At 39.9% G+C, this 132,425-nt stretch overlaps 1 protein-coding gene across 2 annotated transcripts; it reads right to left on the reverse strand.

Moving 5' to 3' along the window:
- Positions 1-42,722: 42,722 nt before the first annotated feature.
- HSD17B3 (hydroxysteroid 17-beta dehydrogenase 3) lies at positions 42,723-114,292 on the reverse strand. 2 transcript variants are annotated; one of them, XM_075191854.1, is made up of 11 exons: positions 113,985-114,292; positions 71,507-71,553; positions 70,895-70,970; positions 69,352-69,459; positions 63,899-63,966; positions 62,209-62,244; positions 50,742-50,776; positions 49,991-50,072; positions 44,550-44,615; positions 43,148-43,297; positions 42,723-43,013 (listed from the first exon to the last, which is right to left on the reverse strand). In XM_075191854.1, exons 1-11 carry the CDS (start codon positions 114,136-114,138, stop codon positions 42,915-42,917), a joined length of 921 nt encoding a protein of 306 aa, XP_075047955.1. In that variant the 5' UTR covers positions 114,139-114,292; the 3' UTR covers positions 42,723-42,914. The 2 variants fall into 2 exon arrangements, with proteins under 2 accessions (XP_075047955.1, XP_075047962.1); XM_075191861.1 differs by lacking the exon at positions 69,352-69,459.
- Between the last annotated feature and the right edge of the window lie 18,133 nt (positions 114,293-132,425).

Below are 132,425 nucleotides of genomic sequence, written 5' to 3' on the forward strand. Positions count from 1 at the left end.
ATGCTGGAAAAGGCATTGTTCATCACCAAACTGTCCTTGGATGGTTGAGAGAAGTTGCTCAGAGGATGTTTTGGTACCATTCTTTATTTGAGTTCTTAGGCAAAATTGTAAGTGAGCCTACTCCCTTGGCTGAGAAGCAACTCCACACATGAATGGTCTCAGGATGCTTTACTGTTGGCATGACACCGGACTGATGGTAGCGCTCACCTTTCCTTCTCTTTACAAGCGCTTTTCCGGATGCCCCAAACAATCTGAAAGAGAATTCATCAGAGAAAATTACTTTACCCCAGTCCTCAGCAGTCCAATTTATGTACCTTTTGCAGAATATCAGTCTATCCCTGATGTTTTTCCTGGAGATAAGTGGCTTCTTTGCTGACCATCTTGACAGCAGGCCATCCTCCAAAAGTGTTCACCTCACTGTGCGTTCAAATACACTCACATTTGCCTGCTGCCATTCCTGAGCAAGCTCTGCACTTGTTTTGCCCCGATCCTGCAGCTGCATCAACCTTAGGAGACGGTCCTAGTGCTTGCTGGACGTTCTTGGGCACCCTGAGACCTTTTTCACAACTACTGAAACTCTCTCCTTGAAGTTCTTCATGATCGGAAAAATGGTTGATTTAGGTGCAATCTTACTAGCAGCAATATCCTTGCCTGTTAAGCCCTTTTTGAGCAAAGCAATGATGACTGCATGTGTTTCCTTGCAGGTAACCATGGTTAACAGAGGAAGAACCATGATTTCAAGCACCATCCTCCTTTTAAAGCTTCCAGTCTGTTATTCTAACTCAATCGGCATGACAGAGTGATCCCCAGCCTTGTCCTCATCAACATTCTCACCTGTGTTAACAGGAGAATCACTGACCTGATGTCAGCTGGTCCTTTTGTGGGAGGGCTGAAATGCAGTGGAAATGTTGATTTAGGGATAAAGCTCATTGTCATGGCAAAGAGGACTTTGAATTAATTGCAATTCATCTGATCACTCTTCATGACATTCTTGAGTATATGCAAATTGCCATCATAAAAACTGAGGCAGCAGACTTTGTGAGAAATAATATTTGTGTCATTTTCAAAACTTTTGGCCATGACTGTATACTTATATATTTAGGGCATGCAGATTTGCATGGAAAATGTGTACTGAGTAATTTTTGCATGAGATGATGGGAGGATGTGAGCAAACCATAACCATTGCTTACTATGACCGCCTTACTCAGGCAAAAGCAGAGGTGACCTTATTCATCCTGCCTGTACTAATAGATCCAGGCATACGGTAGCTGACTTGCCAGTTACTGTTTAATCAAGTTTAAACTGAGTGTGTAAGTGTGAACTATAGGAGTCTCCTGATGTTCTTGATATAACTGCAATTCTTCTACAGCAGTATACATTTGGCTTTCCTTTCAGTAAAACTAGCTAATTGAAACAAATATTTAAATTAATGGGGTGGCACCATATTCCCCTAATTTCTTTATGTTTAGTGAGTTGCTCTTAAAATAAAAATTACTGTATGTTACAATGTGCTACCAAACAACACCCTAGATATCCTGAAAAAATACATAACATTTGCTTGTATAGATTAAGATAGCAAAGAAAATTGTTTGATGTGAAATCAACACATTGTAAGGGTTAGAATTTGGATTGCAACCACCATATAATGTCACCAAAACACATGATAACTGTAGTGATATAATAGGCTAATGTGTCTTGACACTAGTTGCATCTGTTAAACAATGATTCTATTTCATAATACCAGACTTTAGGGTCTATTTAACATTGGTGGTCAGTGGACAGCAGTAAGATTCATTTTGTACTGGCGCTGGACGAATAGAGACTTGTCCAGTGGCGATGGAGTCCATAAGACCCTATTAACAAGGTAAGCTAATGTCATCTCAAGATGACATTACATTTTTAAGGCTGGTGGTGGAAAACAAAGCTGCTTGATAAATTTGGGCCACATACCAGTTCCCATGGAAGAATATAGGGAATGTAGTGCTCCGTATAAGACAGATTAATGCAGGAGAAATCTCTAAATTTATCCTGCTGTAACCTTTTGATAGATTAAAAGAAGAGCTGTGATGGCCATTCTCTGGAGAAAACAGCTTAGTAAATAGGACATCTGTATGTCTGTTTGGCTGGATCTAAGCACTTTATTGCATTCATTCTACATCTCCTGTTCATCTGTGTATATCATGTTTTGAAATTGTTGGGGATAGAATAACCTATATCCAATCAGATCACTGATATGTTCACAGCACCAATAAATGAGTGTGCTGATCTTGTGGTAGGCCGTGACTTGTCCACTCATATGATTATGTTTGTATTGATTTACCATGATATGAGAAGAGGAATATGGGAGCTATTGTCTAGAGTTGTCTGTGTGTCTAGAGTGTGATGGAGAAAGGAGCAGACAAACATACGTATTACTTTTCTCAGTAGAATAACAGAGCTATGTTATTACGGGGGACAACACTACGTCCAGCGGCAGCCTGGCCACACAGGCTGTTTTGCATCAGCAAATTTCTTACACTAAGTATGACAAGGTCTATTTACACACAACAAGTTTGATGCTGGAAGCTGTATAACTAACCCAATGAGCCCACACACATTGAAATGACGTAACCGCAGCAGGGAATTATTTGGTATTATGAATTAGCTATAAATCTGCCCTTAAGCTGCAAGTTTTCTGTAAAATTTGATACAGAGTAAAAAACTGTTTATTTAAGCTGATCTAAAAATAGGCAAATTTTATGTTTCAGAAAACACTGATTTCTGAATAATGGTTTTTTTATTTAACTTTTTTAAATCAAAGACGGAAGTGTCAAGTGTAAAGGAGAACACACATATAATTGAATATTTCTAGAAATTAATGATTTCATTTGGTTCTGCTCACACAGGGGCATATTTATTAAAGAGCACATTTTAACACAATCCCTTTCAATCCTTATCGCAAAGATAGGGATTGAAAGATCGTGTGTATTTATTAAAGAACTTCAGAAAACAGGAACATCGGTCATGGAAAACTGCTGTTCTGCGAAGACCCCTCTCCTGTCTTTTCTATGGTCCCTATCGCAAAGTGACCACCTTTGCGATAGTGACAGGAGGGGAGAGCAGTAAGATGCGGTGAGGAATCTGAAGATCCCTCTAACGGAATCCTCTCCCCAAAGAGCAGACCTGAAAATTTACAAATACAGTAATGTATGTCAGCCTGAGCTGGTGTACATTACTGTATGTGTAAATGGCTTTTCATTACTTGTTAAATAGTGGTAAATAACAGTCCCCATAGACATATATGGGAACTGCACTGTATTTAAAAAAAATGCAAAGCAGCAGATATCTGATATCTGCTGCGATGCACTGTTATTAAATGTGCATATTACTTAAATATGCGTGGGTCCTCCGAAAACGGCTGTTTTGTGGGGAATATAATGGAAAAAAAGCTATAATAAATAGGCCCCACAATTATTTACAATATATTATGCAAAATAGATTTCTGAATCTCCTATACTAGCTAAAACAAAAAGAAATAATATCTAAAAAGGCACTTTAAATGTGTAACGGTTGTTTGACCATTTCATTTGGAATTATAGCTAGTAAAAGCCACCTTTATTCACAAGTTAGGTTTACTTAAAGAAGACTAGGCAAGCTACAGCTGCTAGTAAACCATAGCAACAAGAGCAGGAGCCAAATTGGCCCAGTGTACAGTATAGTGGTGAGATAATGAAAGGATTTCCTTCTCCAAAGCCTGTCACTTCTCTATAACTTCTCTCTTCTAGTTGTATTTTCTGATGTTGCTTTACAAATGGTTTATTCTAATAAATTATATTCTGGTGTTCTCACCATAATTTTCTTATTTCTGCATCAAATGTCCAACAGTCACTACATTGGCTCCCCATACCCTACAGAATTAAATTTAAACTCCTCACCCTCACCTTTAAAGCTCTTAGTCAACCTACCCCTCCCTACATCTCCAATCTCATCTCTACCTACACTCCTATCCGCCCCCTCCGCTCTGCCTGTGACCACCACCTCACTACTTCACTGATCACCTCCTCTCACTCTCGTCTTCAGGACTTTGCCCGGGCTGCTTCCCTGCTGTGGAACGATCTTCCACGTTCCATCAGGTTAGCATCTACTCTCAAAGGCTTCAAGCGTGCCCTTAAGACTCATTTCTTTATTCAAGTCTATCAGTCCTCCTCCTAACTTCCTTGTCCTGGCTCTCTCCCCCAGTTAGTACCACCCATTTTGTGTCTCCCCCTTCCCTTTAAGATGTAAGCTCTCATGAGCAGGGCCCTCTTTCCTTGTGTGCTCCTTCTACTGTTCCTTCACCCTCTGTACCTCTTTGTCTGCTTCGCTAGCCCTCTTTTCCCTGTTTTCTTAAGCCTTGGCCTTCTTCTCGCGGATTTATACCATCCCTTTCACTATCTGTCCCAGAGTTAATCTGATTTAGTTGCTTTGCCCTGTCACCTGTGTTTGTATATATTTTTGTATCATTTTGTGCCTTGGTTCTTTTTTCTGTATATGTAATGTACGACGCTGCAGACCCTTTGTGGCGCCTTATAAATAAAAGATAATAATAATGTGCAATTTCTGTCTGTAATAAAAAACAATTCTTAAATAATTTAATAATTTTTTAGAATTGTTGAGAATAAGTTAAACAAGTTGGTTGTATACATGTTTTGTTTTCTTTTTTTACTGAATTGTAAAATATATATTTAATTACAAAAATGTAATGAAAGTTGGTAAATATAATATATTGTTTTTTGGCAGTGGAGTTGTATGATAGAGTATAATTAGTATAGCATTCAAACACCAGGCGGGTAGATGTTTGAAGCTGCGATTTTTGCAGCATGTTGAAATCACTGCAAATCGTTCATGTTTTAGTCTTAAATATTAAATCGCTACTGATCTTGAGCAAGTGGCCGCGGTTTTCCCAAAACATAAAAAATGTCTCAAATCGCCCGCGTGTTGAAATTGCGATTTTCAAACCAATACTCATTTCTGATTGGCTGGAAGTGTGAGCCTTACAACCTGTGAGCTCACAGACTGTGAACAACAGACAAACAGTTGCAAAATTTTTTTAAAACAAAACATGAACTTTTGCAGCCCACTTAAAACATGGGAGTGACATGTTAATTGGTTTAAATTAGGCCGCAAATGCTCATATAGGAGGTTTGCTCTGTTGAGCCAAATATTTTAATAACTTCCTGCTCTGAGAGAGAGTCCAGACTCAAACGTGTTATAAAATCAAGTGGCCTGTGTAGCCTAAAAGGAGCTGGTGCTGGGGATGTTCCTCTCTCCTTCTCCGTGCTGTCTCCAAAATCCCATTTTCCTACAAAAGACCCAACAAAAATTCCCAATCAACCCCATTCTCATCCATTCTCAGATTAATTACATTCGGAGGCCCTTTTTATAGACATCATTATCCTGCATAGTTCAATGGCTGATATATTTGCTAATCACGCCTATGTAAAGCAGTGAATTATTTAGCCAAAATCGTGCCGATTTTGAAAATTGCAGCTTCATGCATATGACAACTTGTATTGTTAGAGTGGTCAAACGTTGGGACTGCGATTTTTAGCAATTTATAGAATGATTTGGCTAAACTCACTTTACTACCAATTTACTATTAACTTACACTTTCATACATCGGTGAGTTCAAACTCGCCTGAGAAAATTGCTGCAAATGCTAAATTGCAGCTTGATACATTTACACCTAGATCTTAGGTTCGGAACGCCTTCATTGAAGAGAAGCAGGATATGATATACTCAAATATTGGATGAAATTGTATATAAGGTAATTTGTTTTTGTTGTTTTTAAATCGTTTAGATTTTTTAAACATAAATATAATAGTCATGTTAATGGGCTATAAGTAACAGGTTTTTTTAGATGTTCTGTTATGGTTAGAGCTGGCCATTTTCCTAATATATCTGTCAGGCTTCAGCCATGGACTAGAGAGCAGAGGCTACTATCTGGAATTAGCACTACTGAACTAGCACGTGCGGAGTCTTACGTGCCCCTGGTGTTCGCCTGGGACCCCCGCAAGGAGGTTTGAACTTCGCTACTCGAGGCACGCAGGTCGCGGTCCTACTAGCCAGTTGCCGGTGTAGTGGTAAGGAGAGTCAAATGGTCCGGGTCAGAAGCCAATCAGGAATGCAAGGTACAAATAGAAAGATCCAAACGGGTAGTAAAACAGGTCAAGGTCACAGGAACAATATGGGGCAGACGGCAGGAGAATGGTCGACAAGCCGGGTCACAACAGGAGAGCACTAAACAGGAGAATAGTCAGGAACGCCGGGTCAGAATCCAAAATATCACTGGGAATAATGCTGGAGTCAGGAACCTGTTACTCTGGCACCCTAGTGGCACCAGAGCCAGGTTTAAATAGAAGGAGGAGGCCAGAGATTGGAGGAGGCTGGGGAGAGGCACGGGACGGACCAGGGCGCATGCGCCCGACAGCGGAGGCAAACGGCCGTTGGGCGCCTGTTGCTAGGCAACAGGACGCCACAGCCGAGAGTCACCAGGTGTCTGTCCCCACATAGCAGAGGAACAGCGGGGACTGCGCCTGACAATATCTTACTAAGGCCATCTTACTATCTTGGTCATAAGTCTCCTTAATATCATCAACATCATCACCATTTATTTATATAGCGCCATTAACTCCGCAGCGCTGTACAAAGAACTCACTCACATCAGTCCCTGCCCCATTTGGGCTTACAGACTAAATTGTCTAACACACACACAGACTAGGGTCAATTTGTAAGCAGCCAATTAACCAACCAGTATGTTTTTGGAGTGTGGGAAGAAACCAGAGCACCCGGAGGAAACCCACACCAACACGGGGAGAACATACAAACTCCACACAGATAAGGCCATGGTCGGGAATTGAACTCATGACCGCAGTGCTGTAAGGCAGAAGCGCTAACCAATAAGCCACCATGCTTAATAGGTGTTATATTATATAGATATATAGTTCTTAACTCCTCACCAAGCTGTGTGTGTGAACATATTTAAGAATAATACTGTTTTCAATAAAAATCCCTCATCTTTGCATTTATAAAACAACCACCCCTTGGATACAAGGCTTATATGCTACCATAGTAAGTGATTCTATTGTCAGACCTGTTGAGTGTATTTCACATCAAGTCTGTCCAGATGTGGACCTCAATGGCATGACTTTGCTGTTTAGTTACTCTGAGACCTTTACTGCCATAATAAAATGATTTTTGTTTTAATAGTATCTAATTTATAGTAATGTATTTATAGCATATATGATTCAGTATGTCCTGTGTAAACTTGGTAAGACTATTTTACTTAATTTAATCTATTTCTGATAAAAACTATGTTATTAGTAGTAATACATCTGTATCACGTATGCTTTTGATAATACAGTATATTATGACTTCCTTGTAAGATATAAGAGCAAAATAGACATGCTACATTGAAACCGTTGTCTCCTGTAACTGTTTGTAATTGCACATCAAGATATAGTCTAAACACACACACCCATAACTTACACTGACACAGTTAAATCCTCTAAGCTCTTTCTTCTTTTGTACCAAACTTTATAAGAGACTGATCTGATTCTTTCACTTTACAGACAATTCTCACATTACTGCTATTAAAGTCTGTTGCGTCTTCACCATTGATCGCGTCTTCTAAAGGTTCAATACTCTTACTGCCTCCACTTGAGTTGCATTTTCCCCAGTTTCCCACCATCCACTGTTCATCCTCTCATCTCACAAGTGTCATTCAGACAGCTCTCTGTGCCTTCCACCCAGGATTCAGGGCCACCCATACAGCTCTTCAATTCTTCATTGTTTGTTAAGATACAACTGGCAAAATACCGAAAAAAACAAATATACCACCCACAGTGAGTCGCACATAAACATACTGTCACTTTTTATTTATTCTGTGCAAAAACTAATAAAACGGATAAGGATAATTGTTACACTGCTGTTTTAAACTCATGGTTAGTTTTCCATCGGACTACAGCGAATAATTAAAAATCTGCTTGATCTGTATAGGTACCCTCTATAAATATGATGTGGTACTTTTCTTACGTTACTAAATGTAACTTTAAAGGTTCAACTAAAGATGCATTTGCGCACTTGTGTTTTAATAGCTGTTGTTAGGAAGGTACTTCTACTGCTGTCACAATCACCTTTGCAAACCGGAAATTGTGTTGATTTAATAAGTCATGCCATTAAAATAAAAACATGTTTTCATCCCTATTTATTAATAAAAACTTGAATGGACGGCTGAACAGTATCCAGCTACCTCTGCAAGATGTTTCTGAAATGGTAAGGCACTTACTGGGAAGCCTACTGTTCTTGTAACCCTGTTCTGCAAATGTGTATACTGGCATTTTGCCAAAGCATTCACTATGCACTGAAAGCCCAGATTTGGGTTTTGAATCCAATTACTATAAAAAAAAAAGAAAGGTCCCATTCCACATAGAATATGTCCCTGAGGGTGACGGTAACCTCCAAAGCATGTCCAAAGCATTATTATTATTATTATTATTATTATTTTTATTATTGATGATAATCTTTATTCGTAGGGCGCCACATGAGGGAAAACAACAAGACAGTACATGGTATGAAAGTACAATAGAGTAAAGAAATAGCACTACAACTCTCAACACAGCTACCGGGGTACAAAAGATATATTCAGCGCAGACGAAAACCTGTGTCCATTAGCGTGGGCGCATCTAACACGTTTAGAGCCACTGAAAGAGGTGCAAGGACAATGGAGGAGGGGAGTCAAGAGCCCAAGAGGGAGGTGCACAGTGTAGCTGGTGATCAAAAGTTATAGGTAATGAGAACAGGAAGGAAGAGGGCCCTGCTCACTAGAGCTTACAATCTAAAGGGAAAGGGGCAGACAAATGGTTAACACATGGAGGTGAGGTAAGGGGATCTGAGGGAAAGAAGCAAGAGTAGGAGCGATGGAGGATAAAGAGGGTGAGGCATACTATATGATGAAATGGTTAAGGTGAGGACTGGTAGGCCTTTCTAAACAGGTGGGTTTTCAACTAGCTTTTCATTTTCAAAGACTGTTTGAAGCTATACAGTTTAGTGGATAGTCTGAACAAGGGAGATCGTTCCAATGGTGGGGGCAGTATGGGAGAAATCTTGTTTAAGGAAGCGAGATGTGGTTACCAGAGGGGAGAAAAGGTGACGGTTGTTGGCCGACCGGGGAAGGTGGGAGGAGGTATGTATGGCGAGTGTTGTTGGAGAGGGCCTTGTATGTGAGGTTTGGCAGAGAGGGGAGGCAGATGTGGAGCGGCGAGAGAGGAAGATAAGCCTAGCTGCAGCATTCAGTATAGATCGAAACGTATGCTGGGGATGTCAGTAAGGAGAAGGTTGCAGTAGTCCAGATGAGAAATGATCAGTGAGTTGATGACTTTTGGTGGCATCCTGGGAGAGAAAGGGTCTGGTATAAGCGATGTTGCGGAGCTGAAGCGACAGGATTGGGCAAGAGATTGAATGTGATCTGCAAAGGAGAGAGAGGAGTCAAGAATGACACCCAGGCAGCGGAATTTTGTCAACAGGGATAGAGAGGTCGGAATTGAGGAGACTCCTGATGGAGGGAAAACAATGAGTTCAGTTGACCATGTTAAGTTTTAGATATTCCATTTCAAGGGCAAAGGTGGGGAATGTGGACGGAAACAGAGCACAAAAGATAAGACAGGCTTTGGTTGTAAGCAAATTTAATAAAACATATTTTGTATACCAATATTCCATGTATTAAAATGTCATCAATCTCATTGACTGCCCCCACATCTGTCAACAGTAAAATAATACACCAAATATAGTTTGGAAAATTAATTTTATTTAGAGTAGGATGAAAAGTCACTGGAACTAAATATATATATATATATACATATAATGCATTTCTTTTGAGTTTTTTTGCAAGCTTTTGTATATACTTATTATTTTTATTTATTTTGCTACAAGTTTTGCTTTGTCTTCTCTTGGCAATCTTTTAATCACGTAGAGAGAATAAAGATATTGTATCTGCATGACTCCTGTATATTGTTAAATGTTATTATTTTATTTCCTTTGTATTTTGAAATATATACAAATTTATTTTGCAAATGTATATCTTGTATAATATAGATATTATAGGTTTTACAGTTTATATATCTTATATATTTCTTAGACTATATAATGCCTATGCATTTGAATTAATAATGTCTCTCTATTGTCCTTTCACTATATATTGGATATTGTATTATATTACAACTTTTTAACATTATATTATATGCTTTGGTGATGGATATTGATTTTTTTTGGTTGTTTAAATGTTTCATTGTGTTTATTTATGTTTAGAAGGATGAATATACTGAATAGTATTGCCTTTCATGAAGTGTTTTGTTTATTGGGTGACCAGACACCCCTTATTGCCTAATTAACTCAGCTCATTTGCTTATACAAATTGTGTTTAGAAGATTCCTTATACTGAATAGTATTGTTTTTTTATGAAGTATTATATAATCACACTACCGAGAACCTTGTTAGTTTGGCTCTTTGTTATGGATTTCAGAAGTCTCCACATATGGGTTAGTGATTGGTCAAAAGAGAAACTCTTCTTAGAGCCTAATTGATTTGACTCTGCTGAAGAATTAAGAGGGTGGAGAAAATTGACCAGAAAATGGCAATAATATCTGATGTTGCACATATGCTCAAATAGTTTGTACAGTATTTTGTCATGAAATGCATAATGTCACAAATGCAACATGTGGCATTTGCATAATGTATTCAAGGTAATACAAAATATACAATATAATAATGATCTCCTCAATTTCTGTCTCTTACTGCCCTGCCTTCCTCTCCTGCGATACTATTCATACATGTATTGTGAAAGTCAAATAATTGGATGAAGTAATCTAAGTTTATTAATATTGTTTTACCGTGCAATTGCGATCAGTACGCCACATGTAATGACACAATCGCACGGATTAATAACACACACATTTACATTCGCACTCACACTTGTAAATAGTACACATTTATTAAGGTTTCAATCCACATTTATTTATTAGTAAAATGTACTAGAGATTATTTATACATAGATAAAACTATTGTAAAGGTATTTATGGTTCAGGTCCTTTAAAAGGTAAATAATTTGATCTCATATTAAAGCTTATTTCACCAGCATTAACCCGGTTTCAACAGAGTAGTGATCACATCTAGTGGTTGCAAGTTATGAGCAATATGAGATTAATACTCAAAAGTACTTTGTTTATGGGTCAGTTTGAATTGGTTATTCGGCGGGAAGAAACGTAGGCAACAGTTGAGGGACGTTGACCCCACCCTTGAGAAACATCAAATGAACTGATCTATGACTAGCAGACAACTGGAACATCATTAACCCTGGACCAATGAAGACCTCTCTGAGTGTTCTGTGTACATTGTGACATCACCAGTGGGTTTTTTTTGTTAACTGAAAATGCATATAAGCTCCCTGAGCCAGTTAGTTTTTCCTCTCTTCCTGACATGTGAAAGTAATTTAATGAAGTAAACCAAATAAATTAATATTGTTTTACCATGCGATTGCGATTAGTACGCCACATGTTATGATGCAATCACACAGATTAATAACATACACATTTACATTCTCACTTACACTTGTAAATAATATACATATTTTTTAAGCTTCCAATCCACATTTCATTATTAGTAAAATGTATTAGAGTTTATTTATACATAAATGATAATATATTAAAGGTATCTAAGGCTCAGGATGTAGGAAATGTATCATGTTTAGTGTCATTTTGATCTATACATTACCATGATGAATCCACTACTATCTGCAAAGCAATTGCTTCCTTTGATCGCTAGTCATGGAAGATAAAGGATTCATTCTCAAAATGATATTGTGTTTGGAATGCAAACAGGTTGGTAAAAACTGGTTTAGGTCAGTTCTCTTAGGCACAATATGTGCTCAGCTGTTGGAGTGAGCTGGCCACACCTTATCAGAGGAATCTTTTGAACTGACCTATGATTTGCATTATACTAGACTGACCTGATCCCTGAACCAATGAAGATCTTTCTAAGGGGTAAATGTATTAACTTCCGGATTGTTGAACTCCCGTGATTTCACCATCTTCAGCGCTTAAATTTAAAGCTGCACTGCCTTGTAAAGGGAAGTTTTCTCAAGCTAGTAGGAAGGCAATGTCCTGTCTTCTTTGATTGAGGGAAAGTGTCAGGAAGACAATACCAATAGAGCCATCCCATACCCCTCCTACAGATGGACTTTTTCAGGTAAAAGAAATCAACTTCATCCACTTGCCACCTTGCAGGATTCTCAAGTATATACTGGTGTACTGATGTAATCTATATCTGGGTAAAGGTTCATTCAAAAGTTTCTAATATTGCTATGTCATACTCATGATTTTTTTTGTTAGTAGTAAGGTATCCCTAAAGTATGGGCAGCGATAGTAAGTTACATACTCTTTTTCAGCCACAAGCCAGTGGGAAAATAAGTTAAGATAAGAGTAAGCGGTACTATCTGAAATGAATTAAATAGAGTGATAGTTGAAACTAGATTGGAGTAGCCGGAAGCTTTGGCTACTAGTCCTCTTAACCTGTCAACTTTTGAAATACGTTTGACTTTTCCTGAGATGAATTTATAATGGAGAGACAGTTGAAAATCTGAGTTTATAATGGAGAGACTGTTCAAGATCTTATACAAAAAAAAGCAAATAGGGATACAGCAACAAAGGACGTTCGAAACACTGTCTCCTGATATGTTACACTAACTGTTATGATGTTGGACTAGGAGAGTGTGTTATAGACTATAATTTCCTACGCTCAAGTTGTTTGACAGACAGGTACCAAGTGTTGATGACCAGCATCACATCCCAAGGAGTAGCAGAGAGAAACTTGGACCCATTCTACCCACTGCAGAGGAGTCAACACCCGGAGAAGGTTCAAATTACAGCCAAGAACGACACTCGTGAATCTGTTCCGGGAGACCCAAGATCGCAGTTAAAACACCTGAGCCAAGGACTTGCAAAGACTGTTATCCAGCATGGAGCAATGGTTTTTCTGTTTTCCCTTTCCAGTGTATCTCTCATCTTATTCTTTTTCCAGGACAGTGAATTCTTTCAATGGTGAACAGGTGATGGAGACTGGTTCAGGTAGTGATACTGAGGAGGTGGGGATGAAGGAGAAGTTGATCGCACAATCGTTCCAGTCAATTACACTACTCAATTCAGGGGTAAAGAAAGTTTTGCTAACCTTGGACATTATCATTCTTTGGTGGATAAGGTTTTAGACCAAACTGGATGATGGGTGTGCTCTCACGTGCCTCAGGGACTATATTAAGTAGGACTAGTTCTCTTTCCACTAAATATTCCTGAGGTACTCAAATTATGGGGTGGGTGGCCAGTAGAGGGAAAGTAATGCAGCTAGATCCCTTGGTTTAAAGTTTAATATGGCAGGATTGAGTCTGCCCATGTGATTTCAGAGCTAGGCTCTGATTGGCCACTACTGGTATTTAAGGCAGTGAGGTCTGCAGCCTCACTGCCGGTTATAGCGTTCTGTCCTCAGTCCTGCTGCCTACTTGTGCTATCCGTTTTGGTTCCTGCTACCTTGGATTTGACTACCCGTGTTTGACCCCTGCTTGTTATTGGACCTGTGACCCTTCTCTTCTGACCTTGACCTTTGCCTGGAATTCGGATTTTGCTTCAATGCCTGTGAGTTTGACCCGTCGCTTGCCCTTGGATATTGCATCTGTGCCTGTGACCTTTTGACCTAGGATTCTTCTTATACTATAGTCCACCAATCACTCCACTTCTGGGAAACTCCTTTAAGTCAGTATACGCTACTCGACCCTCGGTCGGCCCGCAGCCCAGTCTGTCCCCACCACTAGGGGCTCCAGCGAACACCTGGCCTGAGTAGTTCCCGAGTTTCACTGTACTGACTTGGGAGTTCCTAACATTATAGCCGGCCAGGAAGATTGGTATCATACGGCCATGGACGGAGAGGAGTCGAATCTGTCCCCTGCCCAGATTCTGGCCAACCAGATACAGGTGGTTTCCCAAGTGGTGCAGAGTTTATCCCAGCGCCTGGCAGTCCAAGAAGGGGCTTCCAGAGACCGGCAGCTCCAGCAAGTTCCCGCTGGTGACACACCGGAGCCTAAGATGAATTTGCCTGACCGATTCTCTGGAAGCAGGCCAGCCTTCCGTAATTTCAAAGAGAGCTGCAAGTTGTACTTTCGTCTGAAACCATGTTCCTCTGGTTCCGAACAACAGAGGGTAGGGATCATCATCTCATTACTCCAGGGCGACCCTCAGTCTTGGCCCTTCTCCTTACCTTCCACAAGTCCAGCCTTACAGTCTGTGGATGCCTTTTTCCAAGCTCTGGGGCTATTGTATGATGACCCGGATAGGGTAGCCTCAGCTGAGTCTCATCTCCGTACGCTGAGGCAAGGACGTCGCTCAGCGGAAGAGTATTGTGCGGAATTTCGACGATGGTCCACTGATAGCGCCTGGAACGATCCAGCATTGCAAAGTCAATTTCGCTTAGGACTTACTGAGCAGATAAAGGATTCCTTGGTCCAGTATCCGATATCCAACACGTTGGAGAATTTGATGCAACTCGTTATAAAAATTGATCGTCGGATCAGAGAGAGGAAGGCTGAACGGGAGTCCTCTGCTTCTATGGACGTTTTCGCTAAAATTGATAACACTTTGCCCGATTCCTCTGAACCCATGCAGTTGGGCGCTTATCGTTTGCCTCTGGAGGAACGCTCCAGAAGACGCTCACAAGGCTTGTGTATGTATTGTGGTCAACCAGGCCACTTAGTTCGTTCATGTCCCAGCAAGCCGGGAAACTCCAAAGCCTAAGTGCAGGTGAAGAGGTGCGCTTGGGTCTTCAGATTACCTCTTCAGACAATTCTTTATTAGTCCCTGGACGTCTAACTTTCCGTGAGAGATCCATGGACCTAAAAGCTTTTCTTGACAGTGGTGCGGCTGGTAATTTTCTGGATATACATTTGGCTCAGACACTTGATATTCCACATATCAGGTTAGGATCAAGAATCACCACATGTGGTTTGGATGGTAACCCCTTGCCTGGGGGAAGGATTCTCGCCAGGACTCCAATGGTTCGGTTGTCTGTAGGAGTCCTCCATACGGAGGAGCTCTCCTTCTATCTTATCTCTTGTCCCTCTGCTCCTTTGATATTGGGGTATCCCTGGCTTCGCAGTCATAACCCCCTTATTGATTGGAAAACAGGGGAGATTGTCCGTTGGAGTCCCGGGTGCTCTACGTCCTGCTTGACCCTGCCTCTTAGAGTTATACAGCCTAGTTCAGAATTGTTGCCGGTACCCTACCAGGACTTCAGTGATGTCTTTTGCAAGAAGAAAGCTGATTCACTTCCACCACACCGGGAATACGACTGCGCAATTGAATTGATACCCGGTTCTAAGTTGCCCAAAGGGCGTTTATATTCACTATCCCTTCCTGAAACACAGGCCATGGAATTGTACGTAAAATAAAACCTGGAGAAAGGGTTCATCCGCCCTTCTAAGTCTCTGGTAGGCGCAGGTTGTTTTTTCGTTTCTAAAAAAGATGGCAGCCTGAGGCCTTGCATCGATTTCCGTGGACTAAATAGCATCATGATTAAGAACATGTATCCGTTACCCTTGATCTCTGTTCTGTTCGATCAATTAAAAACAGCTACTGTATTCTCTAAGATTGACCTCCGAGGGGCCTACAATCTTATCCGAATCAAGAAAGGGGATGAGTGGAAGACTGCCTTTAATACCCACTCGGGACATTACGAATATCTCGTAATGCCATTCGGTTTTGTGCAAAGCTCCGGCAGTCTTTCAGGACCTGATTAACAATGTATTACGTGAGTTCTTGGGAAAAACAGTTGTTGTTTGTTTGGATGACATCTTAATTTATTCCGAATCCTTATCTCCGCATCGTCAGCACGTCCGCCAGGTTTTATTGAGATTACGAGAACATCATCTGTACGCAAAACGGAAGAAATGCGAATTTGAGGTGTCCACAGTGGCATTCCTGGGTTATATCATCTCCTCATCAGGATTTGCTATGGATCCCGCCAAGGTGCAGGCAATTCAAGATTGGGTCCTACCTACTAACTTGAAGGCGATCCAAAGATTCCTTGGCTTCGCCAATTATTACCGAAGGAATATTGGCTCCTTCTCGTCGTTAGTGGCTCCTATCACTGCCCTCACTCGAGCTAAGGAGCTAACCCAGCGGAGTGGTCCACAGAAGCACTGGCAAGTTTCTCAGCTCTCAAAGCTGCATTCATTTCCGCTCCAGTCCTTAGACACCCTGACCCAGGACTTCCGTTTATTGTGGAGGTGGACGCTTCGGATGTTGGTGCTGGGGCCATTCTCTCTCAGAAAGACCCACAGAGTAAAAAGTTACATCCTTGTGCATTTTTCTCGAGAAAGTTTCTGCCTACGGAATGTAATTATGACGTTGGAAACCGTGAATTATTGGCCATTAAGTTGGCATTGGAGGAATGGCGACATTGGTTGGAGGGAGCTGCACATACTATTACCATCTTCACAGACCATAAAAACCTCCAATATATTCAGACCGCAAAAACTCTGAATCCCAGGCAGGCTCGCTGGGCCCTATTCTTCACCAGATTTAGGTTCATCATCACATTTCGTCCAGGTTCCAAAAATGCTAAAGCCGATTCATTGTCCCGAAGATTTTTGGCCCATCATCCTCAGTCACCTGACCCGTTGCCTATTGTTCCTTCAACCACGATTCATCTCGGACTCACACAGGATTTAGGAGCCACTATCCGTCACTTTCAGAAAATCGCTCCGGTGCAGACACCTGCCAATAAATTATTTGTTCTGGTGCACCTTAGGAAATCGGTTCTCATAGAAGGTCACAATAACCGCTCTGCTGGTCATCTAGGAATTCGTAGGACTATCGAAATTCTTTCTCGCTGGCTCTGGTGGCCTACCTTATCGGATGACGTGGAGACTTATGTCCGTGCCTGTTCTGAATGTGCCAGAAATAAATCTGCTAGAAATCGTCCTTCTGGTCTACTGTTACCCTTACCTGCTCCAACCAAGCCTTGGACTCATCTTTCGATGGATTTTATTGTTGACCTGCCAGTATCTACAGGTCATAACACCATTTGGGTAGTGGTGGACCGATTCAGTAAGATGGCACATTTTATATCCTTACCCAAATTACCTGATGCCAGGACCTTGGCCACCTTGTTTCTCACACATATCTTTCGTCTCCATGGGCTTCCCGAAGACATTGTATCGGACCGAGGATCCCAGTTTATTGCACACTTTTGGAGATCTTTTTGTAAATCCATTGGGATCACTATCAGTCTGTCCTCGGCATATCACCCTCAGTCGAATGGTCAGACAGAACCAATCAGGCATTGGAACAGTTCTTACGCATGTATGTGTCTAAATTCCACGATAACTGGTCCTCTCTCTCACCCTGGGCGGAATTCGCATATAATAATTCTTGCCATTCCACTACACACACATCCCCGTTCTTCTGCAACTTCGGGTTCCATCCGAAATCCAACTCGTTCTCTACTGCTGTTTCCTGTGGGGATTCCGGAACACCTGCTTTTACTGCCAGGTTGAGGGGTGTTTGGAAAAAGGTGCACTCTGCATTAGGTCTAGCCTCCCAAAAATCCAAGGTTTTCGCTGACCGCCATCGTGCGCCATGTTCATTGAAAGTGGGGGATCGGGTTTGGTTGTCCACACGCAACATCAGGTTACGGCAACCTTGCAGGAAGCTGGGGCCCCGATACATTGGACCATTTTCAATCGAGAAAAAAATAAATCCAGTAGCGTTCAGGCTGAGACTACCACCTTCCTTAAAAATACCCTCAACATTCCATTGTTCTCTTCTAAAGAAAGCTGCGGCTCCCAGCAAATTAAGTCAACCTTCCTCTAACAGGCCCCGGCCTTTGATTGTGAACGGAGACCAGGAATATATCATCGAAAGGATCCTCGTCTCTAGGACGGTTCAAGGCCAAGTTCAATTCCTAGTCCACTGGAAGGGTTACGGCCCAGAAGAGAGATGTTGGATACCACAGACGCGTCTCCATGCTGAAAGGCTCATTAGAGAGTTTTTTAATAAGTTTCCCACGAAACCTGGATGTCGGGGTTCCTTGACCCCTCCTCAAGGGGGGGGTACTGTTAGCACCGCCGCGACTCTCACCTAGTTCCTGCAGGCGTCCCGGTCATCGCTATGGCAACCGGGACGTCACTTCCTGCTTTTACTCGACCATTGCCAGGGCAACGGTCGGACGCTAATTACAGGGGCGCTGCGTCCCGGCAGCTGGGAACAGCCGGGTGCATGCGCAGAAGCGCCCACAAGCCTGTGGGCTGATTAATATGGCAGGATTGAGTCTGCCCATGTGATTTCAGAGCTAGGCTCTGATTGGCCACTACTGGTATTTAAGGCAGTGAGGTCTGCAGCCTCACTGCCGGTTATAGCGTTCTGTCCTCAGTCCTGCTGCCTGCTTGTGCTAACCGTTTTGGTTCCTGCTACCTTGGATTTGACTACCCGTGTTTGACCCCTGCTTGTTATTGGACCTGTGACCCTTCTCTTCTGACCTTGACCTTTGCCTGGAATTCGGATTTTGCTTCAATGCCTGTGAGTTTGACCCTTCGCTTGCCCTTGGATATTGCATCTGTGCCTGTGACCTTTTGACCTAGGATTCTTCTTATACTATAGTCCACCAATCACTCCACTTCTGGGAAACTCCTTTAAGTCAGTATACACTACTCGACCCTCGGTCAGCCCGCAGCCCAGTCTGTCCCCACCACTAGGGGCTCCAGCGAACACCTGGCCTTCTGAGTAGTTCCCGAGTTTCACTGTACTGACTTGGGAGTTCCTAACAATAATGAATTATATATGTGGGCAAAGGGCATACAAAGGTTAACTGCGAGCTTCAAAGGTATATGTTCCATAGGAAAAGAAATTAGTTTCTAGAATTTTGACTCTCTTTTATGGTAACTTGAATGATATCCACAGACAGTGTGGTCATACGTAAGGGGGACATACATTGCAGAAAAATGAAACGTACTACTGAGATCCTGCAATACAATTTTAAAGGTGATAGTTTTGTGCACTAACAAAGGGTGGCCTGTGAAAGTCAAATAATTGGATGAAGTAAACCAAATTAATTAATATTGTTTTACCATGCGATTGCGATTAGTACGCTACGTGTTATGACGCAATCGCATGGATTAATAACACACATTTACATTTGCACTTACACTTGTAAATAATATACATTTATTAAGATTCCAATCCACATTTATTTATTAGTAAAATGTATAAGAGATTATTTATACATAAATGATAATATTTTAAAGGTATCTAAGACTCCGGATATAGGAAATGTATCATGTTTAGTGTCGTATTGATCTATACATTACCATGATAAATCCGCTAATATCGACGAAGTGATCGCTTCACTGATATAATATATAGTATATAATATATTTAATAATATATAGTTATGTTGGAGTGAGCTGGCCACACTTTATCAGAGGAATACTTTGAACTGACCTATGACTTGCATTATACTGGACTGACCTGATCCCTGAACCAATGAAGACCACTCTAAGGACTATATTTACTAAGCTGCGGGTTTGAAAAACTGGGGATGTTGCCTATAGCAACCAATCAGATTCTAGCTGTCATTTTGTAGAATGTACTAAATAAATGAAAGCTAGAACCTGATTGGTTGCTATAGGCAACATCCCCACTTTTGCAAACCCGCAGCTTGGTAAATCTAGCCCTAAGTGTTGTCTGTGTACATAGGGACATCATCAGTGTTTTTTGTACACTGAAGCTGCAAATAAACATGGGTCATTTGTTCTCTCTTCCTGACAACAGGCAACATGACTGTATCTTACCCTGGGCCCAGGTGAAGCGTTAGCGAAAATGTAATGTATTTGGTTTCTATACTTTCCTGCTTTATTGTAATATCTTTTATGTGTTATGATGGCTTTCTGTAAATCCTGCTATATTTTGCAATTAAATATCTTTGTGCATTGGAACCACAATAATCACATTGGACAATGTTTATTGGTAAGCGACAAAATGAACTTATTAGACAACAGACAACATGACTGTATCTGAACCTGGGCCCAGGGGAAGCGCTGGCTTAATGTAATGTATTTGGTTTATGCTTCCCTGTTTATTATTATATATTTTATGCTTCAGCATGGCTTACTGTAAATCCTGCTATCTTTTGCTTTTAAATCTCTTGCTATTTGCTATTAATTGGACAATGTTTATTGGTAGCGATAAAATGAACATAACAATATTTAGAACCATATTCTCATATTACAACGCAATAGTATTAGTACATATTTTTTTCTAATACCATCACACAGTAACAAAACATGTATTTTCATGTATTTAACACATAACTAGAGATCAGTAATTATTACATTTAAACTTGAAGTATAGCTTGAACACCTCTTGCTATGTTACACCTAATTTTCCAATGAACAGTATTTTAGCATATAAAAGCACTTCAACTTGGTCCGTAACGCAGGCGATGTGTTTCATCTTTCAAGTGGATTTTTTCAAAGAAATGCTTCTTTCTATAAATATCCAGATTATATAGGGAGAGTACACAGTCTTCACTGCAGAATCTTAAAATATATACTATCGCTTGGTTTGCGTCATTGAATACTAACTTTACATTATTTCTTTAGTTTATTTTTATGATCTGTATTTTTATTACTGTTGAGTTTTTATGTTTTATAAATGGTTTAAAATACTTTTTGCCATGTGGCAAAGTAAACTAAAAATAATATCCCTCTGATGAAACGACGGGTTAATACAGTCTGTATGTCGTTTCTCACAAAATGTGGATTTAAATAACATTTACTTTTCTAGCCCTTTATTGTTTCCCAGATCCCCAAGTTGCAAGAGTTTGGGACAGTATTTCGTTATATGACTGTAAATTTACGCCTGTATAATGTGCAACTGTGGTGTTCTTTGTAATTATGTATTGTAGTGCCATAACATTGCTACAATGTTGAACTTTATACACATTTTCTTAAACGAGACCAGGTGGATTATGGGTGAGGATCATGTGGGGGCTGATTTCAGAATACAGGTAAAGGAGCAGTAGCGGGACCACCCCCCCCTTCCCCCTCCCCTCATTTTTCTACAGGAGGCCCTGATCGATTGAAAGCTAGAAAAAAGCTTGTAAGCGGCTAATACTGGAGCATCCAGGCCTAGCCCCTTAATTTACCTGAATGTATCCCTATTGTCTTAGGATGTGGCCAGCTACACAGCTTGGAGCCAAATCCAGCAGGGTGACTGGGGGTGTATTGGTATAATAAAGTGCAATCCTGTAACAGTCCTTTTTGACATATAGCCACTCACATGTGGGCCTAGGTAATGGGGACCTCTAGCATTTGTTTCAATAATTTTGCTTCTGCTGTATTGTTCTTGTATAAAGTAAAAGTATTGTTGTACTTCATAACTTTTCCCAAGTGATCGGTGAACTCCTAAAAGGTACTGGGTATACATCCCTTATGTAGTAAATAAATATGTACTGGAATCTCTGCATTAAAAGGACCAAATTACTTGAATGGCATCCATTATGAATTCAGTGATAAATCAATGACCTGTAGAAAATCTAACAATTAGAGTATGCTGGCTGGCAACCTTGGTCTGTATGCTATAGTTAGCTGAAAAGTAATTCAAAAGTAATGCAAACAACTTTAAAATTTGAACTAGCAACTTTAACCTAGCAAAGATATCTCCCCACATAATACTATGTTTCTTCAGGCTATAGCAGTGATGGGCAACCTGCTAAACTTCAAGGGCCACAAGTGAAGCTTTTCAATCTTACAAAGGGCTGTATATCACCCTTTTAAGAATGAATAAAACAGCCTGAAAACGTCATCTACACGCCAACATCATTCATCCCAAAAGACACACACATGCCCTTCACTTGCACCAAAATTCCATCACTTGCCAATCAGACATCCCAATTGCTCTAAAATAGCCCTCATTGTCCTCAGACTCCCACTTGCCACATGCACTCTGACTGCCACAAGCCCTCATTTCCCACATGTTGTCCAAACCTCATCCTCTCAGACCTGCGCACATGCCATTACATGCCCCTCAGACCTACCCACAAGCCTCACAAACCTCACCACATGGCCATTAGACCTTCCCACATGACCCTTGCATGCCCATCCAACCTCTGCACATGCCCTTCAGACCTCTCCAACATGCCAATTAGACCTCCCTAACATGCCCAACAGACCTCCCCAACATGTCTCTCATATTTCCTCAAATTTTAGTTACTTTTACAGCTAGTTCTACTAGTTACTGCTCTCCCCCCTGCCTGCAGAGGAAGGAGGGAGAACACAAAGTGCAGAGCACACTGCACCCCCCTTCTCCTCCTCTAATATGCTCTGTGACCTCCCTGCACTGTGATGTAGCAGTTGGCTGCTCCCCTTCAGTCTTATTCTCTGCTTTACAATAGAGCTGCTTGCTGGAGGCCACAGGCCGCTGGCGGTCCCTTGGCTGTTTGTTGCCCACGCTGGGCAAGCGAGTAATGGAGCTGTGTATTAGGCACTGTTCAGATTTGTCACTAAAGTGTGCTTTGAAGGGATTTTACACATGCTGCATTTTCAGGCATATACTTTCTAAAATGCAATGAGAATTCTACTGACCTCCATAAATTCTGGATTATCTGGTAAATAAATTCATAATTTTAAAGATGTAAATTTCAGTGAATGCTCAATACTCTAAAATGACAATATGTTCAAAATGTGATTTGAGGCAATGCGACTTTTATATTGAATACAAAGGCAAATTTATATATTTTACGTTTTTTTTTATGTTACTTGTTGTCCTATTTAAATAAGGCTTACAATAGTGTCAATGGAGGTACATAGGAGATGTCAAAAATACCTGAAGCTCTGCATTATTCCTCAGACCACCTGTAGGTAGAAGAAGCAATCAGTATCTTACTAGTCATCCTGCACGTACAAAGTATGAGTTTTTATCCATATGGGTAATTGACAGTTTTATGCTGTTCTTTTACTGGCATTATAGTTTGATGTTTTGTACATGATAACATGTTATAATGTTTGGGTGTTGCTAAGATTCATATCCATGTTACAGAATAGTGTACATGGTTTAGCACGATACAAAAACAATATTATTATTGTTGTTACTACTACTAAGAATTCCTCAAATATAGCACATACATTTATTATTTAACATTGAATATTTCATCTTTATTGCATAACTGAATTCCTTTTTCTCTGATGGAAAAAAAAATATCTGAAAAACAGCTTATAATGTGTATATGAAGTTTATGTGTATTTACCAAATACCCTGGATTTAATATTGTCCATATTCCTCTGCCCCTGAAAGAGTTAACAAAGTGTGTAGTTATTGACCGGTTTCCACTACACTTCTCACATATTTCCTAAATACAAGCTGAAGTCATAGGAAACGGCTAGCTGTAAGAACTCATTTTCTAATGAACTTAACATAGATCAATGTCATTTTTATGGGGTTGTAAATAACTTGTTAATTTTGCTTCTCTTGTTGCTTAGAATCTTCTTTTTTTTCTCATTCGGTGACATTTTCTCTTTACTTATTGGACAAAGCCCCATGGAGCAGACAAAAGAAACTGAAACAATTATTTAAAAGGAAATAAAAGTGAATGCTGTTTTCTAAATAGTCATAAAAAAAAGAATGGCAAACATGACAATTAGGAAGCATGAAGTGGGATGTTATGAAAGAAAAGAAAATACCCCCAACAGAACATGCTTAACAGCTGCTAAGCCCATACAATTTGTGCAGGTCTTAAACGTCTGCAGTGTACGTCTTAGTTAAGGCCCTTCTCTCATCCTACCCAGCCTGGGGAAGAGCTGTTGACTGAAGAGGTCTTTTGTAAAGAATCTATTGTTTGATAAACACTTTAAACCTTCACAGTTTCTTAATAAGAAGAGGAATTTTAACAAGGATCCTTTCTTAATAAAATTGGGCGAGCTGGTAATGAAGTAAGCTTAATAGCAGAACAGACATCTTTGTGTTTTGTATAAAATACATTTTACCTCTGCCTTAAAAAATGAGTTTTTTTTAATTGATTTTATAAACTTGTGATTCCATGTCATCTACCAAAATTAAATGTAAATTCTCTTAAAATCTTACATAGAGTCACTCTAAATTCTTTTTAATTTTATCAAGTCAGTCCTTCAAGATCTTATGCAGGGACGGAGCTCTACATCCCCTGGCCCCATAGCAACGTCTAGGTATGGCAATGCAGCTGTAACCTTCCAGGCCTCCCACTCTGAGGGGCCTCTTCTGAGCATGTGCTCACTGCATATGCACCTCTCAGAAGAGGACTCTACTTTGCTTTTTTCAGAGCACAGTAGTAGTTTCAGGGAGTGATATGGGGGGACCTGGGGTGCTTGGGGAGCATGTCCCCCAGTTGCCTCAGAGGGGCAGGAGTCACAAACATTGCTGGGCAATGAACAGCCACACCCACAGTAGTTCCATGATTGGCCTAATGTACTCACATACACTTACATGTTTGTGGGCTTATACAATATGGCATGGTGATTTTTTTTTTAACATTTTACTATTCTGCAATACCATCACACTCAATGTATACTGCTAGTGACCTTTTGCTATTCTTTTAAATTGTTTGGTCTCATTCTGAATCAAGACATCTCCATAACTACATTCTACCTATGGTGCCAATATTCAGCCTTACAATAGCCTTATCACTCACAATATTTGCAAAATAAATTTTTATAGTCATTATTTCTCAAGCTAAACTTTAGTTATTTTACTATAAGTGCACAGTTGTATATCTCTGGGTTGCTGATCCTGTTGAAAGCAACAGGAGGTTCCTTAAAAAAAAAAAGTAATATATCACCATAAGGACAACAAAGTCACTGCTTATGGTAAAAAATTCAAATGTTGGATGGAATGTGGACATAACAGTATGTGTTTTGTTCTATCATCTGCTTAACTCCAATACAGAACTCATAGTGACCAATTAATAGCTATTTTGAGGGCAGACTATGCTGACTCCAGAGAGCGCAGCTCAGAGCAACTTACAATGGCTGGGGGAATGAGAGTTATATAGCCCCTTCTGCTCTTTCCCTAATTGTCAAGAAAAGCTGTCAATATCAGTGAGTGGGTAGACAATGTGACCCTACTGTCACCATTTCCTACAATAATCAGACAGAGCAGCGATAGAGCCCCATCAATGTAATAGCTAAAATAAACATTAGGGCATAGGAATTATTGTAATTAATGGCAGGTATTGAAGTTATTCCTGCATAAAGCCTAATTGGGTTATACAAAATCAGGCTTTCTTTTTAATACTCTATTTGGTGACTGGCAACAGTCTATTTTTCAGAACCTGCTACGTTTTATTTTTTCATCTCTAATGCCCACACAGTAGACATTTCACATTTATGTTTGTTTAAATAATTTGTTCCAACCTGCTCTATTCATGGTGTAACTCTCATCTGATGTGAGTCCCAGCACAGATCAAGAGTGAAAAGACACATAACAATGAAAATAATAAAATAGAGGAACTGACTGCCAATTTTGTAACTGAACCCTATACTAACAACAGCACAATATATAGGACATTAGTCTAAACTTTTTCCATCAGCTCTCTAAGCAGATACTGGAATAAAGCCATATCCATGCAAATACATTGGATATTTAGATAACTGAGTCTTGGCCAACATGCAGTAGCCTGGATAAGAAGCAAAACAATTCAAAATGTTAATCCATGTATTAAATTCTGTGCCTGTTCTTTGGTGCCCATGTCTATTAATCTGGAAGCTTATATATATCTTTATCTTGATTAATGCAGGAAACACTCCAACTTAAATATGGTACAGCGATGCAGGAGATACCTCATCTTGGGTGTTCCATTAATTCCACTTGGCTCTGGAAGATTTAACTACACAGATACTACATTATGAATGTGTAGCTATTAACAGTAAAATGAATTGAGCCCATCTGAAGCTTAAATCTCTGTATTCCATTTCTTATTCAGAATAAAGCTCCACACAACTGGAAATAATTAGAAATGGTGCAGTCTGTGTGCTTACTTGAGTACATGAACAGTACTTTCTCATATGTAAAGATCTATTCCATTATATGTGCTTACAAGTCACTGCAAAGGAAAGAAGAATGAGATGCCTGAGTATGAGAGCCTAAGCAATGCAGATATTAACTAAAAAATATCTATTTTTTGCATACCAACTATGCAACTGTGGTCCTTTCGGTAAAGTAAGCTCTATTGATAATGTAACTGTAAAATCCATGTCTTTCCCTTCACCAATTGCTTTTTCTGCTTGAATTTATGTTATCTTTTGCGATGATATAGTTAAAAACTGTCCCTTTTTTCAAAAGGATTTGGTATTTAAAATTTTGTAGAATTTTTGTCCTCAATAATGTCCCAAATTTTGTTTACAATCAACAGCACAAATTCACCATCACCATAGCAGTAATACACAGCAGAGTGACATGAACTGCTGTTAAAACTATTATTGCAGCTAGTAAACCATCCCGCTACACCTAGTGAAAGAACTTTGGTATTCCAATGTTCCTTACCACGGCAGTTCCAGAGTAACCTATTCCTTGTGACACTGAATACAGATCGATACCAGGTGATGTTTAAATGTATTTCGAACTCTGGAGAATTGATTGTTATCAGCAATGACAGGGGTTAGTTGCTCTTGAACTGCAGGGGACTGGAACATGGGACACCCACAGTTCTTTCACTTGGGAGGAGATCCCTAACTAGTGCTATAGAGCCTGGGCTGGTTTCATCTAAAGCATGGAGCTCCCTTCTAGAGTGGAAACCAGCACCAGGCTAGACAGACAGGGCATTTTGTCACTATATCTGGAAAGCTCACAGTGTGGGGTCATGGTGGGAACCATCCCCAGGCTGGCCAGTGCAAGCCACTATGGGGTACTCAGAAGTACTATATATATATATATATATATATATATATATATATATATATATATATATATATATATATATATATATATATATATATATACACCTAATTAAGACCTGCCAGGTACGTAAAAAAAAGCTGCTGTAGGGATAGGGAAAAAATAAAATGCAATATAAAGTGAGGTTTGTTTTTTGTTGCTTTATTTATTTTCATCATTTAAGATTTATTATTTATAATAATAAAGTATTGCTGGGTTAAGCAACAATAAAATAGCCTGTTTTTTTATATTGATTAATATATATTGTATCGTAAACTTTTAAGGATAGGCCACTGTTTTTGGGCTAGTGCTGTGTGCTTGACCCCCGGGCTAGAGTCTGTCAGCCTTGCCCTGCTCCACCCCTCCATCATCACAGTACATGTATCAGTATATGGCAAAAGTGGATAGGTACTATTTGTATACTGATTTTATTAAAATATCTTTAAAACATTCCAGCTATTTTTTCAATTGTTAAATCATTTGATGCCTGTCAAGGTGTTTTGCTGTAAAGAAGATGCATCTTCCAGTTTTTTCTTATTCGGTGTGATAATGATGTCACCATTAGCTATATGCTTATAGATGCATTATATAGAATATATGTGTGGAATGTTATTGCCACCATGTGGCCAAAGTATGCTTAACATGAATGAATAGAAGAAAATAAATATATTTCCAAACTATATAGTTTTAAAAATGTTTAATTAAATGACCTGCGTAAGAGAAAATTGTTTATTAATAGGATTTTTTTTTTATTAATAGTCATTTGACCCTCGTTTTGCTACTATATAACTCAGGAAAGCGACATTCTGGTCAGATATAAAATATATTTAAAAAAATTAGTTTAGGTGCATATATTATATGAATGTTTTTTATGATGTGCCATGACTAGGCCAGTTATATAATTTTAAACTTTCACAGGACAGTTATGAATTTTAGCAGTCAAAATGTGTCAGCCTACCGATTTAGGAATGTGGTATTGGTAAAGTTAGGGCGTGGCTTTGTCTTTGTCCTGATTTTTTCTTCAGAATAATAATAATGTTATGAAATGCATGAAAGTAGTGAACGAGCAGTGATTTGAGCCACCTTTAAAGCAATGTGAATATCTGGTCTATTTGTATGCTTAATTGATCAATGGAACCATGCACAATAGGGATACCTTAAAATCTGTATATATCCTTTCAGCTCATTTTAATATCAAATCTAATTTCTGCAGAATTGCAAATAATTCCGTATGGTATTCACATATTTTTCTAAGTCTAGAATTCATTGCATAGGTGTGTTGCTGATGTTCTATTGGGATGTCAAGCTGAAAGATGCTTTGAGACCACAAAGTAGAATTCAGTAATGTATTAAAACAATGCGTGATTTGTAAACAGTTATAAATGATCCTTTATCAAAATGCTGGTATTTATGGACAGTGTCATAGCATTTCTCCTGTACGTTGGATATTTCTTCACAGAATATAATCGAATATTGGAAGAAAGTTCATTTGTAACATTTGGCCCAGGAGTGAGCTGGTTTTGAATCTGGTGGGCATCTGCCCCTCAGCCGGTACAAATTGTTCTATTTTGGGCTGGTCTGCACATTTCAAGGTCGTGCCTGGCTCTCTCAAATCTACTTTGTTATAAACATAAGTGGATCATCTGCTTCTCCAAAAGCCCGGCCATAAACTGTAGACAGCTTCTTAAACAGCTTCAAGAATTCTGATTGGTGAATGAAGCTGACCACACACTGATTGCTGAATGGTTGGAACCATCTACCAACCAGAATGCTGGGAGCGGTCTACTGGGTAGGAAGGCATCCTAGGACAGAGACACTTCATCTACAGCATGCTGATAGACAGCATGGGGTAAATAATTAAATTGGGTTACCTACATATAGATCACATGAATAGTCTGCATTGTAGTAGTCAGATAAGGATGTGTTACATCTGATTACAGCTCTCTTTTATATTTCATTGGCTATATAGAAATATACTATTTTAAACAAGAATATTATTAATATTCTTATTATTATTTATTTTGATAATAAATATAAAACTATGCCCATATTTGACAAACCGCACACACATGATTATTGTCACTCCCATTTTTCCATTGCGGCATGCTGATGAAAGAGCCAGGCCACCTGCTCATGTTTGCCCCCAGACCAAAAATGTCTAGCCCAGGGTTTCCCAAACCCAGTCCTCAGGGCTCTCCAACAGTGCAGGTTTTCCATATCTCCTTGCTGGAGTACAGGTGTATTCATTACTGACTGACACATTGTAACAGATCCACAGGTGGTCCTAATTATGTCACATGTGATCCAGAAAACCTGCACTGTTGGGGAACCCTGAGGACTGGGTTTGGGAAACCCTGGTCTAGCCCCTCATCTGGCCACACCCTCATCTAATAACTAATTACACATAATTTTTCATACAATCTCCATCCTCTCCACTGTTTAGATCATTTTGGGAGTCTTTGGTAGCATGCTCTCCATTGCTAAAAATGTATGCAAATCTGGAAGGTTTTTCAATAACTTGAATGGAGATGCAAGTAGAATTTTGTAGTTATCATTATATTATGGTAAACTTACTAGGGGTGCCTTTGTAAATGATACTATAATTATTTTATTCAAGTGAGTCTATAATTCAGTAGTTTGTTTTCTAGCTGAATGCTTCATTTCATTTCTAATCTTTGGATTTGCTTTTGTCTACCTTAAACCGGTGTCGGAAATACTGCAGTTGCAGGGGTCTGGAGCTGAGGGTAGCTTGTGAATCTGGTTCATCTGCTCCTGAGGATCCTGCTCTGCTCTTCTGAAGCCCCATTTGTGCTTTTAGTTTATAGTCCAAATGAGGCTAAATTGCAAATGCAGGGTGGGGGCTAGTTAGGATGAACTGGCAATAGAGTGTTATGTCCCACGGAGGTTGAGCAACATTATATTTTTGAACTCGTTTACTGCTAAACAAATGCTACTTTAACATTTCTGGCAATAATTTAAATGCAGGAATAGTATAAATGTCAATATTATCCATATGAAATTCTTAAGGGCTCATTTATCAGATGTGTGTTGCTCAGTAGCACACCTTGTTTTGTGCTATTGCTATGACACAAATACCTTTTTCTTTATGGTTCTGGCAAACTTTCACGCACATATGGCAACACAATTCATTTACACCAAGATTTCCTTGGTCTCCAAAATATTGGGATAACAAATATGATACAGTTACATGGTAAGAAACAACATTCTGAGAAAACAATGAGAACAAAAAGAGACAAAGCCATGCTTTAATTTTCTTTATGGTGAGAAACAAGGTAGGAGTCTATTTGTGTGTTTTTTTATACATTTTTACAGTGTTATTTTTTAGGTATTTTTTTTTTAATCAAGGGAAGGCTTCAGTAAGACTTCTTTATTGTCAGCACTTATAAATGCAGTGTAAAATGTACCTAAGAGTAACTGCAAGGATGTTGCTATCAAATCCATTTTACTTAGAGCTATTAGTGAACGTAATCACAAAATAACTCATTCAGGTCTCCTCTGTTTTTTCCTTAACTTACTCTCCACGAGTTACTGTAGTTAGGTCATATTACCCAAGGTAATATGGAAGTGACATGCCTTCCACATTATAAGCCTTCTCTTCAGTTTGGAAGCTGTGTACAGAAATTGTGGGCTCAGGAACTGAGCAAAAGAGTACTGGATCATAACTGGACCAATTGACTGCATGTGTCCAGAATTGGCTATGTGCTTATGAAAGTGTGATAGCACATTTAGTGGCATCTGAAAAATGGATGTTTATAAATGGTTACTGTCTGTATTACAGCAAATTTATACAGATTTTTATGGGACAGTCCCAATTTTAATGAACTGTCCCACCACTCTTCCTGTCCGGACTTTTGCCCATGTGTCAGGACTTAGGCAGGTCAGAACTTAGTATCCTGTCGTCTGTGATTCTGCACTATTGGTGCAGTAACATACTCCAACCTGAGGTGTCACTGTGTGCTAAACTTTTGCAGCAATGCAACAGTTAACATCATCCGCCAGCCAGTAATCTGTGCTCTGGCTTTATAACTCTGCCTCTCACAGCTATCAGTGATGGTTATAGGTTCTTTTTTCTGGTTCCTGTCTCCTGCTGTGTTTTAGTATGTTTACAGTTGCTGACTTTGTGCTTGAACTTGACTAGGCTATTTGCCTGCTGCCTGCCCTGATCCTGTGCTTGGGCTTGTCTGCGCTATTTGCCTGCAACCTGCCCTGACCCTGTGCTTGGATCTGCCATACTACCTGCCTGACGCTTACCTCGTACACTGTCTGACATTGCTATGTCAGCGTGTCTTCTGTTTCTGGACATCTGGACAGACTATACATGGCCTTACATTATAACCAGTCTAGAACAAAGTCAAGTCCAGCTAAGGTCCTGGCAAACTGAGTACTATCTTTTCCATAGTATTAGACTACCCTTGGGTGCCTAGGCACAATCCAGTTATTGACTGGACATCTGGTGAAGTAACTCATTGGAATAGTTCTTGTTTGGAACACGCTATATACTCCTCAATTTGTCTTGCTGCTACTGAGTTATAAGCCTTGCCTATTCATTATTAGGAGTATTCTGACATTTTCTGTAAAAGGTCTACTGAGTCCTCCTCACAGATGTTTTGATTGCCTAATTGACCTTGTCCCTGGTGCCAAGGGTAAATTATATCTCCTGTTCATTCCTGAATCCAAATCTATGGAGGGTTACATTAAAGAAAACCAAAGGGGTTTTATTAGATCCTCTGCATCTCCTGTGGGAGCAGATTTCTTCTATGTTGCCAAAAAAGATGGTGGTTTGCATTCCTTGTTTTGGTTATCGGGGTCTTAAAAAAATAACCCTTAAAATCAGGTACTCATTGGCACTTATTTCAGAACTGTATGATCAAGTTAAGGGGGCTACCATAGTCTCCAAGATTTATCTATGGGGAGCGTAGAATTTAATTTGGCGTACAATTTAATTCGGATCCAGGAGGGAGCTGAATGGAAGACTGCTTTTAACATCAGTACTGGATATTTTGAATATCTGGATAAGCCTTTTTGGCTCTGCAATTCCCCGGTTGTCTTCCAAGACTTCATGGATGAGCCCTCAAGACATTTTGGGTAAGTTGTGGTAATTTTCCTTGATGATATTCTTATTTTCTCTTCCTCCCTACCACAACATTGCAGATTTGTTAAGTTGATATTGTATACCTTAAGAGAAAATCAATTGTATGTCAAGTTAGAAAAATGAGTGTTTGAAGTTTCAGAGAACCAGCACCAAAACAACTGCTTTAACCAAGAAGAAAGGGAACCCAACATCTTGGTCTGAAGCTTTTACGTAAACTTCTGTCTTGTGCCACTGACATTTTAAACTGCATTTATTGTTGAAGTAGAGAATTCAGATGTAGGAGTGAAGCAGTTCTCTCACAAAAAAAATCCTTGTGATAATAAATTGCATCCATGTGTCTTCATTTTCAGGAAATTTTCCCAAGCCAAATTTTATTATGTTATGGTAAACATGAACTCTTAGCCATTGAATGGACCTTTGATGAATGGTTAAAGGAAGTTACCCACCCTGTTACAATCTATATTGACCACAAAAACCTTCAGTTTATAGAAGCAGCTACACAGCTGAGCTCTAGACAAACACAATGGGCAATCTTATTTTCCAGATATAATTATACCATCACATACAGACCCAGGTAAAAAAAAAAAAATACAGATGCTCACCTCATCATTTCCTTCATGAGCATTTTGAGGTTCCTGATGTCCCCATCAAACTGAATAACCAGACTATAGCAGCTGTATCTCAAGATATATCCAGTAAAACAATATTGGCCCAAGGACAGGCCACTCAGGATACTCCTCATCTTCATTTTGCTTCTGACTCTTTTCGACAAGCCCTTCTTTCTAAAGTCCATGAGTTATCAGAACTTCATAGTATCCATAAAACCACTAGACTATTATGCAGATTTGTATGGTGGTCCACCCTGAAAAAAAGACATTAGGGGTTCTGCTGTCAGTTGTGAGGTCTGTGCTCAGAGTTACAGTTCTAGAACTCCTCCTTTGGAACAACTCTCTCTATTTTTAATACCCTGTAATTCCTGGTCTTATTTGTCTGTGGTCTTTATTGTACAGTTTTCACTGCCATCTGGGTAGTGGTAGACAGCTTTAGGATTGTCCACACCTAAGACTCATGCTTTTTGTCAATCATATTGTCAAACTTCATGGCATGCCAGTATTGTTTCTGACAAAGGTTCACAATTTACCTCTAAATTCAGGAAAGCTTTTTGTAATAATTTAGCAATCAATCCTTTTCATCAGCCTACCCTCCACAAACTACCGGGCAGACTGAGAGGATCAACAAAATACACGAGCAATACATAAGATGTTATATCTCCAAAACCCTTTATGATTAGGCAGAAGTCATGGGTCGAATTTGCATATATCTATTCTTCCCATGTTTCCACATGTCCCTCTCTGTTTTTCTGTGTATATGGGTTACATTCCAAATCCTGTTCTTTCTCTGTCTTTTTATCTCTTTCTTCTTGACCCTGTGCCTATTTGCCTGTCGTTTATCACTGGCCCTGTGCTTAAACCTAGTTGCGCTATTCGCATGTTATTGAACCTGTCCAGCCTGCCATTTACCTCTCACATTGTGTTTGGATCTGTTCCCACTGGCTGTTACATTCTGTCTGACCACCGCCATCAGACAGCATTTCCTCTGTTCCTGAATATCTGGACAACCACCTGTAAGTTATTTTTATTTCCAGTTAATTTTGTCTACAATAATACAATGTTGTGCCATGGGGTTGCACTGTAGATAATTACTACAAATGCGTACTTCAGTCCTGGTGGCAACTGAGTACCAGTGTGCACGATAAGCTTAGCCCTAATATCTCAAAGCAGACCACTTTTGGTCTTACATCAAGTCTACTTTATACACCGGTGAAGAGGTGTATTTACTGGATTGGACATAGGGGCCAGCCTAATTCTTCAGAGGTGATAGGGTTAAGAGGCTTGTCTTCAATGCGACATGATCATTTCCCCAATGTGACACTGCCAGAGCTCCTTTTTGAAATGTGTGTGTGGCCTTGTCCCAATTCCCAAATGTATAACGTTGGAAGGTATGCTATTTGACATTTGTTTCACTGGTAATTTAAAAAATTACATTCTTTACCACAGTGTTTGTATCAGAGCAATTAGGTGTATAGTATAAAAGAACACAAATCATTAGTATCTTTAATATGCAATTAGGTGGCAAGATAGTAAGAAGTCCCCAGTGTTTGTTACTAGTATTGTAGTGTTTAGGAGCTTACTGGAGCTCACTGTAGGCTTCTTCCAAAAAAGAACCTGATGCTTTCTGAAGACTGGAATGCAAAATGAATTCTACTGCAGTGCTAGTAAATACTAAAGGCAGCAACAGTTGGTATCAGAGCCATTTGCATATGTTACTAATGTTAATAATGCCAATAAAACAAATATAGTAAACGCCAGTGGGTATGAGTGTGTAAGCAACAAGCTTTGACATTCATACTGCACCATAGTTCACGCCACCAGCAGGGGAAGGCTGGCAAACTTTAGCCTGGGGAGGGGGGGGGGGGGGCAAGACTCAACTCAGCAGCCTATTAGGAACATTTTAAAGGAAAAAAATGCAGGTGGCCCATTGATCCAGCCCAAAGTAGCCCACTATGGGACTGGACCGGGTAAGAGATGCCCCCGGGCCCCCCAGCCCAACCGGCCCCTGGCCTCCAGACAGAAATGTAAATCCTGAGAACATAATTAAGTCCACTTATATCTGGTGGTATCTGTAATCATGATGTGCTGCATATTTGTTATACACTAATGTTTTTTATTTTACAACATAGCTTTTTGTAAGCATGCATTTTTTGTCCTGATACAAAGTGAAGAAAAAATAGCATATTAGCTGGTAGGATGACAATTGTGACTCATATTTTCCAATCATGTAGATTAAACATCTGTTCACCAGAGGCATCAAAATTATATGCTTACACAATACATTTGAAAATTATTTTTTTATATATTTCTGTAAGATTTAAGGAACAAAAGACTAATTGTCATGCCACTCAACTCCAATACATTTGTCTTTGTTTTCACTTATTTAAAATGAATGTGAAATTAATATTAACAGCTTATGTTATGTTATAAATGTAATCTTTAACTGCAGCTCAGTTCTTATCATTCTTCTTACATTGTATTTATATTTATGTAGCATTTTCATGTAATATTTGTATGGAAATGCAGGAGAAATTCTAGAGAATGCATCTATCTGTGTTTAGATTGACAGTGTCCTTGCAGCAAAACACAGAGCATACCCAACCTGCTGGCTACCTTTACTATAATATAATATAGCTTAGCTGCCTACTCATCTGGAATGTTAGGGTGAGACATCCTAGATACCAAGAAAGCAGGCAATTCTCATGGAAGAGCGCTTACCTGTCTGCAAGATTGGCGGGGATGTGCTGTGATCCGTCTCCTTGTCTAGCCCGTTTGATAAAGTGAATGTTGTCATCAAGCTTCACCTGATGATGAAATTAGTGACATCACACACCTTGCCCTGCCCACTTGGTGACCCAAATGATGTCATAAAATCACATACATCTCTTCTTTTTATAGCTCCCAGAATCAAGGTGTGAAATGTTGGCACAATATAGTTAGATACATTTTTAAAGTTTTATCAGATGTAAAAATAGAATATATTAAATATCACTGAAAATTGTGTCAAAACATGCTAACAGAAAATTGTAAGGAATCGTAATATGTTCAAAACTACTGACTGTATTTATACAGCTTTATTCCCTGGTGGCTCCCTGAACACACAGTCACTACACACAGTTTGTGTGTAGAGATTGTGTTACATGTAGATGTCATTGTTAAATGCGCTTCCACATTTGTAAAAAGAAATCCCTATGATGTAAGCATGTAATGTTGCATGGATTACTATGATAGTCCCTTACTGGGAAAAACTAGGCAATGAGATTTTGGGGGTTTTCTACAGTGCTAAGTTAATGTTAGAGTGTAAAAGTTATCCACAAAAATGCAAAAATTGTTCAGATCATTAAGAAGCAAGTTACGTTTGGGCATGAAAGGAATAAATAAAGAAAAGTCATCCAAAACATTGCAAATCCATCTCATCAAGCATCTATTACCTCAATGTACTTGAAAAATTGCTTCTAAGGCAGCCTCCTAGTGCTGTGAACAGATTAACATATTTTTTTCAACTGTTAAAATGTAGTATTGGGTAAAATAAAACGCAAAGTTTTACTTACTGGCAGGGCCATCTTTTCCATTGGGCACGATGGGCAGCTGCCCGGGGGCCCCACGGGCAAGGGGGCCCCATAGGTATGGCTCTTAATGAGAATAAATAATCCTGCAAAAGAAAAAAACCTGCAAAAAAAACCTACAAGGGTCACCGAGCAAGTACATCTATCTATCTCTATCTCTATATATCTATATCTATATCTATATCTATATCTATATCTATATATATATATATATATGTATCTGCATACATCTATATATCTATATCTAGTGCCCCAGTGCACTGCTTTGCCCGGGGGCCCATAATGTTGTTAAGATGGCCCTGCTTACTGGCACCCAATGGATCAATGATTCAAGCAGGAGATCCTCATTCCTGCTCCAGCATGCCTTGTGTGAGATTGTCAAAGCCCCTCCACTATGAATACCTAATCCACATGGCTATCTGCAGTACACGCAGCTTTTCCAGCATTGCCAGAAGTGAAAACATTTTCATTTGTTCTGGGAGTAAGTTGTTAATATTCAGCAAACATGGGCAAGTGTGATGGGCAGCATAAAAGTAGTTGAAGTGAGTTCAAGTTTGGGTGCTTTTCACATTTTAGCACTGCTTCAAAACTTTTTACTATAAAATGTAGAACATGCACAAAGCAAGAAATACATGAGAACCATTCCCTACAGAAGTGTGCCACTTTAAAAATGTTGCAGTTAGTCCGCAATGACCTTTCTCCATGGACTCCATTGTGTTGAGTATGTTATGTTGTGTTTGTTGTTGCAACTTTAATCATTATAGTGACATGACAGCTTTGGAATGTAATACAGTGTGTTCTAGGGAAAACAGAAATAAGAAGGTGGTGAATGGGGCTTAGTAGGAGGTGGCATATGTGTTAACTGTTGATCTCACCCCATGAAAGCTAGTCTGACATAGGATGGCCGCGGTTAATGGGGTTGTCATTTATTGTGCAGATGGCTACAGATGGAGAATGTAGAATTCAGCACCCCTTGAGCTGTATAGGAGATTATGCATCAAGCTATACTGATCATGCTCACTCATTAGTGGTGAATAGTGTACCTTTTGTGCCATGAAACAGGTATTCAATCTTGTATATTAACCTAGTGTGCTGTAATAATTCTCCATTCTCCATACACATGCACACTGATCCACATACCCATGCTTAGGTGTATGTGCAGACAGAAGGAGAGTGAAAGATGATCCTTAACATTACTTAGTACATTTCTGTGCATTACTGAACTTACCTTGGTGGGAAATATGGTGATTGGGGATGTTCCGCAGGATTCAGGACACACTATTATTTCACAAAATACCTTGGATTGGTGGTATTGGTACTGATGGCAACAAGGGTTACTGGAGGTAAAATCTCAAAAAATTGATTTGAGTACTACCCGGGAAGTAAAAACTCTGTGAGAAGACAGATATTGTCAAATTATTCTTTTCCTCATCATTACATTGACATTTTCTAAGATAGTTTAATAGGGGCTAGATGTGGAAAGTTGGGGGAGAGACCTAGGATGCAAGACATCTGACCACTAAATATGCAACACATTTGGCTTTGCACAAAAGTGTGTTGCAGTGTCTCCACATTCTCGTGAAGCTATAAACTCTCCAAAAAAACACTTATATCTACCTTCTCCTCATAAAAGAGAATAGTATTGAAGCAACATGGTCTGAAATACTGGAATGGGAGGATAGCATAGATGAGAGGATGGAGAGAAAACTTGAACATGCTGCCATATCCACTCAGGATTTCTGATATCTGGGGCACATATACTCTTTAGGTATATGGGAAATAGTGTTAACATACTTCTCGGCAACCTTATCTTTCTTAGAATCTACCCACCTAAGTGCATGTTCATTTTGATCATTATAACCACTGTCAGTTAGTTCTCCTTATTACCATTGCACAAAACAACATCACTCTCTTGTTTTGCCTCCACTGTATCCAAGCAAGCTTTTAGCATGCAACAATGGGGTATTGTCAATCAATAAGTCAGAGTAGATAACCCAAACAGTGATTTCTGCTATGTCTTTACCTTTGACTGTGCTTGCAATCTAGGTGCCAACATGCTATACTGAGCCGTTTTCTACCTTTTTGTTTTCTTATGGTCTTAAATGAATTTAATACGCTATGTAAAATCAGGAAATACCCCTCCTGGTTTTTCAGGTGCAGGTTACAGCTTCATACATGGAAAACAATTTCCCTGCTGTATTCCCATCCATAATTCATGAAATATGTGGAAAGGTACTTCTTGACTGCAGGGTCATCTTTCCCATTGGGCACGCTGGGCAGGTGCCCAGGGGCCCTGCAGCCCAGGGGGGCCCTCCGGAGGCAGGAAAAAAAAAACCCTGCAAAAAAAGAAGAAAATACTTACCGTGCTGTCAGCTGGCGATCCGGCTCCCTCCCTGGTCTCCTCCTCCGTCGCGCTGGCAGTGCATGTCGGGCGTGACGTCATCACACCCTCCCGACATCCATTGCAGAGCGCGACGGAGGAGGAGACCAGGGAGGGAGCCGGATCGCCAGCTGACAGCACGGTAAGTATTTTCTTCTTTTTTTGCAGGGTTTTTTTTTTCCTGCCTCCGGAGGGCCCATATATATAATCATTTTTTTTTTTTTTGTATATATATGGGCCCCGGTGCACTGCTGTGCCCGGGGGCCCAAGAGGTTCTTAAGAGGGCCCTGCTTGACTGGGGCAGGCTATATAAATATTAATAATATTATATTTAGAATTAATAATAATAATATATTCCAGAGAATATATTACATAGTAGTGTTGCCAAGTTAGTTTTCCATTTTTTCCTTTGTGCTTAGTACATTCTTAGTGTGTACTCCTCTACCTAGGTTTGTATTTTTATTCCAGATTAGCCAACCCAGGAGCTACATCCATATATCTTCTCCATCTGTCTTTTCCATCCGTCTTCAAAGTATCATGTATTTAAGTTGTGTGTTAATGTTAGTAAACTCATGTGGATAATGATTATTCTACCTAAGAGAAGATCCTTGTTTAAAAGTGGTCTTTTGAATGAAGAATAAGGGGTCAATTCAATTAACCTCGAGATTCCATATTAATATCACGCATTATGTTCCGCATGATGTTCAGGTAATGATCTTCAGTAATTTTTGCTCACACCTCATAGTGGTGAACAAAAGTGAGCAATGTTATCATTACTGTAATTGCTGTTTTATGCACATACACATAATGCTCAGGACTGCTATGGAACCTTAAAGCTAATGGAATCGCCCCTTTATATATCTATTTTTTCTATTTGAAAAGACTGTAAAACTTTGGATCTTTTCTGTTATATCAAGTAATTTTGTATTTATAGGAAAGAACGAGACTTTTATCAGTTTACTATGTTAGTAAGTAGAGAGCAGAGCTCCTTCACTGCACATCTGTTTTCATATAATGCCAGGCTACAAAGGGCTTATTCTAATTTGTGGGAGGGAGGAACAGCTCAGGTTGAGGAGAGGACGGGTCAGGATAAGAACATGTTATTAAATAAGCTTTATATTTATAATTGAGATATAGTTTGAGAGATTAAAATTTTAAGATAAGTCTAGGTAAACATAAGTAGCAGCCTTTTCAGTTACATAAAAAGTTGCATACTCCCAATATTACACAATTAGGCTACAGATGTCCTATTATAGACACACAAACAATTGGCAATATCACACAAGCCCCTAGTGAGTCAAATCCTTGAGCATAACTCACAACTTTTTAAGTTGGAGTGACAGCGCATGATGAGAAGGTGACACGATCACACACCACAGGGGCATTTCCAATCCCTCCAAAGTGCTGGGCTGCCCCCAGCCCCCATCATCTAAAACCATCCATTCAATGATGTACGGCCAGTCGTAGGTGAGAGCGGCACTAGTACACTGCTGTTCTGCTTTATAGAGAAACAGTGAAGGGGACATACCTCCCATCTTTCTGGCCCATGGGACAAATCTGTTATAATCAGAAGTGGGATACAGCCCTCAAATCGGGTCTATCCTGCCTAAATCAGAACAGTAGGGATGTATGCTTTTGTCAACCACAGCAAATTAAACACACAGCCTATTATGGAAAGGGAAGGGTTTGTAAGTCCTTTATGTGTTTTGCTTGTAGAGGCTAAAGTTCAGATTATGAGAGCTGAAGTCCTGCACAGGATTTGAACAGGCAGGAAAGGGAATGCAACTGGCTGGATTATGGGTGGGCTACCAGAGTGGTCACCTGAGGGCCCCCACACATCAAGGGGCAACCACAAATATTTCCCACTGACACTCGCTTCCCCCATCTGGTTCAGCAGCGCGGCATGCAATGTACTAAGATAGCCGTGTCTACACTGCTCTCACTCTCGTTATGCAGCCCTGTCCCCAATCCTTTGTTAAAGAATAAAGTGATGGAGCCCTTCCCTGTATGTATGTAGCACTTGGAGAGAACGCAAGACTGTTTTAGTGTGGGGAGCAGAGCGGATGGCTGACTGAGTGATTTAGGGTTGTCGTAGTTAGATCGCGTCACCCTCCACCTGACACCAACTGTGATTGGCTGGCAGATCATGGTGGGTGTCCCTGACATGACTTGAACTAACTGCAGGAAATTTTATTTGCAGGGCCGCCACAAGTTAATTGCCCTGGAAGCCCCACAAACACTATTCTGGCCCTGGTGTACTAGACATTACAGAGACAGTGTACAGGTGAATCTGTTGGTAAGAAGAAGAGGTTAACCTGCAGCAAGGTCTGTACATCAGTAGAATGTGTGTGTTTTTGGAGTGGTGCCTGATGTATCGTGTGTTGAGATTAAGCATAAGCAGTGTTAGGGAGAGGTGAATGCCAAAGTGTATGGTAATGAGTCAATGACAAGTCCCTACAATGTTGCTACTTTGCTTTCATATACACAGTAGAAGTAATGTTTGTCTTAGAGATGTATGATGAAGTAAAGAATCTGAGCAAACACAATCAGAAATGGAAAAAGAAACTGAAAGCCAAAAAGTTAACTTTAATATAAAAACAGCATAGTTTTTTTTACAATGGTCAAATAAATATTATAATAAGGGTTTGTTTTGGTAAAAAGATAAATCTAACCAGAGGAGGCAGGACAACATCTGATCTGGCAGGCAAACAGAAAAAATGGACAGTTTTAGCAGCATGTCACAATGGGAAATGCTAAAACACATTGGGTCTGGTTTACTTTATGTGGGTGTGGTTTTACACAACAAAAGAAATACAGGCAAAATTGTTATTTCAAAGCGCTATAATCAGACAACATAGCCACATCTGGCCAGTATTCAATGCAGAGCCTATTCTAGTGGCCTCTGTAAAATTTATAGAGCATCCTAGTGACCACTATTCAGTATAGAGAGTGTTGTAGTGACAGATACAATATCGAAAACATTCTACTGACCTCTACAGTACAGAGAGATTTCTAGTATGCAATTTAGAATTCAGAATGATTTCTAGTGACAATGCAAGATGCATTCTAGTGACTACAATTTATACAGAGAACAGTCTAATGACCAATATGCGATTCAGAGAGCATTCTAGTGACCTCTATACAATACAAAGAGATTTACAATGAAGATAGCTATCTAGAGACCTCTGTTTAATACAGAGGGTGTTCTAATGACCACTACATCTTTTCGAGAGGATCTTAGTGATTGATATATAATACAGAGAATATTCTAGCATCATATTGGCCAATATACTATACAGAGAGCATTCTAGTGAGTGATATGCAATACATAAAGCATTTTAGTGACTGATAATACAAAAAACATACCTGTGTCAGATAAACAATTCAGAGGCCATCCTAGTGTTTGATATACAATATAGACGGTTCTAATACCTACTATTCAAAATACAGTGCAGGCTAGTGACCACTATACAGTTCTGGAGACTACTACACAATGCAGGCCCACAAAGATCTGGTGGCTGTACAATGTACATCATGTCACAATGCAGAGGAAACATGACTGTCTAGAAGCCATCATACCCACTAGACGGTTCAAAGCATTCTGTTTTGTGAATAGGTCTGTCCATTAACCAGTCACTCTGATGGTATCTCCGGACATACTGATTGGTGAACGGCAAGCGCTATACACCTATCAGAGTACAGGGCCAGTCCTGACTGATAAGGAGACACTTGCCTGGGGTAAATGTGCCACCGGCCATCCTGTCTCTGATTCTAAATAACAAGATATTATTGCTGAATAATGATGAACTATAATTTAAAAATGCTTGCATAGAAAGCCTGTAAATTAATATGCTTATTTGAATTTTACATATACTACAGATGTACAATTAAATGAAGAGGATATCAAAAGAATGTAGGTGGTTTGTGAGGTGGAAGAACCACAGCTCTGGATACTGGGGGTATATAAATGCAAATCTATAAACTAAGCAACACAGAAATACAGAAATATATATAAAAATTATAGAATACATTTAATGCACAACATCTTAAAGCATAGATTACAAGAGAGGTTTATGGATTTATGTAAGTTACAGCTATTTCATGATTTCATTGCTCCCATCTTGCCTCTTTAAGATCACTAACTTATGTCAAGGTAATATCAGGGTTCAGAGCTGAAAGTCTTACACACAAAGTATTTTCTCCATTATACTGTCCAGTTAGACCATTTCTGTTTTATTCTTTGTTTTGTTTTCTGTTAATGATGTGCAGGCAAAATTCTTGTACTCTAGTACTATGGATCACCCACAGTGGAATATGGTTAATGATACATCCCTATAAGATAAAAGCAAGAATAGATTTATAATGTAATTCAGTTTCTTGTTTTTAGGTGTTTGCCAATTTATGTCAATTATATAACAACTATGTAAACCAAATGCTCAGCATGCGCAATATTAAAGTGCATTTACCAAAGCAGCATGTGCAATGCAGCCAAACGTCTCACTTCCTTGTGCAACGTGATTTAGTGACTCTCTTACAAAGTCCCTTGAAGATTTGGTTATGATGTTTGTTGATGGATTTTTTGTCATTGGAGTGGAAACACCATATGGAGTAACTGCCTGAGAGGAGGAAACACACAGTTTAAATGCACAAATTAAGTTGATAATATGTTACAAAAACTGTATTGTATTACAAAGGAATCTTCTCATCCTGGTGATAGAGAGTTGTGACTGGAGATGAGTACACATCTTATGTTTTATTTCCAAATTAATTTGAGCTGATTATCCAACGCTGTTATTGACTCTTTTCCATTAATTTTGGTCTGAATGGAAGAATCAATAGGTTTGAGACAGAAACATTCAGTTTTTGACGTCCCTTCCTTTTCATGCTATGTAAAGGCATAGCCAAAATTACTTGGCAAATATTACAAACATCCGACCATGTTTGTCAAAGGAGGAGCTACCAGAAGAGTAATCACTATAGCTGAGAATTCATTGAAAATGGTATGAAAATGAAGCAAAAAACATTTTTTATTAATTTACTATTTTTAATTTAAGGGATAGCAGTTGGATATATGGAATTCACTTTATTAAACATTAATCATTGATAAAGTCACTTATGTGTAGTTTAGTAGTATTAATAGTATTATCTTAATGGACAAGCATGAGATATATTAGTCTGCAAATGATTTTGAGGCCTTACAACCAAAGAGCTATGAATTATGAAAATAAACAAATTGTTTCACTAATCCCTACTTATGACCATGCCCAGAAAATGAATGTTCTGCAACATGGAATAATATACACTTTGTTGACCTCGCATGGGAATGTGTTGAGAAGTGCCAGGTCGACTTGAACATTTTTTATAGTACAAACTAGTCCAAAGCAAATGCTGTGCAAGTAATGAAAGTGGTACCATTTTCAATGTCACCTCAGGCAATTGAATTGATTGGTCCATGCTTGTAGCTAGTAAGTCCTTCTCTGCACAATCTTTGCATTGTTTTATGCATTGTGATGGAGAACAATGCTGCAGATTAATCAGTCTGGTTTTGATGGTTGTTATGTTATAAGAGAATGACCTTTTACAATAGCCATAGATGACCCATGGATGGTTTTCAGTGCTACTTTCAGAACATCTGAAACACACCACTGGTCTATAATGTTTTTTTGCAGTGTTTATCAACAAGGCTTGAAGTTTTTCAGTATCTATAGTCAGTTAAGTTATATAATATAACATGTAATATAATTTATATAAACAATTAAATTAAACTGTTGTGCATATATTTACACAAAAAAACAGAAAGTCTTATAGTTTAATAATATTTCCATACAAAATATGTATGACTAGACAGATGTCTTCAGAACATATTACCTGTATAATAATTCCTTTGGATTTATACTCGGCTTGAAGGGCTTTGGAAAAAGTTGTAACAAATGCCTATGAAAATAAAGTAGGAGATGCATTAAAGTTTTACGCCCATGTACTTGGCAAGAAAGACCTTCCCAGCTATATATACAGCAAACCATACACAGCATACAGATTCCTTATCTAGAATGTTATTACACTTATGTAATTAACAGTCATGTATGGCGATTTCTGGATGGACGATCTGCTGCTGATTCAACAATAGGGTTTTAAAATTACAAATGAAAGTTTATAAATATAGCCACCTGTGCTGAAACTGATGGGTGACCAAATTAGTGCTTTATAAAGGAGTCTAATTTTTCTTCAAAAGGTTAGTATCACATTATGTACTAAAATTCCACCGAAACCTTGTCCCAAAAGATAACTTGCCTGGTCTGACACTCAGGCTACCCTGTGGGTCCCCTGACATCATCCATAAGGCTATGGTTGCTCTGCTCATACCTAAACACTGCGGCTGAGTGCTGTTGAACAACATGCCGCCTGTCTGAAAGAAAACCCTGTAAATGGATGAGAAGATAGTACGGACGATTTTTCTATTTTTAAATAAGCAGGTTGATGTCTACATACAACCCACTGCCAACAGGTGCATATAGGACCGAGCTGAGCAACAATAAGTGAATGGAAGAGGTTGAGGTATTAGCAGAGCTGGATTAAGGCTCTGGGGGGCCCGGGGCACTTAAAACAGAGGGGGCCCTATGGTGTGATATGGCTATAATTTTATACAAATACGCAGGCAATATTATGTTCACTAGTATTAAGTGCACGCAGCTCCCCCTTCACAAACAGAGAAGTATGAAGCGGGACATACCTCCCAACTGTCCATTCTGACTAAGTGGCACAGTCACCCAAATTCAGGACTGCCCCACCAGATTCAAGACAGATGACAGACTATCCTGTTTTCTCCTACATGTTATTTCCGCTTTCTGTTTTTGCAGCCTGCACCCAGACAGCTCGTCCTCCATCATGTCAATTGACCCATATAATTATCAAATTATCTTCGCATGTGTATGTATATATCGGTCATCCCTTCCATCCTAGTCCAACCAAGCATTAGCAGGCGTGGAGTGTGGCAAGGCAACAGATGCTAATGTCTGTGACAGCAGTTAGCATGAAGGTGTCTTATGTCATTTTTATTTTGTTTGCTTAATATTAACATACAGGGCCTCGCCATGCATTTGCATATAAAGTTAGTGTATGTCCAGAGGAGGGAAGCTAATGGAATGAGTGGCAGTAAAAAGAGGTGGTAAATTGTGGTTGGCAGTGTCCTGATAGGCAGTGCAATTGTCCATGTGGTTACAGAAAGTGAGACATTAGTTAACATCCATGGCACGATTGTAACTTTACAATTTTACTGTGTCATTTTCTTCAATCTCTTAAGATGCCAACTTTTTTAAATGCGACTTTTCAGGGGCAGGGAGAGAGGGTCCACAATTAAAGCTGCTATAGAGAAAATAGAAAATCGAGGTCTTAGCACCACATCCTAACTCTCTGTTCTACACTTGTATCCCCACGTCCCCCTCCTGAATCCCCTTCTTCATCTTGCACCTCTATCCCCCTCAAACACATTTTCTATCTTCCCTCTCACTCCTCATTCTCCACCTACTTAGCATTCACATTGCCTCCTCAATCCTCTTCTCTGTCTCCATCTTCACCTCATTTCCCTCCTCATCAACGTGGTTCTCAACTACCACCCCCCCCCCCAATTCTCATCTATCCCCTCAGCTGCAGATCTTCACATACCTTAAGCCTGGAAGGCAGAGCGGCTCCTCATCACAGTCACAGTTTTGCGACAGCAGCTGTGTCATCATTATGCCCAGAAGGCTTAAAAAAAATTAACTGCATACATGCATGGTATCACTATAATACCAGCGCGATGGCACCTTAGGCGAATAGTGCCGACTAAGCACTTAAATGGAGGACCCTGTGCTGTCCCCTGTATACCGGCATTTGGGGGCAGCAGCAAGAACCATGCAGAACCTGGTGCATCCCAGGGCCCTCCCTTAATCCTACTCTGGTGCTAGGGACTCTGCAAAATGCATAGGTACCTCTCAGAGCACTGCCATAGGTATGCCAGACTGGTCGTTGACTACACACCTAATTGATATGGTAAGAGAAAAATGTACAGCTGCCGCAAGACACTTTTTGCAATGCAATGCTATTATTTTAATATTCCTGAGATATCTGCCAACATTATATTTATCACCCAAATTATGAAAAGAAGTACTACTTGAAAGTTATTATGATATAACTGTTAAACTGCGGTCACATCAGCTAATCCATCATGGGAAGCAGACACAACACATCACAACCAAGTCTATGCAAAACTAGGTGATAAGGTAAAATATAAACACATATATAAGATCGCTGGATGTAATAGATATGAATATTATAACAGGTACTTGTAACACCACTGTATAAAATGCATGTAATATAACGCCATTGGGTATAAGGCTGTATAAGACTATAAGCATTGACACATCCTGCATAATGCGCATCCTGCATTATGACGCATAAAGCCCACAGTATGACACTTAGGGGCATATTCAATTGACGACGGGATCGCCAAAAACCCCGCGCTCTAAAAATATTACCGTTAATACGGTAATTACTCGCTGAATTTCAGCTCGCAGCTCCCTGCGCTGCGAGCTGAAATCCAGAAAGTAAATTACCGTATTAACGTTATTTACGCGCAGGATTACCGTATTAACGGTAATATTTTTTGAGCGCAGGACTCTCGGCGATCCCGCCGTCAATTGAATACCCCCCTTACAGCGCTCCCAGGGGGCTCGTCTAGGTTGTCTACAAAAGAAAAATCAATGCTTCCTCTTACTAAAAGGCTGCATATTAAAATTACCATTGATACCGCCCATGAAAAATTGAAAAATACCATTAACACTGCACATTAAAACTAGCAATGATACCGTATATGAAAACTACCATTAATACCACACATTAAAGCTACCATTGATGCCGCACATGAAAACTACCATTGATGCCGCACATGAAAACTACCATTGATGCCGCACATGAAAAATACCATTGATGCCGCACATGAAAAATTTAAAAATACCGTTGATGCCGCACATGAAAACTAGCAACGATACTGCACATAAAATATAATATATATACATATATATATACACACACACACATATATATATATATATATATATATATATATATATATATTATACATGACTGAAATCTAAGCTTTAAAACAAGTGGCTGGCTTCAGTATTACTTTAATAATGATCAATAAAGTAGAGGATTCTTCTATAACATACCTATTCCTATTCTCTTCATTACCTCTTTAAATCAATATAAACGGTGTAATACGGTGGTTCCCAAACTGTGCGCCGCGGCTCCCAGGGGTGCCGCGGCGCTGTCACTGGGGTGCCGCGGGCCAGCAATAAAAAAAAAAAAGGAACACATAAACTTACCAATCCGCCGGGAGCCGGGACTCAGCAGCCTCCTCTCTCCCGCAGCTGTCACTGAATATCGACGTCAGTGACAGCTGCGGGAGAGAGGAGGCTGCTGGGTCCCGGCGCCCGGCGGATTGGTAAGTTTATGTGCTTTTTCTTTTTTTTATGGCTGGGAGAAGCGGAGGAGGACAGCGGGAAGCGGAGGAGGACAGAGGGCAGTGAAGGAGGGCAGAGGAGGACAGAGGGCAGCAGAGGAGGACAGCGGGCAGCAGAGGAGGAAAGCGGGAAGCAGAGGAGGACAGAGGACAGCGGGAAGCAGAGGAGGACATAGGGCAGCAGAGGAGGACAGAGGGCAGCAGAGGAGGACAGCGGGCAGCAGAGGAGGACATAGGGCAGCAGAGGAGGACAGCGGGCAGCAGAGGAGGACAGAGGACAGCGGGAAGCAGAGGAGGACATAGGGCAGCAGAGGAGGACAGCGGGAAGCAGAGGAGGACAGCGGGCAGCAGAGAAGGACATAGGGCAGCAGAGGAGAACAGCGGGCAGCAGAGGAGGACAGCGGGAAGCAGAGGAGGACAGCGGGCAGCAGAGGAGGACAGAGGACAGCGGGAAGCAGAGGAGGACAGAGGACAGCAGGAAGCAGAGGAGGACAGCGGGAAGCAGAGGAGGACAGAGGGCAGCAGAGGAGGACAGAGGGCAGCAAAGGAGGACAGAGGGCAGCAGAGGAGGACAGAGGGCAGCAGAGGAGGACATCGGGGCAGCAGAGGAGGACAGCGGGACAGCAGGAAAGCAGAGGGGGACAGCATGCAGCAGAGGGGGGCAGCGTGACAGAGGGCTGCAGAGGGGGCAGAGTGCCTGGGGGCAAAGGGGGCAGAGTGACAGAGGGCAGAGGAGGGGGACAGAGGGCAGAGGAGGGGTACAGAGTGACAGAGGGCAGAGGAGGGGGACAGCGTGACAGAGGGCAGTGAGAGGTGACAGAGGGCAGAGGGGGCAGCGTGAGAGGGGGCAGAGTGACTGGATGCAGAGGAGGAAGTGTGACAGAGGGCAGAGGAGGGGGACAGAGGGCAGATGAGGGGTACAGCATGACAGAGGGCAGAGGAGGAGGACAGCGTGACAGAGGGCAGAGGAGGAGGACAGCGTGACAGAGGAGGGGGACAGCATGACAGAGGGCAGTGAGAGGGGGCAGTATCAGAGGGGGCAGCGTGAGAGGGGGCAGAGTGACTGGATGCAGAGGGGGCATTTTTGCATACAACTAAATAAGTATTTCTGTCCTGACCTAAATACTTATTACATTTTTTTGACCCAACTACTTCTAAAACAGGACTGCTCAGTAATTATTTTGGAGGGGTGCCTTGAAAAAATTTGGAGACTCTAAGGGTGCCGTGAACTGCAAAAGTTTGGGAACCACTGGTGTAATATATATTTAAATGAACTATTATTACAAACTAAGATTGGCCAGTTAAGTTGTGACTCACCTAGGAAGCCACGATCAGCACACTCTTGTCTCTTTCACAGTGGTCCTTGCCTGGAAGGAGCTGCTGCCACTGCGCATGCGCAGCAGCTCCGTTTCGGCCATATTAGAATGTACAGCAGCCGTGGTGCTGCTGTACATCTGGCCCGCTGCCAAGGATTTTTATCTGTGTGCGCCTGCATCAGGGGGGCTCCCACAGCTGCACAAGCAGGAGAAGATTCGGATCAAGGTGATCCGATCAGCGGACGGCAGGCGGCAGAGGGCCCTCTTAGAGAGGAGGGCCCTGTGCCCCCCCCCCCTTAATTCGGCCCTGGGTATTAGCCCGAGTGACGGACTCCAGGTGAATAACCCTTTGGAATCTGGTTGTAGCTTTAAAACTGAGAACATTACACTCTAGCTAAATTTTTAGTTTAGGGTGGAATTTACTGTAATATGTATATATACTTGATATACAGAAGTCTCATATATTTTATGCTCTAATTAATTAGTATACTTACTTTGGAAGCAGAATAGATAGCATACAGTGGGCAAGGAAAGCTACCAAAAGCAGAAGATATATTCAAAATAAGACCTTTTCTCCTGGAACAAAAATGAACAACGTTTACCAAGAATGCACAAAACAGTGATTTATGTTTTATCTTGTAAAATGTTTATATATTCTATATTGCGGTTACAACATTGTTATCTAGGTTAAAGGAACTTAGAAATTGTTGGAGTAAAGGTGACATATACATGACCGGTTTTGTCTCTCCTTCTTAGTGAAATCATGTAACCAACTAGAATATTTATCATGAAAAAGTAATAATGAATTACAGACTTGCCATGCACAGAAGAGAGGAACACACAATATGGTTGACACATGTACGACAAAAATTAAGAAACTAAAAGAAGATTACGAGGGAAGATTAAAAACTACAAATGAACTAAAGCAAAAAAATAAAAAATAATAAAGTTAAAGTACATCATGAACTGCACTGTCACCACAAAACAGCTACATTTTCCACAAAATATGTTTTACTTTTACACTCATTGCATCCAAATGTCTGGCACAATTATGCTTTAGCTTCAGTAAATTGCTTTGGTTGGGGACATCCATAATGTGCTATTTTGTATTAATGTACTATTATTGGGAAGGGAGGGTATTTAGTACAGGGGCTATTTACATGAAAAAAATAATGTTTTCATGTTCGCATGGATCACATATGATGTATGTGTCTATTGTAATTTGGAAAATAATACACATCTTACCTTTGTTTCATTTGTTTTAATATTATTCTTGTCATCTAAACAAACAAAAATGTATTATGTTAACATATTACTAATTTTCAAGATATACACAATAAATAGTTATTCATTTAATTGACTGTATTTTATTTTTGAATGTTAAAGTCTAAACTAGAAAAAACTCCATCTCAACAGGATTTAACAGTTACTCCACTGCTGCTCTTTGCAATTACATAAAATGTGTACTTAACGGATATGTTAAAGTGCTTGTTTCATATCTCAAAAAAATCACAATACTTTTTTGATGAATACAATTCCTTACAAATGGCATTTACACTCTTAACAAACTTTTTTGTTGTGGTTTTTTCTTGTACAGATTCCATTTACTACAATGTGGGTTATTTATTAAGAATTCTTAAATATGTTAGTTTTTACTTAAACTATAGCAATCAATCAGGTATATGCTTTCATTGTCTATTATGCACTAGACCAACGGTTCCCAAAGTGTGCACCGCGGGGTGCTGGAGTGTTGTCCCAGGGGTGCCGCGGTGCTGTCACAGGGGTGCAGTGGCCAGGAAAAAAAAAAAAAAAAAAACTTAACAATCCGGTGGCGCCCGGAACCCAGCATCCTCCTCCCTCCTCACTGAATAGATTATAATACTAACGGTAATTATGCGTAAATAAATAATGATATTGTATTAAAATACATATACTTTAATATGGTGTTAGTCCCCCTTTTGCAGTGATAAGTTTCCACTCTTCTTGGAAGGCTTTCCACAAGATGTTGGAGTGTTTCTGTGGGAAATTATGCCCATTCATTCTGTAGAGTATTTATGAGGTCAGGCACTGATGTTGGATGAGAAGACCTGTCTTGCAATCTCTGTTCCAGTTCATCCCAAAGGTTCTTCTACACCGAACTCATTAAACGATGTCTTTGTAGTCTTTGTTTTGTGGACTGGGGCACAGTCATGTTGGAATAGAAAAGGGCCTTCCCCAAACTGTTGCCACAATGTTGGAAGCATAGCATTGTCCAAAATGACGGTATGCTGAAGCACTAAGATTGCCTTTCACTGGAGATAAGGGTGAAAGGCACCAGGATGCACTATGGGAAGAAGGCAAGCTGGCGGAGGCAGTGTGATGCTCTAGGCAATGTTCTGCTGCGAAAACCTTGGGACCTAGCATTCATATGGATGTTACTTTAACACGTACCACCTATCTAGACATTGTTGCAGACCTAGTACAGCCCTTCATGGCAACCTTATTACCTGATAGAATTGGCCTATTTCAGCAGGATAATGTGCCCTGACACACTGCAAAAATTGTTCAGGAATGGTTTGAGGAACATGTCAAAGTGTTCAAGGTGTTGATTTGGCCTCCAAATTCCCCATCGTGCATCTGTGGGATGTGCTGGATAAATAAGTCAGAGCTATGGAGGCCCCAAATCGCAACATACAGGACTTAAGGATCTGCTGCTATCGTCTTGGTATCAGATACCATAGGATACCTTCAGAGGTCTTATGGAGTCTATGCCTCAACGGGTCAGAGCTGTTTTGGTGGCCGTTATATGGGGATAGTGGTGATTGTGATATTAATAGATAATGCTGAGATTGAAGTAATGTATGGATATTATGGGGACAAGGACTGCAATATTATCTGAATAGAAATATACGGGATCAGGAGTACGGGGCAGGGACTGATGTGAATGAGTTCTCCGTACAGCGCTGCGGAATTAGTGGAGATTATATAAATAACTGATGATGATGATGATGATAGGAGCATAGTGAAACCAGGATGGTAATATTATGACAAATGAAAACATTAGAAATTATTAATAGTATTGTAGTAAATAGATTGCTGTGCTATTTGCAGTTGAGCACATGCTGAGATTGATATGATTAGGGTTGTAATTGATGGATTGAGTCTGAGATAGTTATGCTGAGATGATAATGAGCAACATGGGAATTATTATGCAACATAGGAATTGTATGTACACACTGCCTTAGAAGTCATATAGGCAGGGTCACCATCAGGGGGGTACGGGGGGTACTGTTGTACCGGGTCCGGGCTCACCAGGGGGCCTGGTACAAGAGCGCAACACATACTTTTCTGGGGGCCCGCTGTCTTGCAGTCCGCTGGTCTCCGCTACTCTGTCTTCAGCCTGGCTGTCACCGTGACAGCCAGGCACCAGGATGCGATCGCAGGGGTGGAGGAATCATTCCCCCTGCGATCATGTGATCTGGCTGTCACGGTGACAGCCAGGCTGAAGACAGAGTAGCGGAGACCAGCGGACTGCAAGACAGCAGGCCCCCAGGTAAGTATGTGTTGCGCTGTTGCTCATGGGGGGTGGCACGGGGGGCCCATACTGGGCCCCATGATTTCTGAAGGCGGCCCTGCATATAGGAGACACAAGAATAGATAAATTAATGTTAACTCGGATATTGTACCACCTATGTTGAGCTGTTATGTGTTCTGTGTGTAAGATTATGTTATTGAAAATGTATTGTGGCAAGTGCCCACTACTGCTGAAGCACACGCAAACAACTTCTTCCTTTCTATGCAGTTTTATTGTCAGGATGGTAAATGTTTTGACACCGTATACTTTCACAGCAATTATGGAGACTAGCTATACATAGACCAGCTCTCTCTCAGGACCAGCCAGCTACCCCAGCGTTGGTCTCCGTGCACAAATGATACAAACAAAGCTTTTATACCTGATACTCCTCCCCAAGCCTTAGCTTGATGGACAGGTGACACACCCACCTTCTCTTTAAAAGGAAACGCCCCATCACTGGCTCTGTTTGCACTAAAGAGACACACCCTGTCTGTTTGCTGAGAGGAAGGATGTCTCTATCATGTAAGTTAACCAAACTTAAACTATTGTTTGTTACACATAGGTCTTTACATTCAATCTAGGTGCATTGCGGCACAAATGTTTTACTTTACTTCCCTGCTTTCTCTGCATATTGCCATCTAAATGCCTCCTTTTATTACATATCACTCCCCCTAGCGTCTCCAAGTAGGGGGACGCGGACTTCACGAGGAGCGCATATTTTCGTGACAACGCATCTGCATTTTTGTGTAGAATTCCAGGTCTATGTTCTACTGAGAACTTGAAAGGTTGCAGTGCCAAGAACCAGCGGGTTACCTTGACATTTACCTCCCAGTTGTTCTGCATCCATCTCAATGGTGCATGGTCTGTTATTAAGGTGAACTCTCTGCCTAGGAGATAATAGCGCAGAACTTCTGTAGCCCATTTTATGGCGAGACATTCTTTCTCCACAGTGGCATGTTTTTGTTCCCTTGGAAGCAACTTACGACTTAGGTACAGGACAGGATTTTCTACTCCATTCTTCTCCTATGACAAGACTGCACCTAAGCCAACACCAGAAGCATCAGTTTGGAGGAAGAACCTCCGGGTAAAATCCGGTGCTTGTAGCACTGGGGAGGAACAAAGAGCTAACCAAAGATCAGACCAGGCGGTTTCTGCAGAGTCAGACCAGGTTAATCTATCTGGACAACTTTTTTTAACATGTCTGTTAGTGGAGCAGCTCTAGTGGCGAAGTGGCTTACAAACCGCCTGTAGTAACCGACTAAGCCTAAAAAGGTTCTTAACTGGTCTTGCCCAATTTTTGACTGCCTCCACTTTATCTAGCTGGGGTTTTACATGCCCTCGACCAACAACGTACCCCAAATATTTGGCTTCTCTCATGGCTATGGCACATTTCTCTGGGTTAGCTGTTAACCCTGCTGACCTTAATGAAGCTAAGACCGCCTCAACTTTGGCTAAATGTGATCCCCAGTCAGGGGTATAAATCACTATATCGTCCAGGTAAGCGGCTGCATAAGCTGTGTGAGGTCGTAGCAATTTATTCATGGCCCTTTGGAAGGTGGCAGGGGCCCCATGCAACCCAAAGGGTAGGACTTTATATTGATAGGGGTGGAAAATGCAGTCTTTGGCTTGTCCGTGGAAGTCAGGGGAACTTGCCAATAACCCTTTGTTAGATCAAGGGTTGTCAAATAATTGCTACCAGCAAGATTTTCCACTAGTTCATCCACACGTGGCATCGGATAGGCATCAAACTGCGACATACTGTTTAGGCGCCTAAAGTCATTGCAGAACCTAATTGTCCCATTGGATTTCGGGACAAGCACAATGGGACTATTCCACTCACTAGTGGACTCTTCAATCACATCTAACTGGAGCAGCTTCTCGACTTTCTTTCTCACGTCTACCCGTCTGGCTTCGGGAATACGATACGGCTTCTGCTTTACAATGACTCCTGGCGCAGTGACAATGTCATGTTCGATTAAGGTAGTGCGCCCAGGAATGGAAGAGAAGACATCCCTGTTCCGGCGAATCATTTCTTCAGTCTGTTATCTCTGCTGAATGGACATAGCTGGCTCTATGGGCACTTCGGACTTTTCAATGGCAGTACTCACTACCTGAGTAGAGGTTTCCCCATCATGCCAAGGTTTAAGGAGGTTAACATGATATATTTGCTCCTCCCTTCTCCTACCTAACTGGCGGACTCTGTAAGTGACAGGACCGACAGCCTCTAGAACTTCATATGGACCCTGCCAATGGGCGAAAAGTTTGCTTTCCTGTGTGGGAACCAGGACTAAGACCTTGTCCCCAGGCTTGAAAGATCGAACAACAGCACTTTTATCATAACTTTTTCTCTGTTGTTCCTGAGCCTCTTTTACATGTTGCTGCACAATGGGCCCTATCTTTCCTAGCCTCTCATACATTTGGGACACAAATTGTACCATATTTGGCTCCCTGGGACCTTGCTGCTCCCACCCTTCTTTTAAAATATCCAAGATACCCCTGGGCTGTCTCCCAAACAATAACTCAAAGGGACTAAACCCTGTTGAAGCTTGAGGTACCTCACGGATGGCAAACATCAAATAGGGAATAAGAGTGTCCCAATCTTTTTTCTCTTGAGCCACTGCTTTCCTGAGCATGTGCTTTAATGTGCGGTTAAAGCATTCCACCAAGCCATCTGTTTGTGGATGGTATACAGAGGTGTGAAGCACTTTAACCCCTAGCAACTGGCACATGACCTTCATTAGTTTAGACATGAATGGAGTACCCTGATCTGTGAGAATTTCTTTGGGTATTCCCAAGCATGTAAACATCAATACAAGTTCTCTAGCTATGGTGCTGGACTTTATGTTTTGTAGGGGAATTGCCTCTGGATACCCGGTTGCATAGTCAAGCACCACTAGTATATATTGGTGCCCACGTGCGGATTTTTCCAGCGGCCCCACAAGGTCCATAGCTATCCATTCAAAGGGAACTTGTACTATTGGTATTGGAATGAGAGGTGCCCTGTACATGGGTTTGGGACAGGTTCTCTGACAAATGGGACAGGACCGGCAATACTTTTTGACTGCCATGTGTACCCCGGGCCAGTAAAACCTAAGCAGAACTCATTCCTGTGTTTTATCCTCCCCTAGGTGTCCCCCACAGACATGTGTGTGTGCTGCTTTTAACACTAGGGTTACATGGACCTGAGGAACCATTAATTGTTCTACTTTTTCCCCCTGCACATTAGCAACTCTATACAGGAAATAATTTTTAACAATAAAATATGGTATACCTTCTGCAGGCTGGGCGGCTTTCGCTACCCCATTTACCTCAGGCACACTTTTAAAGGCATGTTCCAAAGTGGCATCATTAAGTTGGTCTCGAGCAAAGTCCTGCAGAGGAAACAAAATTGGTATTGCGGACCAGTCCGTATCCTCACTGACAAGCGGGGTGGGCTCATCTGCGACATCACCGACCAATGCTAGTTTGGACTGTCCATGTTTCCCCGCAGGTGGATGCTTTTGTGGAACTCCTGCTGTGACTCCCAGGATGGCATTCCGGTTTGGCGGTTCACAAAGATCGATGTCCAGATGTTGTGGATCTTTAGGCGGTTCCTTCAAGACCGGGCCTCCGACCGTTGCATGAGTTGCCGGCATGTCCGGCCGGATCCGCTCACCGAGGACATCATTAAATAGTGGGAAGTCTCGCCCCAAAATGAGTGGATATGGGAGTTTAGGTGCTATGGCAGCTTCCACCATAACAGTTTTGTCTTTGAGTGTGACTGGTAGTATTGTTCTTTCATACTCCTCTGTTGTGCCATGTACGCAAAGAACCTTCACCTTGGGCAACCGAGAAATTATGGTTTCGGGTAAGGCAGAGCTGGAAACCAATGAGAGTTCACTCCCCGAGTCAACCAAGGCCAGAACAAGGTTCTGGTTGATTTGCACAGTCACCCGAACAAACAAGGACTTCCTGATGTGGGACTCATGGTAAAACAGCTTGGAAAAGCTGCCCGATATGTGCCACGGAACAGTCCATGGGTTCGGGTAGTTTAGGACACTCTGCCTTAAAGTGGCCTGGCTCACCACATTCAAAACACTTCAGATTAGACGGCTTTGCACCTGCCCCTCTGTCCTTAGCAAGGATTGTCAAACCTGGCTTTTGGCGTGGCAGCGGCTTTGGCACAAATGCAGGTTCTTTAGTCATTTGCTGTAGCGCACAAAACCTTTCTACCACGGTGACAAGCTCTTCATAAGTTTGTGGGTCTGATTGCAGAACCCACCTTTGCAAATCGCGGTTCAGCCCCTGGATGCAGTGATCTATCGCCAGAACTTCAATAATCCGAGAAGGCGAATTCTCCTCAGGCTGCAGCAATTTCTTTAAAATTTTAGAAAACTCAGCCACTTGCGCTCTGACCGGTTTTTCTTTATCATAGCGCCATTGGTGATAGCGCTGGGCTCGGCCTGGCCCGGAAACTCCAATGCGAGCCAATATCTCTGACTTTAGGCACAAATAATCAGAGGTCCGTTCCTCATCTAGATCCATATACGCTTGCTGAGCTTCACCAGTCAGATATGGCGCCAGCCTCTCAGCCCAATCTTTAGGAGGCCATTTTGCCCTTTTTGCAAGTCTTATAAAGGACATCAGATATGCTTCTATGTCATCACCTGGCAACATTTTCTGGAGAACAGGACCAAGTGGTTCATTTCTGTCATGTCTCACCTGGCTTAACTCTTGTCTTAAGAGCCTTGTGTTTTCCACCTGTGCCTCGGCAACTCGTAGCATCTGAGCTTGCTGCTGTTGCTGCGCAGCGGCCACATTCACGAGGGTTCTCAGTACTTCCTCCATGTTGACGTCTGCGCGTGTTGGGTAGCGGAAACTTGCTTCCCGGAGTATCCCACTCCTGACACCACTTATGGCAAGAGCCCACTACTGCTGAAGCACACGCGAACAACTTCTTCCTTTTTTATGTAGTTTTATTGTCAGGATGGTAAATGTTTTGACACCGTATACTTTCACAGCAATTATGGAGACCCTAAACGCTAGCTATACATAAACCAGGGGGTAAATGTATGAATCTCCGGATTCTTCATCTCCGGCGTGTTCAGCCTCTTCAGCGCTTAAATTTAAAGCGGCGCTGCATTGTAAAGGGAAGTTTCCCTTTACAATGCAGCGCCGCTTTAAATTTAAGCGCTGAAGAGGCTGAACACGCCGGAGATGAAGAATCCGGAGATTCATACATTTACCCCCAGCTCTCTCTCCGGACCAGCCAGCTACCCCAGCGTTGGTCTCCGTGCACAAATGATACAAACAAGCTTTTATACCCGATACTCCTCCCCCAGCCTTAGCTTGATGGACAGGTGACACACCCACCTTCTCTTTATAAGGAAACGCCCCATCACTGGCTCTGTTTGCACTAAAGAGACACACCCTATCTGTTTGCTGAGAGGAAGGATTTCTCTATCATGTAAGTTAACCAAACTTAAACTATTGTTTGTTACACATAGGTCTTTACATTCAATCTAGGTGCATTGCGGCACAAATGTTTTACTTTACTTCCCTGCTTTCTCTGCATATTGCCATCTAAATGTCTCCTTTTGTTACAGTATGTTATAAGTTAGAAAATAATATATATATAATATACAGACACATATACAATTTGTTATTGTGGGTTCCATACAGCATTTGTGTTGTACATTATTTTGTATTTTACATTAAAATGGGAAGACATAACATAAGGGAGGATTAAATGAGGTATCTTAGTAAGAGTGCAGTGATAACAAATGTATTGCAACATCTTTTATGTTATTATGATGTGCTGTACACAAACGCTTTTACAGTGCCGATTAATATGTTGTAAATAAATGTACAGCATAAGGCGAAGACACAAAACATGAACCAGTCACTGTAGAAATCTTAAAACAGTAAGATGCTGTCAACCATAACTGTCCTTAACCATTTATCCCAAGTGAACCCCCTTCCTCTTCTGGTTCTAGAAAAGTCTTTTGTTTGTGTGCTGCTCAGATGCTGTTTTAGGTATCAGCCATTTTGAAGTTCTTTCCTTTACAACCATCCTTTCTGCTGGAAACAACGCCAAGAAAATTTTCTCCATGATGTTCAGTGATAGCTGTTGTTACCAAGGTGGTAGTAAATATTACCAAAAGAGGAACAGAGATGGCAACAGCAATGACAGTTGAGCTCATTAGGACTAGCAGTAGAACTGAAGTGGTATCCAGTAGATCTTCAGAACAACCCTGTCTTTGGTGTGTACTTTCCCACTGCCTTCACAATTTTTTTATCTGTTTGAAGTTCGTGGGAGGATGATTTTGTGGGAGGTAGGGTACAGAGCTGATCTAAAATACAGACATCTCCAACTGCCGCCAGCATGTCCGTATTTCCTGGGTATTTGAACACCTACAGTGTTTGGGTAATGACAACTGCATAAGCAACAGAACTGATTCATCAAGGAGCGTAAATGCTGATTTTGTGCATATCGTACGCATATTTCAGCTGCGCATGCCCAGAACTGGACCATACGTAACTAAACGCAGCTCCATTCAATTCATCTTATCATATGCAAAGGACACTTACTACAGCCTACGATTTCTGGGAGGGAATGGGGCGGCAAGGGGCATTTGCCCGTTGCCAATGTACAGTAAAGTTGTGATAAACTCAAGCTCACCCAGCCATGACCAGTTCAAGCTTTGGGTATCTCAAAGGTATGTGTTTTTCTGCCATATCTCTTGAACCAACTACAGGGCTAGTCTAAGTTCCAATTACTAGTATGACAGTCTTGTATGCATGCTATAAAAAGTGTTTGCAATCGGGAGCAACTGTAAAAAAAAAGTATTTTATGTTCAGCAGACATTTAGAACATACTAATAAATGTATTTCACGGAGAAAAATAAATATTTTTTTTTTTTAAAAAAAAACATGTTTAGTTATTAATGCTTATATCTTTAACAGGTGACATTATTTGAATAGTTTCTTTTCCCTGTGTGTTCTTTTGCCAATGTATATTCCACATAGGCATTGGATGTATTCTGCAGTGTCTTGTGTATTAGAGCAGAGCAGACCTATACCCAAATTCATCAGTGCACGTATATTCAGATCTGTTCCTTGTTGCATTTTTTGTATTTATGTGCTTTTTAAAACAAATGCATGCTGCGCTCATTATACGTGCCTTTATGAATCAGGCCCAATGTGTTCTGGGTTTATTATAGCACTAAATTAAATAAAAAGGGGATGTGACGATATGGCTATTTTGTACAATGGAGAAAACCTACTCAAATCTCTTGGGTTCCAATAGGTTGGGAGTCACATTAGGGCTAAAGGATATATAAAATAAAAAAAATAAGCAAGGTATGCAATTCTGCTGTGTACTAAGTGACAACAGAACAAAAGGGAAGACAAAGGTTAATATAGTCAGAGGTCGGGTCAGTGATCTGTAAGAGCTCATGACGCAAGTTACAATCACAAATAGTAGCATTTACTGGTAATTCCCCTTTAACAATCCTTGGACAACTGGGAGTACCAAAGGAGCTATTGGCGTTTATTATTATCATTTATTATTTATTCATGTATATTGCCAATCCTCATCTCTGCTTATGAGGCTGAAATAAGATCACTATACTAACAAAAGTTGGGAGACAGCTTATTACCCTATCTGTACTTGCTAGACATATCCACCTAGTACAATACTTTAAGAGCATTCATTACTTTAAAAAAGAATACTTCCCAAGCACACCACAAGATGCATACCTATTTGCCCAAACAGTGCCACCTCACTACATAATGAAAAACGGAAACGTTAGCATAAATAATGGTGCTGCTTATATATCTAATTGGCACCTATACTAAAACAAATTATTGCCAATGTGTGTTTCTAAAAATACTCAAAACATATACATTTTTACAACATGAACATTACTCTTTTAAATTCATTAATCAATTTCACCACATTGTCCATTGTACATTTTCTGCAGATTAATTTTAATTCGGCCTTCAAAAAATTTCAATTGCGTGTCATGAAGAAAAATCCACTCTAATGTATGAAGCATGTTTCATTCTTTATGGCATCTGACCACAGCATTTAGTTCAACACCAAGCTAATTGGCACCAATCGAGGGGTACAAATTAGTTTATTATTTTGCACACAAATTAAATACTGGCTGTTTTTTCAACTAGCATACAAATACTTAGCTTTATTTTTACACTGAAATGTAAAGTTGATCTAGAACATGCCCTACCCCAACTATAAATCTGTCCACAGATTTTAAATTTACCTCCCCCTCAAATGTAACATGGTTTTGCCCAGGTTCAAAGCTACTCTTTTTTATTGCATTACTTTCCTTAATGACTCAGGCCTAAAAAGAGTAACTGGATCCACTCAGGTTAAGTAAATGATTTGGCAACTACATTAAACATTGGGTGCCCTTTCATCTACATCATACCCATAACAGCAAGATTATCCCAACAGTATACAGTCATACATACAGAAATGCATAGAGATTCAAGGGAAGGGATTCAAGGGAAAATTAATAATGGACACAGAAGTGTTTACAAATATAAATGAGGGTTTGTTGGTCCTCCATTGCTATTTCTACATTGGTCCTGGAAACAGTGAGAGAAGAGGCTTATCTGTTTTGTTAGGTTGTCCGGAACAACTTTTGGGGACAAAAACCTCCAGAATAGGTACCATTCCCACAAGTTCCTTTTGCTGGTGATGTCATCCTTTTAGGGAGTGCAGTTTCCCCCTCTCCACTGAGTGCAGTTGTTTTCTTTTAAAATCTATTATATCATGTCTCATGGCATACCAGCACTTGTAAATCCATTTAAACTATATCTAATAAAGCAGCTACATTACATTCTAATAGATCTGGTTTATGTTAATACTGACAAAATGTGAGAACGATAAATTTAATTAGGCTCTTGAATAATAAATTATAATGATACTAAAAAGAAAAAAGTGAAATATATGGTATTTGAATCACAATATGATATATTTAAAGTGAGATATATAACATTTAAATTGCAATACATTCCGTATGATGTGGCAGACATTTTTAAGCAATATTGTATGTGTTGTTTAGCAGCATAAATATGTTTTAAAATTTATATAATAAACTCAACAGATGCATGAATGAAACAAAATAGCTTTTACATGAGGATAGTACTTACCTTAACTGCAGAAGTGACATTGCAATTAATCAGACTCTAAGTGGACAAAATAATTAATAGGCATTATTCTGTGTGTACTTTTTTCAATAATTTGCATTAATAGCATCCTCTATTCTGATGCCAAGTTATGTATATCAATAGATTGTGTAGACTAAAGGTTAGCCATAAGTATATACGTATGAATTACAAGTTTTAAGAGTAAAAATCCCTTTCATGATCATATACTTCCATATAGACTACTGCTGTATAAATACATTCTAAAAGGATTCATCATGGAATTGCATACAATAAACATGATTATGTATTGAAATTCAAATTGTTTAATTTTTCCCAACTAGAATTTATCAATTTTATTCTTCACTTTGCTGTAAAAACCATTCATTCTCCTTGAAAAGATTCAGGGGTATATTTATCAATACCCCTTCTATAACAAGATTTTTTTATCGCTGCAAGGAAATCTGTTATCGGGCAATTTATTAAGAAAATGTTATTGGGGCAACTAAGGAATGTTGCGTTTCAGTCATACCGGATGGCAGCGGTAGGAGGGGTACCAAGCCATTCCTGGGATCCTATGTGCAAGCTTGAGCCAGTCTGATGGCTCTGGCATGCACACTGTAACTGGAAGTCTGGACTGGCTTCCAGTTCTACATACTATAGAGAACAAAATACAACTAAAATAAAAAAAATAGAAAAATAAGTGTAATAAAAAACCCAGAAAAAATACTTAATTTTTTGATGACTTTAATCGAGGAGAAGCCATAAATCCTGCAAAACTTCACTTTTTCCCAGGATTTAGGACTTATCTAGCTAAATAAACCCATCAGTCTGAAAAGTTTCATCTCTTCTTATACAACGTATTGAAAAATGACATATTAGCAGACTGTTCTGACGTTCCTCTGCCTGTCTGCTTGTTTTATTGCCTACATACTTTACAATATGAAATGATTAGAAGTTATTTAATTTTATCTGTATGTAAACAAAAAGAGATGATAGATGATATACATGTAAATAATTTATGTTTGACTTCTGCAAGGAAGTCTCCATTCTGGTCAGGTTAAATCTGTCTATACTATTTATATAATATTCATGCAGCATAGCATTCTTGGGGCTAGATTTATTAAGCTGCGGGTTTGAAAAAGTGGGGATGTTGCCTATGGCAACCAATCAGATTCTAGCTTTCATTTCTTTAGTACCTTCTACAAAATGACAGCTAGAATCTGATTGGTTGCTATAGGCAACATCTCCACTTTTTCAAACCCGCAGCTTAGTAAATCTAGCCCCTGGTGTTTTGTGATACCATTATTATTTTGAGTTATGTTATAGCAATTAGTATAGATGAATTCCTTTTCTGACTACACCACTACTAATGAGACTTAAATATTATCACACAGTCATATCATTATCATTATTATTACACAGAAGTATACATCGAGGAAACCATAATACATATTTTTGTTTTATGTTTTAGAAGGATATCAATATTTCACAGCCAGTATGTGTCACACTAATAGAAATAGTGTGCAACTATAGGTATCATAGGGATCAGACTCTCTGAAGACATGTACATTTAAAGGAAAGCCTTCATGACATGTGATTTCATAGTATACTATCTTTGAAGTGTCAGTCATTTGAATTTTTAAGATATAATGGCAAGTCCACAAATCTTAAAACATGCGTTAAATTACTGCACCTCATCGTTGTCTGGTCCGGTAAGAAAACAGCATGGATGAGGACTGGGGAGCATTCCTACATTGTTAACTGACAAAAGAAATTAAAAACATGTATATTAGAGATTTCAATGCATTCAAAGACTAATAAGATCTAATGAAAATTTAAATAAGATTCATTGATAGATTTATCAAACCTTCTACAACAGAAAAGTGGAGGTGTTGCCCATAGCAACCAATCAGATTCCAGCTATCATTTATCTAGTATATTCTGGAAAATGATAGCTAAAATCTGATTGGTTGCTATGAACAACACCTCTACTTTTCCTTTTTGGAAGGTTTGATAAATCTACCCTTCAGAGTTTATCGACTTGGAAAGCCCTTGCATATTGTTCAGTTCAAATCATACATAGGCATCCAGGAAGAGAAGTGAAACTTGATTTTAGAGACCCTTACCTAAACATTTTTTTATAGTTGCCAACGTTTTAAGTACTTGGTAAGCTAGGACCGGTGTGAGATACCCCTTGATCTATCAGTGGGATCTCTCTTAACTTCCAGGTAGGTTGGCCTCCTTTTAAGGATCTAGGGCCTGATTCATTAAGGATCTTAACTTGAGAAACTTCTTATTTCAGTCTCCTGGACAAAACCATGTTACAATGCAACGGGTGCAAATTAGTATTCTGTTTTGCACATACGTTAAATACTGACTGTTTTTTCATGTAGCACACAAATACTTGATAGCTTATTTGTACACTGAAATTTAAAGTTGATATTGGTGTGCTACATGAAAAAAACAGTCAGTATTTAACTTATGTGCAAAACAGAATACTAATTTGGACCCCTTGCATTGTAACATGGTTTTGTCCAGGAGACTGAAATAAGAAGTTTCTCAAGCTAAGATCTTTAATGAATGAGGCCCCTAGTCGCTTATTTATTTTTAATAAGAAACCAATCTGAGATTTGTTATTCTCATAATGCTCCATGTGGTGCAATACTGATTGCTGTTCTCTAGCATAGGTAAATATTCCAGGCTGATTATTTTACATGTATGAGGAAGTGGTCTCCTAATTATGAAGTGGAATAAGTCATAGCATTTTTTTCATTAGCATGGAGGTGTTAAATAAACATGTAAACAGTGATTCACACAAAACTTACTTCTGTTACTGAAAACATTTATAAAGTGTATTTATATTACAAAACCTCTCTGCAGTGAGAAAAAGACTTTCCAACATGACCCATTCTATCTAAAACACAATGCTCTATTCCTGTTGTTCTTACTTATTTTATTATTACAGTAACATATGCTGACTTGATAAACTGAACTTCAAGATATTTTTCCACATTAATTAATTAATTACACCATACTGCTTGTTAAAGAGCCATTAATATAATCCAAATTCTCCTATGAAACCATTGGCTAAGGAAACAGACTAGGAATATCTCAACAATGAGAGAACTAATGGTCAGTGTCGTAGCTAGAAATATTAGTGCCTGGGGCAAGAAAGAAATCTGATACCACCTTGCCCTCAAGTTTAACCAAATTAGCCTAAAATATTAATTTCCCTGTGCCCCCCTTCAGCTTTGCACCCTGGGCAGTGGCCCCTCTTACACAGCCCATGTTACGGGCCTGCTAATGGTTTCCCCTAGCACCCAGTGCTCAGTTATGCATAGACCTTACAGTCTGGGAGGTTTGAGTGTGTGATATATGCTGAACAACTTAAGGGTTTCTTATTTGGCACAATTACTTGAGATTCCTGCTAATAGGTTCTTGATGGGTTTGTAATAAGTCAGAACTAATTGTTCTTTTTCATATTACTACCTTTGTTTAGAAACCTCTAGGCTTTTGAAAACTGTAGATGAGCTTCTTAATTAAAGTCCATTAAGTCCAAATTGATCTTATTATTGCAAATTGTTAGAAGGTGATCAACTGTGCTTATAATTTATGATATGTTTCTTATGTATGCTTAATTTCTACATATGTGCTGTATATTTGGCTTTCTTTGTCTAACCCCTTCACACAACAGTATATAACTGCATGTCCTGCTACTTGGCGCCATTGCGCACCAGGCAGAACAGATACATCCTTCTTGTAGTAGCGCACCCCCCACACAGGGTAACCTAGCTGTTGCTGACATAATGAGTGGTTTGCTGCCATTAGATCACTCCTGAAGATCATTTAATATAAAACACTGTGCATGGGAAGTGATGCCCCCACTTCTACCTCCGTTGTAAACCACAGTGATTTCCATAGGTAAAGCCCCCGTGTCTAGTAAGACTGAGAGATGCTTTCTACATTGTGCCCTTATTGTTAGATCATGTTTTAACATAAATTAACATTAGCTTAAATGTCTCTAACATATAGCTAATGTTTTTGCATGTAAACATGCAGATTCTGTTAAGGGTAATAAATAATTAAAAAGGGATATAAAAAAGTATCAAAAACAATAAAAACATGGTAAAGTGCACATTTTTCTTCCTATTTTGCTTTTTCCCATTAAAATACCGGGACTCATCCTCAGCACTGTATCCACCCACATGAGATTAAAATTATGTTTCAAAAGTTTTAATGTATGAGGAGGCAAATTCATAAGTAGGCCTGCTGATTTTGACTAGGTGCTTTTTAAAATGTCAGCTTTTCTAAATTTCCCCAATTCACTAAGCTGAATAGGCAATATAATCAGTAGGTTACTCAAAGTAATGGCTATATAATGAGTAAATATTGCAAGTTTATAGACTTGGTTGCCAGTAGAGACCCAGGTTCCAGCATAAGTGCAAACAAGGAAGGAGAGACATCCCTGTCTGGTCCCATTAAGGAGTTGAAATGGGGTTGAGAGATGGGAACCTACCCTAATTATAGCAGCAGGGGTGACCATACCCTGAATCAGTTGCCAAAGTTGAGTCTACACAAATAGACCACATTAAGCCGAGATTTTTGTAGTTATAAAGTTTCTAATTTTGGACATTAGTCTTGGATAGACACAACATACGTTTTAAAATGCATTCATTTTATTTTGTCCTATAATTATGTTTTGTTTGCTTCACATAATTATTTACAGATAGTAAGGACTGTCATGGGCAGTAGATTTAGAGTTTCACTAATCTTTTATTGGCTGTTTTGAGAATACAGAATATATCTGGGAAGGCCCATTTGAGGAAAATATAGTGATATACAGCAGATATATTGATGATTTATTTTTCATTTGAGAATCTTTATCTAGATGTGTGATTATTTTAAAACCAACTTCTATAATGTAAAATCCATTAGTACCTTTGACTAAACACACATCAATTTCCTTGATATCCCTCCCTGTCAGTACGGATTCTGTAATCTCCACTGACCGAGGTGGAAGCATAATCCGCAAATCCATGACATTTCCTATAAATCCAGATGCAATTTCACAAAATTAGGTGTGTGATGTCACAAAAGAACATTTGTGCTGTGGTTCTGCATTTTTGTAGTTTGTAAATTATCCTTATCTTCAATATGTGGAATGGGTCACGTTGGAAAGTATGGTAGGTCTGCTGTACAAATCTGAGATCCACAGACGCTCTTTACTGCTAAAGAAAACAATATCAACCACATTTTGTAATGTTGGCTAAGAACACTGATATTTACTTAAGTACAAAAACGGGATTAAGATAACATGCTTTACTCTAATCTATCTCTACAGAGGCCTAGTGGTTAGCACTTCTGCCTCACAGTACTAGGGTCATGAGTTCAATTCCTGACCTTGGCTTTATCTGCATGGAGTTTGTATTTTGTCCCTGTGTTTGCGTGGGTTGCCTCCGGGTGCTCCGGTTTCCTCCCACAATCAAAAAACATACTAGTAGGTTAATTGGCTGCGATCAAAATTAACCTTAGCCTCTCTCTCTCTGTCTGTCTGTGTCTGTTAGGGAATTTAGACTGTAAGCTCCAATGGGGCAGGCACTGATGTGAATTAGTTCTCTGTACAGCGCTGCGGAATTAGTGGCACTATATAAATAACTGATGATGATGATGATCTGAAGGGAACATCTAGTCAGTTCTAACATCTACCTATTGTATTGTGTGTTGCTCTGCACTTCTTTAACAACATAGTGAAATCAGTTGGAAAAATAAGGACCGTGGAACAGAGACATGGTTCCACAAACTGTTTTTTTATTATTATTATTATTATTGTTATTATTATTATTATTATTATTATTATTTTGTTTCATCATGCATTTGTTTGGCTTAACATGTGAAGTGGGCAGTGACTGCTGGGAAGAAACATTTTCTGATGGAATAAACTGGGCAGACCACACTGATGTGGGGGTGATTGCGCACAAGCTATGACTTTCACAGGGCTGCCTTTTACTTGATTTAGGCACATTTGGTATATTTATGTACTAAGTCAAAGTCATGAAAACATTAAAATGTAGGAATGTGTTGCAATGACCACTTATATAAGAAGCAGTGTTTTAGAAAAATATCATTGTTGTAATTAACGAGTGGCCCAAAAGTAATAGCAAGTAATATTTGGAAATGATGTTTTAACAATTGTTTTAAAAATGACAGACATGAGCAGTCCTGCATATCCTGCAAATGGTGATGCAAAGTGCCTGCATGGAAGCACTTCAAAATGTTAAATAGGGGTGCACACCTGATTATGTGCATGGCAATCAAATAGGGTCATTTATTTCAGAAAATATGTGCTGCATCTCTGAATTTTCTGATTCATATGAAAATAAAAGTAGGGAGTTCATAGTCAAGACCCCAGAGAAAGGGAACATACCACAGGCAGAGCCTTGAAGCATAAAACCGCTTTATGTATGTAGTTTAAACCACTTTACTCTGCTATAATGCAAAACCTGTAGATTTTGCAAATCAGAGCAACAACAATACAGGAAAATGCCCCCAACCAAAAAATACATGCAGTAAAAACTATGAGCTCTATGTATATTGCCATGTTATGCCGCTGCAGTGGAGTTTTAAGAGCCAACATTTTTATTTCTTACGGCACAACAGAGATGGGCAATGTCAGCTCTACTGTGACAGAAAGAGGCAAGTTTGCAGGAAAAGGGTGGAATATTCTCTATAATTGCAGAATATAGGCCCCCTATGTGCTTTACAAATTAAATCAAATGTTTACTTAATGTATATTTATTTTACAAAATTTGTAAAACGTCAGTTCATTACTACTTTTTATTTTACTACAGAATTATACTTAGACACTAGGAAAAGTTATAACACTAATTGCGAAACTTCACACACTAACTCTTAACAAGTCTTTCAGTGTGTGATTAAGATAGAAAGCATGTTGCTATTCAAAGCATTATTTTCCATTCATGTGCACATTTCTTATGGTAATATTCCCTGCATGATCTTGTGTATGATCCATCTTGCACTGGAGTATACCTAGGGTTCCAATGTTTTCCTATAACAAGTAGGGGAGACAGCACTGATTGAAGCTGAACTGGTATGCCCTGTGATGATCAGAGCACCATATTGTCTTACCCAGAATTCCAATCTCCAGTTCTTTCAGACATTCTTCGATATGCTCATATATTTTATTTTTTGTGAAGTCGGCTTGTATGATCTTAACATTTCTTCCTGTAGTCTGCTCTGTTGAAATGTACACAATAAAAAATATTTGAATATATATGATTCATTTTACGGTTCTTTACACCAGTGTTTCTTAAATCCGTTCCACAGGGACTGCTAACAGTGCTTGGTTTCCATACCTCCTAGCAGGAGTACAGGTGCAATAAATACTAATTGACACATTTTAAAAAGATGTTACTAAAAATGTAATTTGTGATTCTGAGGAGACTATTAGCTGTCCCTGTAGACTGTTCTATAAAGCAGTGTTTCACAAATCCAGAGTCATTCAGAATATGAACAACATTTTATTTTACCAATGGAAATGTGCACATCTCTGTTACACCAGTCATCAAATGATGCTCTTTAATGTATGACACATTTAACATTTTAAGCTTGTCTCACTACCAGTGTTCTCTTAAATATTTTTGTCGAAGCAACTGTATTTAACTTATACTTGTGCATATACACATATATTTAGAAATATTGCTATTTATATATATATAGTAAATATAGTACTTAGGATATGTCCACATGGATAATTGTTCTCCCGTATGAATTTCCTTCCAAAAACACATTGCTTTTCTCAAGCCTTGTTTTAACATCTTTTCTTTTTTGTGTGTGTTTTTAATACTTTTATGTGTTTATACATATTCTCATGTGCTTTTCAGCACTATAGAAGCCTGCATCATTTCTCATGCTGAAACATGGAGTGAAGGAAAAAGAAAATCACACATCTACATACCCATATTTTTAATCATTTTTGGATGTACCTTAAGTCCTGCTTTTTGCACTTAAGAAGCCACTAAATCACATGACAAAAACATTTATGTGGACAGATTCTTAAGTAACTCGCATTTTTGCTCTTTCATTTGATTCAATTTGAAATGTCTGTCAGGAGGACTGACTGATTATATAATGCATTGAAACAGGAAATTACTGACCCGCTGATTATTATTATTATTATTTATTTTCTGTCAGCGATTAATTATGTGAAATAAGTTGGACATATTTACTTCATTTTATATAGAGGTGTGTTTGACATCACTTTTCTGCACCAGTAAGCTATAACTCCTACTCTGTGCTGTTGGGGGAACCTGTTACTTCCATTATCTCTCACTTTGGGATTTCCTGCTCAGACATCATGGCGCTACCCCTGTCACATGCAATCCTGTCCTTATATACAAATTACACAAATGATCAGATCACTGTCTCCTACAAGATTAACACACTCAACATTTTGATTATCCAATTGGCTAGCCAACTCTAGTCAAACGCACATAGCAACCATATATAGAATACATATGCATACTGGTGTGGGATCTAACATCTAAAGTGCCTGGGACTTAGGATGTGTTTGTGTAACTTGGTAATTATACATGGACATAAAAGAAGACTCACAAAGGTTCATGATTATGACATAGTGCATAATGCATAGTGCACACTAAAGGGAACTTACCAATTTCCATAGCAACTCTCTGCATTTTCTCAAGGGTTCTGCTGATCATCACAATATTCATGCCACGGTTTGCCAGCTACAAGAGATTGTGCAGTATACTGTACCTCATTACATTATGCACATTTCAATTTACACATATTTGTAACATTTTCTTTGTCATGTGCAACAAATATTACTTTTATATATTTAGATTCACTAGGCAATGACTATAGCATATTAGCATTTTTAACAATGTATATTTAACCATTATGGAAAATGTGCCCTGTATAAGTAGTTGTCTTTATACAGATATGAAAAACACTTTCACTCTATCAGAAGCAAATATAAAATAATAATACAAATACTGGCTTTACGGTTTCTACCTATTTTGTATTTGCATGTTTGCGTATATACTGTATGTATATCATACAATATTGATGTGTTCTAATTTTGTTTAACAAAAGGCAACAATAATATCCTTCCCCTGCTCCGTAAAGTATTCTGGAAATAAATCTGAGACAAAATTGCATAGAAAACGTGATCATGAGATTTGACCTAAATAGAATTTAGAATTGTTTGAATATAAAGAGATTAATTCATTAATTCCAAGCTAACTGCTTAAGTTTCTCTTACCTCAATTGAATATGCTTTACCGATACCATCTCCAGCCCCAGTCACAACTAAAACAGAAAACAGATATTTAGCAGAATTGAAATGGAACGATCTTTGCCAACACATTAAATTTCCTCAATACAAATATATCTTGACAATATGTAAGTAAGCCCCAGTAGTTTGTATGGAACACGTCCTGTATGTAGTAGAACACACATATAATTCAAAAAAAACTTAAACATACCAAATATGGATAGAAATTTTAAATTTTACATTCATGTCAATCTAAAATAGTCTACAGCTAACTTTTACAAGTAATAATTATTAACCTACATTTATATATATATATATATATATATATATATATATATATAGTATAAAAAGCAATGAAAGGATAGCTCTTGTTGGATCAATTATGCTGGTGATCACTCTCAAACAAAAATTCGTATTCTGCCCTCTTCAGCATTGAACAGCCGCTACCAATCACTATCAAAAACAGGGGTAGGAATTTACAGAGAAGAAGAGTGTACGACCCCTTTAATATTCATGGATGACTGGAGGAATACAATTAAGTTGTACCATTAATAGTAGATGATCAAAGTTTTAATATCTATAGAAACAATTAACATAATGTATTATTTGTAAAATATTTGTTACAACTTTTTAGGTTTTCCAAGTTTAGATTGTAATCTAACAAGAAGAAAAGAAATGTAACCATTGGGTACTTTCATCTCAATGTCACAGTAAATGTTTTATTTTCTAAGGAGTGGTTACGCTACACCTAAAAATATCATTAACTGATTTTATCAATTTAGTATTGTTTTAAAAAAAAACAAAAAAAAACAATTATATTAATACCATTAAATACAGAATCAGGATAATCAATAGACTAAATATTTACATACAAACCATTGATATAACTAGAAGTCGCTGGGTCCAATAGGAACGTTTTAAAGGGCCTCATTACTCAATTCAAGTTCTACATTCATGTTTATACACTGCAACATGCAGTGAATATAATAACTTCACACAGCCTTATTGATATTTCAAGTGTTTGTGATGTAAAGCCTGAATCAAGATAAATAGTGTCAGGCCTTTTTCTACCTTTAATTTGACCTTGCTTCCAAAAATACTCAAGGGAAAACAAACGCTTTAAGGAAGTCCAGAAAACTATGATACACTAGTTGCATAAGTGGGCACTCTCTTTCATAATGGGTCTGTAGCTGTGTTAACCAAACACTCTCAAAATCATGTTCAAATTAAATTGCATACACCTGCCAGCAATGAAAGTGATTGTGATTAACCGCAAATAAAGATCAGCTGTTCTGGTAGGATTTCCTTGCAGTTTTCTTGGTTGTATCACGCTGGTAAAGCCATGTTCTGCAAGGAACTTTCAAAATATCTATCAGAGCTCATTGTTGAAAGGTGACAATCAGGAGAGGGGTATAACAGAATTCCAAAGGCATTACATACCATGGAACACTGTGAAGACTATCTTACAAAAGTGTAGAAAATGTGGCATAAAATGGACGTTACCAAAATCAAGACGTTCCTCCAATGTTGATGACATGACAAGGAGAAAACTCATCATATAAGCTCAATGTCACAATAAATGTTTTATTTTCTAAGGAGTGATTACGCTACACCTAAAAATATCATTAACTGATTTATCAATTTAGTATTGTTTTGGTGGAAATAAAAAAAATTAAAACTTATATTAATACCATAGAATACATGAATGAATAAATTAATAAATACACATTAGTGAATAAACTTTTAGTAAAAAGAAATATAGAATCAGGATAATAAATAGAGTAAATATTTATATACAAACCATTGATATAACTAGAAGTCGCTGGGTCTAATAGTAACGTTTTAAAGGGCCACATTACTCAATTCAAGTTCTACATTCATGCTTATCACTAAAACATGCAGTGAATACATCCTTATTGATATTTCAAGTGTTTGTGATGTAAAGCCTGAATCAAGATAAATAGTGTCTGGCCTTTTTCCACCTTTAATTTGACTTTGCAACCAAAAATAGTGAAGTGAAAACAAACACTATAAGGAAGTTCAGAAAACTATGATACACTGGTTGAATAAGTGAGCACTCTCTTTCATAATGGGTCTGTAGCTGTGTTAACCGATTACGTTCAAAATCATGTTCAAATTAAATTGCATACACCTGCAAGCAATGAAAGTGATTGTGATTAACCGCAAATAAAGATCAGCTGTTCTGGTAGGATTTCCTTGCAGCTTTCCTTGTACCTCCTTACAGTTAAGGAAGTGGAATGGGGGAGAAAAGGGGTGTACAAGCAGAAACCAACTCCAGTAAGTGTGCACTCGCGTAATTGCAAACTGAAACAGACATGCATGGATATGCATATATGTCTGCCAGTAGCCGTACCAGTTGCGGGTGCCTGAGAATTGGTGCAAATACCTGCTGATGGTGATGACAGTTGATCACTAATTATCAGCTTCTTATTGGCTAATTGAGGATTCAATTCTTAACCCGATAGGTGCTTTCTACTTTGCTCATGCTTATATGATTCATACAAATATGAAAATGCCCTGTTGCCCTGGTTAAGATACAACCCAAAAACTAATTTTAATGCCTATCTCAGCGGATCCCAAAGTGTGCGCCGCGGCTCCACGGGTGCTTTTGCGCTGTCACAGGGGTGCCATGGCCAGGAAAAACAAAACAAAATCCGGCGGTACCCGGGAACCAGCTTCCTCCTTCCTGCTTGCTTCTCACTGAATGTCGGGCATGATGACGACATTCAGTGAGAAGCAAGGAGGGAGGAGGATGCTGGGTCCCGGGCACCGCCGCATTGGTAAGAAGACAGAAGAAAAGACAGAAGACATAGAAGAAAGAAGGCCAAGTATGGTAAGTAAAGAAACAGAGGGGAAATAGTAAAATGAAACAGCAATGGAGGGTCAAAAGAATGAAGGAGGGGGCAGAGCGAGAATGAAGAGGGGTAGAGTGTGGATGAAGGAGGGCACAGAGTGTGTGGATGATGGAGGGCACAGAGTGTGTGGATGATGGAGGGCATAGAGTGTGAATGAAGGAGGACACAGATTGTGTGGATGAAGGGGGCACAGTGTGAATGAAGGAGGGCACAATGTGGATGAAGGAGGCACAGTGTGGATGTAGGAGGGCACAGAGTGTGGATGATGGAGGGCACAGAGTGTGAAGCTGAAGGGACACACAGTGTGAGGATAAAGGAGCACAGTGTGATGATTTTTGTACATGTTGTTTTATTTCATTTGATTTTATTCCTCTGAATATTAGCTGTAAATTATTCTTTGACAGAAATATAATTGAAAAAATATATACAAATATTATTTTCCCTTGGATTTCTGTGTACTAATTTTGCAAACAACTTACTAAGTATTTCTGTCTTGACCTAAATACTTATTACGTTATTTTGACCCAACTACTTATAAAACGGGACTGCTCGTTAATTATTTTGGAGGGGTGCCTTGAAAAAATGATGGAGACTCTAAGGATGCCACGAACTGAAAAAGTTTGGGAACCACTGGCCTATTTTATTCAAAGATAGGGCGAAAAGGAATGCTGTTAAGCAGGAAGAGGCAGAATACATTTACTATTTTAGTAAGTTGACACTGACCAACTGCTCACTATCACTTCTCTTATTCTTTGTGTTAGCTGAAATTCTCAGTATTGATTCTTTTCTGTATGTTATGCCATTATTTTTATATATGTTATGGCAAACATAGCCTTTTTCAAGAGAGAGACCTATTGGATATCTGCATTCCAGATATATCATCAATTAGGCCTTAATAGTGAGTGGGTCATATAAATCTTGTATTAATTGAATAATTATTATGTTTAACCAAGAAATGTTAATGATTATAATTAATATTTGTATGATTATCATGTGTGTCCCACTTTATATTGTCTTGAGGTGTATTCCTGTTTAACACATACCTCTCATTTATTCTTATTATGGTTTTTAACATATGTTATTTTTGTACTTGTTTATTTGTGTAATATATTTGCCAAACCGTAGTCTGGAAGAAATAGACATAGCTCACACTAATTATACTTGTTACATATATAGCAATTAATGTGTCTTGCTATAACATCAGTTTGCGATCTATGCTCTTATACTTCTGAATACATTTTACTGAGCGAAACATGTCAAATTAATGGTATGTACTGCTGTGGTCTACGGTAATCTGTGCTAAAGCTTTTGATGGATGCAATAAATTATGGATTTTAATAGCCACATGGAATTGATGTCCTGCCTATCCCACCCTAAATCTAACTATCATCATCAGGTATTTATATAGCGCTACTAATTCCGCAGCGCTGTACAGATAACTAGCTCACATCAGTCCCTGCCCCATTGGGGCTTACAGTCTAAATTCCCTAACATACACACACACACACACACACACACACACTTAAGGTCAATTTGATAGCAGCCAATTAACCTACAAGTATGTTTTTGGAAATATACTATTAACTATATACTATTATATATTATACTATTGGAATTAACTATTAATAACTATATTAATATATTTGTGTTGAATCTACTATAGGCTCAGTTAACCTATAAGCCTAAGCTAAATGGGTCTGAGTATATGCAAATAAATAATTACATTTCCAGAAGATCAACTAATTTTCCTTGTCTTTGTCTATGTGTAATTTTAGATTGTTGGCTTAACCTCTCTAAGGATTACTTGTGAAGGATGCAATATGGAATTGTGCCTAGTCTCTTTGTATCTCGTAGTTGCCGTTTCTAAAAATATTTAATTTATTTTTTTAAATTTGAGAGATCAAAACACACTTTTATGAGCATAGACTTGGCAAAAATAATTCACATATACCTCTCTATACATTAAGTACTGTACTTTCTGTAAGCACTGAATTATGTTGGGCCTATTGCGGTTATCTGAAATTAGCAGCAGATGAAAAAAGTTTTAATATAGCGCATGGTTGGAATTGATACTTGCTAAAAGCGAAGTTACACTAAATTATGTTGGACCTATATATACTCTGTATGTAAAAGTCCAGAAGAGGATAACAGATAAGTATATATCTCTCTAAATACATAATATACTAGGCATATCGAAACGATTTGCTGAACTTTAGATCTGCGCCCTTCTTCCTACATAATCATCTTTTTTTCACAAATATGAAGCCATTAAAAAATTGTGAATGCAATGGGACATTACAGAATAGCACCAAGAAGTGTCATCACACCAAGGACAGGATTCTTTCGAAGATCAACTGGAAAATCAACTCAGTTGAGCTGTTGGACCCAATGAGGTCAGCTGTCATTGCTGTTGTCATCTTTGTTCCTCCTCTGATGGTTTTTGCAGCCTCATTGATAGAAGCCGCTGCTACCTCAACTTCTGTGAACGTGGGGAAAAAGTGTCCTGGCTCTGTGTCTAGCAGTGAGCCACAGAAAATCCACAAAAGTGCCCATGTGGCACAAAAATGAAAGCCTTCTCCAGAACCAGAAAATGAATGGGCGCAAGTTACAATAACCAGATGTACAGTGCTGGTAGACATATCCAAATAAAGTCACAGTTGACATTGCAACTAAATGTTGTAGCATTAAACTAAGTTTTAAACCACAAAGGACAAACATGTATGTTGTTAGTTGTTGTCTGGTTTTATTTGTAATCAATTAAGAAATAGCTTTAGAGGTTATTTGACAGTTGGTAAAAATTCCAAAATAAATCCATTTTTATACTATGCTATAAGTAAATAAAATGTGGAAAAACATATTTTAGCCATTGTACTCTCTAAATCTTAATACTTCAAATGCTTAGAATGTTTCAAAAATTTTAAGCATAAACAAGGGCATCCTTTGTTTAGGTTTTAAGCATATATAAGGAAATAGTTAAAGCTCATGTAAGGTTACAAATATTAAAGGTATCAGATCTTATAGAAAAATTGAAGACCCAGGGCCTGATTCATAAAGGAATGCAAAGTGAACGTAATTTGTGTTTTTCTAAAATTGGACGGAAAATACACTCTTTATATTCTACTGTTTTTCTGTCCTTATCTCCGAAAGGTTTACTTCAGGAAGGAGATTGCGTGGACTTTGTCAGATAAAAACTTTCTGGACTGAATATTCGAGTTATTGTAGGATATGAAGTTATTCGTTTAGCAATGCCTATCGGTCTTCTAATAAGAAATGCACTTCTATATTAATTTATGTTTAGCTATCCCATTTAGATTTGATATTTAACAGTTTTTTAAAAATAGCATTTGATTATTTTTGGATTTATATGTATTGTTGAATGTATTCTTTTTTAAAGGATTGATATTAATCACTATGTAATGTTTTCAGCTCTTTTTTATTCTGCCGTCTGGTTATTTTCATACTTTGTATTAGAGTTTTCAGAGCGCCGTATTCTCTGTTTTTGTTGTTGTTGCTGTAAAGCTCATGTAAGGTTACAAATATTAAAGGTATCAGATCTAATATAAAACAATTGAAGTCCCTGGGCCGGATTCATTAAGGAACATAAAGTGAACGCAATTTGTGCTTTATAAAATTGGACGGAAAAGGTAAGCCCGTATTCAACAAGATGATCTCAAGAAATGTTTCAATTTGAATATGGGTATAAGTACACTCTGCCTATACTTGCTGTATGCAGACAGACACAACACACTGCAGGATATGCACAATGCATATTTATATGTAAAGTCCCATTTGAACGCACAGATAAAAAAATAAAGATATTAACACCTATTAATAAGTTCATTAATAAAAATACTTTTAAAAAAACTTTTTTTTCCCATTATATCCCCCCATGAAATACATATATCAGGATGTTATTAATGCCTACTGTACATATAATGCATTTTAACAGTTGCTCTTGATTGCAAACACATGGTCTAGCATACATACATGATTGTCATCACTATCACTCAGCTGCTGCAAGTGATACCACTAAATATCATTTACCTCAGAGATGCCCTGATGTTGAATTGGATGGATGTGTGTGCGCTCAACCTTGGCATGCCCTTACATTGCCTAACTACATACACCCGTCCCTCCCCCATTAATTGCATGCAGTTGTATTCTGTGGTGTATAGAATGTTTCTGGGCATGCGCAGAGCAATATTATGCAAAATATGGCATTTACGTTCCTTAATGAATCAATCACCCTGTCTGTAAATGAACAAATTGAATTAGAATCAAATGAAGAACAGGGTTAGTAAAGCTGATCCAATTGTGAAGGAACATTTGGCAAAAGCTTGAGGTGCACAATAGTCAATTGGTTACATAACCTAAACTGGAAGTGATGAATATCAGACAGTAACCTATTTCCCTTTTATTTAATATTTGTGGGTTTCTTTTGTGTGTATGGTGTTGTGATTCATATAAAAAATGTAAGTACGTTGGTCTGCTTTTCTCTGGCCAGCCAAAAGTTATTACTTCAATAAAAGTTATTTGCACAAAGACACAAACCTTTGCAATCATCGAGTTAAACACTAAACATATTATAAACTTTGAAGTACAGATAATAAAGTATTTAATGTACTATATTACATTTGTACATCCTGCATTGTAGCAAACATGCTGCTGTTTTGATGTTTTGTAGTGATAATTGTAAATAGTGTTCAATAGAAACAAGGAATTCTCTCACATTTTCTTTAGTAGACATTAACACTTAGATTGCCAACCACGCGGGATTCAGATTGAATGATATCAGGACCAGAGATCCCGGGCTCGTAAATCTCACACTGAGCTCTCCCAACACTTTACAGTAACCACAATCCTCCATCTGCAACCTCTAACTCACTGGGAACTGAATGTGTGGCTCCGATGTGAGAGTCATATCTCCACTTTCAATTTTCATGAGTAACAGTGACATTAATGGTATCAGGAGAAGTCCAAGTGCTTCCCCAAGCAGACTAAGCTTCCAGATATGCATTGAATCTAAATGATTACTGAAAACCAGAAGCAGATACAGTGGTTGAACATAACAAAATAGCTGGTCCATGCTCGAGAGGCTATGGCATTGCTCTCCTTGGAAAGTGTAGGGCCGGCCACCAATTGGCAGTGAATCTGCTCAAAGACACAACTCTAATTATGTAATCTCTATGAATTAAGAAGGAGCGAAACTACTAGAAAGAGACTAGTCTAGAGTGTCAAACGCAGCAGGAAGAGAAAAAGAAATATTGACAACGTAAGCCCATCAGACATGGCCTGTGTATAGAGAGTTACTTCTCTTGAAGAAAGAGACTATACATAGTGTTCCACTGTCTATAATTTCTATTCATGCATACTCTCAGATAAATGGGCACTTGAAACTAAACTCATAAAATTTCTCCCAATAATGTGGTCAGACCACACACCACTGGTTTGGCATTGCAAACAAACTAAAATACCACCAAATTGTCAATTACATTTATTAGAAGCTAAAACAGCACCACAGGATGCATTAACACAATACACATTAACCAACACTATACACATTAACCATTCAACCATGTGGCACCTCAATATTTACCTATTGGTGCTCCCTGAAGTCTGTACAGTGAGGAATAGCCATATAAACAGGAGACAGACTCAATAGCATGAGGATACAGTTACAAACCAGCTTAGAATCTAAACTCACCTCATTAAAAACAAAGACAAATAAAATCACTCCACAAAATCTATTTGAACAGAATTTGATAATAAATAAATAAACAAGCTGCATTAACAAGACTTCACTAAAAATGTTTTATTACAGAAAACAGAGCTAGCAGGCTACTAGCAAGAAAACTCAGAGACCAACAGGCCAGAAATAGAAAAACGCACCTTATTAATCAAATTTTCCAACCTTGCAAATATTGCCAATACGTTCACCAAATATTATGGCACACTATATCATTTAAAAGGCAATAAAGAAATATCACAGCCTTCAGGGGAAGCTACCCACACTTGACCAAGACACTAGGGAGTCACTCAATGCCCCATAGGCACAACTAGAAACACAAGAATGTAAAAACTACTGCATGACAAAGCACTTGGTCCTATAAGCTACATAAACAATGTTTACACAACTTTCCAAAATTAATTGACACATATCCTTATGAAACTTTACAATTCTGGCACTGAGAATAGTAGACTTCTGGAGCAAATGCATAAGTAAAAAATCTTAAAACCAAGAAAAGATAGAGCAAAATGTAAAGACTACAGACCAATTAATATAAATACTTAAATACTGGCATAAAAATGTATGCCAAATTACTAGCAAACCAAATTAGTCCTATCTTCCATCTCTGATACACCATGACCAGGTAGCCAATGGTCAGACGATTCTAAACACTAACTAGATTTGGCTTTCAGGATTACATTTTACAAGTAATTCTAACAATATATTAGTGACTGTCTGCCAGATTTCTTTCAGACAAAGTCAAAATTACAAATGGCACCAGGTTATCTCCTTTCCCAATCATTTTTATTCTTGCAATAGAACCATTAGCTAGGAACATTAGAACTGCCCCAAAATTTAAAGTTATTGATCTGAATGGAACTATGAATAAATTGTGTATTTTCACTAATGATGTCTTATTTTGTGAGACCACCCTGGAGACTTTGCTGTTATCCTTGCATGAGATTCTAGACCATTATAGCGAGGACTCCTTCAATAAATTGAATAAATTTAGTACTTCTAAGTCTGAAGCACTACTGCTCAATAGTACCTAGAAACAAACTCAACTTTCTCAAAAACAAATTCCAATATATATGAAAAAAAATCTTACCTGCAAATATAGAAGAGACATTTGAAATTAACTTCAACCCATTAATTTCAAAACTTAGAAATTTAACTAAAGCATGGATTAACCATGAGGTCTCCTGGCTGAGCTGATTGGCAGCATTCAAGATGATGTTACTTCCTAAACTAATATATGTTTTTTGCACCATGCCATATATCACCTCAAAGAAATACTTGGATACACTGCACTGAATAATGACCATATACATGTGTGGGAGAAAAACATTCTGCATGACCTACTGTACAACCAAGTGACAATTACAAAACAACTAAAACCTACTATTCAAAATATGAAAACACTAACCTTAGATACATTAAGAGTTTGGGCTAGAACAAGTAAACAAGGAGATTATCACTCCTGCACAAAATGTATCACTAAAATGATTGACCAAACTGATTTCTGATCTCAACCTTTCCCTATGGCTTACAAAAAGTATCACAACCCTAAAACATTCGATTTACTATAAATGACCTCTTATCTTTTCTCCAAATACAACAGAAAAATTTTGACGCTGCTCAAGAGAATTCTACAAGTACTTAGAAATCAGACATAGGATCACTGACATAGCAAAACAAGAACATATCCTAAAGTTACCCCCAACTGTAATAAATATTAACAAAATGCACAAAGGGAGGTTGTGAAAGTGGTATACACTTTTAGTACAAATACATTACACCTACAGAAAACTTACAAAAATGAAATGCTCACGATGAACTAAAGCGTACAAAAAACTCTTTAAAAACAACAATGGGAACACATTTTTATAAACGTCCATCACGTGACTAAATGTTTAAATCATATAGAGATGATTAAATTAATAAACCGACTGTATCTAACACCAGCTATACTCCACAAAATGTTCCCCAATTAAACCTTGTTTTGTTGGCGCAACTGTAACAAAGTGGGGGATATCATAAATGTATTCTGGAAGTGCCCGGCCATTTAAACCCTATGGACTGAGGTCTTTAGTCTATCTAAAAAGGTCACTAGCACAACAATAAACTCTAGACTTAGCACTACTACACATTTACCCACCTCAAATCTTAAAACAAGTCAGAACATAGTTCTATAATTGGGACATAGAATTCAAGACTCCCATGTCCGCGGAAATCGCCCCTCATTGTCTACTACACTAACTCTGTAATGATGGCGCCGGACACAATAATGCCTTATACTACCTGTTGTCTTGTTCCTGCCTACCCCTTGAGAAGGCGGGTTATTGTTTTGTGTATCTCCTTCTAGGTGGGACGAGGTTCTGATGATACACAAGCTACAGCTCCTGCTTTCGCCTCCGACAAGCTGCGGTGATGTTTTGTTTTAATTGTCTTTATGTTGTATTTACGGTTATTATGTTGTCTATTTGATTCTCTTTTGATAGCTCTTTTATTGGGCCACACCTGATGGCCTCACATGTGCCTACTACGATATGCCTAGTGTTATTGAGCTATCTCCTACCTCATATAATATGTTTTTTGATGATAATTATTACCTCTGTTTCCTCCTTCCATGCATTCCCCCTTTCCCTCCCCTACCATTGGAGTCAGTATTCTCCTTATATCCTCCCCACTCCCCTCCTCCTCAATAGGTCTTATACACTAAATTGGTCTCTCGGGCTCCCTTCCTGGGTCCCCCGGCCCTCCGCTTTTTTTTTGTGGTTGCTCCTAGTCTACCACCCCCCTTAGAGCCTAGGGCTCTACGCTGGCCACCCTGATGGCTCGTCCATCACGTCCTATCCTTTACCAGCATTTGTGACAAGTGGACTTTGGTCCGCTATGTCGATCCCCTTGTACCCTTAACCTTTGGTTCGTCCCTCCCTTTCCTCCTTCTCCTCACTGGTCGCCACTTACCAGCTCAGTTCCTGTACATTCTTCCTTTTTTCTCCGCTCCGCTGACATCTCTTCCCTCTTCTGGTCTCTAGCGCTCCCCTCATTGATCTTCCTATGACCCTTAACCTTATCTCCTATAATGTCAAGGGCCTCAACTCCCCCCAGAAGCGAGCTAAACTCCATTCCTCTCTTAAATCTCTTAAAGGAGACCTGATATTCCTACAAGAAACTCCCTTTGTCCAACATCTCCACCCCGAGCTTCGCTCCAGAAAATTTCTTCTGACATTTCATGCATGTGACCTTCAACGCAGTCCTAGCCCCGACTATAGACCGTTCCATAAGCACCTCCTCTTCTCCCTCGAAGGAGAGATGCCCACATCACAGCTGCCTTGCAGGCTTTTCTAAAACTCCATAATTTATATGACTCATGGAGAGTATTGGACCCTCTGGCCAGGGACTATACCTATTTTTCTCCTCCGCATAATACCTACTCCCGGATTGACATGATCCTGCTCAGCCACGACCTCACTCTTAAACTTTGCTCATCCCAAATTTTCCCTGTTACCTGGTCAGACCATGCCCCTGTCTCTGCTGTACTCACTTCCCTTGCTCACCGCCCTCCTAGAGCAACCTGGAGAATCAACGAATCACTCCTACATGATAAAGAAACCATAACCCACCTAAATTCTCTTCTCTCTGAATACTTTGAGATCAACGATACCCCTGAGATCTCTCCTATGACTCTCTGGGACGCCCATAAGGCTGTAATACGGGGTCATCTTATTGCTTTAGCGGCTCGGACTAAGCGTTTCGGTTTAGCTAAAACTATCCAATTGACGGACTCGCTAAGAGCCTTAGAGCAACGGCACAAATTGAACCCTGATCCCTTGGTTTTCCAGAAAATTGCTTCTGTCCGTGGTGAATTAAATCTCCTGCTATCTCACCAAGTTGCCAACAATCTGAAGTGGCTCAATCAGCGTTACTACAAAAAGGGCGATAAGGCCGATAGATTGCTGGCCACCAAACTTAGAGCTAGGATAGCGGCCCGGAATCTCCTGGCTATCAGGGACTCCGATGGAACTTTACATTATGACCCTCAGCGGATTCGAGCTGCCTTCCAATCCTATTACACTAAACTCTACAACCTGCCCCAACCGTCCGATCCCTTAGTCTCCCAACAACACTCACAGCTGATTGAATCTTTTCTTTCCTCTGCTAAGCTTCCGAAACTCTCTCCACAGGCTAGTACTCTTCTGGGGGCTGAGATTACTAGTGATGAAATTCTACAAACCATAAAGTCTCAGAAAACAGGAAAGGCTCCGGAGCCAGATGGCTTTACTGCTGTGTACTATAAAAAGTTTGCTGGCCTCCTGATCCCCCGCTTGCACACCCTATTCAACTCAGTCCTGATGGGGGGTTCCTGGTCTCGGGATTCCTTGGAGGCTCGGATCTCCATCATTCATAAAGAGGGTAAAGATGTGCATGACTGCGCCAGTTATCGCCCTATCTCCCTGCTTAATATAGATGTCAAATTATATGCAAAAATTTTGGCCAATAGACTAAATTCGGTCCTTCCCTCCCTTATACATTATGACCAAGTTGGCTTTATACCGGGGCGTCAGGCCAGAGACAACACCAGCAGAGTCGTTGATCTGATTCATATCATTAATACCAGGAAGACCCCGGCCATTGTTCTCTCCCTTGATGCCGAGAAGGCTTTTGACAGGATCTCCTGGAGCTTTATGTCCCAGGCCTTGTCTGTGTTTGGGATTTCGGGCAACCTCCTCACGGGTATTCAAGCCTTATATTTTCGACCCTCCGCAATAGTCATGATTAACGACTCTCCCTCTGACCTTATCGCCATATCTAACGGTACATGCCAGGGATGCCCCCTGTCTCCTCTCATCTTTGCCCTTGTTATATAAAACCTCTTGCAGCCTCAATCCGGGCCTGCCCGAACATACAGGGTGTGCGGACGGGGAAGCTGGAGAGTAAGCTCTCTCTCTTTGCGGACGATGTCCTTCTGACTCTCCTGCAACCTGAGAAGTCTCTTCCTGGACTCTTTAGCATACTACATCATTATGGCCACCTCTCGGGGTACAAGATCAACATTACAAAATCTGAAGCTCTCCTCCTTAATATTCCCTCCCCTGAAGGATTGGTACTCACCTCCCGCTTTAACTTTCGGTGGCAGAGAAAGAAAATTAAATACTTAGTATCTTCATTACAGACTCCTATGACTCCCTCTACCGAGAGAACTACCCGGCCCTCTTTGCTATGATCAAATCTGAATTGCTCTCCTGGCGCTCACTGATCATTTCGTGGCTGGGCAGGATCATCTCTGTCAAGATGAACCTCCTTCCTAAGCTCCTCTATTATTTCCAGACCCTTCCTGTCCGAGTTCCCCTTTCAGATCTGGCATCAATCTAAAAATCTCACTCTAGGTTTATCTGGAATGGCCGGTCTCCCAGGATTAAGTTGGCTCTCTTAAAAAGACCCACCAGAGGTGGTGGTAGAGGTTTCCCGGATTTGAAAATATACTATTGGGCAGCTCATCTGAGCCAGATCGTAGCCTCCTTTGCCCCCCCCCCCCCACGGCACTGTCGTGGGTTGACATCGAATCCGCTTATCTTAATTTTCCAATTTTGTCCTGTATATGGGGTCACACAAAACAAACTAGATCTCCCCTCACTTCCCAATGCCCTAGCCTTCTATTCTCAGCTGCAATATGGGAGACCTGCCGTCCCCATCTCAAGATACCAGTGTCCTCTCTTACTGTCCTACCTCTTTGGGGTAACCCTGCCTTTTCTCCTGGCCTCTCCTCTGCTTTCTATGGTCCCTGGGTCACTGCGGGAATTCGATTTGTTGGAGACCTACTATCTCAGGGGGCCTTTATCTCCTGGGATGGCCTACGCTCTAAATATCCAAGTCTCCATCCTAAATTCTACGAGTATTTCCAATTACGACACTTTGTGGGCTCTCTCCTCGGGGGGGCTCCTCTCCCCCCTCTTAGGTCTCCCTTTGAATCTCTATGTCTCTCCTCACCCTTGGGTAGGGGCATGATCTCCTCTATCTACAGCCTGATTCTCAATGTAATTTTGCCCCTGGGTGGTAGGCACGAGAGGGAGTGGGAGAGAGATCTGGGCCCCCCCAGAGGAGGATTATTGGGAAATCATAAGGGACCAAGTTGCCACCAGCTCTATTTCCACTTTGATGAAGGAGAACGCATATAAAGTATACTATAGATGGTACTATACGCCTGATAAACTCACTAAAATGTTTCCCTCTAGCTCTCCATTATGTTGGCGGGGTTGTGGCCAGACGGGCTCCTTTTTACATATTTGGTGGTCCTGTCCTAAAATATCCTCCTTTTGGGATTGAGTTAGGACCCTCCTCTCCTCCCTCCTTCCATGCCCTGTCCGGAAAGACCCATGGTCTTTTCTTCTGTTACCCAGTGATTGATGATGATAGACAGTCTGCGAAATTGGCCTCTCATGTCCTGGCTGCTGCGCAATGCCTAGTAGCTAAGTCTTGGAAACAAGCTGAACCCCCCACTCTGGCGGCCCTGCGATCTTATATTTGGTTCATTGCCCGGATGGAACAGATTACATACCACCTACATGATACGGATGATAAATTTCACCAGGTTTGGGCTTCTTGGCTTTACTTATAACCCCATACCTCTTGCACCAATTCCTTTCTCCTAAAAAGACTCCCTACATTCATAAGTGGCCTGACTCTTGGCTCTTGATGCTGCTTCCCTTCCCAGAGAATCTAAGTAGTAATCCCCATTGCAACGCATAGGGCCCCTTTTCTAGTTATTTGTTTCTCCTCTTAAAAATGGAAAGATAGGGACAAGGAACTGTGCGTATAATTGGGAAGTGTGTCCTCTTCTTCTTTCAGTTTCGGTGGCGACCAGTGGCCCCCCCCCACCCCATCCCATTCCCACATTATATTGTTATAAAATGTTATAGTTTCTTGAGTGTTCTGGATAACAATTGTATACTCACCTGTCTGTTTATTGACAACATCTGGCTATGTTATATATTCCCGACTCAAGTATTTTTAGCTTCTTTGACATATGCCCATGACAGGTACCGCTCTCTGTTTTGTCTTTTACCAATTAATGTATTAATTGTTGATTGTTATCTGTATATGTTGGCTATTTTTCAAAATAAACAGTTAAAAAAACAAAAAAACAAGTCAGATATCTGTGATATATCTGTGATATTTTATAACAGGGGCAGCAATGGCCAAGAATTGGAAAATTGCTTCACAGCCAATTATCAGGACGATTGGTGTTAAAATCCAATTTAGTTTAGAAATGGAAACATTAGACATACCCTTCTCCAGTGCAACTTCTCCCCTCTTATAAAATGGTACAAAAGGCATGAGATTGTGACATAAAGAGAAGGTTCCTCAAATAACCATGCAATTAACCCCTCAAATCTCCCACCATTCAGCATAAACAAACCACAGTACACAACATGACCATAACACAATCACGATCAATTGTGATTCATAATTATATCTGGAAAATAAATGATAAACAAAACGTTTCTATATCAATGTACAAATGTGTCCATTCCCATTAATTGTACACCGTTCCTTCTTCATTGCTTTCTGTATCCCTAAATTTTGAAAAAGATTCACTAAAACCACTAACAATAATAAAAAAAAAAGTTGAACTTAATATATTAACCCTTGGTGAAGCAGAATACATTCACAGAGGTTTACACTGTGTGCAGGAAAGAGCATACTTTACAATACAGAGAAGGAGGCCAGTGGAGCACTGATTACTGTCTAATGTACAAGTGAAGTAGTAAAGAGAAAGAGAAGTGCCATTTACTTTACCAAATCCTTCCTGTGAGCGCTGGTTCCATTACCCTATTTTTTCCTGTCCACTATTCTCAATAGAAAATAATGGAGAATGCCTAGTCTGAGCTGGAAACAAATCTGTGTTATATTTAACATTAATGAAGGGCTAAAGACGCTGTGTACTTTTTTTTAAAAAAAGCTAACTTGTATCTCCATAATCATTTTCACTGTCTCTTTTTGCCAAAAATGAAGAAAAGCATGGTGCAATAATAAGACTACAGTGAAATTGTATAAACAGTGTCATTAACTGTACATCATTGAAATGGAAGAATTTATACAACACCCTTATAAATAGGCCCAACACTATTTTGAATAGAGCTTAACTAGAACAACAGACTTAGCAAACCGGTGTGATAGAAACCTATAGGGCACTTTATAGAATCGTGTGAACAGATCAGGGAACATTGCATAGGGGAAAATGTTGAGGGTATAAAGATAAGCAGATTACTGCATAAATGCATAATGAGTGAGCAGTTCTAAATATTACATTCTGCAAAATGGTATTCTAAAATTATGAATGCGAAGATGTTTACCATAATGTGTACCATAATGTATGCCTGAGTCTGTAATTCCTGAATGATACTACAAAATAAAGGCTCAGCATTACTTGTTAAATGCAGCCAGTAATTAAGTATTTTAATACTTTAAAAATAATTAGCGCTATTAACAAATAACACAAATAGTGTGCCGAGGTAAAATGAAATGTAATAAACATTTTGCAGCCAAGGTCAACACTTCTGTGTTACATTTTTTTTATTTGTTTTTATTGTTTGCTCTCCTTCACTTTCGGAAAAATATTTTAGCCTTACAGGAAAAACAGGGATAACCTTTAACCTGGTAAGATTAAAGGTGAGAAGGGTATAACATTCTTAACAGAGATATTTTTTTAGCCCAATGAATTCTATTGGGAAATATGAAACAGTAGATCGGTGATGGGCAACCTGATATACTTGATAGTGCGGCCTTCAATCTTCAAAAGGGCCAGTAATAAGTAAAAACAATACATTTAATCAAAGAGACACCTAGATGTAATACCGTAACAGTAGACATTTTAAACAAATTTTAAAGCTTTAACAAATAAATCTGACAATAAAAACAGGAAGGAGCAGGGAGTCACAGGTGAACACTGGAAGGGCTGCATGCGGCCCTAGAGCCGCCTGTTGCCCATCACTGCAGTAGATGATAATAACACAAGACTCTGTTAAGATCTTTCATTCAGAGTACTGAGAAATTCCAATTGAATCCTTTGTAGTGGCATCTCAATGTTACTCTTCCAATAAATGTTGGATACTTGTTGTCTCTAATAAAGATGATTTGTTAAGTGATAACGCATGTATTAATTTTTAGGTCACATTGCTATAAGTATTAAAGCATTCCATGATTTGTGCCTCGTTAACTTTAAATATCCATTCAGATATATAAGTAGTATTTTTATTTTATTTCTCTAGCCAATGATTAATAGTGTACAAGTAATAGAATGGTTTGTTTGCTCACAGGGCAATTGGCAAAGTTTAATAGAACCAGCTTAGGATCTAAAGGTACAATGGTATCTGAAAGTTTAAAATTTCTGAATTTTTACACAAAATGTTTAGATATCAGAACACATTCACCAAATGTAATGTAAAGAGTCATTAACTTTTTCATACTTCCAACAGACAGATATGTTTATGAATTAATACAGGAGTTTTATAACAGCAAAAAATAATTTTATATAATGATCCTTGGGAGTGACCTGAGGTGATGATGTCTAATCTATGGTGATTTTTCCCCCCCCAGTTTTGAAGGTAGACTTGCTGATTAAGCATTGAGGTTTTTAAGCTCTGTCATTTAAGGTATTATAAATTGGTTCAAAAGGAATTAGGGGATATCTGTGTATAAATATTGTATAGCTAGTATTAATAAAGTGTTTAATATATCAGTAGTCCCACCACCATGTGGAAGTGTTTAAATGGTATTTAGCCTAGATACCCACTACAGACAATAGCTAAGATTTATCCATAATTAGCTACAACAACAACAAAAAATATATTTTCAGGTAACAAAGTAGCTTTAGTATTTTTTTTGTCATGTGGCTACCATATCTTATTTGCCATGACTTTCTTGAAAGTATTTTTTGGAAAAAAAAAAGATTTGACTACAAATGCTTCTTTGGTAATAAAAAACATTTTGAACAACCAGCTGTTTGGAGGTGAAGTGGAAACAGATTGCTGTAACAGTTTAACTGCCTTGTCACCCTCAAAAAGCCACCTTGCAGCATATTTGCTCTTAATCAGAGGTGATCAGTGTCACAGGAACTTCTGTCACATATCAACAGCCCATTTTAAAGTCCCTAAGATGAAACGTGGTGTTAGAGGTTAGCGGAATGAGCCACATTAATAAAAATGCCCCAGTTAAGGTATAAACTAAAGTGCAATCTCGTGCAGCACTCATTGGTGACAGCTTAACTTAAAGTACCTGTCACCAAGCTGAACTGTTTTATTCGTTTAGCTATTTGCGTTTATCACTAACGCCTCTTCTCATCTTTATGGGGAGTATTTATTAATGGCCGCACCCCTCACCCATTAATTATTATGTCTTACCGCAACAATAAGGGATGATAAAATGTGGCCACTTATTTAAAAAATCATGCCACATGCGCAGTGCCATTTTTGTTTGCTAAAAGAGGAGAGAGCGTGAAGCCTGTCGGAGAGGGATCTGAATATTCTTCCCCTGAGATGCTCTCCCCATAGGGCAGAATGGCTAACGGCATCTTCAGACCGCAGTCTCAATTGAGAATTATGGGGACTGTGGCTTAATATGGGATATATCTATGATATCTCTTGCATTAGACTTTTGTTAGATAGCTAGGATACCTAAAACTGCCTAAACCATGTGTAAAACCCTGTTTTTGCATGGTTTAAGGCTTAAAAGCCTTAAACTTTTCAAGCCCGGCCAGGATTACTATTAGGATTTTCATGAATACACTTTAACAGACTCATTGATGCAACATATAACTACAGATTGTATATTGCAGATCATAATGCTAGAACTGCTGATGTGTGCTCCAGTTCATCCCTCATAGTGAAGGATTAGTGCTATTATATTGGATTTAGAGGTAGAAGATTCATGGGCACAGTAAGTGCTCCCTCCATAGGGCACTGCACCGCTACCCTCTTTTTAACTTGGTAGGCAGGATAGAAGGAAAGGGTCATATCCTCTGACAAACAAACAATTGGAACTCGTTTGATATGAGATGTTATAGGTGTTTTCCTATTCTGTCTTTCTGTTAATCCACCATTCTGATTCTATATTTTTGATAAACAGTGACCTATATTAAAATGATTTATTTACTTTAAAAATACTAGAAGAAATGTGCCCTCATGTGCCGATAATTTGCTCTATTGTTTTATGTATATATTGCCAAATAATGTGATGTGGACCTTAAATCTTGCCAAATAACATCTGGTCCTGCAGCCAGACTCCAAATACTGCATAAGCAAAAAAAAAAAAACAACAACAACGAGAGTAAAGTGTCATTATGTCATTAACAATGTCCTTACCACTTAGTAAGCTCAGAACCTTGTCCGCCAGAATCTTAGCACACAATTTTCATCTAGAGATTTCTATTTGGGCATACCCTGTTGGCTCTGTTCTCTCTCTCTCTTACCCTGGAGGGGGAATTGCAAACCTCATGTCTCCTGCGTATTACCCTGGAGGGGGAGGGTTAGACCCTATGTCTTAACTGCTCACAAGAAAGACACAAATGGAAATAGTGTAGTGAATCCATGTATATAATCCATAATAGTCACTGAATTAATTTTATAGAAAGTAATTATTTTCTCTGTCTAGTACCATGTTTTATTTGCCAATACCGTGTATTTGCATACCTAATAGTTTTAGACATTTTCTGTACTGTGGTGAGAGTTTCATTTATTTTGTATTTTTCGCTTTAATTTGACGGTATCCTTTTTATATTCTGTTAACTGTATTCAGATATTAGAACTATTCTCATATATCCATTTTCCTTCAAAAATGTAAAGTGACTCAGAAGTGAGACTGTCTACTACCGCCTTTATAAAATTATTGTACTTCCTACATATTTACACTATATTGTGAATGTTTTCTTCTACATATGTTCCAAGTTGGTTAATTTGTTCCAATGAATACATCTGTGTACAACTTTTACATTAAACAAGAAAAACAAGAGTAATACAAAAAGAGAACAATTCTACTTCTATGAGCAAAATAAGCAGAAGAATTTCTCCATATAAAATGACAAATGTTATTTTACTAGCTGTCAGTGGACAATAGCGTGACAGTTTATTGTGAAGGCGGTGAAAGCACGAATAAGAAGAGACAGGAGAAACATAATTATTGCCATAAGAAAAGTAATGCTATTCTCAGAATTGATCAAGGAAATGGAAAGACACATAAATGTGATGCAATTCCAAAGTAGTTAAAGATGGTATATATCCCATTATTAAGCTCACAATGTTTAAACCAACAGTAATTTGTCAAATCTAGATTCTATTTGCTAACGTGCAAGACTGGTCAGTCTGTCTGTGAGGCTGATATCATAGTTGCCTACTCTCCCAGAATGTCAGAGAGACTCATACATTTTTAGGAGTTCTCCCAGATACTCTCTGCATCCTGCCCACCTTCCTGGTGAATTAGGTGGGGGCAGGGTTTAATTATGTGATTCACAGTAAAGCATATCATCCTGGCCCCACCCCCAAAGCTCCAAGTTTTGGGTTTCCAAGTAAAACCAAAACATGACTAGGTTTTTTGCGCTAAAATCTAATCTGAAAATGAGACAAAGCGTAATTTCCGGGAAAATGTTGTATCTCACGAGTTTTGAATATCTTTCATATATAGCCCTCACTCATTTTCTCATGTTCCATTTTAGAACAGATACTGTTTGCACAGTCAAGGACAAAAGTTTTGAGAATATTATTTTTCACAAAGTCTGCTGCTTCAGTTTTTATGATGGCAATTTGCATATACTCCAGAATGTCATGAAGAATGATCAGATGATTTGCAATTAATTTCCCTCTTTGCCATGAAAATTAACTTTATCCCAAAAACAACATTTACCCTGCATTTCAGCCCTGCCACAAAAGGCATCAGGTCAGTGATTCTCTCGTTAACACAGGTAAGAGTGTTGATGAGGACAAGGCTGCAGATCACACTGTCATGCTGATTGAGTTAGAATAACAGACTGGAAGCTTTAAAAGGAGGGTGGTGCTTGAAATCATTGTTCTTCCTCTGTTAACAATGGTTATCTGCAAGGAAACACGTGCAATCATCATTGCTTTACATAAAAAGAGCTTCACAGGCAAGGATATTGTTGCTAGTAAGATTGCACCTAAATCAACCATTTATCGGATCATCAAGAACTTCAAGGAGAGAGGTTCAATAGTTGTGAAGAAGACTTCAAAGCGACCAAGAATGTCCTGCAAACGCCAAGACCATCTCCTAAAGGTGGTTCAGTAGCAGGATTGGAATGGCAGCAGGCAAGCTCAGGAATGGCAGCAGGCAGATGTGAGTGCATCTGCATGCACATTGAGGCGAAGACTTTTGGAGGATGGCCTGGTGTCATGGCCAGCAAAGAAGCCCCTTCTCTCCAGGATAAACATCAGGGACAGACTGATATTCTGCAAAAGGTACAGGGATTGGACTGCTGAGGACTGGGGTAAAGTCCTTTTCCATTCATGTGTGAGGTTGCTTCTCAGCCAAGGGAGTGGGCTCACGCACAATTTTGCCTAAGAACACAGCCATGAATAAAGAAAGGTACCAAAACATCCTCCAAGAGGAACTTCTCCCAACCATCCAAGAACAGTTTTTTGACGAACAATGCCTTTTCCAGCATGATGGAGCACCTTGCCATAAGGCAAAAGTGATAACTTAGTGGCTCGGGGATCAAAACATCGAAATTTTGGGTCCATGGCCAATATACTCCCCAGACCTTAATCCCATTGAGAACTTGTGGTCAATCCTCAAGAGGCAGGTGGACAAATAAAAACCCACAAATTCTGACAAACTCCAAGCATTGATTAGGCATGAATGGGTGGCATCAGTCAGTATGTGGCCCAGAAGTTGATTGACAGCATGCCAGGGCGAATTGCAAAAAGAAGGGTCAACACTGCAAATATTGACTCTTTGCATAAACTTAATGTAATTGTCAATAAAAGCCTTTGACACTTATGAAATGCTCGTAATTTTACTTCAGTATACAATAGCAACATCTCACAAAACAGTCTAAAAACATTGAAGCAGCAACCTTTGTGAAAACCAATACTTGTGTCATTCTCCAAACTTTTGGCCATGACTATAGAGTGACTAGAGCATTAAACAGGATAAAATAGGGAATCTACAAATAGAAAACACTAACTGTGATTATTTTAATGCAGTTTATTTATATAGAGTTAAATCTGCAAGAATAGTTTGCTTATAAATTGAGTGTACTTGAGTGATACTTGAGTCAGAGAGTTTAAAGTAGTGGCTACTGTATATGGTATATATTATACTATATTATATAGTACTAGCATAGACATCATTCTGAACTAGGATATATATTAGTGGGCCATCATCCTGAATTAGTATTTATATTTAGAAAAACAGGGAGCTGTTGCTACATGACTGAGCAGCACAACCCAAAAAACAATTACATTTACTTATTTTAAAATCCAAAGTGTTTCTAGTGAAAAAAGCAAGCTTTGGAAGGGCAGTCTCAGTGACATCTCTACTAAGCAGGAAAATACAGGGTGTTTGAGTGTGAGCAGCAGTGCATCACCCCCCCCCCCCCCTCACCCCCAACACCCTCCCTCCCCCCCCAAAAAACCCCAATACATTCTTATGTTTTAAAACATTTTCTCTTTTCTAGTTAAAGTAATTTAAAATTTTGTGAAGGGCAGTCTCATCTGCTTCGGGTGATCTCCTGCTTCTTGTCCTCCTGCTTCTGGTTGCCGGGCAAGAAGACGTGATACTTCCTGCCAGGCCACTGGCTCCTGAAACCCGACGGTGGCTGGTATCGTCACCACCACCGGTAATTAGTTACAGCATTCCACTATTTAGGGATGCCTAAGGAACCCTAAGGGTGCCAGAGTATTAGATCCCATACTGTGCTTCAGCATTCCTGCCTTCTGTGTGCTGCCTCTCCATTTACTGCATGGCTCTTGACCTTCGGCTTATTCCCTGACTACTCTTTTGAATTCCCTTTGGTTCTGATTTTCCATGTGGTAATTGACCTGGCTTGTCCCTGACTCTTCCTTCGGATCCTTATTTAGTATTGCGCTGCCTGTCTGGTTCTGACCTGGACTGCCTGACCACTCCTCCTGTTACTTCACAGGTAGTTGTTCCAGAGAACCACGATCTGTGTGTCCCTTGCAGCTAAATCCAAACTTCCTTGCAGGTGTCCCTAACGAAGACCAGGGCCAAGTTAAACTCAGTGCATCCAGTTTCAGCAGCATTAATCCTAACAAGTAGTCATTTTCCTTGTTGCAGTGTGACAGTATACTTTTGCCATGATCGATGTACAGGCGGACACTCTGCCATTTGTCCTGTCAGGTCAAGCAGCAAGAATTAGACCAGGCCCAGCTACTTCAGTGTGCACTAGGTGTAGTGTCACGGGCACTAGGAGTCTTTACCCAGGGATCACCAGGTGATAAGCTTACCAGAGCAGTATAGATGGTAATATGGTACTCTGGTAGCGGGGTGATCACAGAACAGGAGACAGCAGATGATAGAGATGCTCGGGAAAGTCTATGACTAGCAGCACTGGTAATATATATGTAGTAATACACGAGGAACTGAATGGACAAAGGACACATGAGGGTAGTCAGTGGTCTGCGGTAGCAAGTTGTACCACTGCTATAGTGAGGAGGAATGTCCAACAGCAACGAGGAGGTGATGAGAGTCAGCGGTCTGCGTTTAGCAAGTTGTACCGCTGTCTAGGTGAAGGAATGGAATCCAGGTGGAGGTATCCGGGGAGTCAATGGTCTGCGTTAGCAAGTTGTACCACTGCTATGTGAGAGGACACTGGAACAGGTGACACAGGAAACAGGGATCAGTGGTCTGCCTCTAGCAAGTTGTACCACTGAATATATATGTGAGGAGGAGCACGGGGAGAGACTGCAATACAGAGGATACACGGGCACCTTGAACTTGATCCACAATGACATGCACAATATAGTAATAACTGAACAGCACTGCAATAATACAAAGTCACAGAAACTATCCGGGCAAAAGATAACACAGTCAATGATGGCAATAGTCTCAGCGGATAGTAAGCTCCAGAGGAGAACAACTCAGTCCAGCAAGATATGCAATACACCAGCACAGTCAATGAGAAGTATGCATACCGTGGTTCAGGAGCAGGCTGTCAGACAGGAGTGCAGAGATACCTGAACGGCTGGCGGCCGGCAGGATGCGAAGTCCCTGGAGGGTGAAGCGGTAATCAAGTAGGTGCAGCGCACAGGTAGGTAGACCAGCAGGGATAGCAACAAATACTCAGGAAGCAGTAGTATGTAGAACTGGACTCCTGGAGAACCCTGAAGAGTAGCGATGGTCTAGACGAGATGAAAGCAGCGAGGCGTAGATCCGATGCAGACTGGCGAGTAGACACCGGCAGGAACACTGAGAAGCACGGAGAGCGGATCAGCTGCTGCAGACACGAGTAGAACTGAGGGGTAGCAGCCAGCAGGACTCTGCAGGTACACGGAGGTAGCGGATAGAAATCAGCAGGAGCAGTCACGATGAAACACGGGAGAGTAGAGCTGAGCTGGAACTGTTGAGCACGGAGAGCAGCGGATAGGAATCAGCTGGTGCAGTCTCGAGGAAACACAGGAGAGTTGAGGTGAGCTGAAGACTGTAGTGCACGGAGGCAGCGGATAGGAATCAGCTAAACAGTCACGATGAAACACAGGAGAGTTGAGGTGAGCTGAAGACTGTGGTGCACGGAGGCAGCGGATAGGAATCAGCTAAACAGTCACGATGAAACACAGGAGAGTTGAAGTGAGCTGAAGACTGTAGTGCACGGAGGCAGCGGATAGGAATCAGCTAACACAGTCACAATGAAACACAGGATAGTTGAAGTGAGCTGAAGACTGTAGTGCACGGAGGCAGCGGATAGGAATCAGCTAACACAGTCACGATGAAACACAGGAGTGTTGAGGTGAGCTGAAGACTAGTGCACGGAGGCAGCGGATAGGAATCCGCTAACAGTCACGATGAAACACAGGAGGGTTGAAGTGGTCTGAAGACTGTAGTGCACGGAGGCAGCGGATAGGAATCAGCTAAACAGTCACGATGAAACACAGGAGAGTTGAAGTGGTCTGAAGACTGTAGTGCACGGAGGCAGCGGATAGGAATCAGCTAAACAGTCACGATGAAACACAGGAGAGTTGAAGTGGTCTGGAAACCACAGGAGAGTTGAAGTGGTCTGGAAACCACAGGAATCAGCAGCGCTGAATACACGAGGAAACACAGGAACACCTTCAGAGGCTCATGGGGAATGAGACTCCAAGATCAGGCAACGAGGAATGGAACTCAGGTGCTTTAAATAGGGAGTGTTGCCTGATCAGCCAATTAACTAAAGGGACAGGTACTAAAGGTTTGAAAGGGCTGCGCATGCGCAGACCCTCAGGATGGTGGACGGCCACGGTTCCTAAATACACGGGAAGAAGCACTCACAGTCTGGTGAGTGACAGTACCCCCCCTTTTAAAGGTGGGCACAGAACACCTGGAACCGGGCTTGTCCGGATTTTTGGAATAAAACTTCTTAAGAAGAGCTGGAGCGTTGAGATCTTCAGCTTTGATCCATGAACACTCCTCAGGACCAAAGCCCTTCCAATGAACAAGGAAACGGAGAACTCCTCGCAAAATTTTTGCGTCCAATACATGAGTAATCTCGAAATCTTCCTCCTGATGAACTTGAACTGGCTGAGGTGCTGAAGGAGGAGCCGAGAAACGGTTGATGATGAGAGGTTTGAGCAAGGACACATGGAAGGCGTTGGAAATACGAAGGTTCTTAGGAAGTAGAAGTTTGAAACAAACTGGATTTATCACTTGAATGATCCTATATGGACCAATAAAACGGGGAGCGAATTTCATAGATGGGACCTTCAAACGAATATTTTTGGTAGATAACCAGACACGATCTCCAATTTTCAGTGGTGGAATAGCCCGCCTCTTCTTATCTGCGAAAGACTTATATTTGGCAGATGTCTTCTTTAAACAGGTTTTGACCTGAGACCAAATATTTTTGAAGGTCTGACAAACAGTCTCTACAGCAGGAACTTGGGTGGGAGGGAGGGCAGGAAATTCCGGAAAAGAAGGATGGTGAACGTAAACCACCAGCACTTGACTTTTTGAAGATGACTCCTGAGATCCATCTTCAACGTCCGAGGACGTCACGAACGCCCGATGAGGAGGAAGGCGTTTAGACTGAACCTTATCGCACAGATCCGTAGATGAAGGATCCTGTGGAGGAGGACCTGGTGGAATAGACGACTGCTGTCTTTTGAATGGAACCACTTGAGAGAGACAACGATGATGACATTCAGCTCCCCAAGACGTAACTTGAGAAGAGTGCCAATCAATCTGGGGAGAGTGACGTTGAAGCCATGGAAGGCCTAATACAATCGGACTTGTAGTTACAGGAAGAATTAAAAACGAAATCTCTTCATGGTGTAGCACACCAATCTGAAGCGTTACTGGAGACGTACTCTGGGTGATGAGACCATTGATGAGACGTGATCCATCTATAGCAGTCACAGTAATCGGTGTTTTTAAAGTAATCACTGGTAGGGACCATTGATTCACGAGGGATTCAGAAATAAAGTTTCCCGCAGCTCCAGAGTCAATAAGTGCTTGGGACTTAAAGGATTTGGTAGCAAAGGAAACGGAAACATCAAAAGCGCAGACTTTTAATTTCGTAGAACAAGGAGTGGACTCCAGGAACCCTAACCTTATCTCCCCAGTATTGGTTAGAGCCCGGCATTTCCTGGGACATGAATTGAGCATATGCGTGGAATCAGCACAATAGATACAAAGTCTATTTTTTACTCTTCGGTCCCTCTCCTCTAAAGTTTATTTGGAGCGACCTATCTCCATGGGTATCACCGGAGATGAAGCTGGACGAAATTGAGGGGTTGAGCGAAGAGGTGCTTTAACTGAAGTTGTTTTCTCAGATTCCCTTTCACGAAACCTCATGTCTACACGATGGCAAAGAGAAATCAAATCTTCTAATGACGTAGGAAGCTCTTGGGTAGTCAGTGCATCTTTAATTTTATCGGAGAGCCCTGCCAGCAGGCGGCAATTAATGCTTCAGTGTTCCACTGAAGTTCAGAGGCTAATATCCTAAATTGAATGACGTACTGGCCTACTGTACGAGAACCCTGACGTAAACGAAGAATGCTGGAAGCAGCGGAGGTCACACGACCTGGTTCATCGAACACACTTCGGAACATAGAAATGAATTTGGCACTATCTTGTAATACAAGATCGTTTCTCTCCCACAGAGGGGAGGCCCAAGCCAGAGCTTGTCCAGAAAAAAAAATTTGAGGTTGGAGCTCAAAATGAACTGAGCATTGGTTGAGAAAACCCCTACAAGTTTTGGGGTCTCCATCGTATTTTGACGGAGTAGGCAGGTGAAGCGTGGAAGCCGTAGACACCTGGGATGGCACTGGGGAAACGGAGGAAAGCACAGGAGCTTCAACCTTAGCTATAACGGTCTGTCCAGATGTTCCTTGGGAGGCTAACGACTGGTAACATTGAAGTAACAGCTGTTGGCGAGCATCCTGTTGCTCCACACGGGTGACCAGATGCTGCAGCATCTCTTTGGCTGTAGGTTCCGTATCTGGGTCTGTCATGGCCTGATCTTACTGTCACGGGCACTAGGAGTCTTTACCCAGGGATCACCAGGTGATAAGCTTACCAGAGCAGTATAGATGGTAATATGGTACTCTGGTAGCGGGATGATCACGGAACAGGAGACAGCAGATGATAGAGATGCTCGGGAAAGTCTATGACTAGCAGCACTGGTAATATATATGTAGTAATACACGAGGAACTGAATGGACAAAGGACACATGAGGGTAGTCAGTGGTCTGCGGTAGCAAGTTGTACCACTGCTATAGTGAGGAGGAATGTCCAACAGCAACGAGGAGGTGATGAGAGTCAGCGGTCTGCGTTTAGCAAGTTGTACCGGCGTCTAGGTGAAGGAATGGAATCCAGGTGGAGGTATCCGGGGAGTCAGTGGTCTGCGGTAGCAAGTTGTACCACTGCTATAGTGAGGAGGAATGTCCAACAGCAACGAGGAGGTGATGAGAGTCAGCGGTCTGCGTTTAGCAAGTTGTACCGCTGTCTAGGTGAAGGAATGGAATCCAGGTGGAGGTATCCGGGGAGTCAGTGGTCTGCGTTAGCAAGTTGTACCACTGCTATGTGAGAGGACACTGGAACAGGTGACACAGGAAACAGGGATCAGTGGTCTGCCTCTAGCAAGTTGTACCACTGAATATATATGTGAGGAGGAGCATGGTGAGAGACTGCAATACAGAGGATACACGGGCACCTTGAACTTGATCCACAATGACATGCACAATATAGTAATAACTGAACAGCACTGCAATAATACAAAGTCACAGAAACTATCCGGGCAAAAGATAACACAGTCAATGATGGCAATAGTCTCAGCGGATAGTAAGCTCCAGAGGAGAACAACTCAGTCCAGCAAGATATGCAATACACCAGCACAGTCAATGAGAAGTATGCATACCGTGGTTCAGGAGCAGGCTGTCAGACAGGAGTGCAGAGATACCTGAATGGCTGGCGGCCGGCAGGATGCGAAGTCCCTGGAGGGTGAAGCGGTAATCAAGTAGGTGCAGCGCACAGGTAGGTAGACCAGCAGGGATAGCAACAAATACTCAGGAAGCAGTAGTATGTAGAACTGGACTCCTGGAGAACCCTGAAGAGTAGCGATGGTCTAGACGAGATGAAAGCAGCGAGGCGTAGATCCGATGCAGACTGGCGAGTAGACACCGGCAGGAACACTGAGAAGCACGGAGAGCGGATCAGCTGCTGCAGACACGAGTAGAACTGAGGGGTAGCAGCCAGCAGGACTCTGCAGGTACACGGAGGTAGCGGATAGAAATCAGCAGGTGCAGTCACGATGAAACACGGGAGAGTAGAGCTGAGCTGGAACTGTTGAGCACGGAGAGCAGCGGATAGGAATCAGCTGGTGCAGTCTCGAGGAAACACAGGAGAGTTGAGGTGAGCTGAAGACTGTAGTGCACTGAGGCAGCAGATAGGAATCAGCTAAACAGTCATGATGAAACACAGGAGAGTTGAAGTGAGCTGAAGACTGTAGTGCACGGAGGCAGCGGATAGGAATCAGCTAACACAGTCACGATGAAACACAGGATAGTTGAAGTGAGCTGAAGACTGTAGTGCACGGAGGCAGCGGATAGGAATCAGCTAACACAGTCACGATGAAACACAGGAGAGTTGAAGTGAGCTGAAGACTGTAGTGCACGGAGGCAGCGGATAGGAATCAGCTAACACAGTCACGATGAAACACAGGATAGTTGAAGTGAGCTGAAGACTGTAGTGCACGGAGGCAGCGGATAGGAATCAGCTAACACAGTCACGATGAAACACAGGAGGGTTGAAGTGGTCTGAAGACTGTAGTGCACGGAGGCAGCGGATAGGAATCAGCTAAACAGTCACGATGAAACACAGGAGAGTTGAAGTGGTCTGAAGACTGTAGTGCACGGAGGCAGCGGATAGGAATCAGCTAAACAGTCACGATGAAACACAGGAGAGTTGAAGTGGTCTGAAGACTGTAGTGCACGGAGGCAGCGGATAGGAATCAGCTAAACAGTCACAATGAAACACAGGAGAGTTGAAGTGGTCTGGAAACCACAGGAGAGTTGAAGTGGTCTGGAAACCACAGGAATCAGCAGCGCTGAATACACGAGGAAACACAGGAACACCTTCAGAGGCTCATGGGGAATGAGACTCCAAGATCAGGCAACGAGGAATGGAACTCAGGTGCTTTAAATAGGGAGTGTTGCCTGATCAGCCAATTAACTAAAGGGACAGGTACTGAAGGTTTGAAAGGGCTGCGCATGCGCAGACCCTCAGGATGGTGGACGGCCACGGTTCCTAAATACACGGGAAGAAGCACTCACAGTCTGGTGAGTGACAGGTAGTCTCCTGTTTGGACTCCTTACAAAAGTCTCTGGCTGCCTCCTCACCTCACATCTTTCTTGGCTTCGACACACACCATGTCCAAGAATCTCCGTATTCCACCTCCTGAGAAGTATGACAGAGTCTCTAAGAAGTGCAGAGGGTTTCTTAGACAGAACACTATTCCAATTGAATGGACTCCCGAAAGCTTCTCTTTTGAGAGGGCGAAGATGGCTTTTATTATTTCATTACTCTCCGGACAGGCCTTGGCATAGACCTCACCCCTTTGGGAGTGAGACGATCCTATTCTGCAGAACTCCACTACTTTCATCAAGACCTTCCACAAGATTTTCATACTTTCCGGTAGCTCAGTATGCAGTTCAGTTATCCCATCTCTAAAGCAGGTAATAGTGGCATTTATCTGTGGCGGCAGGGCTTAATTACGAGATTTGCATGATTACTACCCCCACACGCGGCCGCAGGGTCTCCTCTCTGGGATCTCTCAGAGGAGAGAATGAAAATGTTGGCAAGTATGACGATATACAAGTTGGGTATTGACCTATATTCCCCTTCATCCCTTACCAAACCAAACTTTCCTGCCATCATTTTAACCATGAAAATGAAAACTTCATTTAATGTATTTATTTAAAGTTATGGCAACTTAGCACTATATGTTCATGTTTTTATAAGTGCAATAAAAAATTAACAATGTTTTCATATGTTTTATGTTAAATTAAAATCAGCAGAAGATTAGAAAATATTTCAACGGGCTAAATATGAGGTATGGTTTTGTGTTCACAACAAAATGCTTTCTTGGACACCCGAAGAGAAAAAGTATGTATGGCTACCAGAAGTATACAACACTTAAAGGGATTCTATTTCTATATTTTTTGTTATGTACTTGTCTAACATGATGGGCAAGCATAAGGAAAGTACAGTAAGGGTGTTTTGTGTATCTTACGTTCAATGTAAAGGTGGAAGCAGCCATAGATACACCTGTCAGGAGGTATATCTATTGTGGCTACTTTGCACCTGATGCAAGATCAATGTTAATGATGATCATCATCAGCACTGACCTTTCTAGTATGCTAAAAATAAATACATTTTAAAAAAGCATGGACCCCATCCCCTTCCCCCAAGGTACTACTAGCACCAGCTCTCATAGCCTACACTGGCATTGGCATAATCGGGGGGATAAAAAGCATAGTGTTCCCTGAAAATGCCAATACCAGCACTAGGCTATGACAGGCAGGGCTGGTGACAATATAGCAGGGAACCTCAAAGTGTGGGGGCCCATACCATAGTGACAACCAACCGTAGCCTACAGTAATCAGGCATGCAAAAAATGTGCCCCAGCAGAAGAAATCAGGTAGTCCTCTTCTACCATGTTTGGCAATCCATCGGTTACAAATAGAAAACCCTTATCACTGAAAGCTTTCTCCACTAGGAGCTGCAACGAGAATGACTGAGAAATGGCCTATATCTATTTATTATTGTGCATCTTTTCCACCATCTGACAGTAAAGGTTTCTCTGCTATAGTTACAATAGCCCAGCTTGTCATAGCCTAGTGCTTTCATGGAACCTCACACTTTTTGTTCCCAAATTTTGCTGATATCAGCCTAGGATATGAGCACTAGTGCTCATAGTCATTTTTTGGGGGGAGGTGGAGAGACACTTTTTTTAATCATTTATTTTTTCAATAATTAAAATAATATATATATACTCACACATAATCATCTTCATCAAGTTGACTGACATGACTCTACAGCATGATATGATTTTGGCGTGTCATCCACTTTAAGCATATCATATGTGTTACGAGCTGGCTTGAATAACAAATTAGTATGTTGGATGAATTCAACCTGTGTGAAGCCCCATAGCTGTAGCTTTTGTGGCAAGTTTAAGTCAGACACACATCAGATACAATTACACCCAATTTTTTAAACATTTGTTTTGATAGTGAAATAATCATTCGCTATTAGGTTGGAATATAAGTTAAAAAAAAACTCTTGTATACATCAGGTACAAGTCTCCTCATATGAGAATTAAAAATAAAATGAAGTTCTGGCTAAACTACAATCACAAAATGAAATAAGCTATGCACAATCAATGAAGAAAGCACTTATCAGCTTCAGAGGTGAATCTGTAATCAACTAATCAGAAGCAGCTAGCTAGTGCTGGTGAGTGTCATCATCATCAGTGTATTGGCACCCTCCCTCAGGCAACTGCAATTTATACACCCAACTGACAGGCGTACGAGTGTTCGTGTAGGTCTGAATCTGTTTGTATCCTGATTAAAAGCAGAAATAATGCGTGTTTAAGCAACACATTTCTGGAAGCTAATCACCCTGAACTCAAATCTAAAAAATTCCTTTTATGTCTATACCTGTGGTTCCCAAACTTTCTCAGTTCGAGGCACCCTTAAGGTCATCATAATTTTTCCAAGGCACCCCTAAGCCAAAATAATTACCGGGTAGTCCCGTTTTTAAGTAGTTGGGTCAAAATGACGTAAGATGTATTTAGGCCCCTTCATCATCACATTGTGCCCCTTCATCATATCACTGCGCCCCTTCACCATATTACTCTGTCCCCTTCTTCGCCATCTCACACTCTGTGTCCCCTTCTTCGCCATCTCTCTGCCCTGCTTCAGCGTCTCTCTCTGTCCCCCTCCTTCAGCGTGTCTCTCTGTCCCCCTCCTTCGGCGTGTCTCTCTCTGTCCCCCTCCTTCGGCGTGTCTCTCTGTCCCCCTCCTTCAGCGTGTCTCTCTCTGTCCCCCTTCAGTGTCTCTCTGTCCCCCTTCAGTGTCTCTCTCTGTCCCCCTTCAGTGTCTCTGTCCCCCTTCAGTGTCTCTCTGTCCCCCTTCAAAGTCTCTCTGTCCCCCTTCAAAGTCTCTCTGTCCCCCTTCAGTGTCTCTCTCTGATCCCTTCAGTCTCTGTGCCCCTTCAGTGTCTCTGTCCCCCTTCAGTGTCTCTCTGTCCCGATTTGGTGTCTCTCTGTCCTCCTTCAGTGTCTCTCTCTGTGCCCCTTCAGTCTCTCTCTGTCCCCCTTCAGTGTCTCTCTGTGCCCCTTCAGTCTCTCTCTGTCCCCCTTCAGTCTCGCTCTGTGCCCCTTCAGTGTCTCTCTGTCCCTCTTCAGTGTCTCTCTCTGTCCCCCTTCAGTGTTTCTCTCTGTCCCCCTTCAGTCTCTGTCTGTCCCCCTTCAGTGTCTCTCTCTGTCCCCCTTCAGCGTCTCTCTGTGACCCTTCAGCATCTCTCTGTCCCTCTTCAGCGTCTCTCTGTGCCACTTCAGTGTCTCTCTGTCCCCCTTCAGTGTCTCTCTCTGTCCCCCTTCAGTGTCTCTGTGTCCCTTCAGCATCTCTCTGTCCCCCATAAGCGTCTCTCTCTGTCCCCTTCAGTGTCTCTGTGTCCCCCTTCAGTGTCTCTCTCTGTGCCCCCCTTCAGTGTCTCTCTGTGCCCCCCTTCAGTGTCTCTCTGTGCCCCCCTTCAGTGTCTCTCTCTGCCCCCCTTCAGTGTATCTCTCTGTCCCCCTTCAGTGTCTCTCTGTCCCCCTTCAGTGTCTCTCTGTCCCCCCTTCAGTGTCTCTCTCTGTGCCCCTTCAGTGTCTCTCTGTGCCCCCCTTCAGTGTCTCTCTGTGCCCCCCTTCAGTGTCTCTCTGTCCTCCTTCAGTGACTCTCTCTGTGCCCCCTTCTTTGTCTCTCTGTGTCCCCCTTCAGTGTCTCTCTGTGCCCCCCTTCAGTGTCTCTCTGTCCCCCTTCAGTGTCTCTCTGTGCCCCTTCAGTGTCTCTCTGTCCCCCTACAGTGTCTCTCTGTGCCCTCCTTCAGTGTCTCCCTGTGTCCTCCTTCAGTGCCTCTCTGTGCCCTCCTTCAGTGTCTCTATGTCCCCCTTCAGTGTCTCTCTGTGCCCCTTCAGTGTCTCTGTGTCCCCCTTCAGTGTCTCTCTCTGTGCCCCTCTTCTGTGTTTCCCCGTGCCCCCCTTCAGTGTCTCTCTGTCTCCCTTCAGTGTCTCTCTGTCCCCCTTCATTCTCTTTCTCTGTCCCCCTTCAGTGTCTCTGTCCCCCTTCAGTGTCTCTGAGCCCCTTCAGTGTCTCTCTGTCCCCCTTCAGTGTCTCTCTGTCCCCCTTCAGTGTCTCGCTCTGTCCCCCTTCAGTGTCTCTCTGTCCCCCTTCAGTGTCTCTCTGTGCCCCCCTTCACTCTCCTTTACTTACCTTCTTTCCTAACGTCCTCTCTGCTGCTGCTCCTCACTGAGGCTGACGGACGTGATGACGTCACGCCCGGCAGTCAGTGAGGAGGAGGATCCGGCGCTGGATGATGGGTAAGTTTTTTTTTGTTTGTTTGTGTTTTCTTCTCTTCCTGCCGCGGCGCACAGTTTGGGAACCGCTGGTCTATACTCATATTACATATTTGACATTTCTACGGTAATTATAGACCTACAAGAAAGATATCTAATGATAAAAACTAGACAACCAATCAAACAATAGTATATATATATATATATATATATATATATATATATATATATATATATAAATATATATATATATATATATATATATATATATATATATATATATATATATATATGCACCCATTGAGTGCCAGCACACCTTTTTCACCCATTGTTGATCTCAGGAGGTGATACTTGTGGATGACTTTAATGTGGATCTTGATCATAAGTTGAACAAATCCTTTACACACTCGCCTCTAAGACCAGATGGAAGAGACTCATGGATAGTTAAAGAAGCAACCATCAAAGATTACACATACTTCTCTCCAGTCTCCAGGATTTACTTAGCCATGTAACAGCCCATAAAAATGTTAAAACAGTTAAGATCCTTCATATATCGTGGACACATCCCCACAAGCACTAAAGAGCAACTAAAGACTCAATGAGTTTCTTCCTAATTTTCCTACAAACAAAATAACCCATACATTAACAGATTACTTCTAACTAAATAGAATTCCAGATATTTCAAAAAGAACATTGTGGGAGACCCATAAGTTAGTGGAGAGGCCACCTCATTAGGTGCATATAAAAGAGCAAAGATTTACCCAGATAAGAGATCTGAGTGAAAAAGTGGGAACCTTAGGAATCATGTTTGGCCCTTTCATGTCGACGTTTAGAGCATTGTTATAATGACAACCACCGGAAGTATAACACAAGGGCTTTCCTCAGAAAGACACATACGTCAGGTTACTCTCCTTAAAAGGGAAATTAAAGTGCTTCCGGCCAAAATCACAGAGAATACCTTGAGAAGATTAAAACAAATGTGTCTCAAGAAAAGGTATAATCAGATAAACTCCTGGAGGCCAAATTAAAGGCCAAATATTCTGGGGGAAACATTTTGTCTACTAAAAATGATGTCCTTGCATAAGACCCTCAAAAGTTTGGTGAAGAATTTGCAAGTTATTGTTCATCATATTATAAGATCTCCAAAACACAACCACCATCTGATATAACATAGATTCTCTAACACACAAATTTTCATCCCAGTGTAATCTCAAATAACATGATATGATAACGTGATAACATGTTTAAACAAACAAATGTCCTCTGAAGAAGTAAATCAAGTGTTAAAGGATCAGAAGTCTTGGACAACCCTTGGTCCAGATTTTTTTTCAAGGACTTACTACAAGACTTTTAAATACATCCTTGTGTAACATTTTGTTTCATCATTTCAACAACAATCTAGAAATCAACCTTTTCCCTTCACAGGCCCTGGAAGCTATAATACCAGTAATAACCAACTACATTGGGCTTTATTCCAGGCAGACAAGGGGGTCATGAAATACTTGCAAGAAAGTTGTATACTGCACTGGGTGAAGTCAAAAACCCCTAAATTACCTTTAATAATCCGAAGTAACAATCAATTATAATTGGTACATGGGGGGGTGCCACCTCACATTAATGTGATTCACTAAGAATGAGAAGAGGAAAGAAAATGTGTATACATGGGGCACTCCATGACTGGTATTTCTCAATGATATAAAAAAATGCATTAATGCTTTATTGACATACAAATCAGATGCTTATAACACAGAATGCTATAAGCTTCTGATTTTTAATCCAGCAGCCATCTTCCTATCCCCGTATAATGATTTCATTGATAATGCCTTCAGCGCAGGAATTATATTGAACACTGACCTAGATTCTCTTTGTGTCATTAACCCTAAAATACCAATCATCTGTATGCCACACTCATTACCCAAAATTCATAAGAATGAACTTGACCCACCCGGGAGGCCTATCATAACGGTGATGGGCAGCCTGATGAAAAATGTGAGCAATTATATTGATATCCATCTTTACCAATATGTTACAAGTCTGGATTCTTATGTAAGAAACACCTTGGATGTATTTGCTAAAATCAACAACATCATGTCAGTTTAACAATAATGCTGGCGTCATATGATGTTGAATACACCAACATCTCTCATGAACAAGGTGTCAATGTGGCTTCTTATTTTCTCAATATGGCAAGAAGAACAGACCTTAATGATTTCTTGATTAAACTATTAAGATTTGTCCTAACAAAAATTATATTGTATTTCAAAACAAATTCTGCCGGCGAATTAGAGGAATGGCAATGGGCACGTTGTGTGCGCCAACATATGCCAATCTCTTTTTGGGATGGTGGGAGCGGCAGGTGGTTTTTTCATGAGACAAATGAGAAATTCACCAGCCACATTAGTGTACGGCTGAGATACATAGACAACATTCTGGTATTTTGGGATGGTGAAGATACCTTATTTCATGAATTTACAGCAATATTAAATATTAACCAATTAAATCTGAGATTGACATCTGAAATTCATGATAGCGAGATAACTTGTTTTCAATAAATGATTTAAATGTTATATGCTAATAGCCAATTACCAAGAGTTAATTAACCAGTTAGGATGTTTTATTCGGATAAATTCATTGTGTATAAAACAACAAATGACACACACATGGGTTAAAGCATTTTTATTGAATGATTAAGTATTATAACACCACATATGTCATATTATTCAAACAAACTCTGCGAGCAAACAGTATAGGAGGGTCACTAATCCATTACAGAATACAAAGGGAGTAGGGACGTGGTTGGCAGCCACTGGCTGCTATATTAGCAGTTGTTATAGACAATTTATGGACACCAATTTTCAAATTTTTTCTTTTTTAATATTTTGCTACCTAACAACATAGCAGATGACCAAACAGCAATTTTTAGATTTTAGATTTCATTGGGCAGCACGGTGGCTTAGTGGCTAGCATTTTTGCCTCCCAGCACTGGGGTCAAGAGTTTGATTCCCAACCATGGCCTTATCTGTGTGTATCTGTGAGTTTGTATGTTCTCCCCGTGTTTGCGTGGGATTCCTCCAGGTGCTCCGGTTTCCTCCCACATTCCTAAAACATACTAGTAGGTTAATTGGTTGTTTTCAAAATGACCCTAGTCTCTCCCTCTCTGTCTGTCTGTATGTGTGTATGTATGTTAGGGAATTTAGACAATAAGCTCCAATGGGGCAGGGACTGATGTCAGTGAGTTCTCTGTACAGTGCTGTGGAATTAGAAGCACTATATAAATAGCTGATAATGATTTTAATGTATACCAATAAAGCATTAATGCATTTTTTATATAACTGAGAGCTACCAGTCATGGAGTGCCCCATGTACACACATTTTCTTTCCTCTTCTCATGCTTAGGGGGTCATAATACACGTCTGAATCTTATCCACACAGCTAACTCTCAGAAACTCACCAGACTATTACTACCATTGAGTGCATGAAAAGACTTTGAGGATTCTATGGCCAGAGGGAAACTATTAACTTGCAATGTATAATAAATTAATGCGCTCAAATTGCCTAGAACATATCTATAATATAAACTATTTGTAGAATTAGATAGTTAACATGAAATAGTGCAGAATGGTAAAAACAGTGAATTTAATTGGCATAAATAAACAATTCCAGAAAAAAAGGGGAATGAATATTTCCAACGATAATTGGATTTTGATACATGAGTACATACATGAAATGAAAATAGAAATAACAATGTACTCATGTATCAAAATCCAATTATCGTTGGAAATATTCAGACGATATGCCAGCTGTCATCTTTAAGAGTTGCCCTGATCATCGCACAGCTTGCTGCCAAGATTAATAACTGCCCAAATGTCAAAGGGTTGATAGTCAGATCACAGAAATACAAATTCTTCCTTTGTGAAGATAATGTATATCACCCTGACCTCCCTACATACATACTTCCCTAAATTACTTAAATTTCTGGAAGCCTATAGTTTAATCTTGATTAATTGGATCAATATGGAAGATTTTACCACATCTCCGATCAAACTCCAAAACAATAATAAATTTAAGTGGCAACAATCTAAAATATCTGTGAACATATATTACTAACATATACAATGATTTATACTCTGCCAACTTCCCTCAGCTTATATCACAAATAAGGAAGGATCTTAATTTCTTATTTCATATTTAGGCAAAATATCCATTAAAATAAGCATTCTCCCAAAGATATTATGGGGCTCATGAAGAGGTGGAAAAAACGTGTAACCTAAATAACAAAAGCGTACTTACAAGCATATATTCAGTAGGGTGCTTCAGAATGTACATCCAGCTCAAAAATAATTACCCCATTTATACACAATATAATAATGTAACAAAATGTCTTATACACAAGAGAATTTTGTCTTGACAGTTAATAAAAAAATCTGAAAATTCCATATAAAATGTAATTACATACAAACACAAATACAAAATTCAAATGAAATTAAATCTAAACATATATTGTCTTCCCCTTTAAAAATCCAAATTAAGTCGTCCTTCTCACAGTAGTCCTAATAAAAGTAACAATTAAGTAATGCGACTAAAAGGCTGAAACTCCATATAATATAGCTGCAAGATCAAAAGTGGATAGATGGTGCTGGCACATTACTGGATTCCCTAGAGAGATTGGGTCCTAAAAAAAAAAGCAGACCCCTAGGGGTCCCCTTCCAAGCCCCATTCTGAAAGAACTAGGGCTCTTTCCACACCAATGGATGGGAGGTATGGGGTAATTAAATATATTTTTAAAGTAAAAAACACTATTTTGGGATGGTGCACTAGAAGTTCCACCAAGCCTAGGCTGCTATTAATAGTTGGGTATGCTGATGCTTGTAGTACTACAAACCACAAGTGCCAGCATGCCCTGGCACCAACACAAAATGTAATTAAACCGCACACCTTGTTTAACAAATCAATTTATTTAAAATAAATAAAAAGAACAGTAATACTCACCAACCAACAGGTTCTTTATCTGCAATGATTCCAATCTTATATAATAAAATTAATTCCAAAAGTCCGTGGTTGTCCATAAAAATACAGCTAATAAAATGAATCCCAGGTGGCAAAAAAAATTGCCGCTGGCATTGCCCTTTGAATGTTGACATAGCGACTGTTGACATTACTACAATGTCACCATATTAAAAATGTCGACAGAATGAGTATGTCGACAGTTACACTGTCACCATTTTGGCGTGGACAGTATAAGTGTTGACATTTTCACCGTTGCCAAATCTCCAAATGCTACATGTTCTATGTCTGTGTATGACATACTTGTTTTAGATCAGTGTTATAAAAAGTGGAGAAATATCTGGGAAAGAAAGTCTGAGAATTGAATGATCATTAACTATTTTTTAATACTCCTAATATGCAAGTGAATGCTCAAGTTGAGATGGCGCTTCACATATATATATATATAATATTCCAAGTGAGGTGGCACTCAAGGAGTTAAGACAAATCATAATTTGTATCAAAAGGGTGTATTTATTCCATTCCAATGTTTCAGTATAACACTTTCCTCAGGGACATCATGTGAGTCTGGCAAACATACTCAATACATATAGTGCACAGCATAATTAACATACCTTTCACCTGCCGCAATGTTAAATGAGCTGCCTATGTTTACACACACGACAAGGTGGAGCACCTGGTCTAATCAATTAAGGAGTCAGCCAGAGCAATGCCTGACAGGAAGCTTAAAAAGCTGGATTTGAGCTGTGTCTGGCAAACTGCTGTCAAAAAGTGGCCAGTGACCAGTTAGGGACCTAACTGTGATAGAGTTTAGGGCTATGGGACTGTTTATTTCTGTGAATGTTTCGTTTGATTGCTGAAGACACTGCCAAGATTGTTCATCCATCCTGACAAATAAATAAACGTCAAAGTGCTTTAGCAGAAACCTGTGTGAGGAGCTACCTGTATGCATGCTTTTCACAAGATATATATATATATATATATATATATATATATATATATATTGTGTATATCCTGCAAGTACACTCTAGAAGACAATTCAGATGACACTTCTTATTAAAAGTCAAGTAGTGTAAGTGTATGTCTCATTTATTGTGTTGGTGTGCTTGCAAATATTACATTGATTACATTTATACTGTAGAGGTGTTTTTGCTACTGGAAAGCCAATACCTGACCTTTAATCTCTGCTTATAGATAACTGAGGACTAAAATATATTGCAATGATCTGGATTTCTTTATAAACAAGATCAGTTGAATTCAGAGGGACAATCCCAAAACATGATTTGTTAGTAGGATATGCCAATGGTCACGTAAACTTTCATATTCTTTACTCTTCACACTATTCAGTAATGAACCAACAAACTCTATTGATCCAACACGTGGTGCATAATGATGGAGAGGTTTTCGGTCTATACTTCTAATTTCAGTATTAGCTTCTTGTATGAGATATTTGTGGTAACCTCTCTCTTTAAAACTATGCAAATATATAAAAAGTATTTGATTATGTTTACAAACTGTAAGCAACTATATCATATATAGCTTTACAGAAAAGAAAGGGAAAGTAAAGACCATAGAAAAGAAAGGAGAACATTTCCCCATAAAAATCGACATCTTCTACAGTTAACCTGACAATTGTTGTCCTCTATTTAATTCATATGTTAGTATAACTGTTACTCCAGAGAAGATATGCTAATTGCTATAGCGCTTATACAGGCGTGAATAAACTGCACTGAATAGCTTCCATTTTAGTGACTGATTATTTCCTTTCCCAGTACATTACAATTAGCAAACAAATACTTGTCATTAGTTTTTACTTCTAAAGTTTTGACTACCCACAAATATTTATCATACCTCTTAAACATAACAAATTCCTTTCATGCTAAAGAGGATTATCTCTGAATCTCCCTGGACTTATACTAAATATAACACAAATATTCTACACTAAGAATTTAAAGAATGCAATATGTCAAACACTTTCATCTTTAATTGGTGTTAGATAATATATAAAATATATAAAAATGTAATATATGTCACAATAGGTTTCCTATTTTCTCAAGTATTTAGAATTTTTTTTAATCAAAGTAAAGTATTTGGTTAAAAAATGGGCTGTGCACGATGTTCTTTAGGAAATGAAGATACATATACACACACCATATGATAGATAGATAGATAGATAGAAAGAAAAAAATCATAAAATTGTATACAAAATAGGAAATATTATTATTTTTTTATTTGTAAGGAGCCACAAAAGTCTTGCAGCGCCGTACACGACATAAATAGTCATACACAATATACATGACATATACAGTAGTTCACAATAAACAGACAGCAGATCCATAACACATTACATAATACATGAAAAACAAAATAATAAAAAGACCAGACCTACTAATTAAACAAAAAATACACAGATAAAACGGTACAGTGTGTGCGAGAGTGATGAATATTAATAATAGTAATAAGTATAATGTAAGTAATGAACCAAAAATAGAAAAATATTTCTTACAGCTTAAAGAGCCATGTGATTATTTCTGAAGTGTGGAAAAAAGAAAAGATAATGTATAAAAAAAATATTACCTGCCCATTTTCCGAGTGATTGAAAGAAAGATGGTGGCAATACACCCCAAAGACGTGGAAACAGGTACTTTGAAAATCCCAAACATTTAAGTGCGAGTCGCAGACAGAAAAGAAGTCCCAGCACAATAAAAAGCTGCTGAAGGAGCAGCTCCATACCAGCAGATTTCTAAAGAAATGCAGTGCTCTGCCTCACTCTCTTACTCACGGCTTAGTTACTTGCTAGAGTTAATGCTTAACAACTGCTCGGGAGAGAGCTCTGAAATCACATGTATCCAAAGAGAACATGTCATGGTTTATGGTTTACATAGTTACACCTTCTTTCCTCCTCTTTTCAAATTCATAGAAATCTTTGTTGACTTGTTATTTAACTCATGCAATGACAAATGTGGATATGCCCAGACACAATTTATTAAGCAACAAGGTAACATTGCACATAAAGACCATTCAAAGAAATCATTTATTATTTATTTCAGATTTACACACGCAAATATATGTTCAGGTGTATCTGCACTGTATTAAATGTGGATTTTGGACTGTGATCATTTGTGCATTTACCTCTTATCAACTAGAGCTGTTTTTTTGTCTGTGCTCTGTTCCCTCTAGATTAGGGGTTATTAAGATGGGCAAGGAACCAAAATATAGCTCACAATTCCAAACCTGACTAGTAAACAAATTATTAGTCAGTTTTAAGTCCTCTATAATTAATAATTTATTTGTTAGATAACAGTAAAGTAATTAAAAAGAGGCGCATTATGGCTGGAAAAGGTTAAGAACACTGATCTAAACAAAAGTTTGTTTCCTGTTGGCAAGAAGCCCAAAGGAGGTCCCATAATTTATTTTTGGGGCCCCGTGATTGTCGGATATGCAACACATTCTATTGTGAATTGTCTCTTTTGGGGTCCCTAAGCTTTCATGTTCAGAACCTTCTTCCATATTTGCATTAGATTGTACAGGCAATATTGTAGCAGCTGCCTAGCTTTATAGAGGAATAATAATAATGGATACTGTGAATGGCTCTAATATATCTTTACAAGAAATTGTGTGGCTATTTTACACCTGGAATTCACCCACCTGATTGTACTTTTGGTTATGTGCACATACAACTAAAATGTTATCCCTCCACTCACACTGCATTCCGCTCCATCACAAACAGTATTTCAGTTGTAGTTTATCGGAACACATATGAAGCAGAGGGGCTTTCAATTAGGTAGAGACAAGTGCGAGTAGCAAGAAGAGAAATGCACACAGATATTGCTGGGTGCTAAACCATTACCTGGCATGTTTGTTCACATGGGTAAGTAACTGATAAGTATACTGTATCATTTAGCTTCATATGTCATCTGAAAGCGCCATATGCCCCCATAAACAACAAAGGGCATTGGAGGTTATATGAGAGCATATTAGGCTCTATAGGAACATTTTAGGCTATAATGGAGATATATTGTCAATATGATGATAATATGGATAATCAATATGTCTTGGAAGTTGGATGAACTTTTGCTTAGGATGATAAAAAGTTAACAAATAAATTAATTACCAATCATACAAAAAACTCAGACATACGTGCATCCCCTACCCAGTTGTTGGCTAGATTAACTAGGGGTAGTAGTAGAGGAGAAATAACGTTCTGGCATCAGTACCAACATCCTGTCACTTAAAAACCTCCTTGCAGTTACACTGGGAAACAGACCTCCATATGACCATCTCCTCAAAACAATGGGAGAGAGTGTACCTCACCTCTCATCGTATGTCAAAGTGTATGAACCATACAGAATCCGCTGAATCGAGTGTATCTTGCTCCCACTAGGTTACATAAAATATGGCCTACTAAGTTGAAATTTTGTTGGCGATGGTGTACTCAGATTGGTGATATTATGCATTGCCCAATCATTCAACCACTATGGAGGAGGTATTTAGCTTAATATCGACTGTATTGGGAGTATTTATTGCTCCGGACCCCAAATTGGCACTTTTACACATATACCCTGTGATAGATATGTCTTAGGACACATTATGATAGCAATTACAGCTGTGATAGCTCAGAAGTAGAAGAATTCTTCTCCACCCATTATGGCCAAAAATGATAAACATGCCTTACGCCTCCTCTGCTTCTGCCCCTCAAATTAAATGGTTTAAATAGCATGGGTATGTTACTGAAGGGGATGGTCAGAACTCATATGACCCTGTTGCCCTTCCTAATCTCCCAGTCTTCAATTTAATTGAACCTCCTCAATCTCAATCTTAAACTATTTATTGTTGTTCAACGTGTGTTTTTAGTTGGATGCTCTGTTATGTATTTTCATTCTCCCATTGTACATGGTTTCTGGTTATTGATCTCTTGTGTTTTTCTAATTGTTAGAGGTGTGTTGTTTCTTTTGAGTAACCCCCTCTCCCCTCGTTGTATCCCTTTACTGCTACTTTTATTTTCTGTACTCTATTATTTATCTCTGAAAAATGTAATAAAAATTATGGATGAAAATTGAAAACTCAGACATTACTAAACTGCTGATATTTGCATTTTTTACTAATCTGTTTAATATGAGCAATATATGATGAAATGTATCTTGTGATTTCTAAAGATAAAGTTGAGGTCAGGCCTAAAAGATATTCTGTTTTCTTTGAATATATATGATTGCGACTCATTGTCTTTTGATCACACTACTATAAAGGTATGAAGGATTGATTTGTGATTACCATGGCATCTTTTTGATCTGCATGGCCTGTACTGCACATGTACATAATAAGCTGAGTGTATTCTGAAGAGACTTCATCTTAGAATTATTCCATTACAGATGGCATGTGACTGTATGGTGGTATGTCTTGTAATGCTATATAGAGGTATACTAGCTATATGGTATCAGTGTGTGAGTCGACTCTTCGCCATAGGCTTGACCAAGTCAGGTAGCTGACCTGGGTGTGTGCCGAGTGGAGTGCTGCCAAGATAGATGCAAGACAGAAGTAGCATGTACTTGGGGGAGACTAGCAAGAACCAAGCTGAGCTGCAGGGGCAGTGAGTGTATTTCCAGTCACTCTTGGACTGATGCACAAAAGTTGAAACAGCTGAATTGGTCCAACCTACAGGTAGGCTGAAAGTGGAGTATTATCAATTTGATAACATGGAGGTCAAGCGAGAAACTGGGTCATTAACTGCCTATTTCACAACATTGCGGGTCTGATTCATCAAGGCATGTATTCTGAACGCAATGTGAGTTTGTTTAAAAATGCACAGAAATCGGCTCTATGTACTCCCGAATTCAGCAAGGAACAGATATGAAGATACAAGCGCTGATAAATTTGGGTGTGGGTTTGCTCTGCTCTATTATATAAGACATTGCAGGATACGTTCAATATATATGAGGAATATAAATTTGCACAGAAAAAAAAAATATTCAATTAATATCCCGTGATAATAATATAAGCATTAGTGACAAAACAGTTTTAAAAAAAGGTTTTCCCCTCTCATGAAATACATTTATTAAGATGATCTTAATGTCTACTGAAAATTAAATACATTTTTACAATTGCTCCTGATTGCAAACACGTTTTAACATGCATATGAGACTGTCATTACTAGTACTCAGGACTTACAGACTAGTCCTGTATCTGGTGCAAGATATACAGTTAAAAAGCAAGTAACTTTGCAATGTCCAGAGCTTGAATTTGGACGTGGCTGCATACACTTGTGTTTGGCATTCCTTTAGTGTAAATTGACTATGCCCCTACCCTACGCTGTTCACTCCACAAAATTGTAGGTTGTAGTAAGTGTCCTTTGCATAATAAAGATGGAGCGGACATGGTTCTGGGCATGCCCGGAGTGATTTTGTGTAAGATACACTCAAAATCGGTATATACGTCTTGATGAATGAGGCCCTGTATGTGCAATGACCCCTCCATATGGGCACAAGTGTAGGCTGTCACATGTATGCAGTATAAATGGTCCACTCATCATGAAATAATAAATATTGCCCCATCATAATAATTGTCCCACTAGCATTCAAATATTAGCCAATTAATTATAAATTCATATTGCCCCATAATTTAACAATACAATAGTATTTCTCCCTTAATGTAATTAAAAATAAAATTTTCCCCCACAAGTTAATTCTAAATTAATTTTATCCCCGTATTCAATAAATAATGATTACCCCATAATTCATAGATCAATGGTGCCTCCTCTTATGTTCTAAATGACAAGGCAGCTCAAACAGCATGTTTCAGATATCTACCAAATCATAAGCAGGTCTTCTAGTGTTTTTCTATAGGTAATCAATAAAATGCTGGTGGTTTAGGTGTTTTGAAACCTTCTCACGTCACCGGCAGTTTAACATTCCAGCCTCAAACCGGCCTATAGTAAATGTGGTGGTTTGAAGCACTAAACCGCTGGAAATTTGTGCTGATGTGTGTAGCAAACGTGATTTTTAGTAAATATATCCCTAAGTAGTATTTAAACTTGTGTCTGAACAAGCCTTTAAAATATTCACAAAGATTCCAAAAAATGCATGTTTGTTCATCAGAATTTCTATGCACTACAGTTTAAATCCATTAAGTTAATATAATTTTCTATTAAAGAATTACTAAATGTTTCTATACCTTTCAGGGAAAGCTCCAGCTTTTCCAATATTTGTCATTTAAAATATCCCAATTTTTAAAAGAACCAGCTTTACAATATCATTTAAATATTTCTGTATACTCTAAACATTTCTTTATAAATATAATTTGTCAAGGGTGCCTATTCGATTCATTTTAACACAGTACACAATATACACAAACTGCTCCAGATCATATAACTAAATGCAAATAAGCAGAACTAAAATATTTTTGTGCAGAGCACCCAATCCACATGTATGTTATAGAGCATATATAAAAGACAGTCACCATGTATTTATTTTAAAAGAGGAGAAATAACTTAGAGTACATATTGTACCTCCCACAGATTTGCAACCTTTTCCCTTCACTGTTTTCCCTCCCTTAAGTGTTTCAAAGGTTGCTTTATATTGTTATAAGCTATTATCTACATTTTACCTTTTACAAGTTGTCTCAAGAACACTGTTATCTTGAGTACGATTATAAAAGTGATGTAATGCATATGCTACTGAATATCCTTTAAAACAGGGCTCAACAAGCCCGGGCGTCAAATCACCATGTCACCTAAAAACTAGGACATGGGGCCTAATTCCTGGGAAGCCATGCCCTAGGTCACTGATAGGCAAACTTTTTCAGGAGTGGGCCAAATAAAAAAGAAAAACTTTAGGCGGGCCAATATAATTTATTAATAAACTCAAATATCGAAATATATAATACAATTTTTTGAATGGGACGGGAGGGTGTTATATAGCAGTGTTACCTCTATAAGTGCAGCGATCGTCTTTCTGGTGAGCCACTAACTGACAACACAGCAGCCAATCGAAATCCGCCTCAGTATATGGCCCAGCCCATCTCTTCTCACATGACTTTCAGCCATTAGGGGGCGGGCAGGTGTTTGAGTGATTGACATACGAAGTATCCTTTTAGGAAGGAGGATGAAGTGTAATGGAGGAAATAGCTGGGAAGGCATAAAAATGAAGGTTCTGACACACAGGGTCGACACTAATAATTTTATGCATTTTTTAATGAAATTTTTTAAAATATTGGCAGGCTGGATAGAACCTCTAAGTGGGCTGGATCTGGCCCACGGGCGTAGTTTGCCCATCACTGCCCTAGGTGTGCTTTTAACTTTGTGTAACAGTTGGGAGAAAGCCCTTTCCTGTTTCAGTATGACAGTGCACAAAGCAAGGTCCATCAAAAAAAGTTGGTGTTGCAAAACTTGCCAGGCTAACTGCAAGCCAGGTCTTATTGCCCAGTATAAGGGTCGAACTTCACTAAAGTTCATATGATTGAATGGATGTGTATTCTAGCAGTCATGTTCCAAAATCTAGTGGAAAGCCTTCACAGAAGAGTGGAAACTTAAAGCAGCAAAGGGTGACACTTAATTCCCATGGTTTCGGAATGAGATGTTCAACACTTACATATGGATGTAATGTTAAGGTGTCCACATACTTTTGGCCATGTAGTGTATATGCTGAAGGGATGTCATAAATACATACATTTGCTTAAAACACATTACAAAAAAAACAAAATGATAACTATGGAACATGTCTTCAACATCATTTTTTACATTTATTTTTTTTCTCAATTCAAAAACAAAACATTTTTGTGTTCTTTTTATACTGCCTTATTTTGTAACAATTGCAGTCTCCATCAGGGCTTGGCAACAGCAAAATTAACATACCTGACATACAGATGAGAAGCTAGTTCAGGCTCTCAACTCCAGCCATCATGGAAACGCTAAACATTATGCAGATTGACCCTGAATCTCTGATAAGCATCCACACATCAATACCATTGCTGACTAAATTATTGGCTATATTACCACTTTGTGGATCTGGTTTATTTCAGTCCAGAGTAGCGGCAGAGATGTCCCAGTCTGGTTTTAGTCAAGTTCTAGGCAAGTACTGTAGCAAGGTCTTGGAGAGTAGTGAGAGTTTATCTTGCAACCAGGTGCGGATGAAGTATGGAAGCTGGAAGTAGTAGTAGACCAACGGTATACACAGAATAAACAGTAACAATGCAAATATTTGAGGGCAGGCAACAAACAAAAATACCAAGATGAAGCCAGAATGTCAGAGCGGTCAGCGAACAAGAAAAGTCCCAAAACGAAGCCTAGGGTCGAAACCGGCGGCAGACAAGGAGAATCCAATAACAAGCAGGGTCAGTTAACAGGCAGTCAATCAGAATCTCATGTTTAGCAACACAACATGCTTCATGAATCTTGCAGGGCAAGGATGCTATAACAGGTAGTGAGGCTAAGCCCTCCCTGTCATTTAAACTAATGAGTGCAAATCACAAGCCAACACCCCCCCCCCTGCCCCCCACCACACACACACACACACACACACACACACTAATAGGTGACTTGAATCCCTGAATAGTGTCCCAGATGTCTGGCAACCAGCTGGGGCAGAAGAGGCAGAGATGTGGTGGTCGAAGGAAGCAGGATCCTGGCTGTTTAGCAACAGCTGGGATGAAGTGTTAGTGTGAGCCATCTTGAGTAGCATGGCATCTCATAACACAGAATCAAGTGGCTATTAGGTAAGTGTATAATTTACGAACTCGATATTTAAATTCCACTTAGATTGCAACACACTTCAAAAAATATAAATAAAATATAGATCTATAAGCAATGTTTAACTCCTTCATCACAGTATTTTTTGGTTGTGCTTAACACTTGATACCAAAGACATCTTACCGATGAGACCAATTTAGAATATTTAGCAATGCAAAGTTTACCTATGGGAATAAGTAATACATACAGTACATATAATGATTGCTGTCTACAAATACTGGTCAACTATACTTTGCACCTTCATAGTTTCCTTTTTTAACAAGACCTCACACTCCCAATACCACATGTTTGGCTACCTTCAGCCTAACATATTTGTTAGTGAATTTAAACAAGTTAATCTTAGAAATCACCATCGTACCCTATAGCCTAGAGAATTAAATTTTATTTTTTTTTATTTTTTTTTATTTATGCAGAAAAAAAACAAAAGTTCCATATAACAGATAATAACAGGGAAAAAAAATTTGAACATAAGGGCCAGAACATGACAATTGAGAAACGGGAAGAAAGTCAGGCAAATTACATATTGTTAAACAAATTCCTAAACATAAAATGGAAGCAGTAAATTAACCTATAGAGAGGAAGTAGGCTGGCCCAATCAAAGATTATGGAAGACTCAGCAGCCTTGGAACTCTAAATCGATGCTGCTTTTATTTTTTAGAAAGAGAAGTGGAGGAGAAAAAGAGAGGGAAGGACCCGGTAAGAGCTTCTGAAGAAACAGCCTTTTAAGTAGCGGGCATATTTGCTTGATGAAAAGAATACCAGAAATTCCATACCTTTTAGAAATTTATAATTTTGTCGTGGAGAAGGCTGGTGATGTATTCCATAGAGGCCATGTACCACACACGAGAGACTACACTTTGGAGGCTGGGTGGATGAAGGGACTTCCATTCCTTCGCTATCTGTAGGCGAGTAGCGGCACAAATGTGTTGAACAAGTCTATCTGTCTGTTTAGTTAGGCCATCGACTCGGGAGCATAACAGCATAACCATTGGGTCAGGTGAAACCTCAACCTCTAGGATTCTTGTCATTAGGTCAGCCACCTGGGACCACAAATTTGAAACTCTAGGGCATGTCCACCAGATGTGGTAGAATGAGCCCACCTCCCCACACCCTCTCCAGCATGAGTCAGAAGTGCCCGGATATATTATGTGGAGCTTTGAAGGCACTAGATACCATCTTGTATATACTTTAAATGTGTTTTCTCGTATTGAGGTATTAATGGAGATTTTGGAGATTCTCACCCGTAGCCGGGACCATCCCTTCTGATCCAGAGTTCTACCAGTATCCCGAAGCCATGCCACCTCAAACGATTCCGCAGTGTCAGTTTTTGGTTCTAGGAAATTATGATATATCAGAGATATTAGTCCTGAATCTCCTGGCCTATACACACAGCTCCTCTCAAAAGGAGTGAGGCTACGTAGCTTGGAGGATCTACAGAGAGATTGAATAAAGCTTCGGATTTGAGTGTAAGCAAACTGTAAGGACGAAGGAAGGCCCTTTTTTCTCTTAGATCCGGGAAAGTGCGGGGAGCAAAATCTCCTATAATGTGAGTAAACTGAGTGATACCAGCCTTTTGCCAGGGGCGCGAGAATGACCGCATATTTCCTGCTGGAAAGTCCGGGTGATGCCACAGTGGAGTAAGAGGAGAAGGAAATGAGGTGAGCTCCCACTTTCTATGGAGCTTGTCCCATAGGTTGAGTGTGAACTGTATGGAGGGGTGCGAGTACACTGAGGCCGGCCTTTGAGCTCTAGGGAGCCAGGGGAGCGAATTCAGATTGTGATCTGGTGTATGTGCGTTCTCTAGATCGACCCATCTCTTGATCCCCGGAGCAGACTGCCAGGAAATGATATGACTGAGGTTAACTGCATGATAGTAGCGCTCAAAGAGCGGAAGACCATATCCCCCTGACTGGGTGGGCTTAGCTAGGCAGGACCTTTTGAGTCTTGATTTTTTCCCTTGCCAGATAAATGTACCGCATGAAGATTGCAGATTCGTTAGAAAGGTACCTGGGATTGGGATTGGTAAGGTCTGGAAAAGTTATAAGACTCTAGGCAGAACGTTCATTTTTATCACACTAATCCTACCAAACTGGGAGACAAAAAGCGAATCCCATCTGGCCAGGTCTCTTTTTATTGAGTCAAATAAGGGGGTGTAGTTGGCCTGGAATAGCTGTTTGTATTCTTTCGTGAACTGAACCTCTAAATATTGTAGCGCCTTTGGGCGCCATTGAAAATCGAACGAAGATTCGAGAATATTTTTGGTGACGATAGGGACTTGGAGTGAAAGGGCTTCCGATTTAGAATTAATTATTTTATAGTTTGATAAGGATCCATATTCTTTAAGTTCTTTAAGAAGATTTGGGAGTGAAATGAGGGGGTTTGCGAGTGTTAATAGTACGTCATCAGCGAATAGGGAGATTTTGAAATGACGAGGACCAATTTGAATCCCTGATATGTCCGGGTTTCTTCTAATGGCGGCAGCTAAAGGTTCTATGCATAAAGCGTATAAGAGGGGGGACAAGGGACACCCCTGTCTAGTGCCATTACCTAGTGAAAAAGCCTGGGATAGGAGCCCATTGGTCAATACCGATGAGGTGGGGCGGTGATATAGGGCCTGGATGGCCGAAAGAAAGGCCCCGTTTAAACCGAAATGACTTAACGTGCTGAACATGAAAGGCCACGAGAGTCTGTCAAAGGCCTTTTCGGCGTCTAATGCCAAAACCACTGACGGGATCTTATTCTGGTTAATATGGGCGATGATGTCTATAGTACGCCTAGTGTTGTCTAAAGCCTGCCTGGTGGGGACAAAACCTACTTGGTCTGGGAAGACCAGTGTTGGTAAATAGGCATTTAAACGATTTGCCAGAATTTTGGCAAAAAGTTTAACATCAGAGTTGATTAGTGAAATGGGACGGTAGCTGGGACAACAGGTCGGGTCCTTGTTAGGTTTAGGAATCACCACTATAGTGGAGCGCGTGGATTCTGTATGGAATTTACCCCCCGTCATAATGGAATTAAACAAATGCGTCAAATGAGGGACTAGTTCTTTGGAGAATGTTTTATAATAAAGCATCATAAAGCCATCAGGGCTGGGGGCTTTGGAGTTCTTCTGTGACTTTAGTGCAAGGATTACTTCTTCATTGGAGATAGCCTCGTTAAGAGTAGAAGCCTGGCAGGAGTATAGGGAAGGAAGAGAACAATTATCTAGGTAGGTATTGATGGCTTGAGGGGGGGCTTTAAATGAGGTTTGGTCCTTATGAAGGTTATACAGATTTTCATAATATTTGTGGAATGTTTCATTTATGGTCCTAGGATCGTAAGATAGGTCCCCTTTTTTGTTTCTGATAGAATTGATTATTTGGGAGCCCCGTTTGGCTCTCAGTCTCCTGGCCAAAAGAGAATCGGCCTTGTTGCCTTTTTCAAAAAATGTTTGATTAAGCCATCTAAGCTGGCGTTCTGTTCTCTCTGCGAAAATTGACTGAATTTCGCCTCTAGTCTTTTGGATTTCTTTCAAAAGTGAATGGGAGTTAGACTCCTTATGTGTTGTTTCTACATTTTTAAGTTGAAGAGTAAGTTTATCAAGCGTTGCGTCACGTTCTTTTTTCCTGTGGGAAGCAAACTGGATGATGTCCCCCCGAATAACTGCTTTATGGGCTTCCCATATAGTGGAGATCTGAATCTCTGGGTCTGAATTGATCTCAAAGTATTTTGTGATAGAATCAGATATGAGATCTTTAAACCCGGGGAGTTTAAGAGTCTCGTTCAATTTCCAGGAGGTTCTGCCCCGAGGGTTCTGAAAAAGGTCAACCGTTAACGATAATATAGAGTGGTCGGACCACGTATTGAGAACTATATCAGCCCTAGTTATATGTTGAAAGATGTTTGAGCAGCCCATAAACATGTCAATCCGGGAGTAGGTTTGGTGGGGAAAGGAGTAGAATGTGTAGTGCCTTGAAGAGGGATATAACACTCGCCAGATATCAAATAGGCCAGCCTCAGTCACTTGTTTCTGCAGGTGTTTTGTATGTGAAGATGAGGGGGAGGTGTGCCTAGGAGCAGATCTGTCTAGGAGGGGGGACATAACAGTGTTAAAGTCACCCCCGAGTAAAAGCAAACCCTTACGGAAATGGTGTAGTTCCGAGAAAAAGTGTGTGAAAAAAGCTGTCTGACCTGTATTTGGCGTGTAAACGTTGGCAAAGGTTATATCTAGATGACCAATTTTTCCCAACAGGAAGAGAAACCGGCCTTCAGGGTCGTCCTTAACTGCTGACACGACAAACGGAACTGAACTGCGGAGAAGAATGGCAACACCATTCCTCTTTGTTGAATGAGAGGAATAGTAGGCATCAGGATATCCTCTTGAGGACAGGGAAGGATGGCCACCCGCTTTGAAATGAGTCTCCTGCAAAAAAGTTATATCACCATTAAGTTTTCGTAACGTATGGAATAGCATAGAGCGCTTTTGAGGTGTGTTTAACCCTTTAACATTGAGGGAGAGTGTTGTAAGAGTCATGATCGGTATTCTTAGGAGAAACACAAAGAATAAAGATGTTATCCCTCGAACTGGAGTACCAGGGGGGGGGGGGAGCAGGGAGTGGGAAGGGAAGGGAAAGAAGAGTAAAGGAAGGAGGAGTTATGAAAGAAGAAAGGCAAGGATGTAGGTTCAGACCTCAATAGCAGGGCAGAGACCTACTAGGACAGTGCCTAAAAAAGCTATATTAACTTAAAAAACAAGGCAAAGTTTGCCTATTCAATTATCAGAACCAAGGCACAGAGTACGGGAGTGCGTGTAAAATATAAACTATCAGATAGACTGCTAAGAAAATCCCAAGATATGTGGGTGCGTGGCTAGGAGGACAGGACACGTCCCCCGCCCGTACATAAATAACATAATAAGGTTAAACCGAAGCTAAACTTGTAACCAGAGACAACAATATCTACGGTAATTATGAGAGCAACATGAAAATATTGACATTTGTTAGAAGAACAAAAGAAGATACAAACAGAGCAAGTTAAGGCACAATATTACTTCACGTCTCCTCTAACAGAGACATAGATTTACAAATCAAGGAGGTTGTTGCGAGGAGCTCTGGGCATCGCCACCCACGATCCTGTCAAGACGAAAGAGATGGAGCTTGCGGAGTAAGTCTTTTCCTTCGTTCGGTGTTCGGATTGACTTTTGACGGCCCTCGACTTCAATAATCAAACGAAAAGGGAAACCCCAGCGGTATTTGTATCCATTTTCTCTAAGGATGCTGGTAACCTCCCTGAGGTCGCGTCTCTTGGCTATCGTTGAAGGGGCAAGATCTTGAAAAACTTGGATACGGGACCCTTCGTAAAGAGTATATGAAGAATTCCGAACCGCTTTGGTAATAAGTTCCTTGGTCTTAAAGGATAGTAGTCTCAGTATCACATCACGAGGGGGTTCGGAATCTTTCGGGCGTGGTCTCAAGGCCCTATGAACCCTGTTCGATCTGCATTGGGTGATTGGATAAGGCAGAGTCCAGAGAAGAGAAGAACCTACTCACATAATCCTCCAGATCCGTAGGTTCCACTGATTCGGGGATGTTGCGTAATCTGAGGTTATTGCGACGTTCCCTGTTCTCAACATCTTCCAGCTTGTCCCTCATGAAATCGTTGTCCTTTAGCAGGAAGTCTATATCTTTTGAGGCTACATTTTGGAATGTAAGTGACGACTCCATCTTGTTTTCCAGAACCGAGGTTCTTTTGGAGATTGCGACCATTTCTGTTTTGAGATCGCCTATAGCCTTCTGAAGATCAACGGAAAAGGCGTTAGTGCGCTCCACGATTAAATTTCGTAATTCAGCAAAATCCGCCTTGGTTGAGGGAGAAGCAGTGGTAGGAGGGTCTCGGTCGCTCTGGGACTCCGAGGGTGAGTTAGGAGAAGATGAAGTATGTGCTTTGCCCTGACGGGAGAAGTGCTGAGTTATCTCAACTGGTGCGCCTTTGCGGCCTTTACCCGTAGATTTATTCATGTTAAGTGCAGAATCTCTGGGAAACCGTTTGCTAACGTTGAGTATGAGGCAGACGGGCGGGGAACAAACCCATGTGGGTTAAGTGGACATACTAATGCTCCCTCTCTTGAAGCGAGGGTTTAGGTTGAGGTGGATGTTCCTTGTTCTGCTATTGAGAAGGTTGACATGGAACCTGTCTTGATACAGATCTAGCTGAATGCTTGGGTAGTGAGTCTGTAGCAGGTGTCAGCAGAGGAGCCGGATTTTGCAAGTGGCTGTGTGTCTCTCTTGATTGAGTGGTCAGAGGGCTACACTTTGCTTCTATCAGCGGAAGGACCCCACAAGGCGATGGTAGCCTTGAGAAGGTGGGCGCTTTGTTATTTTAGTGTAAGTCCCAATGCAGGGATGCCAACTCCGTTCAGTTCCGTCCGACCGGAAGTCCCGCGTCGAAACCGGAAGTCCCGCAGTGAAACCAGAAGTGGAGGGTCCGCCGGGCAGCTCTCAACTTCAGCCCAGGGACTCTGCCGGAAATAGGCCCCTTATCCCGCCGAATGCGCTCCGGACGGCTGGAAGCCCGAAAAGGAGCCAGTGGGGTCAGAGGGGCTACTCAGGCAGGAGCTAAGCAACCAGTGGGATGCCAGCAAGCCCAGCTTATGAGAGGGCACTCGGCACGAGATGTTCAGCCGGCTGCAAGCGATCTTCCAGTGCCCCAGAAAGTAGGTAAACACCCCCGGAGGTCTCAGCTAGCGTCACAAGCCGCCTGGGCAACTCTGGCAGTATTCAAGCCCAAATATTATCTGGTTTAAGAGCTCATTGACAGGGAGAGCCCAAAAACGTGTCTGTCTGAGATGGCGTCTTAGCCACGCCCCCCAGAATTAAATATTTAAGTTTATTTAAGTTATGGAAGAAGACATTTGGCATGTTTAATCAAAAATGCATTAAACTACAAAGGAAACACATACAATTATTTTATTTCTCAGCCTTTTGCCACCAGGCCCTTGATCAGGCCCCGATGGTCACACCTGGCTGCGGTTTAGCCGAGGAGTGGAGGCTTCTAGAGCAGTGGTTGATGGTGCACCCTGTGGTTCTGGCTCCGTTCTAGATGCACTCCCATTGCCAAGTTGTGGCTATGCTGGCTCCGTTCATGGTGTTGATAAATTTTGGCTGATGACCACTAACACATGATGACAGCTGCAAAATCCCCCCATATATGGTTCTGCTGTAGCTGCAGGGCAATTTATGCTGCTGCGAAACCTCCTCCTACTCCAGGGCTCATTGATTAGCTACAGTTTTCTTGCAGGCTGCTCTGAATCTATGACAATGATGAGGGAAGTTGCTGCGGAGGTGAGAAACAGCACCTTAATTTAGAGAAATCCAGCATAGTACATAGCATATAGAACAAAATAACAGAAAACTAAAAACTAAGACAACATACTTAAAATTTTATAGGCCCAAATGCACTGATCTTTAGAAATTAGACATAATGCATGCTACATCATTACTACCATGCACAAGAGGTCTAAAAGCTAACACATCTTAGGTGACATCTAGACAGATGCATTCTTAGCAAGAACCAGGTGTTTTCAAGACTAAAAAATGTGAAAAGCAGTAAAACTTCACTTTCGTATAGTTATTTTTATTGTATTGTTGTTTCGTTAAAACTATGTTTTAAAAAAAGAACTTTTATTTAGACAAATCTTGTGGCAGAAGATGTTGTAAATCCAAAGTACAACTTAGATGCTCATGTTAATATCCAGAATGAATCAGCAATATTCCTGAATTTAAGACACAAATGCATCTTATTGTAATTTTTCTCCTGCTAGGCTAGGTACACACTGCAGGTTTTTCAGACAGTTATCAGGCCAAACATCCGATAAACGACCTTTTGGCCCGATATCGCATCAGTGTGTATACTTGCACGATGAACGACAGTCGATCCAAAGTACCGATGATCGTTTAATTTGATTGCTCGTTCTGTTTTAAAATCTCATTCCAACCAACTTCCGATCCTGCCATGTGTATGCATTCACATGATTGTATGCCCAGAAAGACTAGGAACCTGTCACTGTGCCTGTGTTGTTAAATGTAGAGAATGCTGTAGGTGGCTTAATTTGTCCGTTTCAATCACAGAAACAAAATATATAATGACATTGTGGAAAAGTTCAAAAGTTTTTTTGTGTGTGTTATAATCGGTGTGACTGAAATGACCGACTACACTGCTCTTGGACCAGATGAAAAGCACAGATCAGAACGTAAATTGTGTATACTGTGTACACATGAATCAGCAGACTGGTTGGAAATTCAGTCGTAGGTAAAATCGTTGTAGAGAACACATTGGTCGGAAATTTCTGTAGTGTGTACCTTAGTGTGTAAAGTATGCTTCATGCATCTGTGTCACACAGGATGTAATTTGATTAGAAAAGCTGTAAAATGTATAATATGTAAAATAAATTAATTACATTTTCCTATTATGTTTTATAAAACATGCCACAAAGTTAAAGGGGCTGCATCAAGAGAAAGAGTCGCCTGAAGAAATGCCTCAAGAGGAGAAGTCGTCAGAAGAGGTGGAGGTTGCAGTTTTAGCGGAGCTTCCAGAGAAGAATGTTGCATAATCTATTGTGATATGAACACCCGGCAGATGATAGACACAAACAACTTCTTACTGGAAAAACTGTGCTTTTTATTTGTACACATCACAAATAGCATAGAAGACTTTTATCAGGATGACACCAGACAACCCTCAGACTAGCTTAGACACAGTTCAGCTGCCTAGTCAACGGCCAACTAGCCGGCATCAGATGCCCTGCCCACAAGAGCAGACACTGTTTTATCCTCTACCCGAGCCCTACAAACCAATCACAGAACACAACAAATCAATTACACCCATGTGGTGAACCTGTGTTTGGGTGCTGCAAGAAAAACTCAGAGGGAATTTAACCCTGTCTGCAACCTGCAGACTCCTTGGGTTTTTGTCTATCCCTCTATAGGAGAGGTGTGGCACATAAGCCCCTTTGTCACACTATATGATTGAATATGTGCAACAACAGAAATTAACTACAGTTTTATGGCATGATTGGTTAATGTTATAATAATACAGCCAATAATATAATACATAATAAGTTTCAGAATCCAAGTTACCCACAGACTGTTAAGTGAACCGCTTATAATGCAATGCTATTATGCAAATTGCAAGCCTATTAGAATTAAACTTCAGTAAACATTAGTAGGACCCATATAAAAGTACTTTTATTCTTAGAAGCTTGAATGCTATAGGCCCTTGGGGATAGACTTGCTGCATTTTGCAGTAGAACATGTTAAATTTCTGCATTAAGTAAAATGCAACTTAATTTTCAAATGCTAAGACTTACCATACATTCATATGATGCAAAGATAAAAAAGGAATTTTGTCACAAGACATTAAAATATCATGTTATTGAATACACAGACATAATATAAATAGTGCTGTGAGAATTGTGAAATTACAGTATGCCATTTTATATTAAGATAAAAACTTTATAAAATCAATTACATTTATTGTTGTTATACAAAACTTTGCTTTTGTTTTTGAAACATATTATTTTGTTGCTATTGGTTATTTTTTTGCACTTTTATAATTTTTAATTTTCATTTATTTTTCTCTAATTCAAAAGTAACATTTGTTTAAAGATCTGATGGTATTATTTTGCTAATTATTTTTTAGAAAATAGAAAATAACACAATGTTGTTATTAATATTTATGTAAGGAAGTGTGAGGTACACAACACAGGATAGTGTAAGTAGAGTCTCTGTTATTTATTTACAAATATGGCAGTCAGTGTACACAAATATATTGATGTAAGGAAATGTGAGATACCATTATCAGCAGGTTGGATTGAGAAATGCAGCATAAGCTACGCAATTGTGCGCCTCATTTAGATTTGGCTGCAGTTATGCATGGCAGACTCTTTCATTTCAAGTTTGATATAGCTACTGATGACATACACCTGTCGCAACTGCTACTGATTTTGAGCTGATCGCATCTCGAGATGGGTTCAACTGAAAATATATGCATACAAAATTATTTGTGTGTCATTTCTGGTGTATGATACAAGTGCAAATGTGTCTAACTCTAAATGAGGCCATATAGTATGATTAGAGTGCAATCTGTTGGATAGTATGGGTAATGTACAGTATATTGAATAATATATGTAGACACCCATTTAGAGTTGTACGTGTCCTTTAATTTTTTGCATAAGAACCGCATATTCAAAGTGTGCATGTACTCCAAAATTGCAAATACATACGTCCCTATATAGTTTTTGCGTATATTTGACTTGCATCTCCTTACACCTGAAGGGGCAAAACGGGTGATGGGACAGGCAGAAGTAGGCTGAGTACAGAAAGGACGTATTCTCATAAATGTGACTGAGTTAGACCTGGACACAGACCCATATACGCCAGTGAATAGGTGCATCTCTTGCAGGTATTCAACACCTAGCTGATAAAGGCATATCTAGTAGGCGGCTGCATTATTAGGTGCATATCTAGATGCACTTCAAACGTATCTGGATGTGGCCGTATCATAACACACTATGTTGAGTTACATGTAAGATACATGGTGGGTCTAAGCCAGCAGATTTGTTCCACTTACAAATAATGCAAAATTCAGAAAAGCTTCAGACTCAAAGTTAAGAAAGGCTTTATTTCATCTGATAAGACAAGGACAGAAGACAAAACACATTATGCATTTTGTGCCAATGTAAACACTTTGTGGAGAGGCTAACCCGCCCCTCTGTCACGTCATAAGTAAAAACACCACGCTTAAAGAAACAGTGATAATAAAGGCAACAGTAATGCATCAAATGTATAATTCTACACCCAAAAGATAAAAATGATTGTGCAACATAGATAATTACACTGCGTGTGATTCATATGCATATACAAACTGTACAACATTATTATATTATAATAGATAGAATATCAATTTATTAAAACTATATGTACAATTAACAAGGGATAGAATACTGCTGAAGATGTTGTTATAGAATGGTACCGACAATGTGTTGTCTCCTTCATATTATGCGTAGTGTGTAATGTGTTGAACAACATGGGTGTGCAGTCTACTGGATAGTATATGTAATATGTAGTCAGTATAGAAGTACAGGAAGTGAGCAGACCATTGAATGAGTAACATGCAGTCACAGTGTTGGATCTTGGCACACTGTTTTAGTTAAGAAAATAAATGAACCCTTAGCAATGTGTAATTGGTAGATAAGTCCTACATAATAATTTTTGTCATTTCCACCATCATGATTTTAATATATA

Source organism: Mixophyes fleayi, chromosome 1, assembly GCF_038048845.1.
Source record: "Mixophyes fleayi isolate aMixFle1 chromosome 1, aMixFle1.hap1, whole genome shotgun sequence".
Lineage (NCBI taxonomy): Eukaryota > Metazoa > Chordata > Amphibia > Anura > Limnodynastidae > Mixophyes > Mixophyes fleayi.

What these genes read in the sequence shown, in the direction of transcription:
- HSD17B3 (XM_075191854.1), bottom strand. Translation starts at nt 114,138, where the DNA reads ATGGAGCTGCTCCTTCAGCAGCTTTTTATTGTGCTGGGACTTCTTTTC. An exon ending in ACTGGAGATTGGAATTCTGG is followed by an intron (nt 63,967 to 69,351) that starts GTAAGACAATAT and finishes TTCTTTTGTCAG; the next exon opens with TTAACAATGTAGGAATGCTC. An exon ending in ATGTCACTTCTGCAGTTAAG is followed by an intron (nt 50,777 to 62,208) that starts GTAAGTACTATC and finishes TTGTTTGTTTAG; the next exon opens with ATGACAAGAATAATATTAAA.